The sequence below is a fragment of the Mixophyes fleayi genome, chromosome 11 (assembly GCF_038048845.1).
Source record: "Mixophyes fleayi isolate aMixFle1 chromosome 11, aMixFle1.hap1, whole genome shotgun sequence".
Lineage (NCBI taxonomy): Eukaryota > Metazoa > Chordata > Amphibia > Anura > Limnodynastidae > Mixophyes > Mixophyes fleayi.
This window is the reverse complement of record NC_134412.1, coordinates 18,852,706-18,996,884: the sequence shown is the minus strand read 5'-3', so window position 1 is coordinate 18,996,884 and position 144,179 is coordinate 18,852,706. Positions and strand designations below refer to the sequence as shown.

At 42.8% G+C, this 144,179-nt stretch overlaps 2 protein-coding genes and 1 long non-coding RNA gene across 4 annotated transcripts in view; 1 reads left to right on the top strand and 2 right to left on the bottom strand.

The window, feature by feature from the left end:
* TOMM40 (translocase of outer mitochondrial membrane 40) overlaps positions 1-10,149 on the bottom strand; it is a 19,535-nt gene extending 9,386 nt beyond the window's left edge. Inside the window, exons 1-5 of the mRNA XM_075191514.1 lie at positions 10,034-10,149; positions 4,852-5,061; positions 4,531-4,598; positions 2,411-2,503; positions 1,099-1,200 (exon numbers count right to left, since the gene is read on the bottom strand). Coding sequence (XP_075047615.1) covers positions 1,099-1,200; positions 2,411-2,503; positions 4,531-4,598; positions 4,852-5,053 — 465 coding nt within the window. The 5' untranslated portion in view covers positions 5,054-5,061; positions 10,034-10,149. The remainder of the gene's footprint in view (positions 1-1,098; positions 1,201-2,410; positions 2,504-4,530; positions 4,599-4,851; positions 5,062-10,033) is intronic.
* Positions 10,150-36,090: 25,941 nt separating this feature from the next.
* Positions 36,091-85,171, bottom strand: NECTIN2 (nectin cell adhesion molecule 2). 2 transcript variants are annotated; one of them, XM_075190737.1, is made up of 9 exons: positions 84,816-85,160; positions 65,458-65,790; positions 65,004-65,294; positions 64,687-64,804; positions 63,166-63,317; positions 43,869-44,013; positions 43,109-43,166; positions 39,585-39,653; positions 36,091-36,838 (listed from the first exon to the last, which is right to left on the bottom strand). In XM_075190737.1, the coding sequence occupies exons 1-9, from the start codon at positions 84,856-84,858 to the stop codon at positions 36,677-36,679; spliced, it is 1,371 nt and encodes a 456-aa protein (XP_075046838.1). In that variant the 5' UTR covers positions 84,859-85,160; the 3' UTR covers positions 36,091-36,676. The 2 variants fall into 2 exon arrangements, with proteins under 2 accessions (XP_075046838.1, XP_075046837.1); XM_075190736.1 differs by lacking the exons at positions 36,091-36,838; positions 39,585-39,653; positions 43,109-43,166; positions 43,869-44,013 and adding an exon at positions 54,177-55,263 and having other exon boundaries at positions 84,816-85,171.
* Positions 85,172-90,212: 5,041 nt separating this feature from the next.
* On the top strand, positions 90,213-128,315 carry LOC142107430 (uncharacterized). The gene is made up of 3 exons (XR_012679959.1): positions 90,213-90,385; positions 91,797-91,902; positions 127,938-128,315. It is a non-coding gene; the product is annotated as an uncharacterized LOC142107430 (long non-coding RNA).
* Positions 128,316-144,179: the final 15,864 nt, after the last annotated feature.

Here is a 144,179-nt window from a genome sequence, read left to right as displayed (position 1 = left end):
GCAAACACTAAGATGACATTCCTGTGTTAAAAAAGTGTATGAATAATTATGACTTATTAAAGCATTTAAGCTTTACTTTTATATTTTAAAAGATGCCCATCCATAGATTTTTTTTATTTTTTTTTTAACTAGACAACACCCCTGAACAACACTCCTGAAAAAACAGGAGTCTGATGCCAGGAGACAGTCACCCTCCTGACGGCTGTCCAACTCTTGTGATGGACAACAGGTGAGCACAGGGCCCTCGGAGACTTCACCTGTGGCCCCAGCTCCTTCCTGGTTTATGGTCAGATGTTTGTTATAGCTTGTAACACTTGTTTTAAAATGACTCCTGTTATGTCATTACAGAGAGGCATCTCTTTCTTTGATTAAATGTATTGCTTTATATTATTACTGAGGTTAAGGATAGAAGGTCGCACCACGCGGCCCCCAAATTGTTTCAAGTTGCCCGTCAGTGGTCACGCCGCCGACTCTCCTGGCAGACTTTGGAAATCTCCCTCTTTTTAAAACATCGCTGCACTTAACGTGTTAAGAGACCTGACCAATCAGATGTCAGAATAGCAGCGTTTTAAAATAAAATCAGCCATCAAAACAGCCACCCAGAGGTTATCTCCCAAGTGTTAAGGGTACAAGACATCGGGGACCCTGCTGTTGTGACAGGGGGTTCCCTTGATGGGTGGGCATCACTCAGAAGCAAACACATTATAAATTCAAGATTAAACTGTATCTCCTGAAATCCAGGTGCCCGGACACAAAATATTAAGAATCTTCCGTCTCTTCACACTGGGGAGATTCAATTGGGCACGAGGTGCAGCTGAACATTGACTTGACGTTCGCCTATTTGTCAGCCATTGCGATAAGAATCTCTGCTCATTTTTCTGCGTACCCGATGGGGTGCGAGAAAAACTGAGCAGAGATTTCGGTAAAATCTCCGATGTGTCACCGTGGATGTTCCAGAGACACCTCATGACGAAAAGAATCTACCCCCAGGTATATGTCAGGTTTGTCAAACTGGTACTTGAAAGTGTTTTTGAGCATGGTAGAGATAAACAAGAGCACTGGTGGACATTGTTCAGAGTTATCACTTTAATATCTTACCTGCAAAGCAACCTTTGTTCTGATATGCCTAGATAGCTGATGGATAATTTGTGCATTGAGGCTCCCACTGTTGTCCAAATCTCCTACTAAAACTGGGAATGCCTGGGGGAAACACAGGGAAAGTTTATGATCACAAAGAGCAGTTCTCTATCCCACCATAAAAACTAATCTACAGTGTCGTCTGCCTAAACAGAAGTCGTATGACAGACTCACCTGCACCAACATTCAAGCATGGAGACCATTGTTCCTGTTGAATACCACAAAGCTTGAAATGTACAACCATGAAAACAAGCTTTCACTAGAAAGGACTATGTGCAAGCCATGAAGCTCAATGCCAGCGACATATTAAATCATGCTAAAAAAAAGTGAGCGCACAAGGCACAATCTCCAATTACGCGATCAGCGTCAGGCGGTAAATGTATCAACCTGCAATTTTTGCCGGCAGCGTTTAAAAGGGGCATTTTTACTAATGGAAAACGCAGCTTGCAGGGTTGGTAAATATATATTCTCCAACCCAACACACTGGATTCTGCCCTTTATAAAACTGCCGTTCTAAATCCCGCCGGAATAAAATTACAAAACTGAAAGTTGATACATTTACCCCCTAGACATGCTAAATTACTCAACAGTGAAAACACCAGTTGCAATTGAGGTATCCCCAGTGTACCTCAAAACCTAAGGTGTGGATTGAGGTTCCAGGTAAACTAAGAGTTTCTTCTATATAAAACAAAGAACTTTTGTTGTAAAATCAAGCTTCTTAATAAATAGACAATTACCCTAATTAGCAGCAAAGAGATGTCTGACACAACATGGTCTTCCTTGTTGACTATCAGCAATCAACTTGATTGGACCAGCCACAGTACTGTCTAATTAGCTATGTTGACAACGGGTCCGAGCAGACTGTGTACTTTCTATTTCTCCAGGCTTGTGATGCCTGGTAAAGCAACTGTTGCTGGCTGGGGTGGTACAAGCTGCCAAACTTAGGGGGACCTGGGCACTAGATTGGTATATACACACACACCCCTGCATGACCTTCTCCTTTAAGCCAAAAAACTAAAAAAATGAAGCACTCCTTTACTATAGCTAACACAAAGACTCAAACACAGAGGATGCAAACACTAAATTATTATACCCAAGTTGCTGCTACAAAGAAACAAATAAGACATTTTAACATATGTGCAGTAAAATGCTGCAAATACGTAACATTATTGGAATATTCTCATATTATAGAGCAAATACATCTCATTTCCCTATGTTATAAAATATAAGCAGTGGTAATGTCACAAGCAGGGTCAATTCAATAAAATCTCACCTCTGTTGGGCTTAGCTGCTTTGTCCCCACGTAGGTGGCTCCAAAGTGATAATTTGAGTCTCCGACAGTACTGAGTGCGATCGTGTGATTTACCTAGGACACAGGGAGAGTAATGAAACAACAGACAGTGAGCGCCCAAAAAGGATCCCAAACCCAGCACTCAATCAGTGACCATGTAGAGCTCTAATCACCATGTTTAGACTTTGATATTGTATTGTTTGTATATAACATCTTCTACATACAGTATATATAAAAGAAATAGTTTGTTGGCGAATATCTTCTAAAGTTCACAAGGTAAAGCTGCCAAATTATAGTTATTTAGTACCGAAAAAGTAAGCCATTAGACCACATACACATTACATCCCTGCAATCGACCAATGACCGTCGACTCTCTGCCTCTCTGATCAGCTCTTCCCACTGCAGAATTCAAGATTTCCCCCAGGCTGTCCCCCTCCACTGGAATGACCTCCCGTCTTCTATCTGACTGTCCCCTAATCTGTGCATCTTCAAACGGGCACTTAAATCTCATGTGTTCCCCAAAGCTCAAGATATGGAATTCATTGCCAGGGAAGGTTGTGATGGCAGATTCAATAGATATGTTTAAGAAAGGGTTAGACAAATTTTTAGCGGAAAGGTGTATCCAGAGATACGACCGTTAATTTAAAATAAAGGATAGTAGTGGATATAGGGTAAAAATTGGATTGCAATATTGAGTCTGGGGGGGATTTTCAAAATTGAAACAGATGAGCGGTTGCCTACTCTGGATTAATCTAAAATGTAAGTGCAGGATCGCAGGAGATCCAAAATAGGTTGAACTTGATGGACTGGTGTCTTTTTTCAACCTCATCAACTATGTATGTTAAAGCCTACCTGCCATTCACCTAACCATCTATCCGCCTCTCTTACCCCGTCCCCTTACTAGCTCCACTTGATCCCTCCACGGACTACCCATTGTGCTTGCTGTCCGTTTGCCCTCCCTTTAGGATGTAAGCTCTTACGAGCAGGGCCCTCTTCCCTCCTGTCTCTACACCTATGCTTCTACTCCACCTTCTCTGTACTAGTTACAATTGGAGCATTTAGAGTCCTGGCATTATTCGTTTATTGTTCTGTACTGTTTCACCCTGTATGGTCTACTGTTAGTACTTGTCCGGTGCTACAGAAATCTTGTGGCGCCTAATAGGGGATAATAATAATATTACAAATCAGATCTGCGCAACCCAGCTATTATACAATATATAGTCCTTCCTAAACTCCAAAACAAATGTGTTCTTAGTGGGGATGTTAGTTATTGTGGTGAAGTCTGCAGTTACCAAACCCAAGAGCTTACATCTTATAGTTATTTGATCTGTCAGATTTGATACATATATAACAAATAGGGGCATATTCAATTGACGGCGGGATCGGCGAGAAAATCCCACGCTCAAAAAATATTACCGTTAATACGGTAATATCTCGCTGGATTTCAGCTCGCAGCTCCCTGAGCTGCGAGCTGAAATCCAGCGAGTAAATTACCGTATTAACGGTTTTCCCGCGCAGGATTACCGTAATAACGGTAATATTTTTTGAGCGCGGGATTTTCGGCGATCCCGCAGTCAATTGAATATGCCCCATAAAGTGAACAATAGTCCATAGGAATAAATGTATTGTAGTAACTAAAGTGCCAAAAAAGTAAATATTGAGAAAGTACCTAGTGTTACACTAAAACAGTTACCTTTTTGTAGAATATCAGAGTTCTTAATTAAAAATAAAGAAAAAGTACTGAGCAATAACTTAGTATGTATTGCCCAACACAACATGACAAAAACACAATCTGATCAACTGAAGATACTGCGTGCCTCTCCTCCCTATCCACCACCATCCTCATGCTCAAAATCAATCCTCCCGAAATTTCCCAGCGGCACTTTTCACCAATACAAACCCCATTTCCCACGTTCATGCATCCTAAAGGCAGAGGACTGAGCGACACCACTTTATAAAAACATAAAGCACTACGGAATTTTTTGCTGCTACATAAAGGATGATGAGGACATAAAGAAAATGACATTATTTGAGGCAGAATATAAACAAACTATGCGCCCTTGTCTTTACCGATGACCAATCCGAGATAGTAACATGCTTACCTGGAAATAGTTACTCAACCCCTTATTTACAGTCAGCTTCACTCCCTCCATCTGACTGGGGAATAATTCTATTAAAAGCCAGAAAAGAAGCCGTTACTGTAATATCCAGGAGTTATTCAAGATAATCAGACAGAAACAGAGAAGGGACAGAGCAGGAAGAATGAATGGAGCCTGGGCAGGCACCAATGATTCCGAGCCCAGACAAAGCTGCAGAGAAGTACAGTCAGAGAAACACATTGGCAGAGACAGGTGAGCGGTGTAGAAATGCTCTAGAAGAGACAAACAGACATTGCACACACTGACCACAGACAAGGGTCTCACCTTTACACTTGCGGTGACACTCCTCAAAGGTGCCGGGATTAGGCAGCCCCTCTTCCTGGGGTTCCTTCTTCTCTGCAGCTGGGCCCAGGCCAGGCACGGAGGGCATTGTGAATCCAGGAGGGACAGTTACTAAGCCTGGGCCTGGGGGGGACACTGCTGCCGTAGGGGGCGCGGGAGAACTAGCGGCAAAAACGTTCCCCATTTTTTTTACTTTAAAAAGGAAACAGAACCAAGTCAGACAGCTGAAAATGCATTAAATAATACAATGTAAGCAGAACAAATCAGTTATCAGCTTTCATTTATCTAATATGAACTATTTTTTTATAAAGCTAATAATATGAACCATTTGATAGTGATTATATTGAGTGGCCAGCTTAATACAAGGACTGACGCTATATAAAGCACTTTTATTTTTTTTCTCTTTCATGATGCTGGGATTCTAACATACGTTTTAATATATTGGTTAAACAGTAACAAATAGGCATGTACAATTATACTTGACGTAGTATAAAGGATAACTTTTACTGATACAGGATTTAGTTCATTTGAAAGGCTTAAATATGAATGGATTACAGTAAAAGTGGTGAAGAAATATATGTATGGGGAAAGAGTGCCGCACGATAGATTAGTAAATAAGTTTAAATGTGTCCTCTTATGGGGCTCTCGTGACATTAGGTATTAGGGAAACTAAAAGGACAGAACAGAGAAAGTGCCCCTTATAGGATATAGCTACAGGAATAATTTTGGAGATGGTTCATTTGCATGTGACCGAGTAATAACTGTATGTAATCAGTCCGGTATGTACATAGCAGTTAGCCTCTATTATTATTATTATGGTAGATTTGTAAGGAGTCAGTGCTCCGTAGTGCCGTGCAGTAGGGAAAACAGGGATAAGCTGGGTACACACTACACGGTTTTCGTCCAATAATCGGCTCAATCAGCCGACATACGACCGCTCGTTCAAAAGTCGGGTCAGTGTGTGTAGTGACACGATGGTCAAAAGTCTGCCCAAAAGGACGATTGACGACTGATTTGGTTGGTCGTACCGTTTAATATTTCCGTTCCAATCTCGTTTCCGCTGTGTAGTGTGTATAAACTTCCGACCGATCCACAACAGTGAGTACGAAATTAGTCATTGCTCACGACAACATGGCTGTAAAAAGTCGCTAAAAGGACGTCCGCTCTTCCCTTTATCATCCTAAGCAAGGCTAGTGTGTATGCAGTCCATGGACCGAGCGATCGGAACATCGATCGCATGTAAAATCGCTCGGCAGAAAAAGTTGGTGGAAAATTCTGTAGTGTGTACCCAGCTATACAAGGTAGACAAAATAAATGCAGACATGAAATCAAAGAATAAAGACCCTGCTCATTAGAGAGCTTACATTCCAAGTGGAAAAAAGCACAGCTGAAACAAAAGGTGCGGCTCAGAGTGGAGATTGGGACAGCTGTGAGGGTACATTATTGTGAATAGTGTTATCGTGGATAAGGTCACCTCTAAAAAAAGAGATGGGTTTTCAAAGAGCATCTACAGATGTGAAGACTGTGGGAAAGCCTGATTGGGTATGATAGGGAATTCCATAAGTGGGGAGCAGCACAGGAGAAGTCTTGTAGGCGGGAGTGAGAGGTGGTTACCAGAAACAAGACAAGGCACAGGTCAGAGGTAGTTCTAAGAGGGCGGGAGGGAGAGTATTTTGATATTAGATTAGATGTATGAAGAGATTGTGTTGTTGAGAGCTTTGTAGGTAAGGGTGAGTAATTTGAATTTGATTCTGGAGGACACAGGGAGTCAGTGTAGTGATTTGCAAAGTGGTGCAGCAGATGTGGAGCGGTGAGAGAGGAAGATCCGTCTTGCAGCAGCATTTAGGATGGATTGAAGTGTGGATATATGGGTGTCAGGAATGAACTCTATGGGACCTCCTATTTAAGGGACACTACCCTTAAAGGTGTTGGAAGCAATTGCAGGACACAAATGATCGCAGATTACAATGTCCCCAAATGACCAAGTTATTCGGATGCTGAATACCTGAACCATAGTCTGTTCGAACACAACTGGATTAACAGAGGTCAATTTGTCACCCATGTAACTGACTGTAATGTCCATTTTTTAGTGAGTCAAAGAAACAGCACACTGTTAGTAATTACAATTAGCCCACCTGTGTTAATGTAGGAATGCACATAGTACAGACACAATACAGTCCCATCACAAATAGTTTACCTTACTGGGTATTTCAAATTTTATGACTGAAAACTATTAGGGCAGGCCTGCCCAACCAGTGACGCTCCAGGTGTTGTGAAACGACAAATCTCAGCATGCTCTGCCACCTATCTGCTGGCTATCTATTGGCAAAGCATGCAGGAGTAAGTAGTTTCACAACACCTGGAGAGGCACAGTTTGGCCAGGCGAGTATTAGGTGCTCTCCAGCAGGGAAATACATAGATGGCCAATCTCAGAAACTACCTGCGGCCATTACTGAGAGATCTCAGTCACAGAACCCATTAAAGAACCATCCTGAATTTAGCAGCTTTCTTTATAGCTTACCACATATGTGCCAGTATGGCCATTTTACCAACTTGGCCTGGCTAAGTTTTGATTGTAAGCAAGTAATCGAAAAAGTCTGATGACCTGAACAGCCAGTGATCATACTAGCATAGTATGAAGTCATTAACCAGGCAGTATACACGGGCTACCTTTTCAAGTTAGCCAGTCATCCCAACCACAGAACGACTGAATCTATGCAATTGTGGCCTTCATGTGTGAAGCTACCTTAAAGTGTCCTGGTTATAAAAGAGAAACATTAAAACTGTAAATTTAACTATTTTGCAACACTGAAGCTGAAACTTCATATGGAGGGCTCCATTTAAATATTAAGGATCGCTTAATTAAATGAAGATAGCAGCAAACTATACTTAAACAACATAGTAAAATTCTTAAAGGGACTTCACTGGTAGACTTTACTTTTCTTTGAATGATAAATTTAGGTTCTCTAAAATGTTAAGTGTTTAATGTGCATACTTTAAACCGACTGAACATGCTTTGATTGGACTCATAACCACACACTTTCTAAAAAGCGCTTGCTTTGCATTATTTTCAATAACACCTGTTCAATCGAACTCTATGGAAAGGGTCATTAAATAGATTATACACTACTATGCTGCAGGGAAACTTTAAACGTGTTAATGTACACTAAAGCTTCATTAAAATGAGGAAAAAGTACAATGTCTAGTCTACAATTTAATTATTGTTTACAAACACCCACCCATGAGTACTACGACTTATCTCAACTTTGCAGTAGCCTAGCAGGTTTTATTTTTACAGGTTCTGGGGGAAAGGTTGCATCTCACCAAGACAGCAGATTCCATGAAACACTCTACTAGCGTTAAAAAAAATAATCTGAAAAATAGTAATATAATATATTGGTATTTCCATATTGCCCAAAATGTAGTATCATTTATATACGGCAGCCATTTGAGTAAATGTTTTGGGTGTTTAGAGCAGGACATAGGTTGGTGTTGAATGTCACCCAACTGCTTTTATAACCTTACAGTAAATAGTATTTAAATCAAGATAAGGGCAAATAGCAGTAGAAACACTAGAGAGCTACACAATAACAATATCTTGTTTAAGATGTCACTTGCTATGTAAAATTGAGTAACGCAACCCTTCAATGGCTGCATTCAATCACAAAAGTGCACTTCCAAAGAAAGTTTTGGGGCTTCTACAAAAACTGAATATTTACAAATTCTTACTGAAAGTAAAGATTTAAAATATACACGATTAGTATGTATCTAATTTAATTTAATCCATACCGTGGATATTTCACTAATAAATGTTTGCAGCTCAAGTCATTGGATACATCAAACTCAATGGATACATGGGGCGCATATATATATATATATATATATATATATATATATATATATATATATATATATATATATATATCTCTATATCTCTATATCTATATGTGAATTTCAATGCTGTATAAACACCAGACAGAAGGTCTAAAACGCAATAAGCATTTTATTAAACAATTACAATGGACCAACCTATTCCATGTACTTGTATAAAAAAAGCAAATACAAAAATAGAAAAACTACCATCAACCTTGCACACAAAGGTTGACCATTTAAAAAATAGTAACATACCCAAAAATATATGTTTTAGAGAACTTTCTATCTAAAAGCTGCAGCCTTCTGGAGAAAATAGGAAGTGACTTCTAATATACATAATATTTCCTATAGGGAGTATGCTACATCTTACAGAACAGTGATGGCATCACAACTCAGTGTTTATAGAGATATAATATACAGGGCTTGATACATATTATAACACCCCTTGTGTATTATAATATTATAATGGGGCAACACGGTGGCTCAGTGGCTAGCAATTCTGCCTCACTGCGCTGGGGTCATGAGTTTGATTCCCGACCATGGCCTTATCTGTGAGGAGTTTGTATGTTCTCCCCGTGTTTGCGTGGGTTTCCTCCGGGTGCTCCGATTTCCTCCCACACTCCAAAAACATACTGGTAGGTTAAACATCTGCTATCAAAATTGACCCTAGTCTCTCTCTGTCTGCGTGTCTGTGTGTGTGTGTGTGTGTGTGTTAGGGAATTTAGACTGTAAGCCCCAATGGGGCAGAGACAGATGTGAATGAGTCCTCTGTATAGCGCTGCGGAATTAGTGGCGCTATATAAATAAATGATGATGATGATGATCTTATAGAACAGTGATGGCATCACAACTCAGTGATATATATATATATATATATACATAATATATATATACACACACACACACACACAGAGCTTGATACATATTATATGTATTGTGTATTATTATAATCACAAGTTCTGTAGGTTCTTCCCATGTCACTGGCCTATTTGTCTAACACTCATATATAGTGTCCATAGTGTAAGCAGTATCTATGTATTAACCTATGTATTGGTAGCTGGGCCCCAACCTACAGCCCTGTACTCCCCCTGCACACAGCAGCTCTCTGCCCCCAGACATGTCTTCAGGTCCTCACCCCCAGGCTCCTCCCTGCCCTGCATGCTCTCCTAACCTTCCCCACCATGTCCCATTCATACTATATGTACTAGCCCCCCATACACATCTGCCCCCTTCTCCCAACCCTCCAGCTGGCTCTGCCTGCCCCAGGTCCCCCTCCATCCCCCGGCCTCACCTTGCCTCTCCTCTCTCCTGGGGTCTCTGGGAATTTTTCACATACACTCGCACGATACGCGCAACGCAACTCGCTAGCTCCGTGTCCCCGCCTCTCCCCCAGGCGCTATTGAAAGAAAACTAGAACCCATTTCTCCGTCCTCACTCCTAATTGGTTGGCTGTAACTGTCAATCAGCCGGTTTCTCGCGGCGCAATCTAACTTGGTTTCCCTGGTCTCCTCCGATTGGTTGCTATAGCCCGGCAAACCGTGCCCGGCTATTGGTCGAGGATACGCGTTGAGGAGGTCGCAGGGCAAGGTCATGTGAGCCGCCCCACAGTTCCACGCGCTTTTGCACAGCCTGCGCCGCCATCTTTTTTCAGGGGGTTGTTATGGTGACGGTGACGTGCTGGGCGAGTGGAGATGACGCAAGGCTTCACCCCCCCCCCCCCCCCCGCACCTGGTGCAAAGAGCTCATAGGCAATGCATTCATAGGGTTAATGTGGTGCCCAAGCTGCTGTCAGACTACAAGTCCCAGCATACCTTTGCAGCACACGGCATGCTGGGACTTCTAGTTCCATCACAGCTGTGGCCAAACCTGATATTTGTATGAAAAAGGTTAAACCAGTTGCAGACTATATCTTAGTCTCCTATTTGTTTTAGAACTACAAGTCCCAGTTTGCCATGTTAGCCAGAGAATGCTGGAAAGCCAATTATTATTGTTTATTCATAAAGCACCACAAAGGTTCTACAACGTTCTACCTAGGGGGTAAGAACAGAGGGAGATCAAGGAGGGGAGATAAACATAGGCAAACCAAGGGGGGTTCCTAGTGCCTGGAAACCCCCCCCATCCAAGCCTGGGGCACTGTATTATTGAGGTGGCTGGACCCTGCCCCCGCTTCACACGGCTCTGCTTGAAAAGGGAGAGCTGCGTGCACCTAACAGTAGTGCACGCAGCATTGCCCATGTATATTATGGGGATAGGAAAAGTTGGAGAGCAGCCAAGCACTGGTTAAAATTATAGCCACGCCCCCATGCATGCTGGTCACGCCCACTGATGGCGTGGTGTGGTAACCCGTTTGCCCCTGATAAAGTACAAGTGCGGAAGGTTGTGGGGCCTCATCCAGTGACGCGATACCTCAATTGTGTCGTTTTGCTGCAGGGGGGCAGGATCAAAATGACACAATTTGGGAAGTGGGCTGAGAATGGCCTGCTCACCCGGGAGACCTACCCGAAATTCAGAGGTCTCCTGGACATTACTGGAGAATGGGCAAGTATGGGTTGGAACATACAACAAAATAACTAAAATTATATAAAGAAAACAAATTTTCATAATTGCAACCCCAAAAATGACAATTACATAAAGGAAAACACTAGGGGGCATAATGAGTTAGGTGCTGGGATCGCAGTGGCGGATCCAGGAGGGGAGTGGGCGATCGAGGCAATGCCCAACCCCCCCCCCCCCCCCCCCGCAAGGGGCTTGCTGCCATGGGCTGCACACAGGTTCGTTCGGCAGAGATAGGGAGAGTGTGCTGCCTGGCTGCTCTGATTGTGTTTTAAAAACAATCAGAGCGGCCTTAGCTGTCAAAAAAGTGGTGGGGACTAAATCACCCCTGGTAAAATAATTTTCTAGATCCGCCCCTGCGGGATCACGGTAATGCGCCAAAACGGGACGCAAAGGTTATCCGCAGCACAGCAATAAGGCTGATTTTCCTTCAAACTCCATAGGGTTGCGAAGAAAAACTGCATTATTGCAGTCCCACATTCCCTTTGTAAATGTATACTCCGCACATTACTGTGCAATGGAACCTAATTCATACCTGCCAACTCTCCCGGATAGTCCGGGAGACTCCCGATATTCGGGTCAGTCTCCCGGGCAAGCTGGCATTTCTCCCGCATCCCAATCTCACACGGTGAATCACGCCATTTTGGGGGGCGGGACGAGGCCAATTGCGTCATTTTGGCCCCGCCCCCCGCGACGCAAATTACGTTTTCACGGGGGGCAGGGCCAAAATGACGCGATTGGCCTCATCCCGCCCCCTCCTGCCCTCCAGTCACGCCCCCTCTCCCGGAAACAAGTTTCCGGGAGTTGGCAAGTATGACCTAATTGAATATGCCTCTAGAATTAAATGTATTAAGCTGCGAGTTTCCGGCGGGTTTGAAAAGTGGAGATGTTGCCTAAAGCAACCAATCAGATTCTAGCTGTTATTTTGTAGACTGTACTAAATAAATAACTAGAATCTGATTGGTTGCTATAGGCAACATCTCCACTTTTCAAACCTGCCTGAAACTCGCAGCTTCATACATTTACCCCTAGGAGAGAGGACCCTGCTAATAAGACATTACATTCTAGAGCAGGCCTGTCCAACCTTGCGGCCCTCCATATGTTGTGAAACTACAAGTCCCAGCATGCCCTTCCAGCTATCAACAGGTTGTCTATTGGCAAAGCATGATGGGGCCTGTAGTTTCACAACACCTGGAGGGCGCAGGTTGGACAGGCCTGTTCTAGAGGGTCTGGGTCAATGCTTATGAACTAAAAATTACCAATAATTCTTATAGAATTGCAAAGATATTCAGTAAAATACACTAAACATAATTCAACTATATTAGATTTTTATTTTCTATAATGTTTTATTACAAGTACAAAGTTATATTTATTGTTATGTTATGTGCCACACTCCCAAGTTTATAGAATCTTATGCCTGCAGATGTCACTCTTGTTCCATATATACTGCAACAGATGCTAGAGAAAGAGCATAACAAGACTATCACACTGACAGATTTTTAAAATAAAGCAAGTTTGTTATTTATAATTTTGCAAAACATGTTTGTATTAGGGTTTAAGCCGATGTCCATCCTTGAAAATATTTTTTACATAAAATGTAATCAAATTGTAATGATGACCGGCGTTTCTTTATTGACACATTATTTATATAAAATAAAAATGTATCAAGAATTTAAAACAGGAGCATTGAATGACAATGCAGCCACAGGGAGTGGAAATAATATTTTTTGGGGTGAACAAAAATCTACTTTCTCTACAAAATGAAAACAATGGTTGTAAGAAAGATCTGGGACCTGATTCATTAAGGATCTTAAATGAAGAGGTATCTTATTTCAGTCTCCTGGATAAAACCATGTTACAATGCAAGGGGTGCAAATTAGTTTTCTGTTTTGCACATAACTTAAATACTTTCTGTTTTTTCATGTAGCACACAAATATCAACTTTAAATTTCAGTGTACAAATAAGCTATCAAGTATTTGTGTGCTACATGAAAAAACAGTCAGTATTTAATAAGGATGAGCGGGCTCGGATTCCGCTAATCCGAGCCCACCCGAACAGTGCGGATCCGACGGGATCCGAGCACTGTTCAGGTATTTCCGCCGCGCCAAAAAAATGAAACTGAGGCTCTGACGTCCAAGTCTTGCGTCGGATCTCGCGAGACTCGGATTGCATAAATTCCCCGCTAGCGGCCGCCATTTTCATTTGGGCTGTGATCAGGGTAGAGGGAGGTTGTAGGGTAGTGGTACTCCTGCGTGATCAGTCCAGTTGTGCTTTATGCTTGTGTCCAGTGCTCTGTCCTTGCTGAGTCCAGTGGTGCTTTATGCTTGTGTCCAGTGCTCTGTCCTTGCTGAGTCCAGTGGTCCTTTTGTCCTGTGCTCTGTCCTGCCGAGTCCAGTGGTGCTTTGGCCAGTATCTGTCCTGCTGAGTCCAGTGGTGCTTTAGTCCTGTGCATTTTTGTGCTAAGCCCATAGTAATTGTCTAATTATTAAAAACTCAAAAAAAACAAAAAAAAACAATTATACAAAAAAAAGTAAAAAAAAAATATTAAAAAATAATTTAAAAAGTTTAAAAAAATTCTAGAGCAATATATTATTGCAGTCCTGAAATATTAGTACTGCAATACCTACATTCACTGTTTCTGCAATCCAAAAAATAGGAACTGCAATCTATATTACTACGTTCACTGTTTCAGCAGTCCAAAAAATAGGAACTGCAATCTATATTTTTACGTTCACTGTTTCAGCAGTCCAAAAAATAGGAACTGCAATCTATATTACTATGTTCACTGTTTCAGCAGTCCAAAAAATAGGAACTGCAATCTATATTTTTACGTTCACTGTTTCAGCAGTCCAAAAAATAGGAACTGCAATCTATATTACATTTACTACGTTTATTCTTTAAGCAGTTCCAGAGAATAGGTACTGCAATCTATATTACAAGAGAAAGTGAGGGAGGAGCTGGTAAACAATTGCGATTTCACCAAGCATGTAGCTCTTGTGGATGAAGCCCTTCGTATGCTTTGATGAAATATTGTGGCCCCGGTACCAAATTGGGTACCGGGGCTACTCCACTACGCAGTCCAGATAGATGCGTATCAACTACATTCAGTATTGGGGCCAAATCCAAAATCAATGAAAATGACCTGTCATCGTCAAAAACAAGAGGTATTGACGCGCTCAAACTACACCCTGTATATGCTGCAGAGGATGTAGGAGCAGGCAGCTGTGCAGTGGAATTGAGACCATTTGAAGGCAGAGGTATTGTGGCCCCGGTACCAAATTGGGTACCGGGGCCACTCCACTACGCAGTCCAGAAAGCTACCTCGGTGCAACGTTTTGGACTAAAAACAATATTGTGAGGTGTGAGGTGTTCAGAATAGACTGGAAATTAGTGGAAATGATTGTTATTGAATGTTATTGAGGTTAATAATAGCGTAGGAGTGTAAAAAAACAAAAAAACTGGATTTTAGTGCTTTTTATGCTTTTTTAAAAATAAATCAGAACCCAAAACCCTAAATCAGAACCAAAACCTTTCGTCAGGTGTTTTGGCAAAACAAATCAGAACCCAAAACCTCAAGCTAATCAGAACCCAAAACATTAAAAGTGCCCGGTGCACACCCCTAGTATTTAAACTATGTGCAAAACAGAAAACTAATTTGCACCCCTTGCATTGTAACATGGTTTTGTCCAGGAGACTGATATAAGATACCTCTTCATTTAAGATCCTTAATGAATCAGGCCCCTGGTGAGGATTTAGGGATGCAATTCTTGTTTACATTTCAACATGACCAGGGCGAGTGAGAAAAGGTACATATAACTGTTTCACCTTAAGTTTAAGGTGTTTTTTGTTGACTCAGCTAATTTAAAGTCACATGGGTGGCCCGATTTTTTATTTTAAAATAATAGGAATCAAACGCATGTCGTGGACATAGTTGAAACTAACACATTATACCCAGAAGTTTCTTCTAACTTTCAGCAAACATTTTGTTCCTCTTATGAGAAGCCCATGCTAGTAGGCCGTTCTCACCGTTTTCGAGTAAGAATGTACTGGTAAAACAACCATACGCTTGTTTCTCTATTCTGGGAAGTTCAGAAGAAGAAAATTGTTGTCTGTATTTTGGTGCACTCTCAACTTTTTCAAAGGATAAAACTTAACTTTTATGATTACCATGAAAATGACAACAATTCCATTTAAAGCGACACACTAAAACAATAAGGTACAGAAGTGTGAGAAAAAAAATAGTATGTGGTTTAAAATAATCAGTTGACATAATCTGACAATAGTCATGTCAATCGTTCCGTCTAGCCAACGGTCATTAGTATCTTACAGGTGTATTGCTATCCTCAGGTTCCCACCGTGTTAGTGGGCAACCGTCTATGGCGAGCTGCTGGCAATTAAGTAGATCTCTTCATTAATCAATTGCCTCTTAAGCCTGAAAATCTATGCGCCTAGGTGAAATCAGAGAAGCGAGGAGAATAAATACATTCTTATTAATAATTCAAAAAAATTCAGCAAAGGTGAACTTGGTAAAACAACTTTTGGCTTCCTGGATTATGTAAATTTCACCAAATACAATCTTGTACAGAAATTTGTAATCCCCTCTATTCCATACTTGCCTACTTTGGAGATCTCCCTTACGGGAGTGGAGATCCCCTCCTGCCTTCCGGGACGTGGTCACGCAAATCACGTCTTTAGGCCCTCTGCTGACCCATACCAATTTCGTCCTATTACAGCAGCAGGTGGGGGCAGGAAGACATGCTTTGCCCCACCCCCACCCACTTCACCAATGAAGAGGGCAGGATGTGGGAGGTTGCCCTGCTCTCTCGGAAGTCTCCCGGACATTCCGAGAGAGCAGGACTCGGTTGCCAACTCTCCCGGAATGTCCGGGAGACTTGGCAACTATGCTCTGCTCCCTTGTCCAAGCCATTAACCAGTGCTATTGACATGAGCTTTATTCCAGGAGGTTCTGTTTATTTTTTTCAGACAGTCCTGCTTACTCTTTGAGCTGGCATTCTACAGAAAGAGCAAATATTATTTCTTGTTATTTCTAAGGTCTTTAATCCGCTGTTTCTAGACCTACCCCAGCTTCAGAAACACATTCCAGTTCTTGATTGGAATTCCAGACACACTCTGTTGTTGGCTTCTTCCTGTTTTTCCTGTGAGACTCGGCTCAGTAACCTATTAGGAAAATTTTAAAGGAAAATAAAATGCAGTGACCTAGCCCAAGATAGTCCACTATGGGACTGTTATGGACTGGAATAATATCAGGCCTAGTGGGCGGTTCCCACGATGGCCTGTGCACGTGACTAGCTGATTCAGGACCATACCATGTTTAGAAAATAAGAACACAAGACGTTGGGTCTGCTTAATAAGTACTTTAATGAATATGAGCATAAGTACATATCAACACATGGAAACAATGCAGCAAAGTTCTGGACACAGTAGAGATGGTGAGATGGCAGCTCAGAATCTCACAATGATGAGCATCCGCACACTTGGCATAATAAACAAAGTCTTGTAAATTGATGCATAGAGATACTTGCAAACAGAGTCCCAAAGATGGTGCTACCAGCACTTGGTTGATAAAGCAGGTTCACCCACAGGAAATCCAACAGGAGAGTTCAGGAATGCACAGGAGTCCATGGAGACAGGCTAGCAAACAAGTTGCACTGACAGTGAGCAGGTGTCAGTGCTGAGTTTAAATAGAGCAGGTTTGAATGGCACGCCCTGAAGTGAGTCATGTGATCCACAGGAGAACAGAGCAGACAGGAAAAGTAACAAACCTGGACTGGATTGTTACAGGGACAGGCCAGGGGCCCCTGATCATCATCGTTTATTTATAGAGCACCACACAAATACCTTCTTCCTGCGGCCTCAGTGCAATATCTTCAGGGTCGCTCTACTCAATACACCGATGTGCTCTGTAATTGTACAATTGAAATTATGCCTCCTCATTATCCATATGACTGTGTCAACCTGTCTATTTCCTATTGAATTTGGCAGGTTTAGAAGTCTATACACGATTTGCGGTGAAACGCGCCATTTTGTTCATGGAAAATTACTTTCACTTCATTGCATCATGGGGGCGGGTCCACAATGACGTAATTCACCATGTCCCGCCCCCATCCGCCATGACACCTAACCTCCCTGCCTGGGAAACTGTGGTAAGTATATAAGAATAAAATAATTTGGTGAATAAAAAACACCCTACAATATATGGGATGTGTCTTAGTACCTTGTAATGTGTTTTGAGCTCTATAATGCCCTAGAAGTTTTTCAGGGTTTATTTTCAAAGTGTTTGTATTATTTCGTCATCGTCTTCTAATATGACATTTTAAGATTCTCTTCCGTAACTGCAATCAACTAGATAGACACAACCTATATTGCCTAAGGTCTGGGAGTAGTGACTATTTACGGAGTTAATGTTTCATTAAAGTAAGCTAACTGCATAGTAATTATATAATACTTTATCATGCTTGATTTATATCTAAACATGCCACCAGCCTGCCTAAGTTGTGATTTATCATCATTACCTAACTGTCTCAGTGGTGCACGCAGGGGGGGTTTCTGAGTCTCCAGAAACTCCCCCCTGCGCTAACTCAGTGCAAACCATGTCGGCACTGTCCTATACAGCAGCCGCGGCGCTGTCAAAGAAGCGTCCGCGGCGGTGCTGTTTTGTATACAGCACCGCCGCGGACGCTTCTTTGGCAGCACCGCGGCAGCTGTATAGGACAGCGCTGCCGAGACGGAGCTGCAGCTCTCTCTCTCGTGGGTTTTGTTTTTTTTCCGGGGTCGGGAGGGGGGGGGGGGGTGGAAGAATTCCCCCCTGACAATCCTGCATGCGCCCCCTGTGTCTGGTGGTCAGAGTAGCTGTTGTCCATATTAAGAGGACAGTGGTTATATACTGCTCAGGTCATTAACCGCTCCACCCAATAGTACATAATATATCTAGAGCGAAATAAGTTACTTATCGCTCAGGAGGCCCCCGCTCAGTCCAACTGAGCATGAAATAAAACAACTTAAAATATTTTAAGAGGTTTCAGACTGATAAAGTGATTTCCATAGTAAAATATTTTATCAGCTTCTCTCAACCTCATTCTGAGATGGTGTTAACAGAACAGGTATGGCAGCAGTCGCAAATACTGCACGCAGGCAACCAGATATATATGTTCAAGAAGTAAATATTTTCTTTACAAGCGCTCCCAAAATTTAGAGTCGCTGGCTATGCACTACAGAGGTGCCACTACACCTTCATTTAAACAGAACAGAACATAGATACTGGTACAAACGCTTAAAAAGATCCCTAGGGAACACAAAAAACATTACATCATACTTCAACTTCTGTTTACAATATACATATATATATATACATATACATATATACATATACATATATATATATATATATACACACATACATATATATACATCATACACACATAAATACATACATATATATATACACACATACACACATACATACATACATACATACATACATACATACATACATATATATCCAGGGGTGTAAATGCATCAAGCTTCAAGTTTCCGGTGATTGGTTGCTATAGGCAACATCTCCACTTTTCAAACCCGCAGGAAACTCGCGGCTTGATACATTTACCACTTAATCTAACAGCTGGATATTCTATAGACCCCTAAGGGACATTCTAGTATATCAGTCATTTACTCTTAGCTTGATACATTTACCCCTAGGACTAATACGAAGATCGTGAACATCTTTAAACTTTTGTGGACTTGACTCTTTTGGCTTTTTGGACATTAATAAGTTGTGATGTGAGACTAGAAGAGGCCTTTATCCTTCCATTGAATATGTACAATTTTTTCCCAATTTTGAGGATCTCAATTTGAGTTTACGTAAGAGTGTGTTTCAATTTGTATTCCTATACTTGTAGAGACACTGATCTGTTTACACACCAACACTGTGGGGACCTCAGCCATAGTCAGTGTTACACTCTGCAGGAAGAGAGACCAGTGGTAATTCCAATTGGCACTGGCAGACCAGGGGTGCAGAGTCTAACGAGTTCCCTGGTGTTCAACAAGAACTGCCGTAGGGCAGGATGTACTTCGCCGCAGAGAACTCCCTGGTCGCGGCCCTCTGGGCTGTCTCAGGATGCAACACTAGACTTAGAGCGTGGGTGATGATATATCCAGAAGATAGCGCAGAGGTAGTGATAGCACTGGAAACGGACACAGGATGTGACACAGAATAAACAGACAAGGAAGGATCTGGTACAGGGAATCTGACACCGTTAGGATCGGGTAAGCAAGTAGTCAGGTAATGCGTAGTCAGACAAGCCAAGTTCGGTACACGGGTTTCCTCCGGGTGCTCCGGTTTCCTCCCAGACTCCAAAAACATACTGGTAGGTTAATTGGCTGCTAACAAATTGACCCGTGTCTGTCTGTGTCTGTATGTGTATATGTTAGGGAATTTAGTCTGTAAGCCCCAATGGGGCAGGGACTGATGTGAGCGAGTTCTCTGTACAGTGCTGCGGATATTACTGGCGCTATATAAATAAATGGTAATAACAATAATAATAATACACAGATGATCCAGCAGAGAAACATTCACAGGGTGCAAGGCAAAAGCACAGACTAAGCAGGAGTCCGACTCACAGCAACTATGTTGTATTGACACAGGTTGAGTGTCGGTGCAGCGTCTAAGTAGTGCTAGGCATACAAAATACCCTTCCTGACAGACGGGTCATGTGACTCGCCACCCGGATGGACGGAGCAGCTCTGGAGAGTGAGGCAGGTAAGTTTGTTACAGCCAGGACACAAAATGAGGTCCCCACAAAACTGGATAATGCTAGGCAATGCCGGAGACCTACTTAATATACCCAGCATCAAAATCTGGCATATCCCAACGAGTCACTTTCATCTGATAAAAAAATGTGTGTGGTCATGCCATGGATGCGAAAGTGTGTGCTCTCCACCATTGGCTTTCCATTAAACATCAGGCTCATACACACAGTCGTCCATGTGCGCTGGGATTGAAGGGGATTTCAGCTTTTCCGTCCTTTTACACATAACGGGAATAGGAGACAATGCCTTCTGTTGAAAGGAAAGTGGGGACATTGGGGCATGACACAGCCCAGCGGTGGTTCCGACTATATCCTGGAGAGCAGTGGAGACGGGTATGTCCATGACCCTTCAGAGGAGAGTGGTTCAGACACCAGCAACAGCAGCGGTGCTGTACCATTGGTAATGAAGGTATGCGGAGTCTCGTTCAACGCACAACAATTGTCGATGCGATGACAACGCTCCTTTAAACACAAAGCCGAAAAGATGGTGCTGTGTCCGTCCAAACACTTTCCAAAAACAAGTGAAGGCTCCTGGCCATATAACAAAAGCAGTACTGCCTGTACTCTGCGAGGAACCTCAAAAATAGTCAGACATATCAAGCATGTTCAGTGTAACAAGACTGAAGTTTACGACTGAAAGTTTCCTGGGCAGTGTAATTTCCCATTCCCTCGAAAAAAAGGTGCAACAAACCTTAACCTGCCAAAAGCAGAGTTCAGTCTCTGTGCGCCTCTGCTCAGCCTGTAACACCTCATATCCATGGTGGCTATTGAAAAGTTTTGAGCAACATGACCCCAAATTAAATTTTACTCACAATCATAAATGGCAAATGCATCATGCACATGGGGGCAGCCAATTTTTCTACAGGGTCGGATCAGATGGTACCAAACACAAGTACATCTGTCAGAAGTTTCAATGAATGGGAAGGCTACTGTTACATGCCAGTAGAGCTATCCCTTTGGAGAAGATGGAAGACTTTACCATGCCAACTTTCTGCACGAGGTAGACGCGGTGAAGCTGGTAGCTGGCAATGACGAGGAAACCAGTACATTTAAGACACCCCCACTGACACGAAATGTCGGACATGGCTTGCAAAAAATCCCGAGCATTGATGGAGAGCTGCACTGTTGCAGTGGAAAATGCACGCAACGTCGAGAACATCTATGAGGCATGGTGGAACACGCTGAAAGCATCAGCTGCTTTGAAAACGCTGAAGGAGTCAAAATGGGACATGCCTCAGCTCTTACCTTTCACTGAACATTTGTAAAAGATGCACTTGTATCTCAATAATAAACAGCAGGTGTCCCACATCAATTTATCCACCAAGCCTACACATAAAAACTGGGCATTCACACGGATTGAAATTTAGTGAATATAAGGGACAAAAGTTATAATCCTGCCGAAACCAACAATGCAACGCACAGTGGAACTTCTTACAGAGAAGCGTGAAGAATGTGGAGTGGCTGCTGAAAATGTCTATATGTCTGCCAGACCAGCTGCGTTGTCACATTTCAGAGGCTCCGTTTGCATAAGCCTCTTTGCCCAAGAATGTGGAGCTAAAAATCCACGCCACTCTTTCAAAGGTTCTCAACCTAAACAACATTGGAGTTGGCTCAAGTTGGATCAATTGGCAGACTGCCTTGGGGAGAGAGAGAGAGATCGAGAGAAATCGAGAGAGAGATCGAGAGAGAAAGAGAAATCGAGAGAGAAATCGAGAGAGAGATCGAGAGAGATCGAGAGATCGAGATCGAGAGAGATCGAGAGATCGAGAGAGAGAGATCGAGAGAGAGAGAGAGATCAAGAGAGATCGAGAGAGAGATCGAGAGAGAGATCGATCGAGAGAGAGAGATCGAGAGAGAGAGAGAGATCGAGAGAGAGAGCGAGAGAGCGAGAGTTCAAAGGCAAGAATTTGGAAAAGATGGACATTGATCCAGACGGTAAGAATCAGGGAGATGGTATATGGATCCAGAAACACGGAACCAAAGCCAAGCCAAGGTTTCCAAAGATCGGTATAGCACATGGTTTTGTTATACAAAGTATGTTGCTTTCTCTGTTTTTTTGTAGATTCGTAATGGAGAACTCTGCTTCCTTTCAGGTTGTGAAGAAGTGCAAAAAAAAAAAATATGGGACAGTGATGAGGTCAAAGCTGTGGAGAAGCAAAGGATGCCCCGGAAAGCATGACTTCATTGCATGTATCATGGCTGAGCCATCCGCACTGAGAGATCGAAACTGGTAAGCTGTGAAATTCTACATAAAGGACTAGATAACAGCTGTAAACAGAAATAAAAATTAGTTGAAACGATATACAGTGGTTGACCATGGCTATAGCCAGGGCCCTCTTAAGACCATCTTGGGCCCCCGGGCACAGCAGTGCACCGGGGCCCCTATATATACAAAAAAAAAAAAAAAATATTATATATATGGGCCCGTCGGAGGAAGCCAAAAAAAAAAAAAACTGGAAAAAGAAAAGAAGAAAATACTTACCGTGCTGTCAGCTGGCGATCCGGCTCACACCCTGGTCTCATCCTCCGTCTCGCTCGCAGTGCATGTCGGGCGTGACGTCATCACGCCCGCCCGACATCCATTGCGGAGCGCGACGGAGGAGGAGACCAGGGTGGGAGCAATGGATGTCGGGCGGGCGTGATGACGTCACGCCCAACATGCACTGCGAGCGCGACGGAGGATTAGACCAGGGTGTGAGCCGGATCGCCAGCTGACAGCACGATAAGTATTTTCTTCTTTTCTTTTTCCAGGTTTTTTTTTTTTTTTGCTTCCTCCGACGGGCTCCCCTGGGCTGCAGGGCCCCGGGCACCTGCCCATTGTGCCCTATGGGAAAGACGACCCTGGCTATAGCCTGTTTGACTAGGAAGGGGCAGGGAGAGGTTCAGAGCATTGAACGTCCCTGTGGAAGTCGCCAGCAGCGGTGCTGATCATTCATTTCGGACTACCCACTAGGCAAACTAGGTGGCTCAGCGGAGGCAACAGGATGAGCCTGACCGGCCTAGGTGTGTCCATATGTATGTGCAAGATAGACAAAAATTTGCTTCTACCCATAAAGAAATATATTGCAGGGCACTTTTTTGCACTTTTGTACATGGACATTTCTGAGGTCTTGCAGAATAACCCCTTTAAATATAGCGTTGAGCCTCTCACTCCATGTGTTGCTGAGTTAAGGCAAAAACAGAATTTCCCTCATTATACTAATTTCAGTTTAGATATTTGAGGAGATCTTTTCCTTTGATGTATGAGTTATATTAATGTAGAAACATTATAGCCCTGTTTATTATCATAAGAGGTAGGAGACTGCTATACAGAACAGTTGGAACATTCGAGTGCCTCACACATGAGTACAGCAATTCCCATGACTCTTGTATTCTAGGGACAATGCATAAAAATGAAAAAACACAAATCCTCTCATATTTTCCAGGACATGAGCAAGAACACGTTCTCCTTATAATAACACTGCGCCATCTCCAAGGGAACATTGTCAATGATCTCAGAAATAGATATATCTCGTTTACCAAGTGTGCATGGCATGTATTCCATTATACTGCGACCTCCAGACATTTGGGTGGTTGGCATCAGGGCAGGGGGGCCTGCTGGCCACACCACAGGAGGGCGTGGTGACTGCTGGGGGCCTGCCTAGCGCTTTTGAAGCACTAGGTTGCCCCCTTCCCCCCTTCATAACATTTCACCCTTCCACTTTAAACTGCCCATGGGTTCTATTTGGTCCGCCTGCTCACACACTCCCCGACCCACTTCTCACCACATGACACATGTCTGGTTTTTGTCTGGGACTGTGACAAATCGGTTGGACTTGGACTCATGGTAGCAGCCCGGCTCACACATACGGCCTCTGGCTCTGGTCTCTCCAGCTCTCTCGGTCTCTGACTGCACAAGTCACACTTTTTAAAGAACTTGGTTCCCACCACATCTCTCATTCTGCTCCTCGGGGCATCACACCCACTCATCAGCCTCAGGGGACATTACATAAAGCGTGCTATTGACCTATATTTTCCAGTCTCCTTTTTTCTTATAAAGTGTCCCAGTAGATCTGCATGAATAGGCTTCTCCACTGATGCCCATTCATCATGTATGTCTATATAGGTTTCCTAATGCGTTGCATCAATGTATAGTAAGCTGCATTTTATTATATATTATGCATCAGAAAGTGTGCTGAGGTGTCTGTACATTTACTTAATTTTTCACTGTGCCATGCCCTCAGTAGAGCTTCTCCATGCATATCTTAACAGGGTATAACAGAGTGCTCAACAGCATAAAATGCACAGCGAGGAAGTTCTCTTCATTTATACCAGGATTAACATACCATAATAAACCAATAAAGAGACGGACACCAAATGAACGTTGGAATAAAATAGGATTTATTAAATGACTTAATGCCGGAAGCTAAAGAGAACTGAAAGGTGGACGAGAGCAGGGCAGTCAGCAACAACAAAACCGATAACGGTGGAAAGGTCAGACCATAGTACCACCAGCCCAGGATCATACCTTATCTATTGGCCGGTGCGATATATCTGTCCAACGGCAAGACTACACCCCCTTATAACCACCAGTATAAGCTTTAACATACTGGCCAAGGGTCTTTCTCACAGTGGGACCAAACACGTGATGACACTCAAACCAAAAGGGGGAGTAGTGGCCTATGACGAGATAACCCGAGCACCATATGCAAACTTACCAACTCCACTGCTCTCCTACCTACACAATATAAAGATATACCCCTACCCCTAAGACTGCAGGGTGGGCGGGAGGAATCCGGAAGCAGAGAGACAGATCTGCTGAACACTGAACAATATATAAACATAGTCTACACCCCCTCCCGTGTCCTATTGGATATCAACATATAATAAAACCTCTCACTGGTTATCCCTTCAATCACTCACCCGCGTGATTTTAATTTCATTACTGTCTAATGCACACACTTCCCTTATGTCAGGAAGAGGTGAAGGGGGGCCCAGCCAGGGGCAGACCTAGAAGGGTTGGTGCCGGTTCAATTTTAATGTTTTCGGGGCGGCCGCCCATCTGTGGCTACACACTACATAGGTGTGCCTGGCAGCTCAGAGGTGGGCACTGTAGTGGCAGGACAATAGAACACTGATTGGTGGATGGTGCTGGACATTCACCAATCAAAGTAACGGGAAGTCTCCACGCTGTGAACGGCTAGAACTATCCATCAGAGTACACAATGCTGTCACTTGGCCTGTACAGCGCACCGAGGAACAGGGAGAGACCGCAGGAGGGGTAATTAAATTGGGTCGCACCCACAGATCTGTGGTCTGAGTTTTATACCAACAGAGATTAGGGAAAAGGGGGGGGGGACACACCTCTATTGAACAGTCTAGATTCATGCCTGTCCCTGGGAGTACTGATCCAGGCAGTGGCAGAACTACCACTGGCGCGGCAGGTGCCGTGCACCGAGGCCCATGGAGATAATGGGAAATGCAGAGGGTTGGGGGCTCCGGTCCCCTTCTCCTCGCCTCCCTGCTTCGGGGGCCCACAGCTCGCTAGTTCCGCCTCTGCTCCCAGGGCCCCCGTTGTGCTCTCCAGAGCCATAACTTAGAATTCTAGCGCCTGGGGCGAGAAAAGCAAATGCCGCCCCCCTAGCCCTCAGTTTTAACCAAATGTACCTAAAATATTCCTAAATTGCGCCCCCCTTCAGCGTTGCGCCCTGGGCGGTCGCCCCTGTCGCACAGCCCTAGTTACGGCCTTGCCTGAGCATTAGTGGAACCAAACATGCCCACTTTGGGGTGAATCCCAGTCCAGTTTTGTAAGTCCCGCCCCCTTTTACAGCACTTACATCGGGACGGTTGGGAGTTATGTGAGAGGTACAGCTCTGAAGACACAAGCAGTGGTTGTGGTATAGAAGATTAACCGGTAGATCCAATTACAAGGACGCACTTTAAAGTCAATGATAATATAAAGTAGCAGACATACTTTATACCATAAAATATGATAATCTACAATATCAACATATTTGGTTAATGGTTATAAAGAGATTATATCAGATAATGAATCCCCTTTTCCCATGTCCTTCTAGCACCAAACATACCTGGAGAACCATCTGGTAACTTTAATTACCAGTACAAGCCTGGACACAAGCATGCAGTCTAACATGACCTACTTTGTTCCATTTGATGCTGGTTTTCATCACAATTTCCAGTTAAATTCACTTTGGCTGGAGTAAATATTTCATGTTAAAACACCTTTAACATCAATTATTTAATTCTGCCCAGGTCGCAGCAGTGGGTAAATAATTGGGAGAATCTATGGCATGGTGTACCATTGCATTACAGTGAGAGGGGCGATGCTGGATGGTATACACCTGTATCTCTTCATACCCTCTGCGGAAGATAAAATTCACACAGCAGGGGAGCTCTCCACGCCGTACAATGAGGAAGCTGTTTTATACCTAGGAAGAGGAACTGGAGCGTAACTTAGAAAGGATTACAAAGCCATCATTTATTGATCGCACACAGAGATGTTGTGGTTTTGCCTTTGACGTGCACTTCTATTCCTCATGCCTGGGCATCTGTGCTGCCCCTGCGAGACCTACACCCACTAATTCTACTGGTGATACTGGATGAGCAGGCTCAGCTTTGTCGCTGTCTGCTGAACTCCACGGGCAAGAAGTATCAAGCCGCGTTTTGCCTTTCTTAGCGATTTTCTCAGGCGAGTTTGAACCCGCCGATGTATAAAAGTGCCAGCACATAGTAAATGGCCAATAAAGTGATATAACCAAAATCGCCGCTCTACAAATTGCTGTCCCTACTTTTGGCCAGTCTAAGAATACAAGTCGCCGTATGTATGAAGCTGCGATTTTGCAAACTCGCCAGAGAACGCTGTGAAAATCGCCAGAATCAACACGATGGTTTGGAAAGGCGAAGATTAGCAAACTCCTCGGCTTTCCACTGCTGGCCAATGTTAACATAACAGGAGGCACAAAACAAGTTTTAATTTCAAGGGTAATCATGATTTCTTGTTTAGAGGGGCAAAAATTATTATTAATTATCTTACGGGTGCCAAATTATTTTATGCATAAATGAGTGGGACAAATTTAATTAATGATTATATGTAAGGGATTTTTATTATATTATAGTAGCATATTATTTCATTACCAGTGGGGCAATAATTATTTTTTTCTAATGTTGCAAAACTTAATCATTTCTCATTTGGACTATGTCGGATGGAGAAAGAAGAAAATGGTGGAGAGAATAGACACGGAGGGAACTGGAGAGAATAAGGGGAGAGAGGGCTGGAGAGAACAGGGGGGGGGGGGGTTGGGAGAGAGGGCTGGAGAGAACAAGGGGGGGGGGGGGGTGGGAGAGAGGGCTGGAGAGAACAGGGGGGGGTGGGAGAGAGGGCTGGAGAGAACAAGGGGGGGGTGGGAGAGAGGGCTGGAGAGAACAGGGGGGGGGCGGGAGAGAGGGCTGGAGAGAACAGGGGGGGGCAGCAGAGAGGGCTGGAGAGAACAGAGGGGGGGTGGCAGAGAGGACTGTAGAGAACAGGGGGGGTGGGAGAGAGGGCTGGAGAGAACAGAGGGGGGGGGGTGGGAGAGAGGGCTGGAGAGAACAGAGGGGGGGTGTGAGAGAGGGCTGGAGAGAACAGAGGGGCGGGTGGGAGAGAGGGCTAGAGAGAACAGAGGGGGGGTGGGAGAGAGGGCTAGAGAGAACAGAGTGGGGGTGGGAGAGAGGGCTGGAGAGAACAGAGGGGGGGAGAGAGAGAGGGCTAGAGAGAACAGAGGGGGGGAGAGAGGGCTGGAGAGCACAGAGGGGGGGGTGGGAGAGAGGGGGAGAGGGCTGGAGAGAACAGGGGAAGGGGGGAGAGGACTGGAGAGAACAGATGGGGGGAGAGGGCTGGAGAGAACAGAGGGAGGGGGGAGAGGGCTGGAGAGAGAGCAGAGGGAGGGGGGAGAGGGCTGGAGACAACAAAGGGGGGGGGGAGAGGGCTGTAGAGAACAGAGGGGGGGGGAGAGAGGGCTGGAGAGAACAGAGGGGAGGAAAGAGGGCTGGAGAGTACAGAGGGGGGGGAGAGAGGGCTGGAGAGAACAGAGGGGAGGAAAGAGGGCTGGAGAGTACAGAGGGGAGGAAAGAGGGCTGAAGAGTACAGAGGGGGGGAGAGGGCTGAAGAGTACAGAGGGGAGGAAAGAGGGCTGAAGAGTACAGAGGGGGGAGAGGGCTGGAGGGAACAGGGGGGCGGAGAGATCACTGGAGAGGAAACGGGGGAGGGGGGGCGGTGAGAGCGCTGGTGAGAAAACGGGGGGGAATGAGAGGGCTGGAGAGAACAGGGGGGGGTGGGAGAGAGGGCTGGAGAGAACAGGGGGGGGGGGTGGGAGAGAGGGCTGGAGAGAACAGGGGGGGGCAGCAGAGAGGGCTGGAGAGAACAGAGGGGGGTGGCAGAGAGGGCTGTAGAGAACAGGGGGGGTGGGAGAGAGGGCTGGAGAGAACAGAGGGGGGGTGGGAGAGAGGGCTGGAGAGAACAGAGGGGGGGTGTGAGAGAGGGCTGGAGAGAACAGAGGGGGGGGTGGGAGAGAGGGCTAGAGAGAACAGAGGGGGGGTGGGAGAGAGGGCTAGAGAGAACAGAGTGGGGGTGGGAGAGAGGGCTGGAGAGAACAGAGGGGGGGAGAGAGAGAGGGCTAGAGAGAACAGAGGGGGGGAGAGAGGGCTGGAGAGAACAGAGGGGGGGTGGGAGAGAGGGGGGAGAGGGCTGGAGAGAACAGGGGGAGGGGGGAGAGGACTGGAGAGAACAGATGGGGGGAGAGGGCTGGAGAGAACAGAGGGAGAGGGGAGAGGGCTGGAGAGAGAGCAGAGGGAGGGGGGAGAGGGCTGTAGAGAACAGAGGGGGGGAGAGAGGGCTGGAGAGAACAGAGGGGAGGAAAGAGGGCTGGAGAGTACAGAGGGGAGGAAAGAGGGCTGAAGAGTACAGAGGGGGGGAGAGGGCTGAAGAGTACAGAGGGGGGGAGAGGGCTGAAGAGTACAGAGGGGGGAGAGGGCTGGAGGGAACAGGGGGGCGGAGAGATCACTGGAGAGGAAACGGGGGAGGGGGGGCGGTGAGAGCGCTGGTGAGAAAACGGGGGGGGGGATGAGAGCGCTGGAGAGAAAACAGGGGGGGGGGGCAGGCAGAGAGGGCTGGAGAGAACAGGGGGGCAGAGAGACGGCTGGAGAGAACAAGGAGTGGAGAGAGGGCTGGAGAGAACAGGCGCTGTGGTACATAAGTATATGGTACATAAATACTATAAAACATAATCAGTAATTCAATATAATTATATAAAACAAATCAGTAATATATTCGAAAGGCTTAAATGTTACAGTAAAATTATCAAGACAGAAAGTATAAACTTGTATATATATGTATATGTCTTAGTAAATATTTACTATATCTTTACCAGTGTGATAAATGTACTTCAATATATTTCTCTTGTGTTACCATAGCGACAAGGACCTGACACATCATCTTATGTAATGAAGAGGTTCTTCTCTAAAGAGGACGGTTAAAGACCCAGAAGCTTCGGTCATTGTTTTCACATGTACTAACAACTGTGCTTTCCTATTATATATGGGACAGACTTTCTCACACCCAGCAGAGATCTCAGTGTGTATCTCCCATAATCTTTAGTTCTTCCATGGGAATTATAATGATATCAAGTTATGCTTGTCTATACTTTGTTGTGAGATGAATTGTTACAAGTCATAGACTTCGTAAAATCAATTGTTATTTTGTCATTTGTCCTTTTTGCTCTTAAGAGGCTGATGTTTTCTTTTAATCCTTTTATTATGTTTATAAGTAATAAATTGTTTTAATTATATTTGGTTCTCTTGTTACATTTGACCCTCACCTGTTCAGATTTTTCTGTGATTTATTTTCTAATAGGGATCGACACTTCCCTTTATGAACAGCCACATTCAGCGTTCTGTTTTGGTGTATCGAATTTAAAATTTTCTTTAGTCCCTGATATAAATCTATCATCTTATGTAATGACATTTCATTCTGCAAGTTGAATAAAGAAATAATATAAAGCACTGTCCTGTATTTGTAAACATGTTTTGTTATATTAGCATTATTTTTGTTTATTTATTTTTAACAACTATCCATTATTGTATTGTTATTGTATCAAAAACCAGCTTAATTTATCTGGATCAACTAACTACTGCTTATAGGATATTCGTTTTTAAGATACATTTGACTGGGGTCTGGCACCTTATTGTACTGTCTATATCTCCTGCTCATCCGGAATGTCTAAGTTTTAAATAGAGATGCTCACTGACCCCCGTGAACTGGTTTTGGTTTTAGATCTGGATTAGCTTCGTGTTTTGGTTTTGGCAAAACCGCCCTCGTGTGTTTTGGTTTTTGTTTTTGTTTTTGTTTTGGATCTGTATATTTTTTTTTAGAAATAAAACCTAAACTATGCTGTAATCACATATTTTTGCTCTTTTTTTATTCCTACATTATTATTAACCTCGATAACACAAATTTCAAGTCATTTGCAGTCAATTTTGACCACCTCACAGATCACAATATTATTTTCATACACTTTTGGACAAATACTGCAGCGACCTGGCTGGATGGTAAGCGACAGAGCAATGACACAAATACACGGCAGTTCCTAGCACATCTAGGACACATTGGCACACAGCAGTGGCAGAAAAGAAAAATGGGGGTCTGCCCTACGTCCCACCCACTGTTATGTTGGATCTTAAAAAGGAATTCAAAACTCGCGAGATCTGAGAACGTCAAAATGATGTTTTACCTCATTTTCAAATCTGAAAAATCGCGAAGGTACCTCGGTACTCGGATCCCCTAAGTTCGGGTGTGTTCGGTTCCCGAGGAACAGAGCCTTAGCATCTCTAGTTTTTAAGATACATTTGACTGGGGTCTGGGTACCTTATTGTTCTCAGTATTTATCTCCTGCTCATCCGGAATGTCCTTAGTTTTAAAGTGGGTTAGGAGGATAGAACAACCTGTAGCCAATCAGAACTTCTGAATGTTTAAATTACTTATTTGACATTTCCATTTAGACTATTGCAGGAAAGAAGATTCCGTTTTGATTTATAAAGTGGAAAATGACAGATATGGGGGCGTTTGTATTTCACGTAAATTAATAATAATGTCACTATTCTCTCCTGTGTATATGACACTTCATTACATTATTATATTGCGCACATATAGGGTAATATGACTTTAGATTTTACTATTAACTCCGTCAAATAGAAATGCAAAAATGGGGATCTGCTGTATACTGAGTTGGCTGTATCATTAGATACGTGCGACTTACCATACACATGCAATTTTTGCAACAGGATTCTATTTATTTTGTTTTATGCTTTTAAAAATCTCTCTGGAGGTTGCAGAAAATATGCCACAGGCTCTCAGCAGGTCATGCAAAGGCAGAAGGGGAAGGGTGTTACATCAGACTGAGCTCAGAGGGGCGTTCCAAAGCCTCTCTGCTCATGGCATCATGTGTCATATGACTGTGGTTGTCATTTGTGCTGATTTACTAATCATTTCTGGACAGGTAGAGAGGTCTGTCCAGGCTCCCACAGCTGTACTACCCGTACCCTCCTGATGGTGGCGATAATAAATCACTCAGGCTAGTACTAGTGCAGCCTCTGTTACACCTCCTTTCCATGAGGTGATAATTATAAGTACTTACCGAGTACAAGCATTGTACTGTTATTCCCTGTACTGTCCATTTGTATTGTGCACAGCGCTGCGGAAACCTTGTGGCGCCTTACAAATAAACAATAATAATAGCGACATTGCTAAGACTGGTTATCCTATGGATCTCATTTATTTTGTTTTGGGATATTAAGCTTTCTGTTGCCCTTGAAGATAGGAATTAAGGAGAGCAAATCTTAAAAAGGAGTAACTTTGCACCTGGGCTAAACCATGTTGCATTGGAGGGGGAGGTAAATTTAAAATGTAGGGACAGATTTATAGTTGGGGTAGGGCATGTCCTAGATAAACTGTAAATTTCAGTATAAAAATAAAGCTATGAAGTATTTGTGTGCTACATGAAAAAGCAGTAAGTATTTTCCTTACATGCAAAATAATAATCTAATTTGCACCCCTTGCAGAGTAACACGGTTTGTCCCGGGGAACATTCACTGCTTTTTTTTTTTTTTTGCCTTATTTTCCTCAACTTAGGCCCATAGACTCAAGTTTTTTTTATTTTTATACCCCCAGGTGCTACGCTGTTAACATTGCCCACTACGTCCCAGTTAGGAGATTGTATATTTAAAGCGTCGAACAAGGGACCTGGGGAGTCATTTGGGAATGACAGACAATTGGGAATCCAGCATCAGGTCAGGGGGGCGTGGCCACATCTGCAAATCTTTTGCTTTCTTTAGGTGCTATACCGCTCTAAAAGGATATAGATCCTAGGTTCCCAAACTGTCACAGGGGTGCCGTGGACAGGAAGAAGAAGTGACGCCCGGCATTCAGTGAGAAGCGAGGAAGGAGGAGGATGCTGGGTCCCGGGCGCCGCCGGATTGGTTAGCCGTTTTTTGGGGGGTTTTTTTCTTCTTCCTGTCCACGGCGGGGGCACAGCGAGGGACAGAGGCTGAGGGGGCAGAGCGGGCAGAGGCTGAGGGGGCAGAGCAGGCAGAGGCTGAGGGGACAGAGCGGGCAGAGGCTGAGGGGACAGAGCGGGCAGAGGCTGAGGGGACAGAGCGTGTGTGGATGCAGGGGGCACAGAGTGTGTTAGCTATAAATTATTCTTTGACAAAAATATAATTGAAAAAAATATACATAAATAAATTCTTTTCCCTTGGATTTATGTGTATTATTTTTGTATACAACTAAATAAGTATTTCTGTTCTGACCTAAATACTTATTACGTCTTTTTGACTACTTATAAAACGGGACTGCTCGGTAATTATTTTGCAGGGGTGCCTTGAAAAAATTATGGAGACTCTAAGGGTGCCGCGAACTGCAAAAGTTTGGGAACCACTGACATAGATGGTGTTACTGCTAAAGGAGGTGCAAATGCAAACACAAGAATTTTACATTGTGTTCAGGCATTAAATAACTCCTATTATTCATATCCTTTTAAGTATGACATCTGTGCCTTGTTTTTCTGTGTTACTGCTTATGTTCATACAATATACGTTACGCCTCCCTCCAAATCCACTCTGGCTGTGCTGCAGCTGGTCAGCGTTCTGCATGTACTCTGCCTGTACTCCTCCTGTACTCTACATGCAGCTCACATCCCCGCTGCAGCTTGCCCACCGTTCCTGCTCTGCGCAGTGCTGGCTGTTCGCTCTGGCAGTCATGTGCTTGCTCTTGCTCTTTGACAAATATCCTCTGTCTACATTGTCTTTGTTTTCTATACTCCCTGCCAGAGCTATGCTCCCTCCTTTTGTCTGTTCGTTAATCATCCTTAATTAGTAAATCTCCAACACTGTATACAGGGCGCATAGAGAGGTGTTTATTATTCTGCTTACCTGACATTTCAATTATTCTATTTAAATATTTGCATGTGCAAAAGCAAATAATACAAATTAAAATTAGACCATAGGGCTCTGAAGCAGATAGGTGCTTTCTTTATTGATTGTGCATATATTATAGGACTTTGTGGCCGTATTTTGAAAACAAATTATTTTGCTACTTTCATTTGTGTGCAAGAAGGAATATTATATCTGTTGTATTATATAAAGTCCAACTGCAAGTGTGCATTTTGCCATCAAATGTTTTGGTCTTGTGCTTATGACCTGGTCGCGTGTATACGTATGTTGGGGTATGTGTGGCTGACGTACAGCTGGCGCTTAATCTACAGGTGGAGATCTTAGCGCATCTGGAGATGCCAACGACTCAGTATATAGGCGGAAATACACTATTTTTAAAGGCTGCATTTTTTTCCCCTTTTTTAGCATAAATTACGTCCAACATCCGTTGAGCGTAGCTTCCGCTCATTGAGAGTTACTTTGTCCAAATCTTTCTGCTGCCCTTCTCAGTTGTCCTATAGTCCCTTTGGTTATATATTTTGCCATTGTTTGAGCACCCAGGCAATAAGTTGGTAAATTCCTATGTACACTTAGGATTTTAGCATGCAGGGATTGACATTGGGCTTCCTGCTCACACACCCTTTCGCTGCCATTTAAAAATGGTTAGCTTTAGCTAGTTAGCCAGCTCGCTATTACAGATTTGGCAAAGCCCTAGAAGAACCGGCTGCATGTACTGTAGTAGACCACGGGGCTGGGGCTAGGAGGAAGGGCACATTAGTGAAATATTTTACTTGGTAGTAGTGTACGAGAACTAGGAGGTATATTTACTAAACTGCGTGTTTAAGAAAACATCTCCACTTTTTCAAACCTGCAGTTTAATAAATATACCCCTAGGAGTTGTGATGGACAATGAATCCTTAAATAAATCAAAATACTGCAATGCACTACCCACTTGTGTATTAAAAAAATCAAATAATTCAGAAAGTAAGAACTATGTTACTGAGACTTAATCCTGGGCACTGGCCTAGGTTGTCTAGTCCATAAACCGTAGTTTCCTACTCTCTTGGAATGCCCAGGAGACTCGAGTTTTTAGGAGTTCTCCCGGACTCCCGGGAGAGCAGGCAAACCTCCTGCATGCTGCCCACTTCATTAGTAAAGTGGGTGGGGGTGGGGCTAATTGCGGCATCCTGGCCCCACCCCCTGCTGTAATAGGCTGAAATTAGTAACGTTTAGCAGAGGGACGGCGATTCACGTGGCCACGCACCCAAGGACGCAGCTGCGAGACATCCCCTCCTGGAGATCTCGCTGCTAAAGACGGCAAGTATGTCATAAACCAAATCCAACGGCAAAGCAAGTACACAGCTGCTGAACCTGTTTGTTACGATGGTCCGAAACATTCTTTCTACTGTAACCACTTTCAGGAACCTTTCCTTGTGCAGCAATAGGGCTCATGCAAATGAGAACTTTTCCTTCTTTAACGTTCATTATTGTTCCAGGGCCTGATTCAGAGTGGGGCGCCAGAGTACGGGTGACATGCGGATGAAAACACTGCACGCACGTGTGTGCGTATATACACGTCATATTCAGAGCTTAAGATGCATCAGGTCTGAATAAGTAGCAGGTGCAACCTGTCCAAGCAACTACTTATGTCTCAATAAGCGTCTGCGAAACAGTCGCAAATCTTAAACTACAAGCAGTTGGCTAGTTCAGATGTTCGCCATCATCCTCATCCGCTACTTACACTTGCCAACGACCACCCGCAAATAAAAGAGAGTCATATCTGCGTCTACGTCCACGTCTGAATCCGTACGCAATTGCTGGATCGCCCCTTTACTATACATTGCCTATTGTAGACCCTTCCCTCCCCCCTTCCCGCTATTTCGGGTGTAAAGAGACGTACGTGTCAAAAAGTCGCAAGTCTGACTAGCTGCTGTTGCGTACGTTCACTTTCTAAGCATGCGCATTGCTAAAGAAAAACGCAAAGATATGCTGCGCAAGCGGGCGTACGTCTCACCCTGAATTGGGCACCCACTATGTTTACCCTGGCTTTACGATGCAGATCTAGGCAGCTTTGGACTGTTTTCCCATCAGATAGACAGGTTACCTGATAGACCAGGCCTGTCCAACCTGCGGCCCTCCAGGTGTTGTGAAACTACAAGCCCCAGCATGCTTTGCCGGTAGACAACCAGTTGATAGCTGGAAGGGCATGCTGGGACTTGTAGTTTCACAACATCTGGAGGGCCGCAGGTTGGACAGGCCTGTAATAGACAAACAGACGTTCTTTCCTGGACTTAGGAGGTTAACGCAGCGTATCACTAACGGAGTGCGATGGACTGCATCTGAGTAAGACCATACTGCGCCTGCCAGGTACAAGATCTCTCCGTACATTTCTCTACAAGGATATGAAGATGACAGTTTTACCACCAGGCAGATGAAGCTGTCTACAGGGGGTATAGTGTTCGCACAGTAGGAGCGCTTTTTACACCAGTCAGGAAAAAAAAAAACTATACATTTCTCACAATACTATAAAAAGATTTAATGAATTATCAAAAATAGACAGTAGAAATTGAACAGGACTCACAGAGCTTGGATACTTCATCACAGTATTAAAAGTATATATGTAATAAACCCACATATTACACATTTACACCCAGATACCCCCACAGACACACCCTCTGGATACTCACCACTCCCCTATAAATATATCACAGTGTTTTACGTACTGTATATATATTGTCACAGTCAAATACAAACCCTCTTACCCTCCGTGATATGCACAACGTGGTCTATAACCACGTAGCATGTCACTGCGTACACACCGTCTCCATATGTAACATCATTTCATGCATATCTGTCTTGTTTGTAGGGCCTAAGCATTGGCACTCAATACAATGTTTTTCATATATAAACATGGAACATTCAAGTTCTGTAGTGTTTGTAGATCATCCGACGCCGCAGCGCTAACCAAAGTTCAGACCGTAGTGTCTATATAAACCAACATCTTCCAGCACTAATTGGACATAAACCTACATCTCCCAGGACAGTGTGTTTCAGAGATTCTAAGAGCATGTTCTCTCTCTATAGGTGGTCATGTTCCTCACACGTACACGGCGGGAGACATCACAAAGCCTTGTTCTTCTCTCCGAAGATCGCTTTCTGGGGGGGAGAATTCATTGTAAATGGGGTTCTCTTGTTCCATGTAATCATCTTCAAATGGATGGTGCCAAGGTTCTGGGGTCTGCGTGTACTTGGGGGGCGTCTAGAAAGAGACAACTGGAGTTAATAGATTTATAGTAAAAAGGAGACAAGGTTCTGGACTAGCACATCTCCCTCATCATCAGCTATTTATATAGCGCAGCTAATTCCACAGCGCTGTACAGAGAACTCACTCACATCAGTCCCTGCCCCATAGGAGCCAACAGTCTAAATTCCCTAACACACACACACAGACAGACCGAGAGAGACTAAGGTCAATTTGATAGTAGCCAATGAACCTACTCCTTGTTTGTCTTTACTTATCGATATAGCTATATGTGAAATTTGAAAAGTGCTACTTCTGCTGATGTGCGTGGCAAATATTCTCTGTACAACGCTGCGGAACTGGTGGCGCTATATAAATAAATGACGACGATGCAAACAAAGGTGAAGTACGTTTTACTTTGGTATCTTTGAATACACATCATGTTGACATTATCCAGACTCAAGATCATAGGCAAAGGTTAAGTGGTGCGGGCACATTAATGGTGAGTTTAAAGGGAATGTCCCATCCTCAGATAACTGAATTATCCAGCCAGATTTGTTTATTTCTGTTGCCCTTGAAGATATCAATTAAGTCTATAGATTGTAAGCTTGCGAGCAGGGTTCTCTTACCGCTCTGTCTGTATGTATTACCCAGTATTGTCTTATTAATGTTTGTTCCCAATTGTAAAGCGCTATGGAATTTGCTGGCGCTATATAAATAAATGTTGATGATGATGATGATGATGATGGAGAGTAAAACCATAAAAAGGAGTAACTTTGCTCCTGGGCAAAACCATGTTGCATTGTAGGGGGAAGGTAAATTTAAAATGTGGGGGATAGGTTTATAGTTGGGGTAGGGCATGTCCTGGATGAACTTTACATTTCAGTGTAGAAATAAAGCTTTCAGGTATTTTTTTGCTAAATGAAAAAGCAGCCAGTATTTAACTTATGTACAAAATAATTAACTAATTTGCACCCCTTGCATTGTAACATGGTTTGTCCCGGAGAAAATTTACTCTTTTTTGCCTTACTTTCCTTAATGACTCAAGCCCTATACACCAATATATGAAGACTGGGTTGAATAAACCAGTAAACCACATAGATACTGATTGATAACATTGACTCCTTGTAGTACTAACACTCTTAGGGGGGTATTCAATTGTTCGTCCGGACCGCCGAAAAACTTGCGCTCTAAAACTATTACCGTTAATAGGGTAATTACTCGCTGAATTTCAGCTCGAAGCTCCCTGAGCTGCGAGCTGAAATTCAGCGAGTAAATTACCGTATGAACGGTTTTTACGCGCAATATTACCGTATTAACGGTAATAGTTTTAGAGCGCGAGTTTTTCAGCGGTCCGGATGAACAATTGAATACCCCCCTAAGTGGGAGATTTAATTGCTGGCAATGTGGCGTGAGATGTCTTCTGAACGCCCACAGGGCCACTTCGCTTCGGAGATTTTTTACAAGAACCTCTGCTCATTTTTTCTCATACCCCGAAGAGGTGAGCAGAAAAATGAGCAGAGATTCCTACAGTACTGTCCGGCAACGTGCGCGCCGGTCTTCGCGGTGATGTCTGCTCGCCACATCACCGGCAATTGAAGCAGAGCTCTGTAACCTTCTGGTTCGTTATTTGTAATATTGTGATTCATACAATGTTCCTTCCTCATTGTACAGCATTGCGGGACATGCTGGCACAAGAGAACAAAAGGATAATATTGTATTATTAATTATTATTATTATCTCTATCAGGCGCTGTAAAAAAATTACAGTAGTATACAACACACAGACAGCAACGATGCATAATATAATACATCATACATTACTAAACTAAACATAATTATACAAAGACCAGACATCTACTAATTAATAGATTACACACAGATAACTTGGTGATAAATAATGAATTTCTGCAGAATAGTATAGATCTGCTCTGTTACTATGTAAATGTCACAGTTCCCCAGGATACGGGACAGTTAGACAGGGCTGGTTGCAGTCTGTACATTTACTCACATACATTTCTTTTTGCACTGAATACTCAGCACCAGAGTTTCTTAAAAGATGGGGAGGGGGGGGCTGGAGTCGCCCCCTTCAGAGAAATCTATTGTGAAGGCAGATTTGTTTATTTTTGTTTCTCTGCGGATAAGACAGATAAGGTGAGGTCACCGGGTTGGATGTGATTGTAATCTACTCAGGGGATCTGTAGTCATATATAAGGTCAACAGAAATAAACAAATCTGCTCGGACAATAGAATCCTTTGAATGTGGAATTCCCCATCCAAGGGTGGGTGCACACTGCAGTGTTTTCATCAGATTATGGAGCCAATCACACGATAAACGTCCGTTCGGCGCAATGTCACATTAGTGTGTACGCTCCAACGATGAACGATTATCGTTCCAAAAGCACCTTCGTATCGTTTTATTTGATTTTTAAATCGAACTAAAAATCTTGTTCAACGATGGAACAAGGTTGCTTCAATTCTGCAGTGTGTACGCATTCAAGACTGATAATGTCCATAGATCTCTATGGTCTGTGCAGAATCACCAGGTTTTCAGCCGATGGTTATGACAGATGAAGAGCACAGATCTGATGGTAAAATGTGTATAGTGTGTACACATGAATCGGCTGCTGATGGAGACTTTTTTTGTTTTTCTTGTGTCGTTTGTAAAATCATTTAAGATGTCGTAAATGGAGAAATTTTCTGCAGTGTGTACCCAGCCTAATTGAGGAGAGATGGCATGTGCTACGTTTACTCTAATTCATTACCATTTCCTGCTCATGCGTGATCTCAGCTAGCTGTGGGGGGCTCTTCAATGGAATCTCCTCTCCTGCAAACTGAGAAAACAAGATCATATTTGACTTTCAATTTCTTATACATTAGGTCTCCCCATGAGGAATTAGTAGCGTGTGTAACAGTAATTCATCTTTAGGACATCCTATTTTATGAAATGCACAATTATAGATTATGAGAGGTGTAGGAATAGATTGTTGATTAATGATCCATCTAGTTGGCTCATTTTGGTTTTAATTAACTTCTTCATACCAAGTGGATATTAATAAATATTTTAGAAAGGTCATATCTCCAAAAGGTCATTCATGAATTCCATTGAGAGGAGTACTGTGTGCTGCAATCACCTGATTCCTTCTGTCATTAGATATCTTTTTTGGGTCCTTGGTCCCCAACATTGCAACACAAGCATATAGCATTCAAATAGAACACCGTTTATGTCCATCATGTGATTTCTAATGCGTCATTAGGACTTCCGGTAATGTCAGGCAGGCTCTGGGAAAGGGAGAAAACCCGATTCTAGCCTCCCCCACTTTGAGCCTGCACAAAGACACAGGCAAACTGAAACTAGGAGTAGCCAGCTTACATTGGGTCTGTTAGTGGTATCACATGGGAGACCTTGCCCCTATATGACTGAGATCTTCTATTTCCGATATGTTTAGATTCCTGTAAACTAGGAAATTAATGTTTGCTGTATATTCATTGGGTTGCACTGAGTTTCTGAACCTACCCTTTGGCAGAATCTAAAGGGTTTTTGTCCTACCGCTATTTTGAATCCCTCTCTGCTGCATTTATAATAAAAATATTATTTGTCCCAACTTTTTATCAAAAGAAAGCATTTTTTTTGTTTTGTTTTTTAAGGCAAAAAAAAAAAAAAAAAAAAGTTGTATAAAGTAAAGAAAAACAAAAATTTCTTGGTGAGCCTCACGAATCAAAAAAGTAAATAGGTCTTGTGATTGAAATACAAAATCCTTCTGGTACTTAAGTGGTTAATGGCTTATACTCTGGTGACCTCATGGTAACCTCGGGGGTGATGTAGAATTGTTTGACTATTCAGATTACAAAATGGTGCAGCCATGATGGTATTTATATGCTACAGCCATGATGGTATTTATATGCTACAGCTTTTAATTAAACTATATTTTGCAAGAAATGTTTATGACTTTCATGCTTCATGGAATGTACGCTTTGCAAGGCCGCACTGTTTTGTCTTTGTGTTTATTTAGAAAAACAATGATAAGAGAATCAGTGTTTCCAAACCTCTGAGGCAGGGCAGGGCCTCAGTTTAACACATTGTTGTTAATGAAGCACATTCTCTGAGTGCACGTAATTAAGGAGTTATCCAATCAGTGTAAATGCTAAACTAAACGTCCCTCTAGGGTGCCAAGATTATTGCTTAAAACATATGGACAAATATATTATTATCATTCTGATCTGCTTAGTCTGATGGTCTGTGATCAAGTGGGTTGGGTACGTTTACACGATACTGATAACACCGACAGTTAGTGTAACGACATGATGTGTCCGATACGGACATGGATGACAATAAAGAAATATAGACTCACCATATTGAGGACAACTCAAGCATCAGACAGCGTTTTCTTACATTCCGAACACAACAAATCACGGCACAGCGTTTTGACGTCATTTCAAATAGAGACTGTCCTATTACTGGTTTTAAAGTGGCAATGTCGCGTCCCGGTCTGTAACTCTATCCAATTCCTAACCATAACACTTGTGTAGATAAGTTAAGTGGCGGGACCCAGCATTGCCACTTTAAAGCCAGTAATAGGACAGTTGCTGTTTGAAATCAGATCAAAACACAGTGTCATGATTTGTTGTGTTCGGAATGTAAGAAAATACTGTCTGATAGTTGAGGTGTCATTATTATGGCAAGTTTATTTCTTTGTCGGGCATGTCCGCATCGGACATGTCATGTCGTTACACGAACTGTCGCTGTTATCAGTATCGATAACATGACTACCACTGGATCACGCAACTTAATAAACTTAACTAATTAAAAAATAAAAAAATAAATCCTCTGACTACATTTAACAGCTATGACAGGGGTGGGCTCTTTTACACCTCAAAATCTTTTTTTTTTTTTTTTTTTTTTAAATCAAGCCCGTTGGAATGTTGCATTCCCAAATCCTACAGGACCTTTCTATACATTTGCCGGTGTAGATACACCAGATTCTAGGATGAATAGAAACATTCGCTCAGACCAAACGGTCCCTAAGGAGTTTATTAAAAATAAACATATTTATGGAACAGATGTCTGGCGTTAAGGTTGTATTTCTATTTGTGCATTTCTCGATGAAATCTCCAGTTTCAAAACTCCTCTGAGATTAGTGTAGACCAGCGATTCTTCCATGTGAGGAAATCTGTAAAATATGCACTTACAGGGAGTTGGGCACTTGAGAACCACGGCTGTAGATGACAAATCTGCGTGGTAATCTAGGTGCGCTGGTCACATATAGTTATACAGTAATGAAACAGGACAGAAGTGGACTTTGTACCTTTAAATCCAGTCACTAAGGAAAAGAAAAAAATTCCTGCCTGACTAATAAAGGCACTGTGTTCTTTCCAGCATTTATTAAGCGGCCGCTACAGAATCGGTTAGGCTTAGGTAAACTTAATTTGTTTTAAATAAATTTAAAATAATTCCTTTTCTTGTACATATATAGTAAATGGGGGGGTTCTCCAGGACCCCAGGGTAAAGCAGCAGTGGTCCAGCGATAGACTTTGCAAACAGGGACAATGAATCTCTGGACTTTAAGCTCTGTTCGTATTTAGCGCAAGATCAGTACCCAACTTCTGAAATGCTGTGAGTGTTCTGATGATCTGATTGGCTACCGATTGTTCTATCTCCGCCCACTTCCAAACAGAGAACATTCTGAGTTGAAGATTGAAGACATAATGGGGCTTAGATCCTAGTCATTCGCAACCTATAAAATTTCTGTCTTGAGTGATAGCACGAGAACTTTTAAAGAATAAATCCATTATGCCGACTTTTTATTCTATGGTTATTTTTTCTAATAGACTCAAAAGGTCATTTTTGTCAATTACACCCCTAGCTATCTTGTTTGTTAATTTTGTCTTAACATTACCTACAACACATAAATCCTTACTCAGAGGGTGACTTCTGCACACCTCCGCATTTTCTGCCTGATGTTAATAGATTTGAAACCCACTACATGCAATGCTGGGACTTGTGGTTCCCCAACAAAGAGAACAATGCAGGTGGGCAAAAAAAACAAACAAATCACTAAGGTTAGCTGAATAAAATACCTACAGTAAAAACTCCAGAGAATTTAAATAGCACGTTTCAGATGGCAGGGCACAGATGTCGTACTAAGACGTGACTCCCAGAGAACCATATGGGATGGGAGATTAAAGAGCAAGAGGATTATTGTTAAAGGGCAAGTACCGTCTACATTTTTGTTTTGATTTTTTTGCAATGTGTGGTGCAAAGTGGAATAAATATTGCTGCTTTCCTTACCTTCTCAGTCTGTTTAACAGATGGAGGGGGTGGTTTATATGCTGGTGGCCCCTCAAACCTAATGGAACAGGAAAACAAACAGTGAGCGATACAATTACTATAGAAAAGGAAAATAGAAGATGAATAATGGGGAATGAGGTCTGGTTAAGGAGGAAAAAAGTGGTATATTTACTAGGGATCACTGCTGGAACCTGTAATCATCACTAACCAGCAGAGGATCCAGCGCACACCTAGATTGAAAGCCCTCTCCTGATTGGGCAGTCATGGAAAATCAGTAGCTGGCCGTCATTTCTAGTTATGCATTGGGTCACTCCCTCCTCCGGCAGTCAGAGGTCATTACAAGGGCTGACCAGCAGAGGTCTCCGGTCACTAAGTACTAGGACCCTGCCAAAAATGAGCAAAGGCAAGTCTCCATATCTATATAATGAAGAACTCTGAAGGCTGAAAAGATTTTGAAAGACAGGGCACGCGATTAAAGAATGGTAACGGGGAAATGGGTTTGTGCTGTAACTATACTTGATAATGCTGAACTATGCCCAGGGGGAGATATAATGACTTGATTACTAAAGACCATAATTGGCACAGATGACCTAGGGGAATTGGACAGTGAGAATAAGCACTAGAGGTATCAGATATACTGGGGGCTAGTGCGGAACGGGTGTCTGCATATCAGTGTGTCCGATGAGTCACAATAACCGGTAAGTGACCAGCTAGATACTGAAAAGACAAAATGAGCTGATTGAGGTCTCTTTGTACTCACTCTTCTTCATCTTTGGTGGTCGCGTTCCTCCGCTGCTGTCGGCAGATCATGATGACTGTGCCCACTACTGCCACACCCACAATACCGGCAATGATTCCCCCAATGATCCCACCGGTGGCACCAGCTCCAGATGTGTTGGGCTTTTCTGCGTTAAAAGAAAGACCGGAAACGTCATAACCACATTCACTTGTCTGGCCTTGTGCGTTCATATACAACGCGCCTATCATCTAAAACCAGGTTAGAGGACAGACACTGACGTACTGATGGTTGGAGGTTCAGGATGTACGCCTTCAAAAATCCTCCAGGACATCTATTAATAGGTTAAACCACCAATTAATCCAAAGCCAATACATAAAAGGTTTTTCAAAATGGGTTCTTCTAAAATGTATAGAACACAAGGGGGTAAATTTATCAAGCTGTGAGTTTGAAAAAGTGCAGATGCTGCTTATAGCAACCAATCAGATTCTAGCTGTCATTTTGTAGAATGTACTAAATAAATGATAGCTAGAATCTGATTGGTTGCTATAGGCAACATCTACAGTTTTTCAAGCCTGCTGTTTAGTAAATATACCCCAATGTGTTGGAATGTCTCTACTTCTCTTATTTCCACTTCAACAGCAAATAGATATAAAATATAATTAAATACAATGAATTACGTTTAAGTAAACCATCAAAGCAGCAAAACTGAAAGAAAAAAAACAAAAAACAAAAACACAGGTTTCTGAAATATTAACAAAACCGTGTAAAAATCCATCATAAGAAAAACATATTCTGTGTTCTACTTTAGAAGGGAACAAAATAAAACGGGAAATAACCAATGATAAAGCATGTCCTGCCTTACAAAACTACAAACAGGATCTATCAGACAATAGAAGCAAACGATTGTACGATTTAGATTTAGATTGTACGCTCCTCTGAGCAGGGCCATCTCTCCTCCTGTTTCCACCACTTCTAACTCTGCTCTCCAGCTACTTAGCCCTCCTCCTCAAAGGTCCTCCACCCCACGTCCACTTTCGCTCCCTCCTCCCCCCTGGGGGTCTCCCTGTCTTCCGCGCCCCCCTTCTTGGGCCCCGTCGTTTGCGGATCCTCCCTCCCCCTTCCCCGCCCTCTCTAGCTGTGCATTGAGCGTACTGAGTTGCTGTGTTTACTGTACTGTGCTGTCTCCCATTGTAATGTGATTTTGTTTGTCTCTGTACGGCGCTGCGGATGCCTTGTAGCGCCTTATAAATAAATATTAAATATTAATAAAAAACGAACAATGTAAAAACAAAATATGGCCTAAGTGCTCCATTTGGTAAATTAAGGCTTATGAGGCAAATACATGTCTATACAATTACTCCTATGGGATTGGTAATAATGGTAAGAAAATAGATTAATAAAATCACTGCAATACCTCATTCTTCGCATAGAGTGACATACACTTACCTGTGTGGGTCTTGTCCTTCCATTTTATAAAATTTAGCCAGCGCTAGCCACTGAAGCAATGGGTCTCTTACGCGTCAGCTTAGTATACTTAGGGGTAGATTTATCAAACCTTCTTAAAAGAAAAAAGTGGAGGTATTGCCCATAGCAACCAATCAGATTCTAGCTATCATTTTCTAGAATGTACTACATACACGATAGCTAGAATCTGATTGGTTGCTATGGGCAACACCTCCACTTTTGCATACGCTTCTTAACCACATCTCACCGCATTTACAATACGTCCCCATTTAGAGACACTGAAATGGACAAAGCAGAGTTCAATTCAAATTTGTATTGTCCTGTTTGGTATAATGGCTTTCATTTTCAAATCCATTCACATGTGCTTAACCAGTGTGTGAAATAAATCTTCAATGTAGAATTTTAATCTTCAGTGTGTAGATAGCTGCAAGCTAGCAATGATGACCTAGAATAATGAAACACTTAATGGATTTCCATCGTTCTCAGCTGAAAATGCAATTGGCCTTTGATCGTCACGGATCATACTTGTCGCGTGTGTGGTAGTCACATGACCACACTGAAAGCATATGTCCACAAATTCCACATAAAATCTGAATGAACGCATGTTGGCATGCGTGGCTTAGTTTAATGACACGTGGGTGTGAGCTTTGGAGATCAGAGCTTACATGCACAATGCAGGCAGTGTAAAAACCAATATCATGCCACACTAACATTCTATGAACTCATAGAGCATATCAGTGCCCATGTGATCAGAATAGAGGGCTGACACGCGTGCTACGTGCCTGCCTGTCACACGTCTAACCGCTGTACGTGCCAGCGTTACACGCTTCAAACATGTATGAATGAGGACTTTGTGTTTAGGTAGAAACTCTGCATTGTACGGGTTAGTTCTCTTGAATGACGTCTTTGTTTAGAAGTGGCAGATAGCATAGGACAGTGTAGCAGGGTTAAGTATATGAACATCCATATTCCATATTTGCGGCAGTAAGAGAGGGTTAATAAAAGTGGGAAAATTGATCCAATGAGAAAGTGCTGTACAGAAAAATAATGTACACTGGGAACATATATGAGAAGTCTAAAGAGGGAGTCACAATTCATCTAGAACTCTAGAATGTTGAAGCGAAACTTCCAGTGTTTTCTGCTACACTGGGCCAATCACCCTTAAATGACTGGCACATTGGCGCTTACAGTCTAAATCCCCTAACACACACACACACACACACACACACACAGATTAGGGTCAATTTTGATAACAGCCAATTAACCTACTAGTATGTTTTTGGAGTGTGGGAGGAAACTGGAACACCCGGAGGAAACCCACGCAAACACTGGGAGAACATGCAAACTCCACACAGATAAAGCCATGGTCGGTAATTGAACTCATGACCCCAGCGCTATGAGGCAGAACTGCTAACCACTAAGCCACCGTGCTACTCCTGAGTGAATTTATTGAGATACTAGTATATAACAATACAGGGAGGTGTCCAATTAAGACATTTCAGAGGTAATGAAAAATGTGGGTGGGTAAGTTTTTTCCCATTTGATTTATGTCGGATAAAGAAAATATATATTTTTTTATTTAATAATGTTGTGAATGAAGGTTTGGAGTCTTTCAAACATAGTTACAATTTCAAAATTGTGTCTTTTTAGGTACAATGGATTCCGCTCCATAAACAGATACTGTAGCAATAGCTCAATGGCAAAAACGGTCATCCTCAATACAAACTACAATGATCAGCACAAAATGTAGTTACTCCTAAAATACAGAATGTTCCATTAACTGATTTTTGGGATGTATCCTCCACACATGTAGCAGTGTAGCTGGACTTCACCCACGTCACACACTTTTTTAGTGAATTATGGAAACAGAGTTGAATAGCTTCCAGCAGATAACAGTGAATCTGCCATGAACTGCAACCAAAAGGGCTTAATCTGTGACCACAGCACAGAAAGTGTTTAAATTAGAAGGATCATCTTAATTTATTTATCTATATAGCGACACCAAATACGCAGCGCTGGGCATAGAATATTTTTTCAGCCACGTCAGTCCCTGCTGCACTGGAGCTTACAGTCTAAATTCCCTAACATACCACAAACTAGGGTTAATTTTGTCAACAGCCAACCTATCAGTATGTTTTTGGAGTGTGGGAGGAAACATTATGCATTGTCAATATCATTACATTGGTATTCTTGCAAAATATGCAAATTATAATAGGAGCATAATTACATCATTATGTTTTATACAGTTATTGCTGATTATTACGATATGTGAAGTCCCCATTTTCTTGATATAGTCAGTAAACACCTCAGGGAGTACCTTATGCAAAGTAACATATGTATAATACAAATAAACAAGACAATAAAACGTAAATTCTAATATTCAGGTTGTAATATAAAGCTCAACAACGTTATCTATTTGTATGTCCTGTATAAAACAATAAGGCTCAGACAGACTGGATACCACTGGAGCAAGCCTCTGATGGACACACCCCTCTGCACGGGACCCCATGACCGAAGTCAACACCAAAATGTCAGGCAACATCATATTTTTGCTCCTACAGCCCTTGTATTGCTAAACACTGAAAGAACAAAAAGGTTATCCTCTCCATTACTGCCACTGAGGGGCAACCCCTGGCATTACCCTCCATCCCTCAAGTCTTCACCATAAACATTTAAGAGTCTAGCTGGGAGAAATCGTACAGGTACGCCCATATTGCGTCTCAGGATGACCTGGCTACATATTTCACTAGGCATGAGATGTTCACGTATCCCTTACCTTAAACCAGTGTGACAAATATATTAAACTATATAGATTACTCACACAAATGCTCTCAAACAACATAATTCAGTAGGCAAGCTTCAAGATCCTCACATGGTGGTACAAAACACCAGAAGGTTTTAAGAACGGTTTCCCATTCCTTTTTCAAGCCAGTTGGAGAAGCAGATATGCGGCCAGTACTACATGTTTGGTGGTACCGCAATGTAGTCTAAACGTATTGTCAACTTGACAGAAATACCAGGAACCCAGCTTCCGCCAGACTTCTCCTTTACCTCAGTCACCAAAATACATAACCAAACTTATTAAGAGGTCAAGGCTATTACACCTTTTACCGATACCTGCCCTGGAAATCCACCAAGGATTGGCTTACTTGACTGAACAAAATGATGGAGATAGAAGAGATGGCCCTTTGTATGGGCAATAGGCTGGCAGAGTGCATGGCCACATGGATTGAATTAAAAACCTCAGCTACATCTCTAAAGCGCTCATGACCACCGTTGGACATTGGTCCTCTCTCCCAGCATTAGTAAGGACAGCAGTGCCCTTCCTTGGCAAGGGTGACGTGTATAGGACAATAACTGTCACTGCTATCACAATGTTATCTCCAACGTCTTTCATCTCAATAAACGTCTGGCACTTTTACATTATATATTTGTTAATGGTATTCATAGCACTTGTACATACGTCAACTTGTATGTTAGGCATAGTATAGAAAGACAATTAACCTTTATAGAGATTTGAAGAACCACTGTGTTTTCTGCATATTTGTGTATTAGTTCTACAGGCAACTGTGTAATCATCATCAGCTATTTATATAGCGCCACTAATTCCGCAGCGCTGTACAGAGAACTCATTCACATCAGTCCCTGCCCCATTGGGGCTTACAGTCTAACTTCCCTAACACACAGACTAGGATCAATTTGATAGCAGCCAATTAACCTACAAGTATGTTTTTGAAATGTGGGAGGAAACCGGAGCACCCGGATGAAAACCACACAAACACAGGGAGAACATAGAAACTCCACACAGATAAGGCCATGGTTGGGAATCGAACTCATGACCACAGTGCTGTGAGGCAGAAGTGCTAACCAGTGAGCCACCGTGCTGCCCAATCCAGGCGTTGACTACACCAGCACATCAAACAAAACGACAGAATGTGATTAATATAGAAAACACCTAATCCTTTATAATATTGTAGAACAGTTTTTTAATGGCCCCAATTGTGTTTAATATCAGTTTGGCTACAAAACTTAGTGATCCACGAAGTTCTGGCATCCGGTTCCTCCCTGGCAGATATGTTGCAGAATATATCAGTTCAAGAACCTCTCATGAGATCTGAAGAACATTTTTTTTTCTGTTCCAAATAACAGTCAGATATTTTTATACATTTCGCATAGTATTTTATACAGAATGAAAAAGAAATAGCTGGATTGTTTTAACCCGATTTTGAATATCTGTATTTCTTAAGTGAACGTTCCTACAGTTGGATTTATTAAAAGAAATCCCATCTAAGGAATTCACCTGGGTCTTTTTTTTTTTTGCAAGATAAAAAGGTTTGTAAAAATGTGATTGAAAACACGTCAAGCGTACATGCACTTGACATGCGCTCGTTACTAGCAGTTCGGAGGTCACTGTAGGTTCTGCCAATGAGTTTTCCTGCTGGGTCTAGAACGAGACGCGGTCTGATATACTGAAAGCAACTGCAGCAGCTTCTATTGTCAGATCCACTTAGAAGTGTTTGATTAGTGTTAAAAAAAAAAAAGAGACTTAATAGACTAAATCATTGAAACAGACAGCAAAAGCTCAAACACGCAAGTGAGAAGTACAAGGATAAAAACAGCTCTTCTCCTCTATGATGCAAATACAAAAAGTATTTTGAGCCGTACAGATATTTGGCAGTTCCATAAAATAATCTGATAAATTGGAACAATTCTTTTTTTTATCCCAGCAGTTTGGTTCTATAAAAGGCCTGAAGTCTGCAATAGAGAGAGAGTGTTTACATGGAAACAGTTGCTGTATACAACCATAGGGCACAAAGCAGCCAGCAGAGATTCCGTAAAGATCAGAAATTCTTAGCTCCCTAAATGATGATAGATACTGAGCTGTGGTAAGTGGTAAGGCAAGTGTTGCTTCTTTAATATAATGAAGGATTATTGGCGTTTATAATATTACACACCCTTTATAAGCAATACATTGGATCTAAGGGCTTTACAAAGTTCAAAAGCTACATCAGGGATAGTAGTTTTAAGCCTCCTCCATAGAGGACACAAAAATAGAATATTGCTCGAGTTCTAAATCACTTATGCTGGAAAATGGAGGCGATTCATTGGGTGACCAGCGTATGCACAATACTTAGGGGCATATTCAATTCCGATCCGCGGGATCGCGCCGGAACGGCCGCGAACCTAATCCGCGGTACCGCAATAACGTGGATTTTCGTTTGCAGCCCAGAGGGCTGCGTACGAAAATCCGCGTTATTGCGGTACCGTATTACCGGCAGTACTGCGCATTTTCCGCGGTAACGCGCGTTACCGCAGATCGGATCGGAATTGAATATGCCCCTTAGAGTGGTGGGAAATCCAGTGGTTTAAACTAATCAAATACAGCAGATTACAACGGACTCCTCACTTACACACAGTAGAGGCATTTGTTTTGTAGGCCATTAGTCAGTCTAATAACTCGCTAAGAAAACTAGTGGCCCAACTGAGGCATCTCAGTGATGTCACAAGTCCCTAGCCAATCATACTTGCCGACTCTCCCAGAACGTCCGGGAGACTCCCCAAGTTTGGGGAGTTCTCCCACACTCCCGACAGAGTACATGACCCTCCCAGATCTATACTATTCCAGTAGGGAACGGGCGTGGCAGTGTTTCGATGACATGACCGGCTTCAAAGTTTCGGCATTGTGCAGAAAGGGAGTAGGGCGTGATTAAGCAAACCGCGTCCTCATTCCACCTGGATTTGCCACTTGGAACTCACCCCCAGGGCCTCCCCTACGGGAAGTAGGCAAATATTTAGTGAATTGAGAAGATGAAAATTACTTAAAACTATAGAATGACGTTGTGCTGTGTGTACGTCATTTATTTTATAAAAAGGACAAGTATCACTTTAATAAGAGTTTCCTGCAAATATTTAACTTTAAAAACAAGGACATAACTACTAAGTGAAGATAAACAGTCTTTACAAGTTACAAATTAACCTGTAATCAGAGCTAGCTGATGGAAATACTGGTTTGTCAGCCTGATGCCACCAATAGGAGGCGGTCACACTTGCATTTTATGTGTCGTGTTAAAGCTATATTTACCACCTAAAGCGCTCACTTTAACATGGCTGCAGATTGAGGGTGTGGGCTGGGGGACAAAGGAGAAGATGCAAGATCCATGATGGCAGGTTTTCCAGCAAGTCAGTTTATAAGAAACTGAAATTCTGCTTTAAATCATGTGCTCATCTTTAGTTGGGATTAAAAAGACAAAAAGTGAACACTTATGTCAAGACACCACGTAAGAGGCATCAATTCATCTTAAAGTGATAAACGGAAAATATTTAAATGGTTTTCATCCATTTTGTAATCCTAGCCTTTGCTGACTGGGAGATGCCATGACTTTCTCTTAAAGTGGGACCAGTCACTGTCACATATTGGAGGCAGCCATTTTGTGAGCTAAACCAATATCCTGTCAATTCACCAGTCCTTTACGTCAGTCATATCACAAGGTCCTAATGAACTCATGAATATTGGTTCAGTCCATAAAATATTTTTGCCTGGATGGTTAATTTTTCTAAGGTACTGAAAAATCAAACGACACAAGGACCTGATTTTCTGGGTACTTGTGAATTATACAGGTGACGAACAGACATGATTCCCCCTTCCAGACAGCGTGTCTGTGGAGGAAAAGAAAATGGCGATCAGCTCGTCTTTAGTGTCAATTATGGTGCCTGTATAATTAACAAGTGCCAATTTCTGATTACATAGGTCACATGTTCTGTGTATATAAAAAATTAAAAAAAAAATTAAAAAAAAAAAAATCTAACAATCTTACCTCAGACTATCCCAGAGAGCTACTAATGTTCTTAATGCATTTCTACACCTTGCAATGTGAAGAGGACAATATTAGTTTAAAAATCCCAAAACCGCATGTTATTACACAGGTTGGACACAAACACTGCTGATTTAGGACCAAACAAATTTTTGTGCTGGACGATACTGGTTTTGAATACGTCCAGTGGAACCCATATCCACACAGTGAACGTCGTTTAACCATATAGACGAAAATGTTTCAACTTGGCTACATTTCAAAACAGGCATGATCTTTTGTAATGAAGTTAACGGTCTTTACATATAAAATACAAAGCCATCGCTGTATTCAGTACTTGTTAATTATATGGAGCCAGTCGTTTACGTCTACGAGTTGATTCAGTAAGGAAAGGAAGGCAAAAAAAGGAGTTAGTTTGGTCCTAGACAAAACCATGTTACAATGCAAAGGGTTCAAATTAGTTTAATACTCTGCACAAAAGTTAAATACTGGCCGTTTTATCATGTAGCACATAAATACTTGTTAGCTTTATATTTACACTGAAATGTAAACTTTTTCTAGGACATACCCCATCCCAATTATAAATCTGCCCCCACATTTTAAAATTTACCTCCCCCCTACAATGCAACATGGCTTTGCCAAGGTGCAAAGTTACTCATTTTTTTTGCTTTACTTTCCTTCAGGAATGTTCAATCCAAAAGACTCCCAGCCATCAACTGGTAACAGCTCAGCAAGAACAGGTTTCAAATCTCTCCCACTGAACACAGCCCCACAATAAATCCAACCCTGGATTCTAGGGTGTTACCCACCAAAACAATAAACTGGATAGAAGCTACAATAGAGATAGAATCTACGGTCTGAGCTGCTGAGAGCTTTTAGAATGTACGGGCAAGCGCCAACAGATTGGTGCCCTTATAATTAACAAGTACCCTCTATTCTCCAAAACTTCACCAGTCACCTATACACAGTGGAGTCAGCCAGTACATCACAACAAATAAATTGAAGAAATAAGTAGCCTGGTAATAGATTCTTCTCTGTGTATCAGTGAATAAGAGAAATATTGACATATATTGACAAGTTCACTTTAAATATGTGCCTATCAATACATCCAAGTCACTTATCCAGGTTACACAGAGAAGGAAATCATTAAAGCATGTCTAACGGTAGTTAATTAGAAGATGGGCTCTGCATTTAAAATTGAAAACTGTTTTGTCATTCAAAAATTAATGGACATTTGGACTTCAGAAACTTTGGCAACATCTCAGACCAATATTTTTATTTAGAAAAAAAAAACTGCTTGGGAATGCTTCAGAGTACTTGATTTGTAATTACAATTAAATATTTTCTATAATTCATATTATGCTTATTTTTTTTATGGCAATGTGTCCACCAGGTGGCACTAGAGTTTAAAGCAATGTGTCACTGCTTATTAATAATGAGACATAAAGGTTCACTTTGTACAATACCCAGGGGTTTATTTACTAAAAACTGTGGGTTTGAAAAAGTGGAGATATTGCCTATAGCAACCAATCAGATTCTAGCTGGTATTTTGTAGAATGTACTAAATAAATAACTAGAATCTGGTTGCTATAGGCAACATCTCCACTTTTTCAGTCCAGCAGTTTAGTAAATATACCCCCAAGTGTAAAATATGGTTAAAAACAAAAAAATATTTAAAACGTTAACAAAATAAAAATAAAAATGATTCCCAAAGCTATAGTATCAATACCCAAAGATTACATAAGAAAACATTTTACTGAACAAGGAAAAACTGCATTGTTGTTTTCCAGACAGATGCCAAACTTTGCACATTCAGGAAAATATAAACGTAAAACCAGTGACAGAATCTGTAATAAGTTTAGTCTGATAGACAAGGCATCTTTTTTTACTTAATGTTTATTAAAATTAGGTTTGTTTTTTTTTGTTTTTTTACAGAAATACAAAAAAAATATATAATAGCATAAAATCAAACGATAAAACCTCCCAATCATTCCTATTAAACTGAAGTTTAATTTCCTTCATATTAAGCCTTTTAAAAAAAAATAAAAAATCAGTCCCTCTTCATTTCTTTATTAGTGCAAACTCCTTCAATAAACCTTCAGTGCACTCATCCTAACACAGTAGGGTCATGTGTAAGCTTACAGTGACTTCCCATACACAGTACACAGCCCCCTGAAATAATAAGGGGGTAACCAAAATGTACAGCGAGATAGGGAAGTCCATCAAAACAGTCTCTCAATAGTCCAAGATACTCTGGAGAGGAACAATTAGGATTACACTGCTGCCTCTGAAGGGATGGTAAAGTAAATATTTTTAACTGTTCAACAGTCCTGCGGTGGAGGATCTAAGGGGATCTGAATGAATTGTAGTCCAGGTGATTGTGTACAGGGGATATGTCTACATTGCAATTCTAGTTATTGAAATTGAGAGTGGGGTTGCACATACCTGATTGGAGATTGAACTTAAACAAGGGGATTACTCTTACGGTAAATTGTACATTGCAGTCCAGATGGCTCATGAATGAGGTTAGATAAAATCCAGATGAGTGGTAGGACGGGGGGGATGGGTAGAGTTACACATACTCTACAGTTCATAAAACTGGGGCAGATTATACACACTCTGCAATCCAGGTGGCCGGAGAATGGAAAAATAAACACAGAATTCCGATAGGGAGTGTCACACATATACTGCAGTCCTAGAGATGATGGAGCCATCGGTCTGTGACTCCATGTCATCATCAATATAAGAGTCTAGCTGAGGATGAGGTCTAAGTTGCAACATGGGTCCCACCTCATTAAATCTCTCTTCCTCCTCGTCATCCTCAAGAACTTTGTATTTCATCCTTTCCTCTTCTTCCTCCTCCTCTCCTAGCGAGGGGCTTAGCCCACTGTCTCTCGTGGGTCCAAGGCACTTGAGGGGTTTGTCCAACTCGTCGTCATCTTGGTAGGTGAATTGTTGAGCTGGTTTACCAGCGCCAAATACTCTGGATTTTGGATTGTAAGTTCCACGGTCTTTCTTGCTGTGTAGTCCTCCCCTCTTGATGATGAAGAAGATGATGGCGGCCAGAAGGAGCAGGAACAGAATCCCCCCAATTACCCCCCCGGCGATGGCTCCCGCGTTTGTCTGCTTCCGCATTGCATGTTCTGGGTACGAGAGAAACACAGCAATTCTGTAGCCTGCCTGAGTACAAAAACACCATTTTCCCCCCCTCCCCATTCCAACATTAGTCTATGATAATAGATCTACTATATGCTAAAACATGCACAAGCCAAAAACAGCGTGGAACAATTCAGAGCTCAAAACATGCAGTACGGAGTACCCTTACGGGCTTCTCCTTTATAATGAAGACCTAAAAATGATGGTGGATCTCTCAACCTGTTCATGCACATGTGAGGGTAAAAACATGGGTTGATACCACATGCACTTGCGATAGGAACATGAATATCTCCCTTGCATACTCAAAATATATATTAAAACACTTGTATATAAAGCGTCAGCGTACTTGGCAGTGTATATAAAGCTCACAATCTCACTGCAGACTTCAGAAAACTCTCAGATATCCAAGTGCTCACTTGACAAAATGTTACCAACATCATTAATACATTTCAGCAAAATGTCAATGTGGAGGGAACCAATGGTTCTAGACAGATTTGGCAAAAGTAACATTTATTACTTAAAAGGGACAATTTTCTTATAGGAGATCACCTCAATCTGAGATATAAGGAGGCCAAACTTGGCTCCATAGCCGTTCCTAATTTTCCACCCACACACCACCCATAACCTACTTTCAAATCAAGTGGTACTTGTACAACTGAAAATGTGGGGGCTAAATTTTAGGATATGTGGGTACACCACATCTTAAAAACCCAATATCCAGCTAGCTCTATAACAAAGTAAGAAATGTTTTTAGAAAAAGGTTGAATTATCAACAAAACTATGGTGTCTAATCTTACATACAATTTTTATAGCTCTGTATCGGAAGGGAGAGGGGGAGAAGGGAAAAAAAATACTGCAATCCATATGCAAAAAATGAGAACATTGCATTGAAGGGTCAAGTTTGCCCCCCAGCGCCAAGTTCTCCGAATACCGTACAGATTATTCGGCACTGGTGTGTGGTTAAACCAAAACATGCCGCTGCATTAACAGGTTAGCTCTAAGAGTCATTATGTAAAATTGAATGATTACAGTACAAGAGGAGGCTGAATGTAAGTGGAACTACTCATTCTTCTTATAATATTGCCTTAGTGTATTTAACCTGAATTCACAGTGTATGGTAATTATAGCGCTAGGAGTTCATTCAAAAGAACAGCACTCCGTGTTATTGGTATTATTAAACAAGAATCGGTTCAATGTAATGTGCCATTCTTGAAGAATAAATTATTCAACAGGAGTGGTGTTGATGCTTAAAGTGGATATTATCCTCCAAAATACTAACCTGTTTATTTAATATTAAGTACAATGTCACAATGCAATACAGTGAATCATCATATAACCAACTATGGTCCTCAAGAAAAAAAAAGTAAAATGCAAAGCTAAAAATATACATCCAAATAGAGTTGGATGAGCCAATTGCAGCACCACAAAAATATATATATATATATATATATATATATATATATATATATATATATATATATATATATATATATATATATATATATATATATATATATATATATATATAGAGAGAGAGAGAGAGAGAGAGAGAGAGAGAGAGAGAGATAGAGATAGATCACTAATGTCTGTATTTGTAAAGGTTACTGAGCAATAAAGTTTAATTTTGATTCTCTGTGGTAAAATAAAAAAACAAAACAAAAAACAATATGGTAAAATGTCTAAAACTAAGTGTATGCTAAAAATATAAACCCGAAATGTACAAGCTAGAGCATATAAAAAAATAAAAAAAAAAGATTCATAAGGTAACGGGCCACATTACTATAGAAATTCATGGTGATTTGGTCATGGCGCTCTTTTTTATTTTCTCTAAGTGGAAACTGCTCCATCTTGTAGCCTATAGTAAGCAACCGATGCTACTGATAATAAGAGCAGATATCCGATTGGTTGCCATGGGTACCACAACCAGAGGACTTTAATATCTGGCCCCAGATTTGCACCACTTTGAAAAATACTTCTCGGTGCAAGCTAATGTCTTAAGTTCATCATGAGACTGAGGTGACATCAGGGGGGTATATTTACTAAACTGCGGGTTTGAAAAAGTGGAGATGTTGCCTATAGCAACCAATCAGATTCTAGTTATCATTTTGTAGAATGTACTAAATAAATGATATTTAGAATCTGATTGCACCTAGGTATTGCAAATCTAGGCGCACTAGCGCGCTTCTCTGTGCCGTACAAGGAACGCCTGTCCCCGGCACCAGCTGAGGGTTCTACGCCGTGCCTTGGCCAACAAACTGGCTGGTTAACTTTCATCGAAACGGAGAGTTACTGGAGCCGTGGCATAAGCTATTCACCTGTAGAGGAAACAGGTTTTAGGATGTGCTAAAAGAACATGTTCTGACCAAAACAAGAGAGAAGCCAAATGGGAAAAGGGAGTTTTTGGACAGCTATATCAAAATTTAAATAAAATAAATATAAGTCAAACACCTATACACACACATACAGAAAGTAATCCTCCCTTCAAAATGCAAGAATGGGGGCCATGACAAGGCGATGTGCGCCATCACGGCCCATACCATAGGCAAACAGAGGGGGGTTTTCTAGTGCCTGGAAACCCCCCTTCAAGCCTGGGGCACTGTATAATTGAGGTGGCTGAACCCTGCCCCCACTTCACACGGTTCTGCTTGAAAAGGCAGAGCTGCGTGCACCTAACAGTAGTGCACGCAGCATTGCCCGTGTATATTATGGGGATAGGAAGAGTTGGAGAGCAGCCAAGCTCTGTCTAATATTATGGCCACACCCCCATGCATGCTGGCCACGCCCACTGGCGGCGTGGTGTGGAAACCCCCCTCTACAAATCCTGCGTTTGCCCCTGCATACCGTGGGTTCGTGGAGTCAGACATTTTGTGTCCTCTCATTGAATGCTTACCAATACATATTGATTCAGCTCACAAAGTAGCTTTGCACAATGTCAACCCCTGGTGCGGGATATATTAACAGACAGAAATACGTATTAAATCTCACTCATAACAATATATTTAATAGTGATATTATCTGTAGCTATGTTTTTTTACATTCCTGGATGTGACGCGAGGAAACTTTTTCCATTTTTTTTTTTTTAAAAGCAGCCTGTTTGGATGTAGCACAACACAGACATGGGAGCCTAATTGTAAAGGGCGTAGATTAACCTCAAATTGAATATCAAAGAGAGAAAAAAGGAGCCCGTTTTCACATGTGCTGTGCATTTTGGCCGCCTTCCCCGAATCTGAACTAACTCATGCCAAACGACGCACGTGTGAACTTACCCATTCCCCCTGGGGGTTATATGAAATTCCAAAACGGGATACAGAAAACACACTGCTGCAAATCCCAGGGACACATGCAAAGCATTTTTATATTGCAAGATATGAAATAGTTACTATTTTAAAGATGCATTGTCAAAATAGCCTGGGAAACAAGATAGCAACAAAAGTAAGGTCAGTCCAAAAATAGTTTTACTAGTCCTCTGCAGACAGATTAGACAGAGAGAGAGAGAGAGAAAAAAACAAAACACTGAAACGATTCAGGGAGAGACGGGTGAGCAAATTATTGGTGCACAGCTGGGTCGTGTGGTGATGGTAATAATTGACCTAGTTGCTTCAATAGGCATAAATGTATGAAACATGTTGCTGGATGCTGGTAGCTGGAAATCTCCATAGTCTACCTTCCCCCCAGCCCCTCCCCCCAGTAATATTCCCAGAACAGCCTGGCGCTCACAATGCCAGCCAGGGAGAGCTGCATCCCCAGCACAATGACTGCCTGTTGATTGCTAACTTGCCTTTTATCCAGGCTTCCTCACACTGATCAAAGAAGCAACTGAAAAACATGGGGAGGATGTTTTAGGAGCTAGACCAAGGTTTCCTCAACATGCAATTTGCTCGGATTATAGCTGAATATATATATTTATTTTATGGTTTTGAAACAGATTTACTGCACATTAAGGTTGCAGCCTGCTGCTACCACATAAAAATATTTAATTTGGTGTTAAAAATACAAAACAACAAACAAACATACTACATATACAAACATTACTGAATGTAATGAACTTCAGCCATGTTTTCTAAAAAAATTCACCCATTATTATATAATTTATAGACAAGTATAAAAACCTGTTGTCAGTAAGGTTTGAGAGTATCAATGAGAACTCATTTTAATAGTGGAGATTGCAAGATGTAACTGAAACTTGGAGGCGTTTTTTTTTGGAAGGTCTTGGGCGCAAAAGGAAGCAAACCAAAATTGATCTGCCAAATAGACACTATATAACTAGATACATAAGCTTTGTTTCTAGAGCACAATGAGACATTAACTAATGGCAGCTAATAGTCAGAGGGTTTTTGTCATTAGCAATCCAGCAAATGGTCTTTGCAGAAATATCTGGACTGTGGAACACAGCGTCGCCATTGTAGATGCCCCTGGAGTATCACCACCCCAATCTGAGTGAGAGGTGTCCATGGTGATCTTCATAAAATTAAGTCCCTCAACAGATGACAGGGCGGCAGGGGAAGGTCTAAGCTTTTCATTCCATTTCTTACTACAATTTGTCAGGGAAATTGGAGCCAGCCAATGGGGTCTGGCTCAAACCAGGCTCAGTAAAAGGAACCGCGATACTCCTCAGAGGAGTGGCACATGGCGAAATCCCGGGGCATAAGCCATCATCGTCATCCCTATCGTTTGTGCTTCAAGAACAAAGAGCCATATTGACCCGTGGGTTAGAGTCCATATCCGTGGAGAACCCTGAGTGATAGGGAATCGGTGAATGATTGTGGCCTGAGAAGGGGTCAGCACTGATTTAGGATAAGTTATCACTGAACCCTGGTCTAATAAAATAATGAGATTGGTGTCCCCGAGTGCTACAACAGTATGGAGGACATAAGTATGTAGTCTAAATAAACAAGGAAGAGTATTTATTGCTGCTGTAGATTTGATTGCACTGCTTTACATTAACCTTGTGAAGGTGCAAGGTGCTACTGCCAAACCAAAACCAAACATTTTCCAAAGAAGCAGTTGATTCAATTGGAATCTTGGGAACCTCCTGTGAAATTGGGAGATAGTCACAAAATACAGTCAGTAGCGGCCATGGGCATCACATCCTCCCGTCTGATTGGCTTAAAGAGGCTTACAGAGGCCGGCATCAGGTCACCACATGGCACATGCCAAGCGTCAGACCAGATGTAAAGAGGAGAGAGTTCTCATTTCTCCTTCCCAGTCTTGTGGAGCTGTTTTGGGAGGCTGGGCACCTGGGGGGTAAATGTATCAAGCTGAGAATTTTCCGTCGGGTTTGAAAAAAAAAAAAAAAAATAAGATTCTAGCTATCATTTATTTAGTACATTCCACAAAATGACAGCTAGAATCTGATTGGTTGCTATAGGCAACATCTCCACTTTTCAAACACTCCGGAACTCTCAGCGTGATACATTTACCACCTAATCTAGTAACTATCTCTAGAGCATCCTGAACAAAAAAATGTACAGGACAAAATCTCAGGAGGCCCACTGCTCACTAATGTGTATGTAAAACCCATGTATAAATATCTCTTACCTCTTTCAATGTAATACTGTCTTCTACAAGAGGAGAGGGAGATCTATAAATCTCTCTCTCATAATATACACATATACATTCACACACACGACTGACTATCCCTTTTCCTCTGAGAAAATAATTTGCATTTATTTTCGTCATGCCTGCTCAGTGACTCAATGCCCTCCAGGCAAAAGCAGAAAAACAGGACATTTAAAACATTACTTTGAAATCTGCCGCAACGCTGTATTTGCCTGAGGTCATTTTGTGACCTCATACGGCAAAGGCAGGAAGTGGGAAACTTTAAATCTATCACCTGGCCGGTTCACCTGGAAAAGAAGAGGCCATGAGAAAACAAAGACTGATGACAGCTTGGGCACACCTCTCCCATGATGTTATTTTTCAAACATAGGAAAGTCTTAAAGGGACAGTAACATATATATATATATATATATATATATATATATATATATATATATATATATATATATATATATATATATATATATATATATATATATATATATATATAATACACACAACACGCATACATATACACGACGCTTCACAGCACTGGGGTCATGAGGTCAATTCCCGACCAAGGCCTTATCTGTGTGGAGTTTTTGTATGTTCTCCCCGTATTTGCGTGGGTTTCCTCCGGGTGCTCCGGTTTCCTCCCACACTCCAAAAACATAGTAGGTTAATTGGCTGCTATCAAAGTTGACCTGTGTGTGTGTGTGTGTGTGTGTGTGGGGAATTTAGACTGTAAGCTCCAATGGGGCAGGGACTGATGTGAATGAGTTCTCTGTACAGCGCTGCAGAATCAGTGGCGCTATATAAATAAATGGTGATGATATATATACACATACACACACAGTGGTGGAGGCGCGGGCCGGTATTTGGGGATATGGCTTAATGCCACTTCTCCTATTTTAATTGTAAAACTATCAAACTAAGTGAAGCGTAAGCAGTGGAGTGTTCCAGGATAAGTCAGGGCAAAGGGCCAGACTGCAGCATATGTTAATGTCAGAAGGGTGACAGCATACACAGATGTAGGAAACTGACAATCCTACCAATTTTACCCTACAGAAAAAAAAAAAAAAAAAAAAAGCCATTTCACAGTAATCTGTGATTTTACTGTATTCTCCCTCTGACTTAATCTACTCTAATTTCACACTTCCTTCCCACACTATTGTGACATTTTATTTGAATATCCCATTGCAGACAAGTTCCAAAAATCAGAACTCCTTGTGCTCACAACCAGCCAGATACAGTTTGCAATACACTTCTAATCAATGGTTTTAGCAGGGAACGTCAAGAATTGATTCTAAACCACAGTACAGACCATGAAACTGGAAATCAATACCCTTGAAAATCACCATCATTGCTTGCATTGATTAAAATTAAAATTGCAGATACACAAATCACTGAGAAAGAGGAAACATTCTGTCACACAGGACCAGGGAATTACACATTTTTTTGTGCTTGGAAAAAGCAGGTACTTTGGAGATTTAATGTTCGACCTGTGTCAGCAAATTAAAAATATATCATTTAAATATTCCTCTAAAGATCAAAGAGAGAAACCGTAAACGACTCCCGTCTCCAACACACAGTTGAGGAAGCCATTTTGTGGTCTGAACCAATATTCATGGGACTGAAACCCATCTATTCACAAACCCTGCCACTACAGTGGATTAGACAGGCACATTCTCAAAATGGCAGCTCCTACTATGTGTAGAGATACACTTTTAAAACAAAACAGCCCAGTTATTTTATTCAGAAAACATTTATTACATGCAGCCTGTATTAGTGTTCATTCTAAAGAAAATAGAGAGCTGTAATGTAAAAGTCAGATTATATGTTGCCTCAAATCCTGCCAAGGGAGATATGTAAAACTAATAAAAGATCTACATGCAGAGTGTATCATGCAAGTCACATCTTCCCAACCAATTGTAACCTGAAAAGTCACTTTGAAAATACTGTGCTAGGCCATGCAAGATAGTGGGGGAAAAAAAAAAAAAAAAAGTGAATGGACTCCGACAAAATGGCACCTTGGCTATGTCCATGACAAGGGAAACAGAAGACAAAGTCAATTTCACGTATCCAGAGTACAGTCACAACCAAGTTAACAGGAAAACAAGAGAGACACTGGCAGATTGTGAACGATATGGGGAGCACCAAGCTTTACAGATAAAGCTTGAGGACAATTGTTAACTTGATCTAATAAATGACTTGTGTTCACAGTGAAATTTAGAAGGAAAGTGAAGAGTAGGATGGAATCAAAACATTCTATCCAGACAAGGTATTGTTCAGTCACAGTCACTGCACACTAGTCACACACATGCTATACACTTCAACACACTGTTATTTACCTATGACAATGACATCCTGACGGAATTCTCTACTCCCGAGGGCATTGGTGACTTCGCACAAAAAGGACCTATTTACACGCTCATCCACTTCGTCCACATATAAGATATTGTCCTTTATCCGGACTGATGCAGGAAGTGGAGATCCATCTGCCCTGTGAGGAAAGAACACAATGATCTCTAACATCTTGTTTATCAATACAGAACGATAAAGCAAGGCCTGACTGTATATTACAGTGTTGGCTAACCTGTGACACTCCAGGTGTTGTGAAACTACAAGTCCCAGCATGCTTTGCCAATATATAGCAGCTTATTTCTGGAAAGGTATGCTGGGACTTGTAGTTTCACAACACCTGGAGTGTCACAGGTTAGCCAACACTGGTATATTACAAGCTCCCCATTCTGCAACCCTAATGTACACACAAGGGTAACCATGAACACTCAGAAGTTACAGAGGCATCAGCAAGGGATTAATGATAAATATAAAGGGTGGAATTTTAAACTCATAATTTTGCAGAGTTACCGCTCATTAATGCGGTGCTGCAAATCGTAATTTATTATGCCGGGGCTCCTATAGGACACCCCTCCTACGCCAACAATTTTTACTGTTGGCTGGCAGCCTAGTGCTGTCGGCGAATGCGGAAGGTGACTTGTCTAGGCGGGGGATCGATTAAGTCTTCAAAGCTTCGCTAGACCCCATCGGAGCAGGTAGACCAACGTCATCCTGAGATGATGTTCGTATGTTGTGCAAAGCAATGCTTTTTTCAGCTTGATAAATCCCTAACATCGCAGTTCTATGGGGACTGTAGTGAAATGAAAAGTAGGTTAATGCAGAAGAATTCTCTGATTTCTCCTGTGTTAACGGCTTCATAAACTGAGCGTTAGCCCAAAAATCCAGAGAAGGTAGAGATTGGCTAATGCAGTTTGCTAAACAGACCCCTCAATTTAATTATTTCTGTATAAATGGTCTGGACTATTAAAGTGGGTCCGTCTAACAAGAGCAAGGCTGAATTTAATTCCATTCAACACACAATCCTCAGCACATTGAGCACTGGTCACAATTATTTTGCACAAAACAATCTCCTCATTCCCTCGGTTTAATTTTCTTTGCCAATAGGAAATGCATTGTTCAGAGAAACAGCTGTCTTTAATTCTCCGATGCCCATAGGCACCGGCTTACTGTACCTAATGTTAAATACAGTCCTAAACAAGACTAAGGGATATATTTATCCAACCTTATAAAAAGGTGGAGGCCCCCGGCCACCAGATTTTAAGTACTTTGTATAAAACGATAGCTGGAATCTAATTGGATGCTGTGGGCATATCTCCACTTTTATTAGATGGTTTGATAAATCTACCACGGTCTCATCTGTGCCTCAGACAACTATATGTATTCGTGTTCTATACCAAATTAAAAATCCAGCTGTAATATAGTAAATTCTATTTAACATCTTTAGAAGAATCATGATTCAGTTAGGGTGTGCTACATCTGCCACAACATACACGGTCACCGTTTACACTCACGTTTTCCAGATGTACGACGTTGGAGGGGGGTTTCCTCTGCCGTTGCAAGTCAGATAGACACCGTTGCGATTTAAGTGCCAGTTACCGTCAAATCCTTCTACGCCACCCATGGGGGAGTCTACAAGAGTCAGAAGTTAGAATTTAGGCATTTAGAACCGGATACTTTTTACAGGCTCTGCCAAACAAGAGGTTTAGTCAAAACAAAAAACACAAAACAAAACAAAAAACACAAAACAAAAAACACAAAACAAAAAACACAAAACAAAAAACACAAAAAACAGACTGTATCAATGAGAGTAGAACATAACGGTACTTACACTGCACAGATAGTTTTAAAGGGATAGGTGTCTCTGTTGACTCGTAGTTAATAACACAGGTGATCGACATCCCATCAGCGTTCCATGTTGGCGTAAGCAAGTACTGGCTGACCACAGAGGAGGTCCCATCACTGTTATTGGTCATGATGGTGCTCACATTCCCCGCAAGACTGGTCAGCCATGTGATCCGGGAAGGAGGCCTTCCATTGGCAGATTTGCATGTCGCTACGACCTGTTCCTGGTCATTAGCCACCACCCCATAATTGGCCTCTGCCGAATTTTGTGGCACCGCTGTAAGAGGGAAAAAAAGATATTTGCATCTACAGAACATTGTGCACTAGGAAACAATCTTTTTATTCTGGTCAGGTAGCACATCATTTAGGAAAGTTACGTATAACTCTACACATGAAAACAAAAGAGTCGCCACGTTGCTTCACGGCTTTTGACCATTTACCTTTGACCGTCAGGGTGGTGGTGGCCTTGCGATTACCATCGGGAAAGGTGGTCACCTCGCACACATATTCTCCTTCGTCAGAGGCACGGACTTGCAAAATACTGAGCGTTACGTTGTTCTGTGTAGGATTAATCATCTTAAAACGGGTTGTGTCGCTCAAGTGCTCGCCAAGATGAGGACTGTAAGTCGCCAAATTAAGGCTGTCTTTCATCCACATTATCTGGCTCACGTGCATGTTGGGGTCTTTGCTGGTGATCATGCATGACAAAATGACCTCCTGACCAATGATACCAGTCAGCTGGTCTCTGACCAAGACCTGTTGGGCCTGTAGGACTGAGAGAGAAGAATACAATGAATATGGTAGACGGTGACCAAGAAATAGTACATAAGGTGGGTACAGTAAACAAAAGCAATAAAAGGCAGGCGATAGACAGGTATAGCTTGTGATCTACTGTGGTATATGCGAGTAACAATTCTCGCCAAGTTGATGGGGGAGCGGCTAGATTGATTTTCCTTGCAAACTGTTATTCCTCTGCTAAGTCACTCTTTTAGTCTCTACATTGGTTGCCTGTATTTCAACGAATCCAATATAAAATTCTTCTACCAACATATAAGGCTGTCAACAAAATTGCACCGACATACATCTCCTCACTGGTCTCGAAATATCTCCCAACTCGACACCTCCGTTCTGCACAAGATCTACGTCTCTCTTCCGCTCTCATCACATCCTCCCATTCTCGGTTACAGGATTTTTTCCGGGCTGCACCCACTTTGTGGAATTCCCTCCCACGCACAGTAAGACTTTCCTCTAGTCTTCAAACGTTCACTGAAAACCCACCTCTTCAGACAAGCTTATAATATTCCTCAACCACCATCTTAATTTCCCTAGATTAACCCATTACCATCCTCTACACAGCTAACGCAAGACAACAACCCTCTGACCAACATTGTAACACACACAGCACACTCAATACTTTTACCTTTATGTTCTAGCTGGTCCATTGTGCAATATGATGTAGCACGCGCCCTTGTGTTTCAAACTCCCATTGCCCTATAGATTGTAAGCTTGCGAGCAGGGTTCTCTTACCTCTCTGTCTGTATGTATGTATTACCCAGTATTGTCTTATTAATGTTTGTTCCCAATTGTAAAGCGCTACGGAATTTGCTGGCACTATATAAATAAATGTTGATGATGATGATGGGGGGCCTGGGAAAATAATATATGCCACCTAACTGGATTGGCCAGAGCTCATATCCAATCAGGTACAGCACACATTGCTCATTTGTGCAGAAGTGGATAATTACCATGCCTTTGTTGATTGATAAGATAAGCTACAAACTGAACTTGTGAGGTCTACACAATTTACAGAGTTACATAAAAAGACGGAATACTTATTGTTGTAGAACCAAGATACAGACAGGGCAGCACCAGCTTACTGTGTATTCATCTAGGAGTCTATTTTGCCCAACAAGAAAAAATAAAACAGCCTGGCACTAGACCCAATGTAGCACAGCCGCGGGAACACACAGTTTCGGTGTGCTAGCCAGTTTATGAAATTGTAAACCGCATCCTTGCCAAGATTTAGGATCTTCTGGGAGAATCCTGGAGGGGAGAACTTTGTGCCAAGTGCGGGGCCATCCTTAGGCTCTGTACCGACCCACTTTACAAGGGTTGGATGCGGGAGGAGGGACTGCAGTCCCTGGAGTCCGCGAAAACTCACTTCAGGAGTCTCCCGGACATTCTATGAAACAGTCCTGGAATTAACAAATACAACAGTGAAGGACATTTTTTTTTTTATTTCACTTATTTTTAAGCAACATAAATACTTAAAAGAAAGTGCTTTACTTTCGGTTGATGGACAGACAGTGAGTCCATTGTGAACCACGACCCCAGCTTAAGCACAGCAATACATTTATCATTCTTCTAGATATTTTCTAGACAATTATGTGGAAGTCATATCAATCATGCCCAGAAAGGTTTAGAGATGTTGCCTTGTACACAGGTAAATCGTCAACACTAAGCACACTGGAAAATCATCAACATGACTCCAGGAAGGAACGGAACACCCTGAAGCAATCTGCAATGGATTCCTATTCTGTGTTTTATCATGTTCATTGTAGATTTGTGTCCTCAATCTCTTGTATATCAACTGCTTCCATAATGGGATCAGTAAAAATCAGGACTGCACCCTGTTACTATAGCAACCATAAACAAAAACATAGGTAGTGGATTCACTTTTTGCACAATACTGTCTGGTTAAGGTTCAAACGCATCAATTTTTTCTAGAAGATAACTACTCCTATAGTCTATACCAGATGTGTCGTTTAGTCCATGGCAGATATATGGCTAATTTATAGGGTATAAATTTTAAATTCCAGAGGCCGTATAGGGTCAGAATAGACCCAGGAGGGTGCCGTGTCCCCTCCACCACCAGACTCCCTATCTATTTGAGCCAATGCCAACCGATATTGGCACACAAGCTTCCAATAGAACTACTGTACACTGCAATAGTCACTCATTCTTCTTTGCTTTATTGCTTGAGTTCCATCAGGCTCATGAACTGCGATTTTCAAATCAATCCACAGATTCTCAACCAGATTATGGTCTAAGCTTTGCCAGCATACCCAAGGAGTTTAGAGCCGACAGGGCTTGCTGTAACCAGTAGTGCACATAGGGTAATGGTTCAGATATGGGTTTCAGCATTTATTCTAACATCCACTGCAGGGACAAATGCAGGATTTGTAGAGGGGGGTTTCCACACCATTCCACCAGTGGGCGTGGCCAGCATGTATGGGGGGCGTAGCTATAATATTAGACAGTGCTTGGCTGCTCTCCAACTCTTCCTATCCCTATAATATACATGGGCAATGCTGCATGCACTACTGTTAGGTGCACGCAGCTCTCCCTTTTCAAGCAAAGCTGTGTGAAACGGGGGCAGGGACCAGCCACCTCAATTATACAGTGCCCCAGGCTTGGAGGGGGTTTCTGGGCACTGGGAAACCCCCCCCCCCCCTTGGTTTGCCTATGTACTGGGCATGGATGTTGGAAGAACTCTAATGCTTCAACACAAAGCTGTTTCTTCTAGGGGGAGAAGGATGGGCCATATTTTCTTTGCAGGACCCCTAGGGAGTTCAGCCTCATGCTGAATGGGGCTAGGGCTGGCTAACATTATGACAAGGGGATAGCACACAGGGCCCAAGTCATTAAGGAAAGCACAGCATAATTTATTTTTATTTTTTTTAAAAATGAGTAACTTTGCACATGGGCAAAACCATGTTGCATTGGAGGGGAGGTAAATTTAAAATGTGGGAGAGATTCATAGTTTGGGTAGGTATGTCCTAGATCAACTTTAAATTTCAGTGTAAAATAAAGCTATCAAGTATTTGTGTGCTACATGAAAAGAAACAAACAGCAAGTATTTAACTTGTGTGCAAAATAATAAACTAATATGCACCCCTTACATTCTAACATGGTTTGTCCCGGAGAGGATTTACTCTTTTTTTTGCCTTACTTTCATTAACGACTCATAGTTTCACCACCCGGCCGGTCACAGACTAGTGCTGGTCTTTTTAAGCCACGTACCTTACGCCTGCGCTTTTGGCGTATTTGCCACCAACTTTAAACGAGCCCCTAAATAGTTTAGCAGAGCTCCTCTTAGTAACGGTGGAAAGAAACACTTGGCAATCATGTCTGTCTTGTCAAACAACAAATTCCGGAAGAAGAAGAAGAAAAAAAAAATGCCAATACCTGTATTTCTTTAAGAAGTTTTCAACATTTAATGTTATGTTTCAAAACAAACATTATCAATTCATCAATCTGGGTACTTTCCGCTGCTCAGTCATATGTTTGTTTGAACCACAACAAAGGACAGATATGAAGTTTTTTTTTTTTTAAAAAAAAAGGGGGGAATGCAAATGAGGAAGACACACGATAAACCTACAAACTGCAGAAAAGTTCCCCAGTGCACATAATAAACAAAGAAATAAGAGACAGCTATATACATCAGACTTTTCCCCAAGTTCTATATTTTGCCACTGGAAATGTAACGAGCCGCCAGAGTTTATTTTCCTACATTTTCCTTCTTTAGATGCTGGTGATTAACGCAGGAATTTATTCATGTAGAGTAAGATATCTACGGTCCCCAAAACAAAACATGTGCATTTATTTTTCAAGCATAAGCCCTCATGGGGTGTCACTAGTTTGTGTTTTCAAATCAATGGTCCTAACCCAACAGGAAGTCTCATAACTTGGAGGAGTAAATATCATTTACTGGTTAAGCATTTGAAGTTAATTTAGACACTTACGGCCTGAGTCATTAAGGAAAGTAAAGCTAAAAAAAAAAAAAAAAAAAATAGAAAATGTTCTCCGGGACAATGCAAGGGGTACCAAGTAGTTTATTATTTTGTACATAAGTTAAATACTGGCTGTTATTCATGAAGCACACAAATACTTGATAGCTTTATTTTTACACTAATTTAAAGTTGATCTAGGACATGCCCTACCCCCAACTATAGATCTGTCCAAGCATTTTAAATTTACCCCCCCCCCCCTTCCAATGCAACATGGTTTTGTCCAGGTGCAAAGTTACTCAATTTTAATGCTTTTCTCTCCTTAATGACTCAGGCCCTTAATGTCTGGAATTTTGTTCTGCTTCTTCCGTTCCCTCTCACTCCTTTCTCATCATAGTGTACTCACTCAAGGTAGCTATATAGCACTGTAGGGCGTTGACCAATCAGGACAAACAGTGAGGGGTATATTTACTAAACTGCGGGTTTGGAAAAGTGGAGATGTTGCCTATAGCAACCAATCAGATTCTAGCTGTCATTTATTTAGTGCATTCTACAAAATGACAGCTAGAATCCGATTGGTTGCTACAGGCAACATCTCCACTTTTTCAAACCCGCAGTTTAGTAAATGTACCCCCGAGAGCGTTCACTGAACAGCCAATCTTTTCACAAGCTAAACTATTCCAGCTGCAGGAAATAAAAGTGGGCTTAAAAATTTTAACCTATTTAAAAGTGTACTTTCTATAAATGTTCAGCAAACATATGGCCAGACGTTAATCTATAGAGAAACTCTGACTTTTATGTCTACGTGGGAATGGCAATATTGGTGGACATTTATGAAAACCCAACTGTTCTACAGGGAACTGTAATAAATACATTTAAGAAAAAAAAAAAAGGTACCGCAAGCCAGAGTAACCAGTAGGAGAGTCTACAATTTTTCTAGTAAAGTTTAAAAAATGAACAGAAATATGTGGTTGCTATGTCTTTAGCACCTTTTTACGCAGTTACCAGTGGCTAAATTTTTATAAACCTCCTCGTTATAAAATGAGGGACATGACTTTACCCGTCAATAACTTTTCCGCAAGCATTTCTCAGGTATGGGAGTAATCATACGTGACGAAACACATTTTAAAAAACGTGCGATTTTAAGATTCGGCGATGACATATCAGAAGACGAGGGCGATGGCTCCTGAGGCTCCTACATATCTATTTTTGAATGGTAATCGTAGCTTTACTTATAAAATAGGCAACTAACCCTTTAATCAAGGCTCTGAAGCACACATCTGCACACCCACTAACAATCCGGCATGCGACTACACGTTTAAATACGCCAATTACCACGGCAGCACAAGCTCTGCTCGAGCTGGCTAGTAGACATGTAAATGTACCACCTCAGGGGAAAGATTCTGCATAGATGTTGCATAGCATTGAAGTGCTTAACGGAGCTTGGCACAGGAACTCAACCTACTGCGGTGAAAATGGGGGGGAGGGAGGACTTAGGACTGGAGAACCAGTTAAACCTCGGAAGGGAAGAGGCTCTTGATCAGGGATTGTCCTCTAGTTAGTGAGAAATATAAATAAAGAGTCTATCAATTCATAGATTCCTATTGTATTCGTGAAACTACAAGCCCCAGCATGCTTTGCCAATATATATAGCAGCTTATTGCTGGAAGGGTATGCTGGGACTTGTAGTTTCACAACACCTGGAGTGTCACAGGTTAGCCAACACTGCTCTAGATCATAAATTACCTTTTTTAGCACAGATGTTTTGCTGTATATTCTAATTTACAACACCAAAGAAGATCCTTGCTCCGTTACCAACATAATATGGGCAGCACAGTGGCCTAGTGGTTAGCACTTGTGCTTTGCAGCACTGGGGTCATGAGTTTGATTCCCGACCATGGCCTTATCTGTGTGGAGTTTGTATGTTCTCCCTGTGTTTGCGTGGGTTTCCTCCGGGTGCTCCGGTTTCCTCCCACACTCCAAAAACATACTGGTAGGTTTGCTATCAAAAATTGTAGGCTGCTATCAAAAATTGACCCTAGTCTCTACCTCTCTGTCTGTATGTATAGGTCTATGTGTGTGAGTGTGTGTCTATATTAGGGAATTTAGACCGTAAGCTCCAATGGGGCAGGGACTGATGTGAGTGAGTTCTCTGTACAGCGCTGCAGAATTAGTGGCGCTATATAAATAAATGATGATGATGATACTATCATGTGGTATAATAAAAACGAACCCTCTTTGCACTACTATTAATGGTTTGTGCAGAAAATGTAATGACTACAACCAGAAGCACAGAGCCCGGGATGACTAAACAAAGTTATATTTCAAAGCGTCTCCGTGTGCAGTCCAGCATTCCAGACGTTTTATGGAGCAGTCCCAGTCAGCAATTACTGACAGAGATTATATACCCTCTATCGTATTGTTTTATAGATCAGGTACTATGCCTGCACTTAATACATACTTTACATCTGTACTATAAAAAAGCATTTTTATTTTTAGTTTTATTTTAATAAGAAGGGTGCCTGTGAAGTCTGCAACAGGACGTTTGAATTCCTGTCTATTTGCTCTGTAATTATTCTTGCTTTCCCTCCCAGTCTTTGGATTTTGCGTCTAATTCAGTGTGATTGATAAAAATAACTTGCTTTATGGCCCAAAACCCCTATCAATGAATTGCCCCGACCCTTCGATCTGGATAGAACACATTTGCAGCACTGTTTTTGGAGCCAGATATCTCAGCTGAGGTAATCATGCCCGCCACCATTACAAACCTCTAATTAGTCATAAAGAATGCAGCAATTAAAAATTTCCCAGTACAGCGTCAGTCATTGTAGTATTCTTTCCCAAAAGGAACACAAGTTAACCAACCACTGAATGGTTTGGATGAAACGACCCAATATAGCAAACAAATTGTTTTATAAAGGTTCGTAACTAGGGCTGTGCGATAGGGGCGACCACCCTATAGGCAAACCATGGGCGGGGGAAGGGGGGTTTCTAGTGTCTGGAAACCCCCTCCCAGCATGGGGCACTGTATGCTTGAGGTGGCTTGCCCCGTGTATATGATGTGGATAGGAAGAGTTGGAGAGCAGCCAAGCACTGCCTAAAATTATAGCCACATGTATGCATGTTGGTCACGCCCACTGGCGGCATAGCGTGGAAACCCCTCCTGCATTTGCCCCTGCAACCAGGGCGCAACGCTGAAGGAGGGGGGGGGCGCAGTTTTTGAATATGTTAGGTTTATTTGGTTAAAATGGAGGGCTACGGTGGGCAGCATTTTTCTTTCTCGCTTCAGGCGGTAAAATTTTAAGTTATAGCTCTGTAATTTTTTACATGCCACCAAGTTAAAAGTAGCATGTAAAAAATGAAATGTGAATTAAATGCCTAAGAACTTTTAAAACCTCTAACCTTTAGTTGGCCCAGTCCGATTCCACATCCAACATCTGGTTTATGTCAATGTTCTTTGAAATCCTTATGTGGCAGGAGATAAAGTTACAAGATAAACATGCCACAAATCACTGTGTAGGTGAATCTTGGCACAGTGGTAATACTCTACACAAATCCCAGCAGGATGAGGCACACACATTCCTACGGCATAGTTACAGACATATACATAGCACAGAATAAACCAACCGGTGCCTTAAAAACATCTGCACTGGGAGGTATAGACTGTGCTGCCACGAGAGCCTTCAAAAAAAAAAAAAAAAGGCCACTGAAAATAAAATATAAAGTTGATGAAATGTGACAAAAGACTATGACAGAACAAGGATCGCTAGCTGCCAATTGACCCAATTTTTAAATATGCCCTTGGAATTACCTGCATCACTTTTCTGTCATTCTGTAGGCGTCTGAACCGGTTTTAAACTAGGCACTAAAACATTTATTGCTGCAATATAATGCTGCTCTGTTTTCTTGCAGCAACAATGGCTGACACGGAACTTCGACAGCCAATTTTGTGGTTTTACAGAGGGCAGGCCTTACAGAAACACACGCGTGGGTCCGAAACAGTCAGACATGTCCAACCAAACTATGGTATTTTGTCCGGTAGGAAGTCTAGGGCCCCCCCCCCCAGATGTGTTGGAGGTCAAAGGCTATACAGAGCGCATGGGACCAATGGTCATTCTGCGTTGGGCCTAAACAGTTGTATCACCAGAGGTGCGGCTACTATGGACCTAACTGAGCAATTGCACAACCCTCTTCCACCCAATCTGGAATGACACAAAGGTTTATATTAAATACCTACAATTTTAATAATTATTATCACCATTTTATTTATATAGCATCACTAATTCCGCAGCGCTGTACAGAGAACTCACTCACATCAGTCCCTGCCCCATTGGAGCTTACAATCTAAATTCCATAACACGGACAGACACACAGACTAGGGTCAATTGGTTAGCAGCCCATTAACCTACCAGTATGTTTTTGGATTGTGGATGGAAACCGGAGTACCCGGAGGAAACCCACACAAACACGGGGAGAACATACAAACTCCACACGGATAAGGCCATGGTCGGCGAATTGAACTCAAGACCCCAGTGCGGTAAGGCAGAAGTGCTAACCACTGAGCCACCGTGCTGCCCATGCTAAAATGCCTATCTGAAGAAACCAATTAAACAAAATGCTAACAAATACATGTGTGTTTCTGTCAGGGGGCTAAAAACTTCAATATCATCTCATACCGGTCACCACATGAAGCCAACAACTGGACGACTATGCCACATGCCTGGCAAAGAAATTCTTGACTTGTTTGGTAAACAGCTTGATACACTGCTAATAATGACTAGAAGAGGACAAGCTTCTGCACAAAACACAGCCTCGATTACACGCGCATTACTTCACCTCAGTGAGCCACGCACGGCTCTGCTTCTACCAGACACCTGTAGAATGCTAATGCACAAATGCTTTTCTCTAGCCGAGAGATCAACCTCTAGATGACAGAATGGCCATGGAAACACACGGTACTACAGTACAGAAAAGCTATTTATAGAAGAACAGCTAGCCACTGCCTACCTGCCGCACACATAAAAAAACCCAGGCTGAATGTGCCTTTCAGAGAACACAATGATATCTTTGTACCACATATCTGACATTAAATGCTGCTTTTTTTATTTTTTTTATTTGTCAACGATCAAATTTAGGGAGCACTATAATAAATAGAATGTGTTTACACAGAGAAGAGAGTCTGCAGCTCCTGCTGAACTACAATTCCCATGATGCTTTGCCAGGCTGACAGACTAGTGTCATGGAAGAACTAGGTTGGCAACCCCCCCCCCCAAAAAAAAAATTTGCTCATACCTGGACCAGAAACAATTTTGACAATATCATTTACAGTTCTCTATGACTTGTAGGATATTTTAATAGTACTGTGCCAGCAAGCACGTTGCTATGACATATGAGACCAATTTCATGCAAATACTTGGACACCACTGCTGTACAGGAAGACTATATATATTATATAGGTATTAATTACCCACACGTCAGTCACCGCGTTGTCTATACCACTCCCTCACTAATGCTACAGTAATTTGGGATTCTTAGCAAATAACTTGTGCAAATTACATAAGACACGGTTAATGTATCCGACCTACTTGGTCATACTCAGCTACTCATCTTGGACATAAAAGTACTCATAAAAGACAATTGTCCAGCAACTACCAGTCAGGCCTATGAGCCACTATGACCTGTCTCTGAAACAGCCGACATTCCAGCATTTACGACCAAGCAATTAAATGCAGTCTGGAATCAAAGACACTCAGGACAGGATATAAAACAGGTAATTATCAATGGAAACAATTCTCTAGATCTCTCTCAAAACCAGTAAAGAAACAGGGAGCTGGAAATGAAGACCAAGGGAAAGTATAGCTTAGGTTGTCAAACTCAAACTTAACGCCTTGTCTTGTAAATCACACAGACCACCAACCAAACCTCCATAAACGTGACATTCTGAAATATTAAAGAACCTTCCCAGTAAGTAGCAAATGTAAAACTTTCCCTGCAACACTATAGAAAGAGACGTTAGCTTTCACATATATCAGTACTACCACGTTAGAAAGTCTCCAGTAAATGTGCTTTAAATAAGTGATGGCAGCACCATTATCATTTATATAGCGCCAACATATTCCGTAGCGCTTTACAATTGGGGACAAACACAGACACACACACACTGCTCGTAGGCTTACAGTTTATGGGACAATGGGAGTTGGATACAAGAGGTTAAGTCTACATATTGTATTTTCAAAACGCTTCAAGTTAAGTTTGTGATCCTTCCAGAAGTCAGCATGATGTGACTTCTGCAGCAAAGTCTCAGGTTTTAAAGGTCCTAATGTACAGGAAAGCTCTCCCGCTCCTGTGCGACTACAAGTATCAGCAGGCTCTGTCATGCTGGCCTATTGTAACTTTGGACTAGGAGCAACATTCCCCAGTTGGACCATCAGAATAACAGCATCATAAATATACAGATCAAAATGCCACAGATAAAGAGACCACGGTAGACAGACGGAGGCTGGATGTAGCATCATTGGAAACCAATAATCCTTACAGCAAATCATCATGTGCTTTTGGTGTCAATGTGTCTTTAGTTTTCCAGGACAGCCCCCCCCCCCACCCAAATACTAAACTCACAATACTTATTTTCCCCAAACTAACAGGATATGTCACAATAAATTCCTAGAATGGCCTTACTTGGTACTGAAAAGAAATAGGAGGTGGATTTAATGGTTTTGAGAAAAAAAAAAAAAAAAAAAATATGATTGTCCCGATTTCTCATTACACAATTATGGACATCCCTATATTGGCTCCTCGTTATAAAGGACAGATGCCGTGGGTGTAAAAACACTCCAGGTCACAGTACCTAAAGCTGGGTACACACTACACTGTTTTCGTACAATAATCGGCTCAAACAGCCGACATACGACTGCTCGTTCAAAAGTCAGGTCAGTGTGTGCAGTGACACGATGGTGTAAAGTCTGCCCAAATGGACGATTGTCGCCTCATTTGGTTGGTCGTACCGTTTAATATTTTCGTTCCAATCTTGTTTCCGCTGTGTAGTGTGTATAAACTTCCGACCGATCCACAACAGTGAGTACGAAATTACAGTCATTGCTCACGACAACATGGCTGTAAAAAGTCGCTAAAGGGACATCCGCTCTTCCCTTTATCGTCCTAAACAAGGCGAGTGTGTATGCAGTCCATGGACCGAGCGATCAGACCATCGGTCGCATGTAAAATTGCTCGGCATAAAAAGTTGGTCGAAATTTCTGTAGTGTGTACCTAGCTTAAGCCTGCTGGACTGGTTGTATGCTTGCCCTACACTGGTGCTCTGATAATCATATCCATAGAAGGAGCAAGGAAGAGTCGGATGCCCTTTGCAAGCAAATAGATGTTCCCAGTTCCCAACCATAAGACTTTATAAACCAGTAGGAGGAAATATTGCTGGTAAATGCCAAAATATATACTGCACGAGGACACAAGTGTATACAAAACTTATTCAATAAGATATGACAAACACACCCATTTCTAACCTTGTCTGGGATTGTTCTGATCAGCTATTACAGACCATCTATCAATACTTTTCACAATATCCTCAAAGGCCCAAGGGCCTTTGCAAAACAAAGCAAGACAATGATTCCAGACCTCAATGACATAAAATCTATGCAAATAATGTAAATCAATTTGACAAAGTCCATCAACAAAACCAGATGTATTATTCTTTTCATCTTTCAAAACAAATGGCGGACTCCCTCCTAAAAGCTTTGTGGTATGATCCATACGGCATTCAACCATAATGTTGAAAGTAGAGCTACCCTTCCACGGGCAGATCCTCCCTGGGCTCAAATGCTGAGGTCCGAGTCCAATCTGACAGTTCTGTCCGTTTTGGTGGTCAGGTCTAAGGACCAGATTCCATTGTACAGTTGGAGAATGACCACCCATGACAGGGGCAAACGCAGGATTTGTAGAGGGGGGTTTCCACACCATGCCGCCAGTGGGCGTGACCAGCATGCATGTGGGGCGTGGCTATAATTTTAGACAGTGCTTGGCTGCTCTCCAACTCTTCCTATCCCCATAATATACATGGGCAATGCTGCGTGGACTGTTAGGGGCACACAGCTCTCCCTTTTCAAGCAGAGCCGTGTGAAGCGGGGGCAGGGTCCAGCCACCTCAATTATACAGTATCCCAGGCTTGGAGGGGGGTTTCCATACACTAGCAACCCCACCCCCCACCCTCAGTTTGCCTATGCGTGAGGTCAGATAACTCATTTTCAGATTTTATTTTCTGCAAGTCCCAATAGAAACCTGAATGTTCCTGAATAAACCTTGATTGGGATCAGCAGACGTTGTGTGCCCACATACTGGAACTCGTGGCTAGTTAGGTTCCAAAATAAATCATTTGCCAGTTGGAATCGCACACCTTATGGGAACCATGAAAGCAACTCCTGCCGACTGTTCTAACCTAGGCTTGCCGACCAATAAATACTATTGTGTTTAAAAATAAAATACATAAAAAGAACGAAGCTTTGTATTTATTTTTATTCAGTGACAATGTCATTTCCAGCCATCTTCCTCCAGGGAGGAAGCATAGACAATGGAGGAAGCTATCAACATATGTTGGGTGATCACACATTAGAACTTTGAACTCTTGCGAAACGTCAGACAACTCTCCGACTCCCTGAAATCCTGTGACTCGATATCCCATGTACCACGTACAGTGATGGGTAACACCAAACGCTTCCTCTCACATCATTATCTAATGCCGGATAAAGGTCATGTCTAGAATACAACGTCACATCATAACTGCTGAGAAAATGCCAAGCTGCATGTTTGCAGTGAGTTTAGCAAGTCATAGGAGTCACCCAGTTGGTATGAAAAGATTAGCTTGTACCAGAGTCCAGTCCCCCCCCCCCCTCCTCCTCATTAATAGGAGTGGTGCGTTTACAAATTGTTAGTTAGAAACTGTATCACACTGAAAAAAATATCTAAGTTACTTCCAAGCAAAATGACAACTTCTCTTTTTAAGGAAGTCATCAGTGGGTAGTTATATCACTATAGTTACCTACTTACCTTTGGAGAGTTGTAATATCTGCAGTCACATTATTACCACGTTTCACTTTACATTCCAAAAGAGATTAAAGTCTATAGTGAAGGCACAGCCACTTTGTCGCATCCTAGGTGGTGCAGACATCACTTTTGTGTCTTTTCCAAATATAGTAAAATATAATTGCCCAAAGCTCCAATTTTATCACTCTTATTTTCAATGGCCAAAAGAAAGGTACAGGCTCTCGGAATACCGTTGCTCTCCTTGAGAAGTGGGCGGGGCAAAGCCTTGATGAACTGAATGGAATCAACAAGCTCCGCCTCCACTGCAGAGAACGCAATTTATTATTATTATTCGAATCAAGTCATCAAGGTTCTGCCTCTATTGGACAATGACGCGATTTGAGTCAATGCGCAGCGGGAGCAGGCAGTGATGATGCGTATCGCGTCATCACACAACATGCACATCCAAAAAGTAGGCAAGTATGCACATAATATTAGCCGGAGGGTTTTGCATGCATCCACAAATCCCAGCCTACTTCCAGACACGATATCACAACGTAAATGTAAAAACGGAGATACACAACGAGGGATTTGGATCACTACAACACAAAAATCTTTGTTCTAGTTACCTCATACAGGGGCAAACGCAGGATTTGTAGAGGGGGGTTACCACACCACGCCACCAGTGGGCGTGACCAGCATGCATGGGGGCGTGGCTATAATATTAAACAGTGCTTGGCTGCTCTCCAACTCTTCCTATCCCTATAATATACATGGGCAATGCTGTGTGCACTACTGTTAGGTGCACGCAGCTCTCCCTTTTCAAGCAGAGCTGTGTGAAGCGGGGGCAGGGTCCAGCCACCTCAATTATACAGTGACCCAGGCTTGGAGGGGGGTTTCCAGGCACTAATACCCCCCCCCCCCCACCTCTGTTTGCTCATGTTATACATGCTACTGACACAGGATCACATTGTAACAGAAATAGGGAGGGGGTTACTGCTCAGTGACTTACAACTTGATGAATGCAGGCTGCATTGCAATTTTGCATTCTGCAGGCACGCATCTGAACTAATCAAGAATGCATCCTACGTCTTTTGCGCAATTCCGGCTTTAAATGGATTACCTGGCAAGCTTAGAGGAACCGTCCAGACCGTTCGATTTAGCCACAGTCTCTCAGTAATCAAATAAAACTTTGGAAAAAGGAGAAACTAGGCCAGCATTGTGTGTGTGTCCTGTATGCGGTACCAGTCTGACCCATTCATTATCCGCTGTCACTGCTGCTGCATGACAGCTGTTGTACCCAAGCACTACACTGCGTAAGAACTAGACCTCCTTATCAACAATCTGGAGTGTAACGGGCGAGTGCCAAACACTGTGTGCTCCCCTTCCTATAATGTGCATGTTTTGTGATGCAGTGTGTGTACAGATGTCCTTACTGCACACAAACAAAGATGTATTATACGTTCATAATCACCCATGTTCTGCAGAGAACACAGCATTTAACGCTCATTTTACGGGCCGCTTCCTGGCCGTCTTAACTCTTTCAGGCATCTGATAATTTCTCCCGAATATCTATCGCTTCGTTGCAACCAGAATAGAATCTGAGAGCAATAGAGCATAAAAACAGTGAGCAAAAAATAGACATGGTAGGAAAAAAAAAAAGAAAGGAGGGAAGCAATTGTAACAAGAGCAATAGATAAATGAATAAGCTGGTGGAAGGCAGAGCAGAGGGGATGACAATGACAAACAAACAGAGGATGGGGTGTTTAAAAGGACAGGTGGTAAACAACAAAGAAGGGTTGTAAAGACAGAGAAAGGGGGTAATGGGAGAAGAGGAGGAACAATAAAAATGGGGAGACCGAGCATCCAGGAGTGACTGGAAACAGAGGCAATGAGAAGATAACATGTACCGGTCACCTAAATACACTAGAGACAATTACTATGTACGCTAATGAAATGTCAATGAGAGCGAAGCCTATCAATTATTAAGTAACGTGTAGTATCGCTGAGGCATTAAGTGGCCAGGGAACGGATAGGCTACGAACAACAGTTCAGCAAACAATATGGCTGCCTCCACCTTGCAGATATAGGCCGTGCTACCATTACAAAAATTACAATGGGAAGTTGGGTGTTTACTGTGGCAATCATGTGACTTTATTAAATAAGGGATTGGTTCTTTTCTCTTATTTGATGAAATGCAACTAAGCAACTTGGCCACAGCTGTCAATTGCTCCAATAAAAACACTGAAATAAGAAAATTGTGCTTCTTAAAAACATATAAGCCAAATTAGTTTTTTTTACTGTGACAATTTTAATACAGACACTAAGTGAAGGGGGGGGGGGGGGTGAAGAAACAAAACCTAGACCATGTGTCATGAAACTACTTGGCGTTCTGGTGCTCCTTGGCTATTTATTTTGTAACAAATAAGGTACACTGTTTGTTTTTGCAGGTTTTTTCCCCCATGTCTGAGTTTGTAAAACAGATTAAAATCAATAAATAACATTTGTACTGAACATTTAAGAGACTGAAGCATTGAGAAGTGACATGGATGATTTACTGTACCTGGCCAGTTACATTTCTATCATTATTGCAACATTTTAAGTCAGTAATGATACTCACTTAACTCAGCTAGTTGCTGTAATGTCACACAGGCAGTGGCCTAAATAACTTGGCACTGTAATGATAACTGGAAGCAGACCCCCCCACCCAACCTCCCTCCACCAGTACTTGTAAAGATCTAGGAGAAGTTTTAAATTCAACTGGAGCCAGTGGGCAGCTCTAGATGGAGGCGATTGGATAAGGGGCAATCGTCCTATTCACTCCTTCGACAACTGTCCAGCGAGAGCCGACATACACCGGTTGCAGATTGTCGGCTGTGCAGAGCGTTATTGGCTTTACTAAAAGTAGGTCACGGCTCAAAATGTGAGCGTGTAAAATCAGCTCAGTTACAGTATCAAAAAGTTATGGCAAACTTGAGTTAAAACACAAGCATCACACACGCGGGGCCAGAATAAAGTTCTTTGGAGGTCCCTATGCAGCTAACGTATGGGTGCCCCAGACAATAAAATTGTCAAATTGATAGCACAAATTATGAAGCAAGGGGGGGGGGAAATCGGCACCCTGCTCGCTCTGAGCACTGCAGTACTGTAAAGAGAGCCTTGCCCCCACAGAGTTCACTAAATAAGGGGCAACATTCCATGTGGTTAAAGCGTGCAGAGGCGGGGGTGGTTAAATGTTTAAATTACCTAAATAAGTGTGTTGCAAAAAGGATGGGAGAATTGGGCACCAGTGGGGAAAGTTTGTGTAGCCCCCCCCCCCCTTAAGTGTGGGGGTCCCCAGCTTCCACCACAGTTGCCAAGTTGCCACACCCTTATCTGTCCCTGAGCATACATTTAGAGAAATGCAGCCAGATTACAGAGGGTTAAGCTCTATCTCTTTTTCGCTTCAATACTTTTTTCTCTTACAGCAAAACTATTATTGCAACATTCTTGGAGCATAAACTAATAGGATACGACATGCTAGCTATGTTGCAGTCTGCAGAAAAGACCTCAGCAAGGCCAGGTATCCACTGGCATTCAGATTTGTGTTAACTGCTTATCAGACGCATACGTTGGTGTTGCAGAAGTTATTAGAGGTCATTTTATTGACCTCAATGCGTTCAACTTGCGTAAAAATCATTGAATGGAGCAGGAAGCGGTTGGAAAACACTGGGACGAGAGTAAGGTGCCAGCTATTGGAACCAACGTATTCCATTTCAGACCTGTTTTCGTGCAATATACTAGCAATAAAAAAATGCTAGTGTAACATACAAATTTGATGCAAGGGGATACAAAACTTAAAAATAGCCACATACACGGCGTGATGTTAGTTTTCAATTGACTAAAGCATTTTACACAGAAACCACTAATTTCACACCCAAATTCAGAGCAATTTAGGTTAAATATGTTCATTTGTGATCCTGCACACATTGAAATTTCAACCTGGCAAACCAGATCAAAATGTTTCATATTCCCGGAATGTGGAACATTGGAGATTACCAATATTAACTATTTAAGCAACATGAATCAAACCAGTTGTTTCAGAGACCAATAACAAATTTAAAACAGAAGATCTTGTTTTAATGATCACATTTATTGGCTATTTGTTGCCCACCCTCTAAGTAATGATCAGAAATTTAGAATAAATAAAAGAAAATATTAAATAAGTAAAAGTGATCTATATGATCGGACAAGGTGTGGCTTACTTGTTTACACGTAGAGCAGAGCGAGATGACTTTAACACAGGTAGGGCAAAGTTTCACTTGAAACTGCAACAATATTGTTACCTGTTGCATTCACATCCTCTAATAATTGTGTAACAAAATTATTGTCAAACAACTCCACAGCATTACTGAAGCCACTACAAAGCATTAGGCCATTGACATCTTGGCTCAGTCGGCTACTCATCCCCACAATAACTTTCTTTCAACAAAGAAACCCAATAACCAGTATCGGTGAGAGAGAATGGCCTCTGGGGGGGGAGGGTGAACAACTTCTGGGCTGGGTGTGACAGTCGGTGAGTATTGAAGGACTGTGACCTAAGGTTGTTTCTCTGCTCTCTCATATATACAATAAGCTTTCCCTGGTGATACTGGCCAGAACCCCCTCCCCCCTATCTAATTATTACACATGCATTCCCAGAATTCCAGACCACCACAAACCAGGCACTTTATACAGAGTGGAGATGGTAGAATTGAGGGCACAATACACACACACATAAAACACTGCAGACGACATACAGCCAGACTGTCCAACCAAGCTTGTATGCACATTATTTTTATTTTCAAAGAGTTTCTGCTGAAAACTCTCTATAATGACTCCATGCAATCAGATCACTGATCACTATCAGAAACTGACCTAACCAGGTAGACCTTTTACATGTCATCGTTAGATCACCAAGCCATTTTCACTTTCATAACAAAACCCACCACCTCCATTTAAGTTTATCAATCGGTCTCTTTTCAGTACTGAAACAGAGGACTACAGCTGGGTTGTTTGATAGTCACCTAGAAAGCTTAAATTGTCAATTCTGCATAGGAAAAAGAAATACTGTAAAATGTGTCTAAGATATAATGTACAGAGTGTGACGTGGAACAGTCAGTACATAAGGTGTAAAAAAAAAATAATATAAGTACATAGAGCAATTAAGCAGCGTGCCAGACAGGTCTACACGTACATATATGTTCTGAAGACATATAGGGAGTATACAGGGAGAGAAAGGTTATATAGGGGGACATGAAAAGTTGGGCATTGAGCCAGAGGAGGGCTGGCAAATTGTAGCCCAGGGGGCAAGACTCGACTATTAGGAACATTTTTAAAAGGAAACAAAAATTGCTGGTGGTCCAGTGACCCAACCTTAGGTAGCTCACTATGGGACTAGCCCAGGAGGGGGGGGTACCCTGCCCCTCTTAGAGAGAGGTACAAAAAAAAAAAACACACGATCAGATCATATTGGAAAACAGGCACAGAAGAGAGGACGCTAATGTATAGGTTGCAATAATGTATAGAAGCGGTGTACACATATGTAGGGAAAACAATCATTGAAAGATAGGAGCACATACAATACAGTGAATAAATAAAGACTAAGCAGACTTGTGGTTAATCAGTGAAGAGGTACAATGTGCCTGCATAAATAGCATTTACTGGAGAAAGAATACCTGTAGCACTAAACATCTAAGAAGAAGAACAGGACATACATATAGATAGACAGACAGATACCTATATAGGCAAAGGACAGCTTGGAGCCTTGAAACTAAAGCAGAAGGACATTAGGGGCATAGAGATTTGGCCATAGAGAGAATGATCAGACCACTTAGGGTCATATTCAGTAACAGGTAATGTCTCCACTAAAGGACACCCATGTTGTAAGAAGAGGCCATGTAGCATCTGTTGTACTGGGGAGAAGTTTAGAAAAAAATGATAATCTTCCAGTGTAGAAGGGAGATGACGTGTGTGCAATGCAATGGGTCTATGGGCTGCACAAGAGAGCTGTCACTCACCTGCACAGAGCCCGAAGAGAAGCAACGGGAGCTGACACTGCATCCTCCAAGCCACTGGATCCAGCCGTCTCTTGGCTTCTGAGGCTGTCTCTTGGCTTCTGCGGCTGTCTCTTTCTGTGTGTGTGGCTGCTGCTGCTGCGCTCTCTCACCCCCTCTGTGTCCTCTATGTCCTCCTGGCTGGGTTTATCCCCCCTCTTAGCGCAGCTCTCTCCAGCTCCCAGCTCCCAGTATCACCTCTTCCCTCTGTGGTTTCACTCTGCGGCTACTCCCCCCCGGGTGACGTCAGAAGGGAGATTACCATACGAAGCCCCGCCCACTTCACCTGTTCTTTCTCAGGGTTCTTTAACCCTCTCACTACCCCCCCATGGCCAGGACTAGGACTGGAATCTAGGGCACTGCGCTCTCTGACATGCGGGGAGAGGACAGGCAAGGACTAATGAAGCCTGCTGCTGCTGCTGCTGGAATTACATGCAATATAATAATAACTAACTGTTAGTATCCTGCCAAAGAGAGAGAGAGAGTTGGGGGAAGGGATACAGTGGCAGAAGAGGCAGCTGGGAGGTGGGTAGAGGATTGCATGATGAATTATAACTCAATGGAGGAAGGTGGGGAGGGGAGCAGGGTACTACAAGGTCTAAGATGATTAGTTGACCTAACTGTTCAATAAATCAGATTCAATTTTATCAGCTTAGCATGAGTGCCCTTTTGGTGTACAGCTATCTATTATCTGTTTGCCTATTGGGACCGTCTAAAATAGATTGTGCCTTCTGAAATTCAGTTTTCTATACATCATCATCACCATTTATTTATATAGCGCCACTGATTCCGCAGCGCTGTACAGAGAACTCACTCACATCAGTCCCTGCCCCATTGGAGCTTACAGTCTAAATTCCCTAATATACACACACAGATCACGGCGGCAGTCAGAAATATGGGGGCTTATTGATTCACACCTATTATGTTGTCAGCAGGTTTTTGTTTCCTATATGCGTTGTCTACATCAGTGGTGGTCAACAGGTGGTTCACAGGGCTAATACGTAGGTACGTGAGACCCTAATGACCTGAAGTTTGATCAGTTTATCTTATACTTCTGTAGTTATGTACCAAGCACACAATGCAAATGGAATTGGCAAGACTGGAACAATGGATTTCATCAGGATATCAATTGATCTGTTACTTGATGGCAAAATGTGCAAAACGGGCAGGATCATTATAGCAATAACACTGCACACACATACAACATACGTATGAAATATGACTAGACAATCTAAATTATAGCAAAACTTATCACTGTACGATTTGAACACAGTTGGAATGATTTAAAATGCTATCCTTGAGTTTGAATGTGCACAGTACATAGGATCATATGTAATGAAATCTTACAGTTATCCCTTACTCGTGATTCATATGAACAGTCTAAAACAATGCGGCCCAATCATCATTAAGAAATGTGATCATTAAATGTATTAAATTTGATAGCCCAATACTTAAAAATAATTGTCTCTCTGCATGTAGGTACCTTAAACAATCATAATAATGCAATCTTTTTACTGCATGTGCTCGTGATCTTAAAGGGGAACTCGTCTTCAGATTATTATGTTGTCCAGACACATATATTTATTTTCATTAACCTAAAGCTTGATATTTAGAGAATTGTCTGATATCGCGGCATGTTTGCCCCAAACGAGCCAGGTGCATGATAATAATCTGATTGAAATTGATTGGATCATTATTAGGGATGTTGGTAAATGCTGTCAGAAGTTGACATCTGGTGGCTAAGCAGAGCCCATCCTGGTCACAACCTGTTTTCTAATACTCAAAGAAGTCATTACTGGGAACAAGTATACAAAGTAAGTTTATTCTGGTGGCCTTTGTACAATGCAGAGCCCATTCAGTTATCTAGTGTATAATGTGGACCACAATCTAAGGTTTTGCTTGAAAAGTAGACCCCCAATCTGGTGAAAAGTCAATAATCTGTATAGCAGACCTCCAAACTATGGTGGCTAGTATATTGCAAACATCTAATCTCTGGTGGCTAGTGTATAGCAAACCTCCAATCTCTGGTGGCTAGTGTATAGCAGACCTCCAATCTCTGGTGGCTAGTGTATAGCAGACCTCCAATCTCTGGTGGCTAGTGTATAGCAGACCTCCAATCTCTGGTGGCTAGTGTATAGCAAACATCCAATCTCTGGTGACTAGTGTATAGCAGAACTCCAATCTCTGGTGGCTAGTGTATAGCAGACATCCAATCTCTGGTGACTAGTGTATAGCAGAACTCCAATCTCTGGTGGCTAGTGTATTGCAGACCCCCAATCTCTGGTGGGTAGTGTATAGCAGACCTCCAATCTCTGGTGGCTAGTGTATTGCAGACCTCCAATCTCTGGGGCTAGTGTATAGCAGACATCCAATCTCTGGTGACTAGTGTATAGCAGACCTCCAATCTCTGGTGGCTAGTGTATAGCAGACCTCCAATCTCTGGTGGCTAGTGTATAGCAGACCTCAAATCTCTTGAGGCTAGTGTATAGCAGACCTCCAATCTCTGGTGGCTAGTGTATAGCAGACCTCCAATCTCTGGTGGCTAGTGTATAGCAGACCTCCAATCTCAGGTGGCTAGTGGTTAACAGATCTCCAATCTCTGCTGGCTAGTATATAGCAGACTTCCAATCTCTGGTGGCTAGTGTATAGTATACCTCCAATCATTGATGGTTAGTATATAGCAGACCTCCAATCTCTGGTGGCTAGTGATTATCAGGCCTCCAATCTCCTGTGGCTATTGTATAGCAGACCTCCAGTCTCTGGTGGCTAGTGTATAGCAAACCTCCAATCTCTGGTGGCTAGTGATTAGCAGACCTCCAATCTCTGGTGGCTAGTGATTATCAGGCCTCCAATCTTTGGTGGCTAGTGATTATCATACCTCCAATCTCCTGTGACTATTGTATAGCAGACCTCCAGTCTCTGGTTGCTAGTGTATAGCAAACCTCCAATCTCTGGTGGCTAGTGTATAGCAGATCTCCAATCTCTGGTGGCTCATATATAGCAGACCCCCAATATCTAGTGGTCAGTGTATAGCAAATCAGTGATTCCCCTTCCTCCATGATGTACTTACTGTCCCACAATTTGTACAGTGTCCTAACGCTATGAATAGACCAGAGCGCTGGGGAGCTGACAAATAGATTTATCTGATGGGTTCTGACAGTTCTCCCTTCTAGCAATGTGGCAGGAGATTGGCAGGAAGTCTCCCAAGGTTTATAGCACCAGGCCGTCTTCCCTACCGTCGATCTCCTGGGCTCCATACATGGCTCCCAGCAGGGAGTGTGTTCCAATAACAACATCATACAAACTGACCTTAGCATTATAGGCTTTCACTACAACAAATAACATAACGGCATTTATAGCCAGCTGTAGTCTGACACAACACGCACACAGCGGCACTCCTTATTTTAGTTCTGGTAAGTCCCTATAAGTAATCATCTTCCTGAACCCTGGCATCCTCCTCTTCCTCGTGATTGACAGTGCCAGCGTTAGCAGCAGGAGGTAGACCTGGCCTGTGTCAAGCAGAGAAAGTGAAAGCATGGCATCCAATCCTCTGGAATCTCAGTGACGTGGTACATGATGAGTTTGATATTTTTAAAGGTCAAGCTGGCAGAGGGACACTCGATAATTTTATATATAGTAACAACGAGAGTAAGGGAGGGTGTAGATAGAAGGGCAGTGTGCAAGAGCTAACATAACTCTATGTGGGTGCACTGTAAAATCTAAGATATTGATAGAGGGGGTTAATATAATCCAGGACTTGGGGCAATGTTGGATCTGATATATTGTATGGTATTGAATCTTTGCCCTCCTGCTTGTTTTTATGTCCTTTGTGGCCATGTCAATACTTACTCACTATGTCAGATTGTTCCCTGCTGAGATAAGAGCTTCCTGTATCACCTCCTACATTGGCCCAATCACAGTTACTCATACACATTGCTCACCACAGTAGGAATGTTTACTGCAGATTACAGATACTGTTCACATTTCCTATAGATACTACTTTCACTATAATGTCGTGTCGTAGGGAGCTGGGCTGAGCCGCCGCTGTACACACCCCAAAAAGAAGAAAAACAAACCCAACCTTTTGTTGAAGATGATTTCTAAAGTCATGTGACCACATCGGAACCATCCACTTTATGATCAGGATCTGTGCAAAAGATTACACACTATAAAACATAATGCAATATATATTTAAATATGAGTCATTTGGTTGCTAAAGTCATAGAGGAAATGTTACTCTAATCAGCACATGACCCTTAAAGGAGAAAGTTAGATACAGAGAACTTGTCTTATAGTTTTACCCCACTACTCCCTGAGTCACCAATACATGGTCATTATACCACCCCTGATAGCACAGTCCTGCTGGCTGAGAGGAGAGTTATACACTGACGAGATATCACAGATAGATAGATAGCATGAGATAGATAGATAGATAGATAGATAGATAGATAGATAGATAGATAGATAGATAGATAGCATGAGATAGATAGATAGATAGATAGATTGATAGATAGCATGAAATAGATAGATAGATAGATAGATAGATAGATAGATAGATAGATAGCATGAGATAGATAGATAGATAGATAGATAGATAGATAGATAGATAGATAGATAGATAGATAGCATGAGATAGATAGATAGCATTAGATAGATAGATAGATAGCATGAAATAGATAGATAGATAGGTAGATAGCATGAAATAGATAGATAGATAGATAGCATGAGATAGATAGATAGATAGCATGAGATAGATAGATAGCATGAGATAGATAGATAGATAGATAGATTGATTGATAGATAGCATGAAATAGATAGATAGATAGATAGATAGCATGAGATAGATAGATAGATAGATAGCATGAGATAGATAGATAGATAGATAGATAGATAGATAGATAGATAGATAGATAGCATGAGATAGATAGATAGCATGAGATAGATAGATAGATAGATAGATAGATAGATAGATAGATAGATAGATAGATAGATAGCATGAGATAGATAGATAGCATGAGATAGATAGATAGATAGATAGATAGATAGCATGAAATAGATAGATAGGTAGATAGCATGAAATAGATAGATAGATAGATAGCATGAGATAGATAGATAGATAGCATGAGATAGATAGATAGATAGTACAAGTCGTATATTTCATTGCCATGTGTATTGACTGCATAGTCTATTCCCCTGCTTTTACTTTACGGTTCTGTTCTGTTTAGAACACAATTTGGAATGAATGTAATGTAAATATTCATCTGAAAACGTAAACTTTATGAATTATTGTTTGAATTCTGGAAAACAAAACTGTTTTTTTTTTAATTTTATTTACAAATAGGATAACAGGGAATGAAAACATTCATAGTGCAGTCTCCATGTCAGTTCTAAGCTTTGATCGTGATCCTTTAATGATTTATGTTGTCATATATCAGTTCTCTCATCTCAGTTCTTGTTGTTCCGTAGCTGTCATAATTATGTCTTTCACATTGGGCATTTGCTGAAAGCAAAGAGAGAGAGAAAGAGTGTCCATGGTAAGCTCAATCCATTCCTCAGAGGAAACTACATTATATGAGCATTATAGCTACGATCAGCTTGCGGATAAAGCAGTACTGAAATCCAATCCAATGTAATGTAAACATATCTGTATTCATATGTATCATCATCATCATCACCATTTATTTATATAGCGCCACTGATTCCGTAGTGCTATACAGAGAACTCATTCGCATCAGTCCCTGCCCCATTGGGGCTTACAGTCTAAATTCCCCTAGCATACACACACAGACAGAGAGAGAGGGACTAGGGTCAATTTTGATAGCAGCCAATTAACCTACTTGTATGTTTTTGGAGTGTGGGAGGAAACCAGAGCACCCGGAGGAAACCCACGCAAACACAGGGAGAACATACAAACTATCTATCTATGTATCTAACTGTCTCTCTCACCCTTGACTCAGCCCTCAGCTTTGCTCTTCATATCCAGTCTCTCATCAAATCCTGCCATTTCCCCCTCCGTACACAGCGCAAAAATCTGTCCCTTCCTCTCATGGTCCATTCACTCATCATTTCTCATCCCATCTATTGCAACCTCCATCTCACTGGCCTCCTCTCACTTTTCTGACCTTCAAACCGTAGAGAATGCTGCGGCTCGGCTCATGTTTCTCTCCTGTCGCTCCTGCTCTGCGTAAATCTCTTCATTGGCTCCCTCTTCATTTCAGAATTCAGTCCAACCTCCTTGTCCTCACGTACAAAGCCCTTACCAACACCTCTCCCTCTTACATCTCTGACCTTGTCTTGTGGTACATACCCACTCGACCACTACGCTCTACGTCCGGTCTCAATTCATCTCTCATTACCTCCTCCCGTGTCTCCAAGACTTCTTCCGTGCTGCCCCCAATCTTTGAAACTCCCTACTCCGTCTCATTGGGCTCCCCCCCCCCAACCTACAATCCTTCATACACTCACTCAAAATTCACCTTTTCAAGCTCGCCTAGCCTACCACCTCCTAATCATTCTATCCATCACCTCCTCTTCCTCTCCTGCCATCTCCCAGTAGGTCCTGCTGTCTCTCACCACCCCTCCCTCTAGAATGTAAGCTCTCGCGGTCAGGGTCCTCTCTACCTATTGTCCCACGTCTGTCTACTGTCACACTCCCTCGTACGTGCCGTCACGTCTTTTGATGCACTCCGTGTGAGTCCCCGTAGTATTACTCACTCTCATTTATGCTTATTATGTGTATTACCTCATCTATTTTTTACTTGCTTCTGTATCCGGCGCTACGGAATCTGTGGCGTCTTATAAATAAATAATAATTTCTCAGGATGCCACATTTCACGAGGTACATAATGCTTCTGTTTTCCCATTTATTTTCCAAGTAGAAGAATAAAAATGCTTGATAGAAAAACACTTTTGACATCAACTAATACAGGCCATTTATTACAACAGTAAAATGGGTGAATAAACAGGAGCAGAACATTGTATACTGGATGAAGCTATGTTGGAAGCTATGTGTGTCTAGCGCCTCTGGCTTGGTGCTCCATGGATGGATCAGGTAAGGAAAAATGTTCTGGGCTTCCCCCCAACTCTTAAAGTCTATCGCTTAATTTCTTGGCTTGTTAGTTATAATATACCACTGTCACTTGGAGCATGTGAATACCTTCTGTTATGAGAAGGATCTTGCAATATAACCACCCATGAAACAGACTGGTTTGGCGGAGGGGGGGTTTATACCTGACCAGAATACACATTATTCTGCAGATTATGAACAACCACTGATTTCAATCAAACAAGCTGCCAATAATTCCCAGCCGTCACACACATATGACAAAACGTCCCTTTGTATTGATTTTTCTGTGATAGAATTTGGTTCTTTACTAAGCCCTGATCGAAAGCATGTGAAAGCGTTAAATCCTCTGTGCACATACCTCGTTTGTATGCAATACAGGTGTCGCTGGTCTTTGGTACCCTCAGACACCCCTAAATCAGAATATGCTTGTTAATAAATGCCAACAGGATGTTTAAATGACATACAGGTAGGCTAGACTGTTTACTATTCACTGTAAGGGAGCAGAATACAAGCAGGTTTAATGGGATCATTGTTTTATCATATAATAGGCTCACAATGGCCTTTTCTTCTAGGATGATTTAATTACAACAAAAGGTATCTTGGACAACTGGGTGACTGCAGATGTTAAGTGTAGTTGTCCTAACCTAGTCTGACATATGCATGGGGTATTTTAATAACCTAGTCATATTTTTTGACTTATGTAGCATTGATTGTATATTGTTGTGCCTTTAGAAAATGCACATTTATTGATTTCCCTGTTTCCTAGCATTTATATAAACAGGGAAACGGAAATATTTTAGATTATTATGTCAGAAGATCTTTTTTGACTATTAAAGTGCATCTATCCCATAATTGCCTACATTGGCAAGGACTCCTCCTGGAGATCAGGGGGAGGTGGGCGTGTTGGGGGCTGGGCCGACGGGTCACGTTATTTGGTCCCGCCTCCAAAGCATCAATCACGATTTCCGCCAATTACTGCAGGGGGCAGGACCACGATGACGGGCAATTCACGCCCTAGGCCCCGCCACTTTACTATTGTGGCGATTAGGAACCGGGAAATTGCCTCGCTCTCCCGGGAGTCCGGGAGGACTCCCAGAAACTCGGATGTCTCCCAGACATTCCGAGAGAGTTGGTAGCTATGATCTATCCTCTATACGCAGCAGAACTTATATTTATGAACTTGGAAACTAGTGACACTGCTCATGCCTCAGGACCTAGTGAACTGATAGGCCGAATTTTGAGGAACACTGGTTCAGCCCACAAAATGTCTGCCTTCACTTTTTCCCCTCAGCCGTTCCCCAAAAGAGCACTGCATACGTTTCATTGAAGGGGGCGGGGCCTTGGTAATGCCATACTTGCCATGGGCAATGCTTAATTTTATTTCAAAGCAGTAATTAACAAACTGAAAGAGACCCCATGACTGTGCTATCGGGAGTTAGTGACAGTTCATGCTCTGGGCGGGGTGACACCAAGGCTGTGTGATATATGTGGGGAGATAACACAAACCGCGTGTTATGTGCGTGGTGGCACAATAACACTGTGTAATGTGCGGCTGAGAGGGCACTGACAATGGCGGCATGGGGTACAAACATCCTTTTATCCCCTAACACCAACAGCATGTGTAATGATGCAGCAACATTAAATGCCTAATTCACTATTTGTGTAGATGGATGCTAACAGTATAGATACCACAGGCTTGTGGAATATTCTCTCTTCTAAAACACATATCAAAATGCAATTAACATTATAACTGATTTCCCACTGTGTTCTAAGTAGTAGTACACAACAGTAAATAACAGTAGTTACAATTTACTTACCAAAATGTGCATATTTGGCATCCCAGGGCCATATCTAGGGCTGTGCGATAGGGGCAACCGCCAAGGGCACAATGCGGAAAGGGGGCACGGCCTGTTTTCTGGCAGCTCCTGGGTGTTGAACAGCAGTGTAAGAAAGAGCGCAGGACATTAACGCACAGACAGCCATGTGTTCCTGGAGGACTGAGAGGAACAGTGTTAGAGTGAAGCAACATGACAGGCTACAGCGCTGACCAATCAGAGCGCGCCTGTTATATGGTGGAATGCAGTTATTTCACTGCTGTGGGAGAGAGATTTATGTAATGATCAGAAAAATGTTCCTGGGAGTCCGGGAATTTTCACAACATTCCGGGAGTCTCCCGGACATTGCAGGAGAGTAGCCAGCTATGATGTATATTTATATATGTGCTATAAATGCAAATAATAGGCTGCTCTGTTCGATATGTCTTAGGAAGCAGTTGGTAGTCAGTTTGACATTAGGCTGGAGATTGAAAGGACAAGGGCCCCACTATCATGATTTTGCTACGGGGCCCATTAAATTCTACATACACCTCCGTACATATATTTTCCAACATGAACATGATGCGTTTCACCAGTTATACAATGATCGGTTGCTGTTCTTACTAAAAAAAAAACCTGAATATCAAAAGTGGTAAAAAATACAATTTACATAAAGCCATTTCTGTCCGGCTCCTACAATGGATACTTACCAACTTTGGTCAATTGCTGTGTCACGGGCACTAGGAGTCTTTACCCAGGGATCACCAGGTGATAGGCTTACCAGAGCAGTATAGGTGGTAATATGGTACTCTGGTAGCAGGGTGATCACGGAACAGGAAATAGCAGATGATGAGATGCTCAGGAAAGTCTATGACTAGCAGCACTGGCAATATGGAGGTAGTAATACACGAGGAACTGTATGGACAAAGGACACGTGAAGGTAGTCAGTGGTCTGCGGTAGCAAGTTGTACCACTGCTATAGTGAGGAGGAATGTCCAACAGAAACGAGGAGGTGATGAGAGTCAGCGGTCTGCGGATAGCAAGTTGTACCGCTGTCTGAGTGAAGGAATGGAATCCAAGTGGAGGTATCCGGGGAGTCAGTGGTCTGCGTTAGCAAGTTGTACCACTGCTATGTGAGAGGATACTGGAACAGGTGAAACTGTAAACAGGAGTCAGTGGTCTGCCACTAGCAAGTTGTACTACTGAATATATATGTGAGGAGGTGCACGGGGAGAGACTGCAACACAATATATACACGGGCACCTTGACTTTGATCCACAGTAATATGCACAATATAAATGTATAAATGACTGAACAACACTGCCAATATAGAAAGTCTCTTGAAGTAATCCGGCATGAGATAACACAGTCAATGATGGCAGTAGAGTCAGCAGATAGTACACTCCAGAGGAGAACCAACACAGTCAATGATGGCAATAGACTCAGCGGATAGTACACTCCAGAGGAGAACCAACACAGTCCAGCAAGGTATGCAATACACAGCACAGTCAATGGGAAGTATGCATACCGTGGTTCAGGAGAAGGCAGTCAGACAGGAGTGCAGAGATACCTGAAGGGCAGGAGGCCAGCAGGATACAAGTCCCTGGATGGGTGAAGCAGGGGTCTAGCAGGTGCAGCGCACAGGTAGGTAGACCAGCAGGGAACACAGGAAGGCGTGGAGAGCGGATCAGCAGTAGATGGATGAGTAGCGCTGAGAAGTAACAGCAGCGGGTCTCTGCGGGAACACGGAGGTAACCAATAGCAACCAGCAGGTGCAGTAACGATGGGACACCGGAGCAGAGTTGAACTGGAACAGATGATCACGGAGAGTAGCGGGTAGCAATAGTGGCAGCAGACTCAAGGAAACACGGTAGAGTAGACAAGGACTGAAGACTGAAGCGCACAGAGGCAGCGGATAGGAATCAGCTAAACAGTCACGATGAAACACAGACGGGTTGCAGGTTGAAGACTGTAGTGCACGGAGGCAGCGGATAGGAATCAGCTAGCAGTCACGATGATGAAACACAGACGAGTTGCAGGTTGAAGCCTGTAGTGCACGGAGGCAGCGGATAGGAATCAGCTGGCAGTCACAATCATGAACAGGTGAGTGGATGTGGTTGAAGCCTGTAATGCACGGAGGCAGCGGATAGGCATCAGCTAACAGTCCCAATGATACATGGTAGAGTTGAAGTGATTAGAAGACTGTAGTGCACGGAGGCAGCGGATAGGAATCAGCTCACAGTCACGATGATATAGTAGATGGTAGAAGTGGTATGGGAACCACAGTAGCAGAAGTGGTTTGGAAACCACAGAGGTAGAAGTGGTTTGGAAACCACAGGAATCAGCAGGGCTGAATAAACAAGGAAACACAGGAACACCTTCAGAGACTCATGGGGAATGAGACTCCAAGATCAGGCAACGTGGTGTTGACCACAGGTGCTTAATATAGGGAGGTTGCCTGATCTGCCAATTAAGTTAAAGGAACATACACTGAAGGTTTGGAAAGGGCTGCGCATGCGCAGTCCCTCAGGATAGAGGACGTCCACGGTTCCTAATAGTCCGGGAAGAAGCACTCACAGTCCGGTGAGTGACAGTACCCCCCCTTTTAAAGGTGGGCACAGAACGCCTGGAACCGGGCTTGTCCGGGTTTTTGGAATAAAACTTCTTCAGAAGGGCAGGAGCATTAAGATCTTCATCTTTGATCCATGAACGCTCTTCAGGACCAAAGCCCTTCCAATGAACGAGGAAACGGAGGACTCCTCGCGAAATTTTTGCATCCAATACCTCAGTAATCTCGAAATCCTCCTCCTGATGAACTTGAACTGGCTGCGGTGCTGAGGGAGGAGTCGAGAAACGATTGATAATAAGAGGTTTGAGTAAGGACACATGGAAGGCATTGGAAATCCGAAGATTCTTAGGAAGAAGAAGTTTAACACATACTGGATTGATAACTTGAATGATCCTATATGGACCAATAAAACGAGGGGCGAATTTCATAGATGGAACCTTCAAACGAATATTTTTGGTAGATAACCAGACACGATCTCCAATTTTTAGTGGTGGAATAGCCCGCCTCTTCTTATCTGCGAAAGACTTATATTTGTTAGATGTCTTCTTTAAACAGGTTTTGACCTGAGACCAGATATTTTTGAAGGTCTGACAAGCAGTCTCCACAGCAGGAACTTGGGTGGGCGGGAGGGCAGGAAATTCCGGAAAAGACGGATGGTGACCGTAGACCACAAAGAATGGAGTTTTGGATGATGACTCATGGTACATGTTGTTATGGGCGAATTCAGCCCAAGGGAGCAATTCTACCCAGTTGTCTTGGTTGGCTGAAGAGAACATCCTAATAAAAGTCTCAAGATCTTGATTGACTCGTTCCGTTTGTCCGTTAGATTGCGGATGGTAAGACGATGAGAGTGCTAATCGTATGCCCAAGGTTTTACAAAGGGCCCGCCAGAATCTGGAAACGAATTGTACTCCTCTATCTGACACAATCTCAGACGGACATCCATGGATGCGGAAGATTTCTTTAATGAAATGTTCAGCCAGAGTAGACGAGGAAGGTAAACCGGACAGAGGGACGAAATGAGCCATCTTCGAAAATCTGTCTACCACTACCCAAATAGTATTGTGATTCTTACTTGGTGGCAAATCAGTAACGAAATCCATACTAATATGGGTCCAAGGCTTGGACGGAATGGGTAGTGGTCGCAGCAACCCTGCTGGAGTTCTGCGGGAGGATTTGAACTGAGAACATAAATCACAGGAAGCAATAAACTCTTTGACGTCTCTCCTCATTGAAGGCCACCAGTAACTACGAGAGAGAATCTCAAAGGTCTTATGTTCACCGGCGTGTCCAGAAAAACGAGAGGCATGGAACCACGAAAGGATTTTCCTCCTCAGAGTAGGAGGCACGAGGGTCTTCCCAAATGGTAGCATTTTGGTGGATGACGCAGCCAGAGAAATACATTTGGGGTCTAGAATAGCATGGTTGGGAACCTCTTCTACATCAGAGGACGTCACAAAAGCTCGAGATAGAGCGTCAGCTTTCTTGTTCTTAGCAGCTGGTTTGAAGGTTATAATTAATTCAAAACGGGAAAAGAAAAGAGACCATCTTGCTTGACGAGGGTTCAAGCATTGAGCAGATTGCAAATATGACAAGTTCTTATGATCCGTGAAGATCGTCACAGGATGGCGAGCTCCTTCCAACAAGTATCTCCATTCCTCTAATGCAGCTTTGATGGCCAGCAACTCCTTGTCCCCGATAGTATAGTTTTTCTCTGCGGGCAGAAGACCCCGAGAGTAGAAGGCACAAGGATGTAATTTTTGTTGCTCCGAGCGTTGGGAGAGAATAGCTCCTAAGCCCACATTAGAGGCATCTACTTCTAGGAAGAAGGGGAGTGTCACATCAGGTTGTCGCAGAATGGGAGCAGACGAGAAGGACTCTTTGAGGATTTGAAAGGCTTGGAGAGCCTCAGATGACCATTGCTTAGTATTAGCCCCTTTCCGAGTTAAGGCCACAATGGGAGATGCAATGGATGAGAAGTCTTGAATGAAGCGTCTATAGTAATTGGCAAAACCTAAAAAACGCTGGATGGCACGAAGAGTAGTTGGCTGAGGCCAATGTAGTACAGCATTTACTTTGTCTGGATCCATCTTCAGGCCAACTCCGGAAACTATATACCCCAAGAATGGAATCTGGGGTAACTCGAATGAACATTTTTCCAATTTACAGAACAATGAGTTTTTCCGTAGTCTGGAGAGGACCTCTGCCACATGTTGGTGATGAGAAGGCAGGTCCTGTGAGAAGATCAATATGTCGTCCAGGTAGACAACGACACATACATATAATAAGTCCCGAAAGATCTCATTGATGAAACCCTGGAAAACCGCGGGGGCATTACACAGCCCGAAGGGCATTACTAAATATTCGTAATGCCCATCTCTGGTGTTAAACGCGGTCTTCCATTCGTCACCGGAACGGATTCTAACTAAATTGTAGGCACCACGAAGATCCAACTTAGTAAATATCCGAGCTCCCTTGATGCGATCAAATAGCTCAGTGATCAGCGGAATGGGATACCGATTCTTGATAGTAATGGCGTTGAGTCCACGAAAATCTATACAAGGGCGTAATGATCCATCCTTCTTTTTGACGAAGAAGAACCCAGCTCCAGCGGGAGAGGTGGAAGGTCGAATGAACCCACGCTGGAGATTCTCCTGTATGTACTCAGATGTGGCTTGAGTTTCAGGTAACGAGAGAGGATAGACCCGACCCCTGGGAGGAGTCTTGCCAGGTAGAAGGTCGATCGGACAATCCCAAGAACGATGAGGAGGAAGACGTTCAGACTGAGCTTTATCAAACACATCGGCAAATGAAGCATACTGAGGAGGGAGTCCCGGGGAGGACGATGAGATGGAAGATTGCTGTACTTTAAGAGGAATAACTTGAGAGAGACAACGATGGTGACATTCAGGCCCCCAAGACGTAACTTGAGGGGTGCGCCAGTCAATCTGGGGAGAGTGACATTGAAGCCATGGAAGGCCTAAGACAATCGGACTTGTCGTAACAGGAAGAATTAAAAACGAAATTTCTTCATGGTGTAGTACACCAATCTGAAGGGTTACTGGAGACGTACTCTGGGTGATGAGACCATTGATGAGACGTGATCCATCTATAGCCGTCACAGTAATGGGTGTTTTTAAAGTGATCACTGGTAGGGACCATTGATTCACTAGTGATTTAGAAATGAAATTTCCTGCTGCTCCGGAATCAATCAATGCCTGTGACTCAAAGGATTTGGTAGCAAAGGAAATCGTAACATCGAAAGCGCAGACTTTAGATTTCATAGACAATGGAGAGGACTCCAGGGACCCTAACTTCACCTCTCCAGAACTAGTTAGGGCCTGGCATTTCCCGATTTCTTAGGGCAAGAACTGAGCATATGTGTGGAATCAGCACAATAGATACAGAGTCTATTCTTTACTCTTCGTTTCCTCTCTTCTAAAGATAATTTGGAACGTCCTATCTCCATGGGAATCACAGAAGGTGAAACTGGACGAAATTGAGGGTTTAAACGAAGAGGTGCTTTAGCAGAAGTTGTTTTCTCAGATTCTCTTTCACGAAATCTCATGTCTACACGATGGCAAAGAGAGATCAAATCTTCTAGTGACGAAGGAAGCTCTTGGGTAGTCAGTGCATCTTTAATTTTATCGGAGAGCCCCTGCCAGAAGGCGGCAACTAATGCTTCAGTGTTCCACTGAAGTTCAGAGGCTAAGATCCTAAATTGAATGACATACTGTCCTACTGTATGGGAGCCTTGTCGCAAACGAAGAATGCTGGAAGCAGCGGAGGTCACACGACCTGGTTCATCGAACACACTTCGGAACGTGGAAATGAATTTGGCACTATCTTGTAGAATTGGATCGTTTCTTTCCCACAGAGGGGAGGCCCAAGCCAGGGCTTGTCCAGAAAACAATGAGATAAGATAGGCCACTCTGGAACGATGGGTAGAAAAATTTTGAGGTTGGAGTTCAAAATGGACTGAACATTGGTTAAGGAAACCTCTACAAGTTTTGGGGTCCCCGTCATATTTTGACGGAGTAGGCAGGTGAAGCGTAGGAGCTGTAGACACCTGGGATGGCACTGGGGAAACGGAGGAAAGCACAGGAGCTTCAATACTAGCTGTAACAGTCTGTCCAGATGTTCCTTGGGAGGTTAACGATTGGTAACATTGAAGTAACAGCTGTTGGCGAGCATCCTGTTGCTCCACACGGCTGACCAGATGCTGCAGCATCTCTTTAGCAGTAGGTTCCGTATCTGGGTCTGTCATGGCCTGATCTTACTGTCACGGGCACTAGGAGTCTTTACCCAGGGATCACCAGGTGATAGGCTTACCAGAGCAGTATAGGTGGTAATATGGTACTCTGGTAGCAGGGTGATCACGGAACAGGAAATAGCAGATGATGAGATGCTCAGGAAAGTCTATGACTAGCAGCACTGGCAATATGGAGGTAGTAATACACGAGGAACTGTATGGACAAAGGACACGTGAAGGTAGTCAGTGGTCTGCGGTAGCAAGTTGTACCACTGCTATAGTGAGGAGGAATGTCCAACAGAAACGAGGAGGTGATGAGAGTCAGCGGTCTGCGGATAGCAAGTTGTACCGCTGTCTGAGTGAAGGAATGGAATCCAAGTGGAGGTATCCGGGGAGTCAGTGGTCTGCGTTAGCAAGTTGTACCACTGCTATGTGAGAGGATACTGGAACAGGTGAAACTGTAAACAGGAGTCAGTGGTCTGCCACTAGCAAGTTGTACTACTGAATATATATGTGAGGAGGTGCACGGGGAGAGACTGCAACACAATATATACACGGGCACCTTGACTTTGATCCACAGTAATATGCACAATATAAATGTATAAATGACTGAACAACACTGCCAATATAGAAAGTCTCTTGAAGTAATCCGGCATGAGATAACACAGTCAATGATGGCAGTAGAGTCAGCAGATAGTACACTCCAGAGGAGAACCAACACAGTCAATGATGGCAATAGACTCAGCGGATAGTACACTCCAGAGGAGAACCAACACAGTCCAGCAAGGTATGCAATACACAGCACAGTCAATGGGAAGTATGCATACCGTGGTTCAGGAGAAGGCAGTCAGACAGGAGTGCAGAGATACCTGAAGGGCAGGAGGCCAGCAGGATACAAGTCCCTGGATGGGTGAAGCAGGGGTCTAGCAGGTGCAGCGCACAGGTAGGTAGACCAGCAGGGAACACAGGAAGGCGTGGAGAGCGGATCAGCAGTAGATGGATGAGTAGCGCTGAGAAGTAACAGCAGCGGGTCTCTGCGGGAACACGGAGGTAACCAATAGCAACCAGCAGGTGCAGTAACGATGGGACACCGGAGCAGAGTTGAACTGGAACAGATGATCACGGAGAGTAGCGGGTAGCAATAGTGGCAGCAGACTCAAGGAAACACGGTAGAGTAGACAAGGACTGAAGACTGAAGCGCACAGAGGCAGCGGATAGGAATCAGCTAAACAGTCACGATGAAACACAGACGGGTTGCAGGTTGAAGACTGTAGTGCACGGAGGCAGCGGATAGGAATCAGCTAGCAGTCACGATGATGAAACACAGACGAGTTGCAGGTTGAAGCCTGTAGTGCACGGAGGCAGCGGATAGGAATCAGCTGGCAGTCACAATCATGAACAGGTGAGTGGATGTGGTTGAAGCCTGTAATGCACGGAGGCAGCGGATAGGCATCAGCTAACAGTCCCAATGATACATGGTAGAGTTGAAGTGATTAGAAGACTGTAGTGCACGGAGGCAGCGGATAGGAATCAGCTCACAGTCACGATGATATAGTAGATGGTAGAAGTGGTATGGGAACCACAGTAGCAGAAGTGGTTTGGAAACCACAGAGGTAGAAGTGGTTTGGAAACCACAGGAATCAGCAGGGCTGAATAAACAAGGAAACACAGGAACACCTTCAGAGACTCATGGGGAATGAGACTCCAAGATCAGGCAACGTGGTGTTGACCACAGGTGCTTAATATAGGGAGGTTGCCTGATCTGCCAATTAAGTTAAAGGAACATACACTGAAGGTTTGGAAAGGGCTGCGCATGCGCAGTCCCTCAGGATAGAGGACGTCCACGGTTCCTAATAGTCCGGGAAGAAGCACTCACAGTCCGGTGAGTGACATGCTGTCCGGGAGATCGGTGGGGGAGGTGGGCGTGTGGTGGCGGGACTCAGCGATTCACGTTTTTGGCCCCGCCCCCTGCACTGACGTGTGAATCGCCTCATAAGCCTAGCCCTCCCGCCGCTTAGCTTGATGAAGGGCCAGCAACCGGGAGGTTTGCCTGCTCTCCCGGGAGTGGGGGAGGACTCCCGGAATATCAACTGTGGCAACTATGCTTAAATGGTGTTCATTGTGTGTAGGCGTTCATGTTCTTTGGTTGTGTGTGAGTTTTTACCTAGGATAAAAAAAACACATTGGCAACTTTCACCATGATGTGGGGTCACCCGATTTCATTGCACATCATCATCATCTATTTATTTACATAGCGCCACTAATTCCGCAGCGCTGTACAGAGAACTCACATCAGTCCCTGCACCATTGGAGCTTACAGTCTAAATTCCCTAACACACACACACACAGACCGAGAGAGACTAAGAGCAATTTAGTAGCAGCCAATTAACCTACTAATATGTTTTTGTAGTGTGGAAGGAAAACCGGAGCAACACTTGCTGCTCATGTCTGCATTATAGTTTCGTGCTTTGTCGATACCTGTAACGCCAGGAACCCAACAATATGGAGTCCCATGGAAGCCCATAGTCTTTACTTGGCAGTTCCCCGGTACACCCTCAGGGCCTGCATTCCTTCCCAAATAGTGCGGATTGCTGAACCCCAAACTTACCACGCATAACATAAATGTGTACAGTGAGTAGAGATGTACTGAGATCATAGAGTGTGCGCAGAGGCTAGGGAAGGCTTGGCGGTATAAGGGCACCAAGTGGACAACGAAGGGTCGCCCTGAGCATTGGCGACCATGCATAGAATAGAGAACATAGCATAGAATGAGAAATTAAATACAACCGGCGTTCACACCAGGTGAAAGCCATTGCGTATCAGGTGAGATGGGCTACGCTAAACAATTTATTTGGCAGCCACAAATAAACAACCTCTCTGATTTATCCCTAAAGATGTCATTGTATTAGAATTTGATGAAGCGACTTAATTACCTCTTACTTTCTGCTGTAGGTACAGTATCACTTCCTGTTACACCTGTCATCCCACAAGCTTTCCCCAAAGCCGCTCTGAATAAATCATTGTGTCTCATCAGCCTTGATCTTGACAATCCGGTTCTTTCAGTCCTCGTGTGTCTCCGGATCAGGTCTGGTGCTCTCTTCAGTCTCACTTTGCTTTAAAGGGACATTCACAGCAAAAAAAAACCTCAACTTATTTTTAGGGCAAAGACGATAAAACGATGAACATTTATATTGGTCACTGTTGGATGCCTCTTTCATAAGCTAAAATATTATTTGAGAAATTGGTTTAGCTGTTGTTGTGCAGTAGCTTGTTGTATGCCAACAGGTTTTGTGGTTATGGGTGCACAGTTTCTGTTTACTGTAACAATCATAAGTAAACACTAAAACCTTTATTGTTTTTTAGACGCAAAGCATTGTGGGATTACGGTAGTTGTGGTTGAATATGTCTATTTCCTGCACCAGCCAGTATATTGGCCATAGGTGTTGTCAGTGTCACTACCGAAACACATAACATTCAGGGCTATATTTACTAAACTGAGGGTTTGAAAAAGTGGAGATGTTGTCTATGGCAACCAATCAGATTCTAGCTGTCATTTTGTAGAATGTACTAAATAAATGACAGCTAGAATCTGATTGGTTGCTATAGGCAACAGCTCCACTTTTAGTAAATCTAGCCCTTAGTCTTCTCCATGGTACTGACTGTCTGAGTGACTGACTCCAAACACACAAGAATAGAAAAATAAAACAATAATATTCTCTGGTGCCCTGTAATCATTACCAGACTAAGATTACCTGGTAGTGACAGCCCAGTGTCGATTATAAATGACAGCATTTAAATAATGTGGTGCCAAGACAAATACAGAGTTCGTTCTTCAATGGAACAGGTTTCTCATGGATTAGAACCATTGTGTGTACAACAACCAGTCAGGACTAGAGATGCTCAGGCTCGGTTCCTCGAGAACCGAACACACCCGAACTTAGGGGTTCCGAGTCCCGATTTGAGCCGGCTCGGTACTGTTGCGTGCCCTCGGAATTGAAAACGAGGCAAAACGTCATTGCGACGTCATCGGATCTCGGGAGAGAGGGCGGATCCCCATTTATCTTTTCTACCACCGCTGTGTGCCAATGTGTCCTAGATGTGCTAGGAACTGCCGTATGTTTGTGTCATTGCTCTGTCGCCAGCCAGGTCGCTGCAGTATTTGCCCGAATGTGTAGTAAAATAATATTATGACCTGTGAGGTCATAATACCTCACAGGTACCGAAAGTACCGAGCCGAGTCGGCTCGGTACTTTCGCGCACCCTCGGAATTGAAAACGAGGCAAAACGTCATTTTTACGTTGTCGGAACTCGGATCTCGCGAGCTTTGGATTCTATAAGTACCACCCTCCACGGCGATCCAGCGCCATTTCACAGAGGGACACAGAAGGGGTAGCACAGTTCTTGGCAGTCTCTAGTGCAGTTGGGCAGCGTCAAAGGTAGAAAAGAAAGAGGAGGGGTAGCAGTGTTCTTCAATGTCTACAGTGACATTCAGGAGAGCTCCATTGCTAATTGTCATTGCTGAAATACAAATAATAGGTCTGGCAGGCTTGGTCTTCTAAATCTGCAGTCACATTGTACTGTGTTCTATAGGTAACATACAAAGAGGAGAGCTCCATTGCTAATTGTCATTGCTGAAATACAAATAATAGCTCTGGCAGGCTTGGTCTTCTAAATCTGCAGTCTTTGTTTGAAAGTGTATTAAAATAATATTGTGAGCTGTGAGGTGGTCTAAATTGACTGCAAATGACTTGAAATTAGTGTTATTGAGGTTATTAATAATGTAGGTACAAAAAAAGAGCAAAATGATGTGATTTTAGCATATTTTAGGGTTTTTTTTTTTGTTTTTTTTTCTAAAAAATCCAAAACCAAAACACATGAGGGCAGTTTTGCAAAAGCCACAACCAAAACACAAAGCTAATCCAGATCCAAAACCAAAACCAGTTCACAGGGGTCAGTGAGCCTCTCTAGTCAGGACACAAAATCCTAGGATACAGTTGAACGGCTGGTCTAGGAGCTTTCGGTCTCTCATCGTCGCAGACTAATGAATTGAGATATGTCTTTGCCAGTTTGATTCAACAAAACGATCGTTGGACGGTACATGTACCAAGATTAAATGCCCTTTGTGTATTCTTGTTTCTGGATGGATTATCTGATTTGAGAACCATCCATCAGAATATTCATTGAGAAATGGCACAATCTGTTGAATGCATTGGGCTCTCTGATCTCTGGCGCTGGGTCTTGCAGCTGACGTTCCTGGTCTGTGCTCTGCCTGTGCTCTACATCCACTTTACATGCACCACACATCTCTGCCTGAGCTCGTCCTCCAACCCTTTCACACCGAGCCCTCTCTCCGCACATCACCGGCAGCTGTGGCTGGTTTTACGTTCCGCCCGAGTACCAGCCTTTGCCTGAAGTGTCTTTGTGTTTTCTATATCTGCTGCCATCCATTTCTTTATCCTTTTGTATTGTGTCTTTTATTAAGCATGTATATGGTTTGCAATATGATGTGTACATACAGCGTTGGTCTAAGGAAAACAATGGGAGGAAGTTTAAAACTTTTAGCCTGGGGGGCATGCAAAAATAAGTCACCCATGGCACGCAGCAATACAATCTGTGGTTATAACATGAGGTAATTATTGGTTGGAATTCAGAGGTAACAATACACAATGTTCTACTCATTCCCACCAACGTTCTAAAGTGATCTCTGCATCCGGTACGATTTGGCCACAATTAATATGCACTGACCGCATCCCAGGGCCGTAACTAGGGCTGTGCGATAGGAGAGACCACAAGGAGGGCGCAACCAGGGGTGGATCTAGAATATGTATTGTACGGGAGGCAATTTAAGGGGGGGGGCAATTTAGTCCCCGCCCCCTTTTTGACAGCTAAGGCTGCCTGCGGCTGCACACTATGTGCAGGTCCATTTGGTAGAGACAGGCAGGGAGAGTGTGCTGCCCGGACACTTTGATTGTGTTTAAGACATAATCAGAGCGGCCGGGCAAGACTCTCTGCCGAACAGACCTGCTAGGGCCCTGATAGCCCACCTCCCGGATCCGCCATTGGGCTACGTGAAAGATTTTAGGTTCATGTGGTTAAAATTGAGGGCTAGGGTGGCGGCATTTTTGTTTTTCACCCCAGGCGCTAAAACTTTAAGTTCTACACCACGCATAATATTAAGCAGGTACATTGATCCCAAGGGCAACATACCTGCCCCATTCATACAATAGAACATGGTGATATTCACTGCTCCCTGGAGGGTGAACTTGTACCTGGAACAGGAAACAGCGGAGTGCCATACTTTTTGGATCAGTGATAAATGGCTACAGGGAAGCTCAGGACAGGCCGCCCAGCTGGCGATCACGTGACTTAAGCTGGGAACACACTACAGGTTTTTCGTTCAATAATCGCCTCAACCAGCCGACATACGACCGCTCGTTCGAAAGTCGGATCAGTGTGTGCAGTGACACGATGGTCGAAAGTCTGCCCAAATGGACGATTGTCGCCTCATTTGGTTGGTCGTTCCGTTCAATATTTTCATTCCAATCTCCTTTCCATCGTGTAGTGTGTATAAAAATACGATCGATCCACGATAATCCTGCGATACTACCTGGAGCTGGGGCTCCGTTGTACCTGTCCCATGTGGTGCAGTGTCCACACATCGCTGACTTGTTAATTAGATGATTGTAGCGGAATAGATATAGCAGTTGTCTATTCCATTGATGCGTCTAGCATATGGCACCCAGTTTAATAAAGTATAGTGTTATTTCAACCCTTTACATCTATATTGGCAAACTATTCATATTTACCCTTTCTAAACCTATATCTGTATAAACGATTAAACTTTATAAACTAATATTAACCATTAGTAACCTTTATGAATTAATATTTGTAACATACCCAGAATAAACCACACAGTGTTAATGCAACAGTTTTAAAGTGCAGAAAAATTCAGTCCAAACATCATAGACATTTCAACCAAATTCTTCACAAGGGGCCTGATTCATTAAGGATCTTAACTTAAGAAACTTCTTATTTCAGTCTCCTGGACAAAACCATGTTACAATGCAAGGGGTGCAAATTAGTGTTCTGTTTTGCACATAAGTTAAATACTGACTGTTTTTTCATGTAGCACACAAATATCAACTTTAAATTTCAGTGTACAAATAAGATATCAAGTATTTGTGTGCTACATGAAAAAACAGTCAGTATTTAACTTATGTGCAAAACAGAACACTAATTTTTGCACCCCTTGCATTGTAACATGGTTTTGTCCAGGAGACTGAAATAAGAAGTTTCTTAAGTTAAGATCCTTAATGATTCAGGCCCAAGGTTTTTCATTTTTTTCTTGACGTCACTTATAATCGCTGTTATTTCTTTAAAATAATTGTTGAGCTTTACAACTTTTTTTTTCTCCCTCAGAACATTCATGGGATATAACGATGGTATCTAGGAAACAAGGAAATAAAAAATGTTTTAGCATTAAAATTCTATATCTGTAATAAAGTTAACAAAAGGCTTTACCCAACAGCAGAAACAGTCCCATTTGCTCACCTTGCACACTGCTCGAGATCAGTTTATGTTGTGGTCCCTCTAGTACAATCGCAACAATAGCGGGCTTAACCTCCATAGGTTCTGTAAAACAGGCGCCATTTTGGTTATTATAACGGCACAGGTATGTGCCCAAAGCATTGCGTTGCCTACACATGTTCATTTAAGTACCTTCTTGTATAACTTCTTTCATATGCCCGTATTCGACATGGGCAGCACGGTGGCTCAGTGGTTAGCACTTCTGCCTCACAGCACTGGGGTCATGAGTTCAATTCCTGACTAAGGCCTTATCTGTGAGAAGTTTGTATGTTCTCCCTGTGTTTGCGTTGGTTTCCTCCGGGTGCTCCGGTGTCCTCCCACACTCCAAAAACATACTGGTAGGTTAATTGGCTGTTAACAAATTGACCCTAGTGTGTGTGTCTTAGGGAATTTAGACTGTAAGCTCCAATGGGGCAGGGACTGATGTGAGTGAGTTCTCTGTACAGCGCTGCAGAATTAGTGGCGCTATATAAACGATAATGATGACATCAGTTTTTTCATGTTTGATAACAGGTGCAAAATTAGTGTTATCAGTGGTATCTAAGTTGCTCTTATCAACATTAATTCCTCATTCTGAAAAAAACCAACCTATGTTACAAATCTAGCTTTTGCATTGCTTCATGTTAAATTAAAATGAAATAAATAAACTCCTTCAAACTGGTACATTACATGTGCTACTCCCTTTTTTTTATGTTTCTACGAATTTGCACCTCCAGTGGTCCAGTACTTTTACCATCATCTCCACCTCTCTTGGGCTCATTGTCTTTACTCTTTTAACCACATCTAGCACCATCTCCGCCTCCATTGCTCCAATCCACAACCGACACCTACTCCTCAACCGCCATCTTCGCACGTTCCTCGGCACCACACAGGCTCCTCAGTGATTTTATACACTCACACATGGGCGTTGGTTTCTGCTGTGGGCCAATCAGCGATGATGGCCGACAGAATGGAGCATTGTGGGTGAAGAATATTTGAGAACTTTAACTGAATTTGGTTGTCTTCTGTTTTCTATGCGTTTTTGGGTGTTAACTATAGGGAAAGCTATGCCCCTTTATGCTAATGTCTTTGGGATACCGTTACATGACCCGCAAATAACGCTTCAGTGTGTTTCGAAATTTAAATCATTGTTCACGACAACATGGCTGTAAAAGTCGCTACTGGGGCGGTCGCTCTTCCATTTATCGTCTAAAACGAGGCTAGTGTGTATGCAGTCTATAGACCGAGCGATCGGACCGTCGATCTTATGTTAAATCGATCGGCATAAAAATTAGGCAGTGTGTGCGCAGCCCAATAACTAGCTGGTTTCCATATTGGTCCTTGCATCAGATACCTCCCTCACGAGGCCCAGAATACCAGAGCAAGCTGGTCTGAGCAAACAGCAGAGGGCCATGTACACGGTTCCTCTCACAGGAGGAAATTAATTCTTATTCTCTTCTATCTATATACACTTCAGTGTACATTCTGCCCGGCCAAATTAATAAACACAAACTGAAAGGGATTTTCTCTGGAGAAAGGTCATTCACTCAGTAATCCGCTGCTCTGAGAATTTTTTTTCATTGTTTTTAATTTTACCTCATGAAGTAGCTTATGCTTTCCATATGTAAGCTGCCAAACTTGATGTTTTGTTTAATGCCGTGGCTGCCAGGGGTGCCGCGGCGCTGTCACAGAGGTGCCGTAGACAGGTAGAGAAAAAACAAACAAAAAAAACCCTAAAACTTACCAATCCGGCGGCGCCCGGGAACCAGCATCCTCCCTCCTCGCTTCTCACTGAATGTCAGGTGTGACGTCATCACGCCCGACATTCAGTGACAAGCGGCAGGAGAGAGGAGGCAGGGCCATCTTTTCCATTGGGCACGATGGGCAGCTGCCCGGGGGCCCCATGGGCAAGGGGGCCCAATAGGCACGGCTCTTAATGAGAATAAATAATCCTGCAAAAGAAAAAAACCTGCAGAAAAAACCTACAATGGTCACTGAGCAAGTACATCTATCTATCTCTATCTCTATATATCTATATCTATATCTGTATCTGTATACATCTATATCTATATCTATATCTATATCTAGGGGCCCCGGCGCACTGCTTTGCCCGGGGGCCCATAATGTTGTTAAGATGGCCCTGAGAGGAGGATGCAGGAGGGCACAGAGTGTGTGGTTGCAAGGTTCACAGTGTGTGGATGAAGGGGCACAGAATGTGTGGATGAAGGGGCACAGAATGTGTGGATGAAGGGGCATAGTGTGTGGATGAAGGGGGCATATTGTGTGAATGAACTGGGCACAGTGTGTGGATGAAGGGGGCACAGTGTGTGAATGAAGGGGGCACAGTGTGTGGATGAAGGGGGCACAGTGTGTGTGGATAAAGGGGCACAGTGTGAGTTAGCGTTAAATTATTCTTTGACAGAAATATAATTGAAAAGAATATATAAAAATATTCTTTTCCCTTGGATTTATGTATATTATTTTTGCATACAACTAAATAAGTATTTATGTCCTGACCTAAATACTTATTACGTTTTTTTGACCCAACTACTTATTAAACGGGACTGCTCGGTAATTATGTTGGAGGGGTGCCTTGAAAAAATTTATGGAGACTCTAAGGGTGCCGCGAACTGCAAAAGTTTGGGAACCACTGGTTTAAGGAATCCCTGTACCACCTAATACCTCCTGCTATTTCCCCGTCCTGTTTTGTGCAACATCACTCCTTAGGTTCCAGACTGCAAATGTGTGCTTGTATGTTATACGTAGTCTACCTGGACTTTTTTTATGAAAGTACCCCTAACCTATGAATTACACACAGCAGAGGTAGATATTTTGGGAATGGACTAGCACTTCTGCCCATAGTTGCCTACTCTCCCGGGATGTCTGGGAGACTCACGAATATCTGGGAGTCCGGGACTCCCAGAGCAGGACAAGCCTCCCGGCTCCCGGCTCTCGACCTGTCCGGCAAGTTGAAGGGAGGGGCGGCCCGATAGGGTTTTGGTTTTGGCAAAACCACCCTCATTGGTTTTGGTTTTGGACTCCCGAGAGAGCAGGCAAAAATCCCGGATCCAGCTGTCGCCGTTGTTGAAGATGGTGGGGGGCGGGGCTAAACGCAACATCGTGCCCCGCCCCCTGCTGCGATTGGCTAAAATTGCCTACGAGTGACAGGGGCGGAGCCTAACGGCGCATCACACGTGGCCACGCCCCCCTCGACGGACCCCCTCCCGGACAGCTGCCTTCAAAAGTAGGTAAGTATGCTTCTGCCTCACAGCACTGGGGTCATGAGTTCAATTCCCAACCATGGCCTTATCTGTGTAGAGTTTGTATGTTCTCCCCGTTTTTGCGTGGGTTTCCTCCTGGTGCTCCGTTTTCCTCCCACACTCCAAAAACATACTAGTAGGTTAATTGGCTGCTCTCAAATTGACCTTAGTCTGTTTGTCTGTGTGTATGTTAGGGAATTTAGACTGTAAGCCCCAGTGGGGCAGGGACTGATGTGGGGGAGTTCTCTGTACAGCGCTGCGGCATTAGTGGCGCTATATAAATAAATGATGATGATGATATGCTGTTAGCCCCAACACAGATGAGTTGACTGCTTTCCATTGTCCCTGACAATGTCTCGGTACAGATTGACTGCACAGCACAATCCCTGTTGAAGGCAGATTTCACTATATATTCTTATTTTCTGTACTTCATAGGTTAATATTTGCAGTGGAATATGTTAAAAAAAGAAAAAAAATTAAGTTCAGCAAATACGCCTAGAATAAATGGCACATTCTGTGCTTAGATGCATCATCGCTGCAACAACATGTCCCTGGATATTATTTTAAACTGTTGGCAACTATGAAACCCAAGTGATGTAATATGATTAGATGACAGACACAGGGCTCTAAGGCTTCCAACAGGCTCCCTCCCTGTGTTGCCCTCACCCCCATTGTTTTCAACACAGCTTCTTAGCCACAAACTTTATTACAAAGTCTTTTTTCCCCTACACACAATGGGACCTCCAGCTAACACAAAGACCCCCGTGGATACCTTTCTGGCAAGGAAATGTTGTTTTTAAGGGGGGATGGTCAGCTTTATTGAAGAACAAAGTGTTGTGTGCTGGACTAAGTCTGTGCAGGTGAATGCATGATACTAGTCTGTATGTGTGCCTTTGTATGTTAATGTATGCCTCTGGGCATTAGTGAGTGGGTATTTTCTGTACGTCTGTGTGTATCTGTGCCACAAAATCTTTAGATGGACATGTGAAAAAAAGGATGCAAGTCTGAGATTGCGAAGAAATATAGTAATACAACAATCTACCAATTAAAAGTACAAAAGACAGACAAAATATATAAATTGCTAAAAAAAAATATTTAGATAGTGCCAGCATATTCCATAGCGTTTTACAATTGGGAACGAACATAAGTGTAGATTTATCAAACATTCTAAAAAGGAAGAGTGGAGGTGTTGCCTATAGCAACCAATCAGATTTTAGCTATCATTTTCTAGAATGTATTGGCTAAAATCCGATTGGTTGCAACGGGCATTAACACCAACTGGGCAGCACAGTGGCCTAGTGGTTCGCACTTCTGCCTCACAGCACTGGGGTCATGAGTTTGATTTCCAACCATGGCCTTACCTGTGTGGAATTTGTATGTTTTCGCTGTGTTTGCGTGGGTTTCCTCCGGGTGCTCTGGTTTCCTCCCACACTCCAAAAACATACTGGTAGGTTAATTGGCTATCAAAATTGACCCTAGTCTGTCTGTGAGTGTGTGTCTTTATTAGGGAATTTAGACTGTAAGCTCCAATGGGGCAGGGACTGATGTGAGTGAGTTCTCTGTACAGCGGTGCGGAATTAGTGGCGCTATATAAATAAATGATGATGATTTGATACAAGAGGTTAAGTGTCACATTTTGCATATTGGTCCAGCCAGATTCCAATCCCGTTCACTTTTGCACCTCACAGAGGGAGCGTCAATGTCACTGAGTTTGGCTAAGTTCACTCAACGGGTGAACAATGGTGGGCTTCTGATTAATGGAGCAAACTATCACTGGCCTCATTTTTAGTTAGAAGAGTACGAATTTGCACCTGGACAAACCCTGCTGTAATGAGGGGGTGCAAATGCAATTTTGTTTTGCATGCATGTAATATAGTGTCTCTATTTTCACGCTATGATTTAGAGTCAAGCTAGTGTTGATTTAAACCCCTGGCCATATTTTAAATAAGTGTCCATCCCTCACACAGCGCAACTTGACTTTACGTAGGTGATAGACTCTTTCCAGCTATAGCCCAAGGAGGTTGTTTAATATCAAAGTCCAATTATGCAGTAACCCATGGCAACCAATCAGAATATAGCTGTGATCAATATAGTGTGAATCTGATTAATTACTATGGCCTATTAGACATTTACACTTAAGCAAGTAAATATCCCCAGTGGCCATAAGGTTATTCCGCAAAGTTATTCAACACAGTTATATGAATAAACTGCATACTTGCACACAGATCATGTTTGTAATTATAAACATATGTTTTCTTGGCTGCTCTGCATTGGTAAATTAGATTTTACCCCTTTGGAGATAATATTTTAAAACGGCAAGCCTGATTCACTAAGGAACGTAAATCACGTACAATGGGATGTACAATCAATGTACAGTAAGGGCGTGCCAATCTGGACTACACACGCACATCCATATAGCGCCACTAATTCCACAGCGCTGTACAGAGAACTCACTCACATCAGTACCTGCCCCATTAGAGCTTACATTTCCTAACATACACACACAGACAGATAGACAGACTACGGTCGATTTGATAGCAGCGAATTAACCTACCAGTATGTTTTTGGAGTGTGGGAGGAAACCAGAGCACCCGGAAGAATCCCACACAAACACAGTGAGAACATACAAACTCCACACAGATAAGGCCATGGTCGGGAATTGAACTCATGACCCCAGTGCTGAAGTTCTAACCACTGAGCCACCGTGCTGCCCAATCTCTTAGGGGCCGTATCACTTGCACTAGCTACAGGGCAGGTGTAAGTGGCGAGTGATAGTGATGACAGTCATGAGTGCATACCAGAACATGTGTTTGCAATTAAGCACAACTGTAAAAATGTATTTTATGTACATTAGACATTAATAACATCCTGATAAATGTATTTCATGTTAAAAAAAATAGGGACGAAAAACCTTTTATTCACTGTATTTTTTATTAATGATTATATTATGAACAGGTGTCAATATATTTAATATCTTTTGTTTTATCTGTGTGTTCCAATGGGACTTTGTATATACATATGCATCATAGTTACCTACTCGCCCGAAATGTCCGGGAGACTCCCGAATTTCTGGGAGTCCCCCCGGACCCCGGGAGATCAGGCAAACATCACGGTTCCATAATAATCAATAGTAAAGTGGCAGGGGGCTGGGCTTAGGAAACAAAATGCTGCTGTAATAGGTCAGAAATCGTGACGGATGTTTTTGACCCCCCCCCCCTCCACACGCCCTCCCCCCTAATGTCCCGGAGCGCTCCTTGCCAAAGTTGGCAAATATGATATGCTTGGATACGGGCTTACTTGCGTGCAATTTCCGTCCAACTTAGAAAAAGCGCCAACTGCATTAACTTTGCGCTCCTGGATGAATCCGGCCCGGTATCTCTCAACAATAGGTTACATAAGAAGAACAGCCAAACACCACGTTTGTTCGCTTCCAAAGCATTTCGTTATCATGTGCCTTTAAAGTAAAATCGATGGCGTTAAACAAAACTGTGCAATTGCCAAATGAGTTTACGTTTAATCAGAGAAATCAATAAAATAAAACAGAAACATAGATGACATCTGTGTAGGTACCTAATAAAATACATAGTTAAAATGCAATAATTGTTAGTGTATCATACAGCAGAGATACATAAGAATACAACAGGCAGTTAAATTTACTAGATACAGGAAATAACACAGACAGAAATAATATAAGCTTCTTTCTCCTTTCCCTCTCCTTGAGAGAGGCCATCATTTATCCTGCTCTCACATACGAAGGGTTCAGCGACACTCTAGATAATTAGCTGCGATTCCAAGAATTCCTTGAGAAATGCCTCACCCGCTACCTGCAAAATAACAGTAGCATAATCAATCTTCCAGTAAATCAAATTAAAATCTCATAAATAAAGCAGTGTGTGTATGCAACAAGCCACAGCTATTTGTGGCCAGTGTAAGAATAGGGAACGCAGGGCACAGCTGTAAATCCAGGTATAAAGGCTTACTATTGATAATAATTTATTACAGTTTATTGCATATTTACATATTTTATATTGAATATATATATATACACCGATCAGCCACTGACATGTGAAGTGAATAACATTATCTTGTTACAATGGCGCCTGTCAAGGGGTGGGATATATTAGGCAGCAAGTGAACAGTCAGTTCTTGAAGTTGATGCGTTGGAAGCAGAAAAATGGCCAAATTGTGATGCTAGACGACTGGGTCAAAGCATCTCCAAAACGGCAGGTCTTGTGGGGTGTTCCATGTATGCAGTGGTTAGTATCTACCAAAAGTGGTCCAAGGAAGGTCAACCGGTGAACCGGCGACAGGGTCATGGGCAACCAAGGCTCATTGATTAGTGTTAGGATTGACTGTTTGGTCCAATCCCACAGAAGAGCTATTGTAGCACAAATTACTGAAAAAGTTAATGCTGGCTCTGATAGAAAGGTGTCAGAACACACAGTGCATCGCAGCTTGCTGCAAATAAGGCTGCGTAGCCGAAGATCAGTCAGAGTGCCCATGCTGACCTCTGTCTACTGCCAAAAGCGCATACAATGGGCACGTGAGACCCAGAACTGGACCACGGAATGATAGAAGAAGGGGGCCTGGTCTGGTGAATCATGGTTTTTTTTACATCGTGTGGACGGCCAGATTCGTGTGTGTTGTTTACCTGGGGATAAGATGTCACCAGGATGCACTATGGGAAGAAGGCAAGACGATGGAGGCCATGTGATGCTCTTGGTAATGTTCTGCTGGGAAACCTGGCATGGGTCCTGGCATTCATGTGAATGTTACTTTGGCACTTACCACCTACCTAAACATTGTTGCAGACCAGGAATACCCCTTCATGGCAACGGTATTCCCTGATGGCAGTAGCTTTTTTTCAGCAGGATTATGCGCCGCGCTGCACTGTAAAAACTGTTCAAGAATGGTTCGAGGAACATGACAAAGAGTTCAAGGTGTTGACTTAGCTTCCAATGTCCCCAGTTCTCAATCTGATCAAGCATCTGTGGGATGTGCTGGAAAAAAAAGTCAGAGCCATGGACAAGGAGCTGCTGCAACTTACAGGACTTAAAGCATCTGCTACTAACATCTTGGTGCCACCTTCAGATGTCTTGTGGAGTCCATGCCTTGATGAGTCAAGTGTTTTGGCGGCATGAGGGGGACCTACACAATATTAGGCAGGTGGTTTTAATGATATGGCTGATCAGTATGCATGTATGTAGAGATATATATATATATAACATTTACTATATAGATGTATTTGGTTATTGGTAGGAGACAGGAGTTGAAAAATAGGTCTCCTTTCCTTGCAATTAATAGGAGACTGGGCCAGTGTCTGAGCTCACATTCAGCTTTTGAAGTTTGATTCCCCTGTTCCATGCTCTTCCCCGGCTAATATGTTGCTTTTACATTTGGGGTGCGGACTTGTGACAGCAATTTCCCCAGCTAGCTACCATCATATTTCTCCTCTACAATAGTCCCATGCAGTCAGCTCTCTCTCATGTGGTAGGATACAGTACAGTCATGGCCAAAAGTTTTGAGAATGATACAATTATTGGTTTTCACATTTACTGCTTCATTGTTTTTAGAACTTTTTGTCAGATGTTGCTATGGTATACTGAAGTAAAATGTCATAAGTGTCAAAGGCTTTTATTGACAATTACATTAAGTTTAGGCAAAGAGTCAATATTTGCAGTGTTGACCCTTCTTTTTGAAGACTTCTGCAATTGGCCCTGGCATGCTGTCAATCAACTTCTGGGCCACGTACTGACTGATGGCCGCACATTCTTACCTAATCAATACTTGGAGTTTGTCAGAATTTGTGGGTTCTTTTTGTCCACCCGCCTCTTGTGGATTGACCACAAGCTCTCAATGGGATTAAGGTCTGGGGAGTTTCGTGTTAATAGACCCAAAATTTCAATGTTTTGATCCCCAAGCTACTTAATTATCACTTTTGCCTTATGGCAAGGTGCTCCATCGTGCTGGAAAAGGCATTGTTCATCACCCAACTGTTCTTGGATGGTTGGGAGAAGATGCTCTTGGAGGATGTTTTGGTACCATTCTTTATTCATGGCCGTGTTCTTAGGCAAAATTGGGAGTGAGCCCACTCCCTTGGCTGAGAAACAACCCTACGCATGAATGGTCTCAGGATGCTTTACTGTTGGCATGACACAGGACTGATGGTAGTCCTCACCTTTTTCTTCTCCGGACAAGCATTTTTCCAGATGCCCCAAACAATCTGAAAGGAATTCATCAGAGAAAATGACTTTACCCCAGTCCTCAGCAATCCAATCCCTGTACCTTTTGCAGAATATCAGTCTGTCCCTGATGTTTTTCCTTGAGAGAAGTAGCTTCTTTGCTGGCCTTCTTAACACCAGGCCATCCTCCAAAAGTCTTCACCTCACTGTGCGTGCAGATGCACTCACACCTGCCTGCTGTCATTCCTGAGCAAGCTCTGCACTGGTGGTGCCCCGATCCCGCAGCTGAATCAAATTTAGGAGACGGTCCTGGCGCTTGCTGGACGTTCTTTGGTGCCCTGAAGCCTTATTCACAACTATTTAACCTCTCTCCTTGAAGTTTTGATTATCCAATAAATGGTTGATTTAGGTGCAATCTTACTAGCAGCAATATCCTTGCCTGTGAAGCACTTTTTGTGCAAAGCAATGATGACTGTATGTGTTTCTTTGCAAGTAACCATGGTTAACAGAGGAAGGACAATGACCTCTAGCACCATCCTCCTTTGAAAACTTCCAGTCTGTTATTCTAACTCAATCAGCATGACAGAGTGATCTCCAGCCTTGTCCTCATCAAAACTCTCACCTGTCTTAACAAGAGAATCACTGACCTGATGTCAGCTGGTCCTTTTATGGCAGGGCTGAAATGCAGTGGAAATGTTGTTTATGGGATATAGTTCATTGTCATGGCAAAGAGGGACTTTGAAATTAATTGCAATTCATCTGATCACTCTTCATGACATTCTGGAGTATATGCAAATTGCCATCACAAAAATGGAGGCAGCAGACTTTGTGGAAAATAATATTTGTGTCATTCTCAAAACTTTTGGCCATGACTGTATATGGTGATCTTGTAAAACATCGGTGATCATGGAACTGTAATGTAAACATGTGATTAATTCAGGTGTTACCACCACATACTTTTGGTTTTATTTGCAGCAAATTGGGAACCTTTTAAAGGAAAAAAAAAATGCAGGTGGCCCAGGGACCCAGCCCAAAGTAACCCACTATGGGACTGGATCGGCCCGGGGATTGGGAGGGGGGGCAGATGCCCCCCCTGCCCACTCAGCCCAGCCTGCCCCTGGGCTTAACACTATTAGTGAAATAGTTATTGTACAGTCATTAGCCATGAATTCTCAGCCCTATCTGTAAAGTTACTCTACAAAAACTTTCCTTTTGGTGATTAAAATAAAGTAGTATTCAAAGTGAGTTTAAATCAAGTCAGGGAATATACCTATGTGCCAAATTCATTAAGGGAAGATAAGCAAGTAAGAGTAGGGCAAAACCATGTTGCATTGGAGGGGGAGGTAAATTTGAAATATAATGGCAGATTTATAGTTGGGGTAGGACATGTCCTAGATCAATTTTAAATTTCAGTGTACAAATAAGCTATCAAGTATTTGTGTGCTCCATGAAATAAACAGCCAGTATTTATCTTATATGCAATATAATTAAGGGTGTGCACCGGCCACTTTTGGGGTTTTGGGTTAAAAAAGCATAAAAAGTGCTAAAATCCATATTTCGTTTTTTTTTTTCCACTCCTACACTATTATTAACCTCAATAGCATTAATTTCCACTAATTTCCAGTCTATTGTGAACACCTCACACCTCACAATATTGTTTTTGGTCCAAAAGGTTGCACCGAGGTAGCTGGATGTCTAAGCTAAGCGACACAAGTGGGCGGCACAAACACGTGGCCCATCGTAGGTGGCTGTGTAGGCTTGAATGGCTTTTTTGCTGCTCCTCCATCCTCTGCAGCATATAGAGGGTGGAGTTCAAACGCGTCACTACCTCTTGTTTTAGTTGATGGCAGGGCAGGTTCATGCTTTTTTGATGTAGCAGGAACAGTGAACGTAGTTTAATATCTGATACTAATATTTCTGCACTGCAGGAACAGTGAACGTAGTTTAATATCTGATACTAATATTTGTGGACTGCCTATTGAAGTGGAATCTCGACGGGATTTGGTACCGGGGACACAATACCTCCATCAACCGTCTAAATTCCACTGCACAGTAGGCGGACTCCGGACGCACGTCTAACACAAACATAGCTGTTACAGCCGCAGTTATCCGCTTTGCAATAGGGTGACTACTGTCGTACTTTGTGGTCATGGCAAACGACTGTTGGACAGTCAACTGTTTGGTGAAAGAAGTAGCGTTCTTGCGACTTCCCCTCTGGGAAGATGACCGACTACCAGCAGCAACAGCAGCAGCGGCAGTAGTAGGCGTACCGCTGCAGGATTCCTCGGATGAATCCCGGATTGAAGAGGACTCAGTCTGGCTGGTGACATGGCCTGCAGGACTAAATCTGATGGAGATCGTAGAGGAAGTTGACGAGGAGGGTGTTGGTGGTGTGTATCCAACAGGACCAAGGGATTTAGGTGTCCCTGGACTGCTGACGGTCCTAGCCACAGTTCCTGAACTAAACACAGAATTATGAAGGTTCTTTAGGTGACGTATAAGAGAGGATGTCCCTATGTGGCCAAGATCCTTACCCCTGCTTATTTGAGCTTTACATAAGCTACATATGGCCATACATTTGTTGTCCGGATTGGGATAAAAATAACTCCAGACAGAAGAGGTGGATTTTTTGGTCTTCTGACCAGGCATGACGATGGGCTTTTTCATCCCATTGACAACAACTGTTTCCCCCCCTGGTGCCTCATTTAAGATAACCACATCACCATCCTCCTTGTCAAGTTCCTCCTCAGCGCCAGCTACATCAATATCCTTCTCTCGGTGTACAACATTCACACCTTCATTAGCCAAATCTGTAACTGGACTGTGGGTGATCCTTCCAGCATATGCAGAGGGCGTGCTGCAAATGGTGGAAGGAGCCACCTCTTCCCGTACAGTGATGGGAAGGTCAGGCTTCACAACCCCCAACACCCTTGGACTCACCTTAGGGATTTGTGATGCCACCTCTTTAGAAGGCAGAGTTGTTTGCTGTGTTGTTGATGACAGCTTAAGTCTCTTAAATTTTTTAGAGGGATGGGGAGGAGGAGGGCTTAGATCCTTGGGTGAAGCTGAACCACTAGTCATGAACATGGGCCAGGGCTTAAGCCGTTCCTTGCCACTTCGTGTCGTAAATGGCATATTGGCAAGTTTACGTTTCTCCTCAGATGATTTGAATTTTCTTTTTTTACTAATTGTAGTGAACTTTGGCTTTTTGGATTTTACATGCCCTGTACTAGGAGATTGGGCATCGCCCTTGGCAGACGACGTTTATGGCATTTCATTGTCTATGTCATGACTAGTGGCAGCAGCTTCAGCATTAGGAGGAAGTGGGTCTTGATCTTTCCCTACTTTATCCTCCAAATTCTTGTACTCCATTATATGCAGCACAAGAGAGCATACCCCTAAACCACACACACTTTGGGACTGCAGAAACATTGAACGTAGTAATATAGATTGCAGTTCCTATTTTTTGGGACTGCAGAAACAGTGAATGTAGTAATATAGATCGCAGTTCCTATTTTTTGGGACTGCAGAAACAGTGAATGTAGTAATATAGATCGCAGTTCCTATTTTTTGGGACTGCAGAAACAGTGAACGTAGTAATATAGATTGCAGTTCCTATTTTTTGGGACTGCAGAAACAGTGAACGTAGTAATATAGATTGCAGTTCCTATTTTTTGGGACTGCAGAAACAGTGAACGTTGTAATATAGATTGCAGTTCCTATTTTTTGGGACTGCAAGAATATATTGTTCTAGAATATTTTTTATACTTTTGAAATTATTATTTTTTTAAATAATTTTTGTATTATTTTTTTTAAAAAAAAAATTAAGATTTTTTTATAATTATAAAATTACTATGGACTTAGCAGAAAAAAAACACAGGACAAAAGCACCACTGGACTCAGCAGGACAGACACTGGCCAAAGCACCACTGGAATCAGCAGGACAGAGCACTGGACAAAGTACTACTGGACTCAGCAGGACAGAGCACTGGACAAAGCACCACTGGACTCGGCACGACAGAGCACTGGACAAAGCACCACTGGACTCGGCACGACAGAGCACTGGACAAAGCACCACTGGACTCGGCAGGACAGAGCACTGGACAAAGCACCACTGGACTCGGCAGGACAGAGCACTGGACAAAGCACCACTGGACTCGGCAGGACAGAGCACTGGACAAAGCACCACTGGACTCAGCAGGACAGAGCACTGGACAAAGCACCACTGGACTCAGCAGGACAGAGCACTGGACAAAGCACCACTGGACTCAGCAGGACAGAGCACTGGACAAAGTACTACTGGACTCAGCAGGACAGAGCACTGGACAAAGCACCACTGGACTCGGCAGGACAGAGCACTGGACAAAGCACCACTGGACTCGGCACGACAGAGCACTGGACAAAGCACCACTGGACTCGGCAGGACAGAGCACTGGACAAAGCACCACTGGACTCGGCAGGACAGAGCACTGGACAAAGCACCACTGGACTCGGCAGGACAGAGCACTGGACAAAGCACCACTGGACTCAGCAGGACAGAGCACTGGACAAAGCACCACTGGACTCAGCAGGACAGAGCACTGGACAAAGCACCACTGGAATCAGCAGGACAGAGCACTGGACAAAGCACCAGTTGACTAAACTAATCAGCAGGACAGAGCACAGGATCTCAACAACCTCCCTCTTCAGTGATCGCAGGGAGAATGAAAATGGCGGCCGCGAGCGGGGCATTTATGACATCCGAGTCTCGCGAGATCCGACGCAAGACTTAGATGTCATAGCCTCGTTTTGGATTCCTTTGGCGGCCGGAAGTACCCGAACAGTGCTCGGATCCCGGCGGATCCGCACTGTTCGGGTGGGCTCGGATTAGCGAAATCCGAGCCCGCTCATCTTTAAATATAATAAACTAATTTGCACCCCTTGCATTGCAGCATGGTTTTGTCCAGAAAACCTGAGTAAGAAAACTTCCTCAATTGTTTGCTTAACTTTCCTTAATAAAGCAGGCCCTATATATCGAGCACATGTTTAAACTTGAATATTAGTTTACAAGTTTTAAAGCACATTTTTAACATTCCCAAAATAAATTCTTAGTATTATTATACAGTTTTCATAAAAATATCTTGCTTTTAAGAGCATCCAATCGGAAGACATTATGTAGTTTATGTGCTTTTTGTTATTTAGAATTTTGGTGCTACAAAATACCAAGCATAGAATAAATAAATACTAAGTATAGGATAAATAAATAAAATATAATAATAATAATAATAATAATAATAATAATAATAATAATAACAGAAATGTTGGCAATGATTTTTATGCTGCAGTTATTGACGTGTGTTTCTTCTGCTTAAAGAAACTTGCGGCAGAAATATTTAGGTAAATGGTATGTTACTTACATAGCACATGAAACCTGCCCACATTTGTTTCTATATTAAACTATTCTTTTGTCAAGGTTTCTGTTTCTAATAACATACAACAATTGGTTAAATTGTTGAATGGCAGATGTGTTGCTATCCATAAGAGAAACACTGTAATCTAATACTGATAAATTAGCATACCCACAGCCAGTGGTCGAAGTGGAAATTTAGAAGTGGCGGTATGAAAAATGTAATGGGAATGTAATTGGATTGAAGTTTATAGTGTTACAATGAAGGCAGTAGAAGTGGCGGTATGGCATACCACCGTATACACCCCCACGTCCACCGCTGCCTACAGCTCAAATATTTAGTATGAGGGAAAACCTACAATACAGAAAAATAGTTCACTCATTCACCTGTACAGGATGCACTTCAATCATACTTGTCTACTCTCTCGGAATGTCCGGAAGACTCCAAAATTTCTGGGAGTTCTAATGGATTTCCAGAAGAGTAGACAAGCCTCTCAAATCCACATAATCATCATCATCAGCTATTTATATAGCGCCACTAATTCCGCAGCGCTGTACAAAGAACTCACTCGCATCAGTCCCTGCCCCATTGGAGCTTACAGTTTAAATCCCCTAACATACACAGAGAGAGAGAGAGAGACTAGGGTCAATTTGATAGCAGCCAATTGACCTACCAGTATAATTTTGGAGTGTGGGAGGAAAATGAAGCACCCCGAGGAAACCCACGCGAATACGGGGAGAACATACAAACTCCACACAGATAAGGCCACGGTCGGGAATTGAACTCATGACCCCAGTGCTGTGAGGCAGAAGTGCTAACCATCGAGCCAACGTGCTCTTGCAAAGTGCGCGGGACGGGTCCGTGAATCGCTGCAAATAGTGTCATTCTGGCCTCGCCCTCCTGCTGAATGATTACTCACGCAGTGGGTGTGATGCCGTGATGTTGACAATTTTATCATCAACCCCCTTCCCCCCGCAACTTGTCTCATGGACCTTGTCTCAAGATATCAAATCAATATGTCAAATATTTATTAGATTCTATTTACAGCTGTGTGAACTTTGATCAGCTTTGCAGGAACGCTTTACCGAAACCCTGCTTCCTGTTTAGCTTGTTTTATTTTAATCTATTTATATAATACAATCTGGAAGGTCATACCATCTAGATATATCTATGACGGATTTTTCTTTACAAATCTTCTATTGTGTATCATCTTCAAATGAAAGACATCCAGTGTAGGCGAGCTTTATAAGTCAATAGCTCTCAACTTGGTTCAGGCTATGTGTGGGAAAATTAAAATCTACACATACAGCCGAGGCAGTCAGGTTGTGGACTGTACCATTAGGAATGTGAATAGACATCATCATTTATTTATATAGCGCCACTAATTCCGCAGCGCTGTACAGAGAACTCACTCACGTCAGTCGCTGCCCCATTGGAACTTCCAGTCTAAATTCCATAACATACACACACAAAGACTAGGGTTAATTTGATAGCAGCCAATTAACCTACCAGTATGATTTTGGAGTGTGGGAGGAAACCGGAGTACTCAGAGGAAACCCACGCAAACACGGGGAGAACATACAAACTCCACACAGATAAGGCCATGGTCAGGAATTGAACTCATGAACCCAGTTCTGTGAGGCAGAACTGCTACCCACTGAGCCACCGTGCTGCCCATAATAAAAGAGGGAGAAGAAAACACAGAAATGTAAAATGTGTCATATTTATTATATAAGGTAATAACTGAGTCATTACAGAGTAAGAAGTAAACTATTGTGCAAAATGCATCTGTCCTAATCGGAAACCCTGTGGAACACAATTGTCATTTCCAGTTCTGATTCCCGGCCAACAACATCATCGGAGCCTATTTCGTTGCCGCAAACCACCAGGAAATTACATGCATGCTTTTTTATGTTGCATTGTAAGTCAGTTGCAACTCTATGTAATAAATCGTTGCACATGCTATAATCTGCTTTTTCCTCTCTCTCCTTTATTATGTGGAATTTCTCTATCTGGACTAGCGGAGGGCCAATGAAGGGGAGAGATAAGCGCAGAGCAGTTGAAAAATACAAATACCATGTCACAAAAGGCACCGAGATAGTAGAACGCACCTGGGGGGTCAATGCATGAATAAAATGTAGTGCCACTATATATGCATTGCTGCAAATCGCAACGATGCATATTTAGCTACCGCTGGAATGCATCAGGCTGGTGTTGCTCTGCGAGCCCTGGCAAAGTGACCCCTCTTCTGTCTTTTTCCTGTTTACTGGCAGCGCTAAAGGAGGAAGTGTTGTGCGAAATGCGCAAGGGCACGGTGGCTCAGTGGTTATGCTTCTAAATCAAGATGAGGAGTCACACGTTTAATTTGAATTGAACTAAAGGGGATCCCGTATGGTGATTCAATTAACCCTTTATTCGACCAATAATGTAGCACTTTGCGGCCACTTTACAGGGCTGACCTGTCAGCCAGCCACAGAACATCTAAAGGAAGACAGTTTGGTGTTGTGCCCACCTCACCCTTGGTTAGTTTTCCAAATGTAGTTAACTGATAGGCAGCATTCTCCCCGATATTGGCTAAACCCACAAACTGACTGCCTTGGGTTTGTGTAGACAAGATATATACTTTATATCGGGCATTTCTAAAACATTGAAATATTCTTTGCACTTGTTTTACAAAGCCAGGTTATATTTACAAAATATTTACTGACTGATATAAAGCTCTGTTTTACTGTCTCTGAGACACTTCTGAAAGCTGAACTAATAAAATAATAAATTATGTGGTTTGAATGACCAGTGATGAAGTCATGATATTGGGATGTTACCATGTTTGTGACCTGCCCGAATGACAAGAAAGGTTCCCAGCTTGTTACAAAAACAAAAGTCCGTCTTTATACAAATCTCAGGCACTTGCCACTAACCCCGTCCGCAGCCTATTCACAATACGTCTTTGTCTAGTCTCTCTGAACGTCTTCACAATTACGGAATGACTGAAAATGGGTCACAGTACTCAATACTTGGAATTCCTCGCTGTGGTACAAGCTACAATGATCACGCTGATTAAACATGAAAGGAAGTGCAGCAGACTATATTTATAGCCCATTGGGGTCTCATGTTTATGTTGTTTTTTAGACAACATTGGCTCTTGCAAAATCCACACTTACCTTTTATTATTTTCATCCACAGCCTGGATATCCTGGGGAAATGACAAGGAAGGGATAGGCTGTACGTGTGCAGTGTAAAGGCACGTGTAGAATTTCTACACTAGATAGGATTAACCTGATAACATTTATATTAGTTGTTATGGTGGCGGTTAGCAATGAAGGAGCCAAGAATGGAAAACTAGATCGGACCCCCGACATTTAGCTCCAGTTAAAGGATAACTCCACCCAAAACTAAAAATGTCATTTTGGGTGAAACTATGTGAGATAAAGAAGAAGACAATCTTGGTTATCTGCACGATTGCAATCCATGTTCCTGATTCTTACAGCTTTCTAAAAACTTCTTGTAGTGTTGTTAAGATCCCTCTACGCTGAGCTTCCCACTAATCAGAATTAGGGATGTGTTAGTGAGGACAGGGCTGCATGTGACAGGGGCAGTGACATGATGTGAGGAGGGGAATGTAGAGAGCAGGAAGCCACAGACTGAGAGTTATATAGTGGAAGGAGCAGGGTCCCCAGCAACACAGAGTATATCAGGAGATGAGGGATGTGTTAGTGAGGACAGGGCTGCATGTGACAGAGGCAGTGACATGATGTGAGGAGGGGAATGGAGGCAGCAGGAAGCCACAGACTGAGAGTTATATAGTGGAAGGAGCAGGGTCCCCAGCAGCACAGAGTATATCAGGAGACGATTGATGTGTTAGTGAGGACAGGGCTGCATGTGATAGGGGCAGTGACATGATGTGAGGAGGGGAATGGAGGCAGCAGGAAGCCACAGACTGAGAGTTATATAGTGGAAGGAGCAGGGTCCCCAGCAGCACATAGTATATTAGGAGATGAGTGATATGTTAGTGAGGACAGGGCTGCATGTGACAGGGGCAGTGACATGATGTGAGGAGGGGAATGTAGAGAGCAGGAAGCCACAGACTGAGAGCTCTACAGTGGAAGGAGCAGGGTCCCCAGCAGCACAGAGTATATCAGGAGATGAGGGATGTGTTAGTGAGGACAGTGCTGCATGTGACAGGGGCAGTGACATGATGTGAGGAGGGGAATGGAGAAAGCAGGAAGCCACAGACTGAGAGTTATATAGTGGAAGGAGCAGGGTCCCCAGCAGCACAGAGTATATCAGGAGATGAGGGATGTGTTAGTGAGGACAGGGCTGCATGTGACAGAGGCAGTGACATGATGTGAGGAGGGGGACAGAGGCAACAGGAAGCCACAGACTGAGAGTTATATAGTGGAAGGAGCAGGTTCCCCAGTTGCACAGTGTAGTCACGTAAAACTCCTGTCACACCAATGCAAGAAGATTGCGATATCAAATGCACCTATGTATAATACATACCTGCCTCTTATTGTCACCTCCCATCCTGGAGACCCCAGAGAAGCCAAAGTGGATAGTGCGAAGAGTGTGAATGAGTGTGAGAGAGTGTGGGAGAGTGTGGGAGCGTGTGGGAGAGTTTGACGAGACAATATGCATTTTTATCACCCACTGCAGCAATTCCTGTCAATGCTCAGTGGGAGGTGGGCTATAATGATGTGATTTGCTGTGAATTGCATCATTAAGGCCCCCACCCACTACCTTGGGCTACTCTCCCGGGGGTCAGGAGGACCGCTTGAAATTTGTGAAGTTTTCACTCTCCCTGAAGTTCACTACCCTCCCTCCCCCCAGTATCACTACACTTACATATTTGCATAATATAAAGTAAGCCATTATTTGATTCCCACATCAGCGTTCTGTTTTCCAGAAAAAATCCCAGTATAAAAATATTACTTTTGACATCAAAGCTCAGCTAATCACTGTGCTAACAAAATCTGTCTACTTTTAATTTCAGATTACTGATGCCCTTTGAAATGATCTCCTTGCAGCCCAGATGATAGCAGGAAATTAGAGACTGGATTATACATCTGTGTGTTCTCTCAGAGAACTTGAAGCATTCGGTTGCTATGGGAGCAGACACCGGTTGTCGGTTGCCTAGCGACAAGTAAACCCTCCCCGACGTCTGATTGAAGACGATGACGGTTTGGAACGTTGATAGCTGGACAGAATGAGTGACACCGTGCAAAGAGTCACTCACACAATGGGGGCAAGGAGTAAAGGCAATTAAAAAAATAGATATATGTCTTATTTTCCTGTATGTCAGAGATGCAATGGTTACTACTTATTCTGTAAGCTTTAAAAAGTTAAAATGTATTGAAAAGGAGTATTTAAAATCTGGGCATTGTAGTGTTCCAAAGTCCACCAAGACAATATCATGGCGTTACCTGATTTGATGCACCAGCAAAGCAGTATAGTGTCCTTGGAAATAATATGGTGCCAACTATTATATTGATGTCTATGTTAGATCATATACACCTCCCACCACTGCAGAAGGACACTGACGATCAGGGAAAATCTTTCTTTTGCCTGCATTGCAACAATGTACAAAGACACACAAACAAGACTTCTAGAAAGAAAAGAATATACAATGCTACTCATAGGCAAACCGAGGGGGTGTTTGCTAGTGCCTGGAAACCCCCCTCTAAGCCTGGGGCACTGTATAATTGAGGTGGTTGGACCATGCCCTCGCTTCACACGGCTCTGCTGAAAAAGAGAGAGCTGCGTGCACCTAACAGTAGTGCACGCAGCATTGCCCATGTATATTATGGGGATAGGGAGAGTTGGAGAGCAACCAAGCACTGTCTAATATTATAGCCACGCCCCCATGAATGCTGGTCGCGTCCACTGGCGGCGTGGTGTGGAAACCCCCTCTCTGCAAATCCTACGTTTGCCCCTGCTACTTACCATATAAAGCAAGGAAACACTGTTATTTGACCTTCCAAAAATAAAAATAAAAAAAAAAAACATTTGCACTATAAGCCTTTTCAACTACCATTGCACTATTTATTAAATACCTATACAAAGAAAAAAAAAAAAAAAAAAAAAGCAAGGAAACACAACAAAGCAACGCAAAGAAACCTAAGAAAACATCGAAAGAGCAAAAATATTGAAGGAACGATGTGGGGGAGAGGAGGGGGGGGGGGCAGGCGGAGGGTGTGAAGTGTGGTGGCTTAGAAACATCACCATAAGGGGTCTATACTTTTAATCTGTTTACAAACATTAATAATCAATAAAGAATATAATTTATTTTTCTTTATGTTATAGCAAACACTATTTTTATGAAAATAGTGCATTTGTTTATCGTTACACTAGAATTGCTCCTTGTAGCACTGAACCTGTCTGTGCACGGCATGTATAAAAGAAACAGCCCCTTGCACTGGCTGTGTGCACGGATTGCCGCCAGCGTGCATATTGATCAGCCTGTGTTAGAAATCTGGGTGTTGCACCGTGATTCTATTTTTGATTTTCTCAGGTACTGCTACCAGAAAAACAGGGTGTTGTCTGCTATGTGAGCAATATCAAACTTTAATAATACGTAAGTGCTATAGGACTCTGCTGTTCAAAATGTGTGCACTGCAAAATGTAAAGAACGCCAGTAAAAATTGTTCGCACCCAACTAAATCCCGAATGTGCCATATCCGAAGACCCCTGACAACTGGCAGAAACTCTGGCCTGCCTGAACTTTCCCCCTAAATGTTTATCAGGGTGCAAGTTCTGGGGAATGATTGGAGTGTAGGCAGAGTATGGAGCATGGCAGTGTTGGCTAACCTGTGACACTCCAAGTGTTGTGAAATTACAAGTCCCAGCATACCCTTCCAGCAATAAGCTGCTACATATTGGCAAAGCATGCTGGGACTTGTAGTTTCACAACACCTGGAGTGTCACAGGTTAGCCAACACTGGAGTATGGTGTCAGTGAATGGGGGGGGTTCAGGAATATTATACAGATATACAAAAGTATGTTGGGCCTGGGCCTCTGCTGCTTACCTGCTAACCTTTCTAATGGGACAAAATAGGCCTCATATCCAATCCCTCCAAATAAAGCCACACCCATTTCTGACAATATCTCGCCCCTTCCCATGCTGGGGTTATCACTCATTAGTAAATTTACTGACAGCCAGTAAAAAGTTTTCAAAACGAGAGATGTAAAAACATACTTGCTAACTCTCCCTGGGTAGGTCTCCTGGACTCCCGGGAGAGCTGACAATTCTCCCGCATCTGCACACTTCCTAGTGAAGTGGGCAGATTTGAAGTCCCCATGATGCCATTCTCCAGGAATCGGATCATTTTGCCCCGTCCCTGGTGATAAAATGACTTGTTATTACGTCACAGGGGGGCGTGGCCAATATGACAGGATTCACGGAGCCCCACCCCCTCCCGCCCTCCTTTACACCGAGACTCCCAGAGGCCAATCGTTTAAAGTTGTCAACTATGTGTAAAAACTATGAGCTACTTTGATGCTATCATACTTGCCTACAGAATTTCTGGGAGTACCCTGGAAGAGCACCCTCCTGGATCCCACTCACTTGACTATTGAAGTGGGTGGGATGGAGTTTAGATGGCGCCATGCAACATTACGAAATGCGTCACTGTGGCCCTCACATTGTATTGAAACGAATCGCAGCATTGCGCAACGAGGGGGCAGAACCATGCTGATGTATTTACTAGACCAATTGTTTGGGGTCTGAATAGTAATACTATCCTGCCACTTTCAGTCACTGGACCACTTTTTCCTGTAGATGCTATTATGCATAGCTGCCTACTCTCCCGAAATGTCCGGGAGACTCCTGAATTTCTGGGAATCCTCCCTGACTCCCGGGAGAGCATGACAACTTCCCGAATCCCGCAGATCGGTAAGGTAAAATGAGGGGGCGAGGCTTAGTGATGCAAAACCCGCGTTATCCGGGCCGATGACCCGATTCTCTGAGCCCCGCCCCCACCTGCCCACCTGCCCCTCGTACCTCCCGGAAAGCTAATGCCAAGAGTTGGCAAGCATGCTATTTTTTTATACATTTTAAAATTACATAAATAATGTGTTGTCGGTCTGTAAATTTTTATAAAATTGTCAGTAATGAATATTGGCACCTTGTTGTCAGTTTCCTTTTATGTGCTGTAAATTTCGGGATAATCACGATTGCTGGCAGCTGGAGTTCAGCTTTTTTATGGCGTTCTCTATTAAAATATGGTTATGTTGGGCAGGGTATTTCTAGGACTTTTGGATAACTCCGTTATCTAGTTGGCATATACCAAATAGAGAGGTGGTAGAGGGACCCCCCCACTGCACTCTTCCTGGCTGCGACCAATCAGATTCCAGCTAGCATTTTCTAGTATGTCCTAGATAAATGATAGCTAGAATCTGATTGGTTGCCATGGGCAACACCTCCACTTTTCCTTTTTCAGTCGTTTAGCTGGCGCTATATAAATATTAACGATTATGATGGTATTTGTGCACGTAAAAATGTGCTTTCCTGTATAAAGTGCATATGGAAGGTGTCACTGAAAATATAAGCAGATGTAACCCATAGTTGCCTACTCTCCCGGAATGTCTGGGAGACTTCCGAATTTTTGGGAATCCTCCCAGACTCCCGGGAGAGCAGAGCAACATCCCGGATCCCGGACAGATTGGTAAATTACATGGAGAGGGCGGGGCTTAGTGACACGAACCAAACGTCATCTCGGCTCCACCACCTGCTGGTATAGGGCAAAATGGCTATGCACACTTAGGAGACGGGGCTTAGTGACACAATTTTCCGAGCCCCGCCCCCACATGCCCACCTGCCTCTGGACCTCCCGGAACCCTAAACACAAAAGGAGGAAGGTATAATGTAACCCAGATGTAATCCTACCATTAAATGGTGCAAAGGTTTGTACCGTCCACAGAGGCCACCATCTTAGCGCGCTAATACATGCGCTTTCTGTATTAATGGCGGCAATTATGCCAAATTACAAGGCAGCGTTTGCTTTGCATACCCATAATATTGCAGCTTTGCCACTGACCCTGTTAAATTCTCAACATTTGACATATCTCTATGATCAGCACACAAACATACATCAGTTCTACACACCACAATACACTGTGAATGGTTCACACCATGTATAGAACAACAAACAAACCGACAAGCAGAGACCTCAGGTATCTACAGCTGGAGGGGAGAGCGGGCTGGATTATGCATCAAGTGCGCCATCTGTGGTCAGTTCTAGTATTGCAGTGAATAACCACATATGTTGCCAACTTGAGAAATTGACAGGTATAAACTACTACTGACAACAACACATATAAAATCTGCAAATTATTGAAATGAAGGCAAGTCTCTGCTTAACTGTTGGGAATTTCCCCAGTTTGATCTGACCTGGCATAGCCTTTTCCCAGGAACATTGTGAACAGTTCTACTGTAATTATATTTCAGTTTACTACAAACCCTGAGAAGTGTATTCATCTAAAATACTATATAACATATAACAAAACAATAGCATAAGTAGAATTCATTTAAGGGTTGGGACTTAAAGAACTTTCAAAGCTTAGTAATCCTCAAATATAAGTTAATCAAACATGAAAAGATAAAATAAAATAAAGAGAGAAGTGTATTTTCATATCTGCATTTCCCTCCCATTGTAATATGTAAATTGTGGGTTCCTGTCAACGGAGCCTTTTGTAGCCATGTGAGACATCAGCCGTAACCTTCATGTCTGGACCTTAGTAGATTGGCTGATACATAATATAACACACTTATATCACTTTGACAATGCATGTTGTGAAAGTAACGTTTACATTAGAATAAAATGGTTAAATAGAAAAGCAATTAGAGCAAAAATTATATGTGTACTGCAATGATCACAGCAAAATGGATCTCCAAAGTACTATGCAGTGAATAAAGATATACAGGGCCACCAAGAGGAATTTGGAGTTTCGGTACAGCAACTTTTTGGATCCCCCTCCATAGATGCTTAAGAGAAAATCCTAAGGGGGCCAGAAGTTGGGGGCTCCTATCCATATTTTGCTATTCACTCTTCCACCCCTGCCACTGTGCCTAATTAGGTCATGGAAGCAGCGCAATTGTCACTTATTTCTTCTTCCCGTCTATGACAAGAGAGGCCCTAAGGAAGAACACACTTAAACTCATGCAGTTCGGGCACACATAAACAAACACTTACCCAAGCAAGGGTTAAATAGTTTTCCGTAGATCCCTTCTAGCCAGGCCCGGCGCTCCCATTAGGCAAGGTTAGGCACTTGCCTAGGGTGCCGGGCTCTGGAGGGCGCCACAGAATACTAAATGACTTTAAAACTGTGCGACGACCGCTGACCATACCTGTCACGGCCGCCGCACAGCATTTAGATGCACGGGGAGGGGGGGAAAAGGGGCTATTTTGTCACCACCGCCACCTCTCTGCTCCGTCTCCTCCCCTCCACTCACTAGTGTCAGTGAGTGGAGGGGAGGAGACAGAGCAGAGAGGCGGCGGTGGTGAGACAAGGTAAGGAGAGGAGGGAGGAGGGCGGCGATTTTTACGGGGGGGGGGGGGGGGGGGGGGCGGGGGAGGGGCGCCAATTTTTTAAAAATGCCTAGGGCGCCATGGATCCTAGCACTGGCCCTGCATCTAGCCAATGGCATCCATCGTGGGTGGGATCTGGCTTTCTCAAAGAAAAAGGCTGCTGCTCTGTCTCAATGAGCAGCACGGTGGCTCAGTGGTTAGCACTTCTGCCTTATCTGTGTGGAGTTTGTGTAGGTTTTCTCCAGGTGCTCCGGTTTCCTCCCACACTCCAAAAACATACTAGTAGGTTAATTGGCTGCTATCAAAATTGACCCTAGTCTGCCTGTGTGTATGTTAGGGAATTTAGAGTGTAAGCTCCAATGGGGCAGGGACTGATGTGAATGAGTTCTCTGTGCAGCGCTGCGGAATCAGTGGCGCTATATAAATAAATGGTGATGATTGTCTGCAAAAAATCCCCCTACTCATGTTGATTGTGCATTGTATTGTGACTTAATTTATGTACTATCTGTGTTCTTAAGTTTTCTCTCCCTCCTCACAGACCAGGCCCAGTTATGCAGGAAAGCTCTGCGGTCAATGACTGATACATACAGCACTATCGCTGATTGGCCGCAGGACGCTGCCCCCTTCGAGGATCAGGTGGCTCTAGGTCCTTTTGTGTGGAGGATCCCTAGGCCTGCTTTGTGTGGGCACGTCACTGTGAGTATAGAGGGGATGTAGTCACTCTGACACCAGATTTAGCACCAGTCACTCTGTAAGAGAGTCTCTCCTTGGCTTAGTGGACTTGGGGCCATTTGGGCATCCACTCGTTTGGTTCAGTATTCAGTTGTTTTAGCCGTCTCACATTGTGCTCTCTCCACCACCAATTTATGATAGATAAAACAGTGACCTAACTTTGCCAAACTTACAAAGGTGCCTGAGTCTATATTTTCACTTTATAGTATTAAGTTATAACACGTGGCAAGTTGGTTGTGCAGTGGACAGGGGGCATCAACAATGTGAAGCTTATCTAACTCACATACCCCACCCTCTTGCACTTTGTTTAAATGCAGAGTATATTTTTAATTTGACATCCGCCCCCCCCCCCCCAATGGATGGTGCGACGTTTGTGCCCAGTCTCCAAAACAGATCTACATGCGAAATTCCTGATCATGACGAGAATCGTGCCCTAACAATAAGTGATACTTGGTGGGCCTGGTAATGCTTCAGTTACATGTTGCATAGTGACATTTACTGGATCACTCTGTCGGTCTCTACATTGGCTGCCTGTTTTTCAACGAATCCAATATAAAATTCTTCTACTAACATACAAGGTCATCAGCAAAATGCTCCGACATACATCTCCTCACTTGTCTCAAAATATCTCCCAACTCGACACCTCCGTTCTGCACAAGATCTGTCTCTCTTACACTCTCATCACATCCTCCCATTCTTAGTAACAGGACTGTTTTTGGGCTGCACCAACTTTATGAAATTACCTCCCTCGTACAATAAGTCTTTACTCTAGTATTCAAACCTTCAGGCGTTCTCTGAAAATCCACCTCTTCAGGCGAGCTTATAATATTCCTTTACCACCCTCTTAATCTCCATAGGTCACCCTATTACCACCCTCTACAAGACAACAACCCTTTGACCAACATAGATATGTGACTGATCACACAGCTCACTAAATACTTTGTAACCTTTGCATTCTAGCTGGACAAATATTCAATATGATGTCGCACTTACCCTTGTGTATCAAACCATTGTCTCATAGATTGTAAACTTACGAGCCTCTAACATCTCTGTCTGTATGTATTACCCAGTATTGTTTTATTACTGTCTGTTCCCAATTGTTAAGTGCTACGGAATCTGCGGGCGCTATATAAATAAATGTTAATGATGATGATGTTGCCATCAGTCTGCTGCTCACAACAAGGAAGGGACTGAGTCCATCCAACAGTCCACAATAAAACTGAATATTAGCATCCAAACTTGTGCATATGGTGCCGGGGGCAAATACTAATGCAGTCAATTTTTTTTTTACATTTTTGTTCATAATTCATTTGGACAAATGATTGGATTAATTTTTTTTTGTCACATCATCAATTACTTTGTGTTGACTAGTAGGAATATATTTCAAAGAAATCTATCATGGTTCCATGTTGTAACATGCCAAAGTACAAAGAAGTCCAAGGGGAGTGAATACCATTTATAGCCAATGTATGTTTACTTTGTGTGTGTTTGTGACGGTGTATTTATGGCATCAGGCAGTGGTTTCCTTTCTTTGTACTCTACAGTAATTTATGGATACATTGTACGCACATTGTACATACAGAAAGGTTTATTGTTAGACTCTAGGGAAACAAGTATAAGCAACTGACAATGTGAAATGAATACATGTCTGATAAACACAAAATAAAAACAAATATATATACAATGTGCTTAGTAAAGATTGCAGGGGCGCATGTACAAAACCAATACATTAAAGTTATCTCAAGGTGGAAAACTAATTGAATCACGTGCATTAAATCTACTGCAGAACCTCATACAGATGACATTACAGTACAGAGAATTATTCAATACCTGTTACAATAACATTGCAAAATTTCACAAGTTTGAAAGTCCCACATGTGGCGCTAAAGTTCTGGGTAAAAGGTGGATCACAAAGTTGATATTTGACTTGTAAAACATGTAGTAGAATGTGACAGGGGAAAATACACTTTTTTGGTGTAGCACGGTGGCTCAGTGGTTAGCACTTCTGCCTCATGAGTTCAATTCCCGACCATGGCCTTATCTGTGGGGCGTTTGTATGGGTTTCCTCCAGGTGCTCAGGTTTCCTCCCACACTCCAAAAACATACTAGTAGGTTAATTGGCTGCTATAAAAAAATTGACCCTAGTCTCTATCTCTCTCTGTATGTGTGTATGTTAGGGAATTTAGACTGTAAGTTCCAATGGGGCAGGGACTGATGTGAATGAGTTCTCTGTACAGCGCTGCGGAATCAGTGGCGCTATATAAATAAATGGTGATGATGATAGTGTCATTTCACCTTTTTTTGTTAAACATCACAGAAAAATTGTATCTATGTCCTGTTACACAGGTAACAAATACACAAGTATATCCTATATGCAACCCACAGCTACATTGTGCATTAAATAGACAGTTTTGCATTGCCACTCTGTGTTCAGAAGAAGTACTGCAGCATTCTTTTTTATTTAAACTTGGCAAAAACTTGGCATAACTTCTTAAACAATATTTGATGGCCGGCGGGATTCAAGGTACCTCTACTTCCAGGCCAAAATGTGCCAATCATTTAAAACCAGATAGCTATGACATTAACAGGCTGTACTTGAACAGTATAATGATAATGATGAAGATGATGATGATGTCCAAGTAAGGCGGCCACCAGTGGTACCACCTCATGCCCATGATAAGTGCATTGTCATGCCAGGGCAAAAGCCCAAAAATTCCACCTCTTGTGTGTGAAAATATTTTTATCCCATCCCAGACAACATTTGTCAAAGCATCTGTAGACTTTGTGACACCACAATAAGTAGAGGTAGGGACAGTGAGCATCTTAGCATCTCCTCCCTGTTATGTTATTTGCAGCGGGTTCATTCGAGAAGTTTATCGAAAGGTGGAGAATCATATATAGTAATGGATAGACACCTCATGCAATCTTCATCCTCAACATCCCATTAGTACGTAGTCCAGTGTAGGCGTGTGGGAAAGGACAGGAGCACACAAAGTTCCTACCTTTGTCATGACTGGTCCAACTACCGTTCATACGGACTCCTTAGCTTGGCTTTATACCTCTTCAGTCTAGGACGGGGGTCGGCAACCCGCGGCTCCGGAGATCCGGGTGTCAGTGGCAAAGGGGGTGACAGAGTGCCTCTCTGTCACCCCCTTTGCTAAACTAATTACTATTTAAAAATATAAAAAACTAATGGGAGCCGGCAGAGGAGAGAGCGCTCCTCCCCCGCCTACCCCTGGTCTAGGAGGAGACCACAACAAATTACTGAAGGGTATGAACACAGAGTGGAAGAAACAGGGTGTACAAGGTGATGGCCAGGAGTAGAGACTGTACTCCTATCGCCGACACCTCAATGTAATTTTGACCTGTGCACAGGACTACGGATATTAGGGTCAGGGAAGTATCCCACCCGAATATCCTTGATGGTCATCTGCAACCCTGGGATTTGTGTCTAGAAAAAGGAGTGACACAAGACAGTCCACCCACATTGCTGTCTACAACAACAAATCAGCATGTGACCAGCAGCCACGCAACTATACACTCCTAGCACTAAGTGTCGTGTGCTACCATAACTCAAACCTCACAGTTCACAAACACTAATCACAAAATACAGTCAGAGGATAACAGATACCAAATGCCTACCTTTAATGGGGACCTGACTTTTGGATCCTGGAAGGGAAAATATATAAAACAAATACAGACAATACAGTATAGTAAAATGCAATAAATTACAGTGAAATGGACCACCAGACAATGGCCCTCTAAATACAAAATAATACAATGGGGGACAGACTGGGCACAGTCTCACAATGGCATGTTACCTCCTAACTGTGCTCACAAGCTAATGATGCTCTTCAAATGGGGACACAGGCTAAACCTGAATTTAGTGTGCCACAGGTTAATCCTGTAAATTAATACGGACACAGGCTAATCCTGAAACGGAACAAACACTCCTAATTATCGAGGGCCTTATACTCACTGCTGCCACATGGACCTATTGCCTGTAAGGTGGCCAATGCCTTGTGCATAAGTGCAAGAAAGAAAGAGTGCTGGCATGGGCCTGGAAGAGGAATGGCCATCGCGGCTTACCTGACTGTAGCAGCTTTCGTTGGCAGCAGGGGGGAACCGTGATAGCTCTTTTGCTTCACCCTGCTGCCTCTTCTTGATGGGGTCTTCAGCCCCCTTCTGTCCTGCTTCCACCGTTCTCCGACTCTGCGGTAGCTTTTGGCGTCTTCTTTCTTCATTTTTCTTCTCCTTCGCTCTCTCTCTCTCTCTTTTCTATCTGGCGACAAGTGGTGCAAATTAATTTATTATTTTGCACATAAGGAAAGTACTGTCTGTTTTTTCAAGTAGCACACAAATACTTGATAACTTATTTTTACACTGAAATTGAACGTTGATCTAGGACATGACCTACCCCAAATATAAATCTGTCATCACATTTTAAATTTACCCACCCCTCCAATGCAACATAGTTTTGCCTTACTTGCTTACATATGCTTAACGTTCCTACTTCCTAGATGCATCAGGCCCACCATGTGTAGTGACCCAGAGTTTGATATATGTGTATGGTCCCTTTAAAAAGGTCTGTGCAAGCTCAGGAAGCAGAGGACTCAGGAGTTTCCCTGCTCCTGCTGCTCATTGGATTACTCAGCTGTCAGTCAGGGAGGGACAGACTGAGAGTGAGATTACAGCCAAATTCTCGCAAGATTTGGGTGTGTTGTGTGCAAGGAACTTCTGTGGAGAGGAAAGAAGTGTGATGCGAGGTGCTGTGTAATGGAAACTGAAACAGAAAAACAGACAAGCAGCAGGCTGGTTGGAGATAACAGCGGCTATACTGACAAGTGTTCCCTGAAAGACAACGCAGCAGCCCAGTGTGCAGGGGTGAGTCTATACACTATACCCTATAAGAGTGGGACTTTATACTGTTTGAGACATAACAGTAGTGAGAAACAAGAGTACAGCTCTAAGTATAAATCCACAGACGATACGTGGAACACTTGTATTATTAATCAGAGGAACTGAGAGAGTGAGTCACAGTATGCAACAGCGTGGCACTACAAGTCACAGCCAGCTTCAGGATATAAAAACACCTAGTAATTAAAGTTTTTGCCGTACATACAAGGGAAACTACATCACTAGCAGTAAGATATCATTGTTCCAGAACTGTAATTAAGACTGCCCATAAATTAAAGGAATTGTTTTTTTTGTTAATGACCACCATTGTGAGACAGTGAATGTCTGTTTGTTTGGTGCAGAGACTGAATTTTCTATCAGAACTTTATTTCATAGTTGCCAACTTTAGAAATCACCCCTCTGGGAGATCTCCAAAGTTGGCTGTGCTTTGGGGGCGTGCCCATGCTATTCACATCATTAGACCCCGCCCCTGTTATACAATAACAATTTTTTCCTATTATAGCAGGGAGTGGGGCAGGATGACGCGATTAGCCCTGCCCCCACCTACTTCCCCTATGAACTAGGCAGGATTCAGGAGGTTGCCCTGCTCTCCTGGACAAAAATTCAGGAGTCTCCCGGCCATTACAGGAGAGTAGGCAACTATGCTTTTTTTGGATTAGTAGGATTATGAGACTCAGCCTGCATTAAAATACCATTTAAACACAAAAGAGTAGCTTTGTTATGGGAACCTTGTGATACAGTTCAGTTCTGTGGAACTACAGATCCCAGCCAGCTCCGGAATGTTATTTGTCCTATCACCAGACTATTATGTTATAACACTGTGGTCAGCAGATAAAGGGCTAGATTTACTAAGCTGCGGGTTTGAAAAAGTGGAGATGTTGCCTATAGCAACCAATCAGATTCTAGCTATCATTTATTTAGTACCTTCTACAAAATGACAACTAGAATCTGATTGGTTGCTATAGGCAACATCCCCACTTTTTCAAAACCGCAGCTTAGTAAATCTAGCCCAAAGAGTATTAATCTGTGTACTTATTGTGCTGATAAAGGAACAATCAGTTATTTACAGAATCTGCTTACTTTCATCCATTTATAAACAAAATTAATGACTGTTTCTACTTCACCTTAATTTGAAGTAAAAAACTGAGATATTGTGGGTAACCTTATCTTTATCTAGGCTATCTGTTTATTGCAGTGATTGTTTGCCTATTTTTTTATTGTCTATGCTGAATGCATTGTCTATCCCATGTGTATCAATTGTATTATTTTTCTAAGTTGCCTTTTCCACCTTAACCTCTTTGATCTAGAAATAAAAGGTTAAAGGTTCTTGCAGTCGGTTACTGAGTTGAAAGCAAATAAGTCCTACCAGTACCAATGCCCCTCTGTCACCCATATTCATCCTCCTACCAACCAAATCTAAATTGCAAGGAAGAGGGAATAGCAGCATAGAAGAAAAAGAAGCAAGTTCTTGCCTTGTAGTCACTACATTCCTCCAGCGTGTTACACATGATTTGCACACACAATCAACTGGGTTTTAAATCCTTGAAAACTGAGAGGTCAGTGCAGGAGATATTGTTTGTGGTTCGTAAACATTCTGGGCATTTTTGGCTTTCAAAGACCGCATGTAGAGCATTTCAGCAGCTATATATATATATATATATATATATATATATATATATATATATATATATATATATATAAAATATCATCTACCATACCACCAAGAGGTAGTAACAAGGTGCTATTCCACACTTTATATGTTTCGGCAACTGGAGGAACAGCAACAAGCCATTAAGAGCTAGACCAGTGTTGGCAAACCTGTGACACTCCAGGTGTTGTGAAACTACAAGTCCCAGCATGCTTTGCCAATATATAGCAGCTTATTGTTGGAAGGGCATGCTGGGACTTGTAGTTTCACAATACCTGTTCAGCGCTGCGGAATTAGTGGCGCTATATAAATAAATGATGATGATGATGATGATTATGATGAATACCTGGAGTGTCACAGGTTAGCCAACACTGATCTAGAAATCAAGCCATGAGATAGGGGAGAGGGGGGACATGTTACCTTACTCCATCACATTGGAGAATCCTTACTGTTTTATGTGATTTGAAATGAAGTGAGGTCAGATACTGCCAGACTAATCATACCTCTAATATAACTAGTGGAAAATAAGCTAGATAAGTTGATGCAGGATAAGGGTTACCCTAACAGCATTATGGTTGCCCCCGGGCAAAGCAGTGCACTGGGGCCCCTACGTACACAACTCGCAGGAATAAAAATGTAAATTATCAATAAAATTAAGCTTATATTTATTGCAACAAAATCAGTGTTTAAACATTAAAAACATGCTGCTTTTGCTCCCCTTCTGACTCCCCTATTTCACACTGTGCCCTCTATGCTGCTTTTGCTCCCCTATTTCACTCTACCCCTTCACTTACTTTTGTATGACCTGCTTTCTTCTGAATTCTTCTTTTCTGTCTCTTCTTCTGTGTTGCTCATTACGGCTCCTCCCTGTGCGCTCCTCACAGAAAATGTCGTCCGTGATGACGTCACGCCCAACATTCTGTGCGAGCACAGCGGGGAGGAGGGGGAGCTGGATCACCGACGCGAAGAGATTATATATTTTTTTTCTTTTTCTTCTTCTGGGGTTCCAGACCCTGCCTATGGGGCCCCCTATGCCCAAGGGGCCCCAGAGCAATTGCCCATCGTGCCCATGCGGAAAAGATGGGCCTCAGCAGAAGATGAGCGTAAGCAATTCTGCTAAGTATGTTGGCCTTGTAGTTCAAGTTCTTTATTTGTTTCATCAGGACCCAATGGTTTGCAGTATCTTGAAATTGGATCACTACATGTTGGCAACCATGCTGATCCTAGGTTTAAGTCATATGTATTGTCTTTATTTCCAGTTGACACAAATTTCCACAGATACAAACAACTCTTTGTGAGCAACCTGTCAGCTCAAGTCGCACATGACACGTCCTCTGCTTCAGCTTCTACTGCTATTGCCTGAAATTACATCTGGTCAGACTTAAAAGAAATGCCCAAATATAATAACACATCTACCCTGTCTCAATCTGATACACCTTTTATTAGCATAATGGTGGAGAATTATTTTAATGATAATTTACAAATTAACACCTCAGACAGTCCTTTTGACTACTCGGGAGGATAAAAAGACAATTTGGAGCCCCTTGTACAAACTAGCAATTCTGTTGATAAGAATAGAGGGCTAGCAACTCAGTGACCACAGGGCAGCTCTGTATAGATGCAGAGATAAACAGCCACAACAGAGTAAAAAAGAACTTTGAAACAATGTGTACTTGTAAATTAAGATACTGATCATGGGACTTTCAAAAGGTCTGCAAAGCAACCTTAATTTCAAGAAAGGAAAAAAAACAACCCACACATCACTTATCCCAAAATGCCCCCACATGCTCCTCACTTGCTCCAATATTAAACTGCATGGGTCTCAGACCTGCCACTTGATACAAGATAGACCCACGTGCCCTCAGACCCCACAAACCCTCAGATCCCAAATGTAATCTGAAACTCTCCCAAATGCCACTCAGACCTCCACAGATACCACTCACACCTGCCCCAGAATCTAAAACACTTAACGGCACAGCTGAAGGAGGAAGAGCAATTTTCAAATAAACACTGCACACTTGTCTCCCCCTCCTCTGACTGAGGTGCATGACGTCTCTCCATGATTAAGAAGCAAGCGGCTGCCATTCATTCTTTGCTTTAGAACAAGACAAAGAATGAGGCAGATCGGGGCACAGAGCTGGGGGTAACTGCAACTAGTGCACAGTCTAGGCCCTGCCCCCTAGTTTAGGGTTCGAGGCCTCCAGGAAATGGGTCCCTCCGGGAATTTTCCAGTTACCCCGGTGGGCCAGTCCAACTCTGAAAAAGTGTATTTCCCAACTGTTCCAATTAAGGCTTGACATCCTGATTCTTGGACTGCAATGTGGCAGGACTTAGCAAAAAAAAGTGTGGAATTTTGCCGAGATTTGTCCATTTGTGGGAGGAGTTTGGGTAGAACGGGCTGGGGCTTATTTTGTCCTGATTTCGTGATGCAATTAATTTCAAAAATCCCTCTTTGCCATGACAATGAACTGTATCCCAAAACAGCATTTCCACTGCATTTCAACCCTGTCACAAAAGGACCAGCTGACATCAGGTCAGTGATTCTCTAGTTAACACAGGTGAGAGTGTTGACGAGGACAAGGCTGGAGATCACTCTGTCATGCTGACTGAGTTAGAATAACAGACTGGTAGCTTTAAAAAGTGGGTGGTGCTTGAAATCATTGTTTTGTTAACCATGGTTCTCTGCAAGGAAACACATGTAGTCATCATTCCTTTACACAAAAAGGGCTTCACAGACAAGAATATTGCTGCTAGTAAGATTGCACCTAAATCAACCATTTATCGGATCATCAAGACCTTGAAAGAGAGAGGTTCAATAGTTGTGAAGAAGGTATTAGGGCACCCAAGAACGTCCAGCAAGCGCCACGACCATCTCCTAAGTTGATTCAGCTGCGGGATTGGGGCACCACCAGTGCAGAGCTTGCTCAAGAATAGCAGCAGGCAGGTGTGAGTGCATCTGCACGCACAGTGAGGCAAAGACATTTGGAGGATGGCCTGGTGTCAAGAAGGCCAGCAAAGAAGCCACTTATCTCCAGGAAAAACATCAGGGACAGATTGATATTCTGCAAAAGGTACAGGCATTGGACTGCTGAGGACTGGGGTAAAGTCACTTTCTCTGATGAATCCCCTTTCAGATTGTGTGGGGCATCTGGAAAAACTCTTGTCTGGAGAAGTAGAGGTAAGCCCTACCATCAGTTCTGTGTCATGCCAATAGTAAAGCATCATGAGACCATTCATGTGTGGGTTTGCTTCTCAGCCACGGGAGTGGGCTCACTCACAATTTTGCCTAAGAACACAGGCTTGAATAAAGAATGTAACCAAAACATCCTCCAAGAGCAACTTCTACCAACCATCCAAGAACAGTTTGGTGACGTACAATGTCTTTTTCCAGCATGATGGAGCACCTTGCCAT

Bases quoted from the DNA above. Each gene is read 5' to 3' on its own strand.
- NECTIN2 (XM_075190736.1), bottom strand. From the start codon at position 84,858: ATGCAGTGTCAGCTCCCGTTGCTTCTCTTCGGGCTCTGTGCAG. The intron at 65,295-65,457 runs GTAAATGGTCAA...TCCCTCTTACAG, and splicing joins CACCACCCTGACGGTCAAAG to CGGTGCCACAAAATTCGGCA. The intron at 63,318-64,686 runs GTGAGTGTAAAC...CTTTCCTCACAG, and splicing joins ACGTCGTACATCTGGAAAAC to GGCAGATGGATCTCCACTTC.